The sequence below is a fragment of the Ambystoma mexicanum genome, chromosome 3q, assembly GCF_040938575.1.
Source record: "Ambystoma mexicanum isolate Mex_15411 chromosome 3q, UKY_AmexF1_1, whole genome shotgun sequence".
In the NCBI taxonomy this organism is placed as follows: domain Eukaryota; kingdom Metazoa; phylum Chordata; class Amphibia; order Caudata; family Ambystomatidae; genus Ambystoma; species Ambystoma mexicanum.
In genome coordinates, this window is record NC_090926.1 from 858,787,701 (window position 1) to 858,931,879 (window position 144,179).

Consider the following 144,179-nt stretch of genomic DNA (forward strand, 5'->3'; position numbering starts at 1 on the left):
AGACACCTTTTGGTAGTGTCCCTTGAATGTTATTGTGGAAAGAAATGCTATAATTGGGTGTTCCTCCTCCTCTGCTAGCAGATGTTGTTCACAGGTTTTATGATGGGAATACTTCCAACGTTAGATTTGGTCTCAAAGGAACCCATACGCAAGATTTCCCAGTGGAACAGGGGGTGGGACAGGGGTGCGTGTTGGCCCCCTTCTTATATCCATTATGTTTACATTTCCTTGCAGGCGACATAAATAACCTGGCCACAGACGCGCCATGAATTGGAGGAAAGTAAACAGGCATAAATAGGCATACTTCTATTGGCAGATGATGCAATTTTAATCTCTAAAACACCACATGGGCTACAAACACTGCTAGACATTTTTAAACAACAATGTGAGAAGGGTATTAATGTTAAAAGAAAATATATGTACTGCAGTAGGAGGAACCAACAGCATAACATATTCATGTGTCTCTCCTCTGCTAAACAAGAAAAATTATCTTTCTTCACTGCATATAACATAGACATCATGTACACTTTACACTTACACTCATTATGTAACCCGTAAAACGTAGCTGAAGATTAAAATACACACAGGTACATGCTGCAGCAGCGCAAGAAGTCTCCAATGTTCATTTTTTGAGGCAGGCATAACATTTTATTTTGAGACCTACTCCAATTAACCCAACAACAAAAGGCCGTCCTTGTGGATTCCATGCGGAGAAGGCAGCATCCTCAAGGACGGCCATGTGGATTCCATGCGGAGAAGGCAGCATCCTCAAGGACGGCCTTGTGGATTCCATGCGGAGAAGGCAGCATCCTCAAGGCCGTCCTTGTGGATTCCATGCGGAGAAGGCAGCATCCTCAAGGCCGTCCTTGTGGATTCCATGCGGAGAAGGCAGCATCCTCAAGGACGGCCTTGTGGATTCCATGCGGAGAAGGCAGCATCCTCAAGGACGGCCTTGTGGATTCCATGCGGAGAAGGCAGCATCCTCAAGGACGGCCTTTTGTCCCCATCCTTGATCCCTCGGTTCCTTTCAAGGAGGGACCCCACACACCTCTCCAATGCGGGTGTCCTTCCGCCGCCCTCCATCCGCTCCCGCTTCCTGTCCACTTAGCTGCTGCCTCCTTCTGACGGTCTTGACACCGCAACCCCGGAAGCCTGGCGCATAGCATCTTGCGCTTTATTGTGTGACCTTTTGTGCCTTGGGCTTCTGATGTTGCAGTATATAGGCTGCGTACGATAAAGAGTGCCAAAACAATGGGTAGAGCTTCCAATGTAAATTTCTGGTGGTCCTCTAAACACTTTTAGCTCCACTTTAAGTGCTAACCTGTAGTTCGGCAGTGCGGTAAAAACGGTGGTAAAACAATACTGGCAAAAAAAGTGGCGGCAACGGAATTACCACACAATAAACTTAAGAGAGACTAGAGGTAATATTTCCTATGATCGATAGTGAACAGCCCTCTATAAACAGAACTCTTAAACAATACACAATGTTCACTCGGTCCCTTGCTTCCCCAAGTCCATATTTGGTTGAACCTTACTGTATGAGGTTAATAGCCATTAAATTCTCATACTACACCACATTGTATCAAAAAATAGTATTTTATTTTTCATATTTCAACAGTAAAAAACTTTTTTTCTTTTATCTTTTCTTCTTCACAGTTCCAATTTTTTAATCTTTTTTAAAAAGGAGTATTTCTGATAGTATGCAAATCACAATATCTGCATCATTACCATGTAATATTGTTGTGTACATTTAATCTCATGTAACAGTTGACCATTTAATAATTAGCAAAAATTCATCTCTTAACCTGGATTTACAAGTTGCTCACCCCTATCGTCGAGACAAGCAACCCAGTCCGTAAAAACCTTTCACTTATTCTTCCTAAAAATCATGCTTACTTTCATACCACATCCATACCATACCCGACATGTTTCATTCCTTACACACTTACACACTATTGACAAGGAAATTCTTCAGGGGTAAAATTTATACAACATTCAATTAAATGCACAATCGTATCAGTCTTCTTGTAGACTTAATTTCTTGCGGGGTCAGCTTTCAATGAGATCCCATCGCACTTTTCTTTAGGGTCCAACCTTCAAAAACGAATACACTGTGGGAAGCAAGTGTGGGATAATCGAAATTTAGTATTCGAGATAATATCCCGGTCGACATTTTTATTATGCACAACATGCTATGTGTCAATCATCAGCGGAAGGGTGTCATTACTTAGACCATCACCTTCTTTACATCTGTTATATCTTCACACCTCCACCCCTATCTGCAACTAGGTCCTTCAAGACCACACCCATGCTGTTATCACTTCAGGTCTAATCTTTAACTATGACACTGAGTATTTCACAACTTTATAATCAATTAACCCAATCATGCGGTACAGTTAAGTTGTCCAAGTCTGTCTATGAATTTGCTTTACCTTCTACAGGCCGACTTCTTCTTATGTGTCTTCTTGGGGGGTCCCCCTCGATTTACAATCCTCTTCCTAGTTAAAGTCTGTCTGATGTTGGGGTGTGCTTGGCTCTCAACTGGATACCACTATCTGCGATCACTGGGAGGCATTCCTATTTAAGACAAAAACACAGGTAAACCAATTTGTGTAGCTTGGCTTGATGTTTATTCTATTTGTCAGTTCATCGTGCTCAAAACGACCCTGCATATCTGTATACTGACCTAGCGTGATTACTTTGTGGATTCCTGTTCTATTTAATAGTTGACTTTATCCCGTGCCGCTCCTCATTTAGATAAATCTTCTAAATTTTCTCACGTGGGATGGGATGACTCTCTATATATAGTTTTCTAGAATGGGGAGAGGCACATCAGGTACTCGGTCGTGATTCTTCTTCGTACCGCTGTTCATTTAAAATCAGAGTAACGGAATTACCACCACTTTTTTCCTGCAACACCAAACTTGTGATGAGGTCTAATGGCTCTTCACTTGACTCCTTATCTATAATACAAAAAGTAGAAACCTCTCTTTAAAACGATTGGTGCATATTAATTTGAGTGTGAAAAAAGCTACAATGGGTCATTTTATCCTTTCATACTGGGTTAACGGAGACCTGTTAACCATTGCTACCAATGCAGCCCTTGGGTGCTTTAATAATAGCAACCTCATTCTTTTACACAGCATACAGGTAGAGTGGGTCCCCAGCAATGTGCATACTCCCATGGATCCAGCTCCTACTCTGTCCTGTGAATAGAGAGGTGTAACCTGGCCTCTATTGCCCAGACACGATGTCAAGTGTATGCTGCGTGAAAAAGGAAAGAAAGCAAGCACATTCTCAAAAGATCCACCCTGATCCCCCAATCGGGACCTTTAATATGGCAGTACACCAAGGGAGCTAGAGGTATCCTGGCTACTGCCATGCACTGTTCGTGATGTCACACTTCATTCTGTTTACGATAGACCACAGTCTTTTGATAACTCTCTTTGCTTTCCATTTGGCTTTGTTTTGGCCCTCAAATTAGCAGTTAAACTCTACATTCACTTCATTTGCTTTCACTTAGCTCCTTCTGTGCCGCATGTCCCATATGAACTGGAGGTATGTTCATGTCATGTGTGATGTCAACCATAACGCCCCCACAGCTACAGATGTGTCAGTGAATTTCTATGGTTCATCTTACAGTAGGTTAAACCTAACTGCATTGCACAACATTTTCTAGTGGATTACTTTTGTTTCATGATATAAGCTAACATGACCAGAGGGAGCATTCAGCATTCAGGACTTTGGCCCTCTCAACTTCAAGGGACCCATCGTGTACACTCAGTATGGCCTTCAGATACGCAGCAGGCTTCTCCGAGAGTCTTAATGTGACCACTTGGCATGGGCTGAGTAGCCACTTTAAACAGTGCATAGCTTGGACCTTGCCCTAGGCACAGCCAAGAAATCCATTTTACTCATTGGACATGGCCTGATGCCATGTCAGTTTACATTTTGCCTGGAGCATAGCCATTGCCTATACCCGAGGAACCTTTTGGTATGGTATGGTATGGTATTGTTTATTTATAAAGCACCTATACACAGGCCAGTGTTTCAACACCCGCTGTTCCCAAAGGTCATGTCCTGCGGCCATGTGCAGTACACACTGGCTAGGAGCATTTGGCAATGTTCCTAGCACCTCCAAGACACCAAATTGTACCAGTAGGTGTTGGCTGTAGGCAGCCTAGTCGTCACTTTTCCAAGAGGAAGACCTGTGGCCATACAAGGTTACTAATTATTCTCAGGTAGTGCCGACATCCAAACACAGAGCCCCTCTTAGCTGTGAATTGTGGCAAATGTGCATGGCCTTTGACCATGCTCGATGGCCATTTTGGCCAGCCTATGGCCCTCAATCATGTCCCAGACAACCCCAAGACACCCACTGGATATGGCCTCTGATCATGCCTAGAGGACACTTTACCGGAGTTATGGCCTTCAGATATGCCCCTAGCACCTCCAAACCAATAGTTGTAGCCAGCGTCTTGATTGGCATGGGCATGCCCATCAGCCATGCTCTGGGCACCCCCACGTCACACAATGTGCCCAATTAGTCTGCAGACATGTCCAGAGACCATTTCAGCAATGCCCATAGCACACCTAGCCCCAGGACACACAGATATATGGCTCAGAGCTAGCTGGCAGCGAGGTGGGTCACTTGGCCACCACATACCTACCTCAAACCTGACTCAAGGTGTGTGGGCCCCAAAGCAGTTCCACAGGTCACAAAAGAACTGGATCTGACAAGGCCCGGTGCCCACACTCCTGGTGTTAGGTCCACTGGTGAACAAATAGCTGGCTCAGGGCACAGAAGCTCCAAGTCAGATCCTCAGATAGACTAACACCCATTTTAGCATTGACTCAGAGATCCTCTAGCTCGAGGCCATATCCCCAGGTCATCACTGGCCCTTTGCACCCTTTCTGCAAGCCCAGTGCCAGGTCATTGGGCCCACAGATATCCAGCTAGTAGCCTGCAGTTTCCAAGCAAGGTCTTTAGGCCCTCTAAGAACTGGCTCAACCCCAGATCAGAACCCAAATGCCGCCCATGTTGGTTATGTGACTCACCACCCCAGGCTATATGAACAAAGTTAACTGGCTTGAGCCGGCTGTTCCATGATGCATGATGGAGTTCATCCCGATGAAGAGCTGTTATGGGACTGGCCATTTTGTAGAAGGCAGAGCATCTGTGAAAGCTGCTAGGGGTGTTGTTGAATGTTGCTTTAAAGAGTAAAGGAATATTTTTCAGTGGTCTGGAGTGGTTATTTTGTAGGTATTGTGACAGGTATTAAGCTATTATTTGATTTCCAAAATTGCTGAAATGCTAACACAATCCCAAAATATCCCCTATAAGCAGAGACACATATTTTCTTTCTCCAAAACATCATCGAAAACTCTTTCCCTTCGAACCTGTGCTATAATGTCTCCAAAAGGTGAAGATGGTGACATGTAACACAAACACAAACGAGAAGGATGAAAACTGAGAAATGACTGGTAAGTGCATCATGCTGAGGGTGCTGTGATATATCAGCCTTTATATATAATCCAAAGCACTGTATACATTGTGTGGTGAGAGAGTTATAGAAAGTTGCCTCTAAAAAGAAATAATTTTTCGGTTAAAATACCAGGGCTTACTTTTAGAAATGGTGGTATGCTTTGATCTGTTTTTGTTATTTTTGGTGCTACAGGGCCACACAAATGGGTCACAAATTACAACAATTCAAAGCAACATTCTCCAAACATAGTACATTATTTTGGGGCCAAAAATAACGTTTTTAACTTCCCCTCTCTCGACCAATGAAAAAACATCTACATTTAAAAATGAAGGCCTGCAACACTGAGGAGAAGCATGAAATCTCACTGAAAAGGATGAAAACATCTGGTGAATGTATGATGGTGGACACTCTGCTATAGGAGCGGCCATTTTATAGAAGCCAGGGGTAGTGTGTAAAACAGAGGGGCTACAGGAGTGAGAGATGCTGAATTTAACCTCCAAGAGAAACACCATTTTTTGTCTATAAATAATCTATCAGTGTTTGTGAGGTAATATTTGAAAAAATTGTGGTAGGTTTTATGCCATTATCATTTGTCAGGCACCATAAATCCACAGCTGCCTAAAAGGGTCAGCATTTACAACAATTCCTAAAAATATTGTTAGTTACTGACAAAATACCTTTGTTGCAAAAACATTGATGTAGCATCCTTTTTTCTGCATATTTGTTCCCCTCAAAGCACATGCTGCAAAACCGACCTTTCGTAGTCATTTGGACTGAAAACATGTTCAATTCTCAGTGGTGGTGCTTAGCATTTGTGGTAGGTTTTGGGCAGTTTTAGGGGTCGAAATCAATGTTTTTACTTCTTCTGTGGGGTTTAAACCTTTTCATGTGACTTGAATGGCAGGTGTAGTGAAAGTAGGTTTAGTGAAAGTAGGGAGGAGTACTGAACGTATACTACCTTTTATAAAACAGGCAGACAGAGCCTAAGAAAGTACAGAGCCTTCAAATAGAGCCCTATCAGATGGGTGAAGCCACTGCAATCAGGGACGTCATTTCACCAAAATGCCAGGGGTAGCGGAAGTAACATCACACGACCCTTGACCCCCTGATGACATCACAGGAAGTGATGTCATTTCACCCCACCCCAAAGTGATATCGCGGGACGCGATGGAACACGACCTTTCACCCGTTGACAAAACAGGAAGTGGCATCACATAGCATTGTACACTACGAAAAATATGGTTACGATATCACTATAATGTGATGTACATTTCATACCTGAATGGATCGCCATATGTATCGTTAAGATCAGTGTGTATAGGCCCATATTACCAAATTACTGTGATTGCAAGCAGACGTCCATGACCAAATGATAATGATGTGTTATTATATAGCACGTAAGCTTAAGCGCTTTACATAGAAGTAATATACACCCAATATCACCCAACCTATGTTGGTACGCATTTATCGACCTCAGAAGGATGAAAGGCTGGGTTGACGCGTTTGAGAACAGACTATATCAGTGACTCAACCCCCGAAGTGTGCCTGAAATAAACCTTTACTGAGTCTAGCAATTATTGTATAGAATTCCAGAAAGACACATTTTTTGGCATTCCTATTCTTTCTTATTTAGGTTCAGTGCTGAAAGTGTTAGACTTGTGGCCCCCATGTTCTTATTTTTCTTCTTTTTTCTAAGGGGCCTGAACAAGAAAGCTAGCCACTCCAGAATTAAAGGATGGGGAATATTTTTTTTTCAGAGTTCGCAAGGGAGACCACAGAGGTCGCACTTGCAACCTCTGGCTACCCCCAAATGACGTCCCTGACTGCAATCCTGTTTTTTTCCTTTTAATTCTGTGGAAATGGCACTCTCCACGTGTGGGCCCCGGACAACCTCTACCTGTGTTTCACCTACATGCCACTTGTTGTTTACTGTGGGTTTTCTGCATTTTCCATTTGATCTTTGTACCTTGCTGGGATTGCTGTTTGCACATGGAGGAATCTTTAACTGCTGCTACAGGTGCTGTAGGACTTCGCGTATCAGTAGGCAGAGGAGGCAACTGCTGGGCTCTGCCCTTTGAACCTTCCACTGCCGGCTATTTAGTGCGAACGGCAGTGCTGAAGCGGCGCTTACCTTGTTGTGATTGCTCTTTGCACATGGAGGAATCTATAACTGCTGCTACGGGTGCCGTAGAACTTCGTTTCCCAGAAGGCAATATGCAGTGCTCTGCTATTTGTTCCATTGGCTGCCGGATATTTGGTGGGAACGGCAGCACTGAATAGGTGCTTTCCTAATTGTGTGATTTTTTCAATGTACTGCATGACTTTTAATTCTTTCCAAATGTATTGTCCATCTTCCACTGCATGTGACTGTATATTGATTCTCCCTGACTAGGTACTCATTCGCCCTTGACTACAGTTCCTATGCTGTTTATGCTTCTGCCAAGTGCTTGCATGTTCTCCTGTGTGTGCATTTTGTCCCGTATTTAACTATTGCATTAACGGTACACTGTACTTGTTTCAACATTGCCTGCTCACTGCGTTTTGTACTTTACGTTAACCTCTATAGTTGCTTGTTTTCTGGCACACTGGACATTGCCTACCTTTACTCTGTGGTCCTGCGCTGCATTGATAGCAGAAATGTTGTCCTTAGAGTGTGTGTGACCCTGCCTTGCTATGCAGACCTGTGTTGGGTTTCTGTTATTGTGTTTTGTCCACTCTGTGTCCCCTGCACTGTGTGGGGTTTGTGCAACCCAAGCCATGCTCCTTCACCCAGGACTCCACTCCCTACAGGAACCAGTTCTACCTGCTGCTCAGCTGCATCCTGGGATTGGCCCCTTTCAACTCTTCCTAAGAATGTGTGCCCACCTGCCCCACCCCCTATCATCTCCCCTCTTCTGGGAACCCCACAGAAACTAGTTCTCCCCTATTGTGGGAATGGGTAGCAGTTGTCAGTACTCAGTGTTCCAGATGAAGAGGCAGCAGGATCCCTGCAGGCCTAGTTGTCGCAGAACCCAGACTAGCCCTAGCCCAGGTCTCCTCTCATGAGGGAGTTCTGCCCTTAGATTCACCCCTCTGCTGTTTCGAAAAGTCACAAGACAGAAGGGAAAATCAAATGAAAGAGCGGGAGCAAGACACTGCTGTAACCCAGACTGCAAAGAAAAAACAACAAGATTAGACCTCTTCTTAGTGAGGTGTTCAAATACAATAGATGATTCTAACAAGAGGACCAGACTACGTGATATAGTACGAGTTAGGATCAACTCATGACCAGGAGATGCTGAGACTGTCATGATGCCTACCTCCAAGGAGCCAGGTCCGACCCAGCAACCTCAGAGGCAGGCATCATTTCCCCCAGGGGAGTGCCAGCGGGTCCAAGCTGGGGCCCTTTGGACGCAGTCCTGCCGCCTTAGGCGCCAGGCTCATGTTAGACCTCTGTCCTGGCGCCTTAGGCGTCAGGCTCATAAAGCTAGACATGTGTTCAAGTGTTTTAATGTGCACTTACCTGATGCAGACCATGCTGCCACATCCAGGCCCTCTTGAGGCCTGAATAGGAACTACTTACCCTGTGGGACTACTTTCCACCCGGGTGTGGTCGGGGAAGGATACATACCTGATCGGAGGAAGGATACACACTTGGAACTTCTTCCAAAGCTATTTAAACCACACCCGATCAGCTTCGTGTTGTTCTGCTCCTCGCAGCTGGACGCTCACCGTGTCAGCTCCTGCATCTGGACTCCAGCCACGCCTGTCAGCATCCTGGGTCACCTGCAAAGGGAGACAAGAGACCTACCAGCTAATCTGCACCACGGAGACATCACCGACGATCCTGAAAGGGAAGACATCATTTTTAAAAGCATTTCGTTACGATCGCTGCAGCGCTGCATTTCACTCACTTTTCCTGGGTTCCTCCATCTTCAGCAGCGATCATCCGGATACACAGCCACTTCCCAGAGCCTAGAGAAAAAGACAAGAATAAGTGGTGAGAGAAGGAAGGGAATAGGAAAAGCTCAGTTTCCTTCTAAGACTTACCTGTTGGGTCATTCCCATTTCATTTCGGGTCTTGCTGCTTCCAAGCAGGACCCCGGCCCCTATGGGGAAAAAAGTCAAAGACATTAGATGAGCGATGCAAAAACATTACCTGAGCGCTCATCTAGGACTTACCAGATCTTTACTGGAACTGCACGTTTCACTTCGGGTCGGCGCCAAATCTCCGGCATTCCGAACCCCGGCCCCTATGGGAAAAAGACATCAACGTCAGCGCTTTGTTGCAAGAAGTCTCCAAAGGAATCTTCATTCATCACCTGAAAAAAGACAATGAACATTATTATTTAAAGCTTGAACTTTTGAACTTGCAACAAAACTTTTACAGCGCCTTACCAGTATAATCAAGCTTACCTGAACTCCCATCCAACCTCAATCCAGTGAAGTAACTGGGTTTAACGCGCCCCTGCGTCAGAAGCAGGATGGAGAGCTCGTCCTTTCAGACCCTAAGGTGAGACTTCACGGGGAATCGCGGAAGGGCATCGTGGAGGGTTGGAAGAGAGTGGGAGGCTTGAGCATAACTCAGTCAGTAGGTAATACTCCCTTTTCACACACAGGGGAATATTCCTGCGAGCCGGAGAAGCCAGAGTAGAGGGCCCTTCCTATCCATCTTCAGAGTCCTGCGCTTCACCATTGAAGAAGCATCAGCACTCGAAGCCAGACCTGCGCCTCCGTGGGAATCAGGTGAGCGTTACAGAACACGAAGCCTACCCACAATTTCCCACCCGGGCGCTATGGAGACTTCCGAGACTGACCAGCTGGCCCAGCTTTTGGGGGAATTACGGGCAGAGGTGCACTCAGCCCGCCAGGAGACTAATGCTCTCAAAAGAGAACTGATCTTATCGAAGGAAAGAACTGATGACCTAGCCAAAAGGTTATTACAGGCCCAGGCAGGGCACACTCCTTTACCTAATTCCGGAGACATTTCCACATCAATGGGTTTGAGTAACCCGGTACAAATTAATCTACCTGGACACATGCCTTTGGCCCCGCCTGAACGTTTTGCGGGGGATCCCAAGAAATATGCCGTCTTTATGAACCAATGTCGTTTACACTTTCTATGCAGACCCGGAGCCTTCCCTAACGACCAGACCAAGGTAGCCTTTATACTGTCTTACCTCAGTGGCAGTGCTGCCAATTGGTCTATTCCATTGGTAAATCAGGATGATCCCGTTCTTCCGGATTTTCAGGGCTTCCAGGCCAGCATGGAAAGATTGTTCGCTCGACACTCTCAAGGACAGGGCCTTGATAACGAACTGCTATCCTTACGACAAGGTAATCAGGGTCTTCTGTCCTACATAGCCACCTTTAACAGACTGGTTGTGGAAACTGGATGGCCAGAAAGCAAAAGGATCACATTGTTTCATCGAGGCCTGCGCGGAGAGCTTAAGGATGTTCTAGCTCAGATAGTAAACCCACCCCAGGTCTGCGCAGACTACATTGACTTGGTGGTTCAACTTGATCACAGACTTCAAAATAGAAAAGCAGATCGGTTCAAGTATGAAAACCGAGCACCGATCAAAACCCACGCTACCTCCAAGAGTACCGACGTATCTGAACCTATGCAAATCGGTGGTGTTAAAGGACCATTAACGCAGAAAGAACGAGAGACAAGGCGGCAAATGCAACTTTGTCTGTATTGCGGGACTTCCAGTCACTTTCTTCGAAATTGTCCAGTTAAACCACTTAAGAAGGTGGTTGGAGCTACTGATAACGAATTAGTGACCCTGATTCGGGAAACGACCTAACCCGGCAAGCATAGGGGTCCACTTGCCGAGCTTGAAAACTAACTCTTTGACCTCGCATTTCGTCATGCCAATGGTGCTCGTGGACCCAAAACAGCCTCAGCAGTTGCATGCTATAAAAGCATACATCGACAGTGGAGCTATTGGAAATTACATAGACCGTGAATTGGCTTCCAGGATTAAGCTTCCTCTCCACCCGAAAGTAACCCAAGATGTCATTACTACAGTAGATGGAACCGAAATAGCCTCAGGGCCTGTAACGCATTCCACTGTTGAAGTGACACTGGTGGGTCAGGATGGACATCGGGAAGCAATCGTGTTTGATGTGATCAAGGCCCCACAATTTCAAGTAATTCTTGGAATTCCTTGGTTAGAAACACATAATCCCAGAATTGACTGGCGAGCAAAGAAGATAAGTTTTCCTGATTGTGAACCAACTTGTTATCCAAGAAATCCAGCTATGGGTCTAGCCACAGCAACTTCCACCCCTGTACAGCTACCGTCAGAATACCAAGAATTCCAAGACGTTTTTCAGAAAGAACAGGCTAACACGTTACCTCCCCATCGGTCTTATGATTGCCAGATCGATCTGGTACCCAATGCTCAACAACCTTGTAGTAGGATTTATGCTCTTACGGAACCTGAGAACCTGCATTTGCGTCAGTATTTAGATCAGTACCTAGCCAATGGTTTTATTCGCCCGTCCAAGTCTCCTGTCTCTTCAGCTCTGTTCTTCGTGCCAAAAAAAGAAGGCGACCTTAGAACGTGTATAGACTATCGCGCCCTAAATCAAATAACGATTAAGAATCGTTATCCTCTGCCCTTGATCCCTGAGCTTATCGACCAGGTGAAAGACGCTTGTGTGTACACCAAGTTAGATCTCCGAGGAGCTTATCACCTGGTGCGCATAAAAGAAGGCGGCGAATGGAAGACTGCATTCCGCACCAAATTTGGGCTCTTCGAATATCAGGTGATGCCCTTCGGTTTGTGCAATGCACCTGCCGCCTTTCAGTACTTTATGAATGATGTTCTTCAGGAACTTATCGATGTCTGCGTCATTGTTTACATTGACGACATCCTGGTGTACTCTTCTTCAGAATCTGATCACAGAAAACATGTTAGGGCAGTTCTTGAGAAACTGCGCCAGCACAGACTATTTGCAAAACTCAAAAAATGCGTTTTTCATACCACAGAAGTTGAGTTTCTCGGATTCATCCTGACACCTCAAGGAGTCCGAATGGACTCGCAAAAGGTGGACGCCATCCTCATATGGCCATCTCCAAGCTCGGTGAAGGGAATTGAGAGCATGCTCGGCTTTGCCAATTTCTATCGAAGATTCATCCCGGAATTTTCCCGAACAGTCCAACCCATCACCGCTCTCCTAAAGAAAAACAAACGCTTCGAATGGACTCTTGAGGCCGAACAAGCCTTCCAGGACCTGAAAACCAAATTCACCTCTGCACCTGTATTGAAGCACCTGCACCCAGATCTCCCGTACATAGTGGAAACCGATGCTTCCAGTTCGGCTATGGGAGCTGTCCTGTCGCAAAGAGACCCAAAAACTAACCAACTACACCCAGTGGCCTTTTGGTCTAGAAAATTTTCTCCTCCTGAAATCAACTACGCAATTACCGATAAAGAGTTACTGGCCATCAAATCTGCTTTCAAGGCTTGGCGTCACTACCTTCTCGGGGCAAGACACACCATCACCGTAATTACGGACCACAGAAACTTACAGTATTTAAAGACGGCCAAAGCTCAATCTTCACGACAACTCCGATGGGCTCTATTCTTTGCGGAATTTGATTTTGTAATTACCTATCGCCCTGGCTGCAAGAATGGAAAAGCAGACGCCTTATCCCGGATTGGCATGGAAGAACCTAATTCGAGCTTAGAACCTGTGCCCATCATACCTGAGCAAAGAATCTTAGGCTTAACTTCATTGCAATCTATTGAGGATATCCAAACGCAAGTAAAACAACTTCTAGACTCTTCAACCTTACTGGAATGGAGCCAAAAGGGTCCTCATTACACCGTTAAGGATGACTTACCCTACTTCCAGGAGCGGTTGTTTCTGCCAAGTAAAGAATTGCAAGAACTTGTTATTGCCCATCATCATGAATCTTTAATGGAAGGACACCCTGGTATCGCTAAAACGGAGGAAAAAATCAAACGCCACTTCTGGTGGCCTTCTTGGAGAAAAGACATAAAGTCTTTTGTACTGTCTTGTGGAATTTGCGCCCAAAACAAGGCTCAAAAGAAAAGGCCAGCCGGCCTACTTCAACCCTTGGATATTCCACTGGCACCATGGCACACCCTGTCAATGGACTTTGTAACAGATCTGCCTCCTTGTGCTGGTTACAACACAATCCTTGTAATTGTGGACCTATTCTCCAAAATGGCCCACTTTATCCCTTTAAAGGGTTTGCCTTCAGCTTCCACCTTGGCCAAGGAATTCCTGGAGAATATAGTTTGCATACATGGTTTCCCTTCCATTTTAGTCTCGGATCGTGAAAGTCAATTTATCTCACATTTTTGGAAGAAGTGTTGGCAACTAGCACAAATAGATGTGCGGTTATCCACCAGCCACCACCCCAGACCGACGGACAAACCGAGAGAACCAATCAGACTCTCAAGCAATGTCTTCGGTGCATGTTACACCAATCCGAGTTAAATTGGAAAGACATCCTTTGGATCGCAGAATATGCATACAACAATTCAGTGCATTCTGGAACCGGACAAACCCCCTTCTATACTTTGTATGGTCACCATCCTCGGACCTCTGATCTAGATCCACCTCTGACCCTGGAAATGCCCGCAGTAAATCATCTGCATTCCACAATAACCCGAGCCTTCAAAGAAGCTGCAACTCAATTACAGCAAGCCAAGAAAAAGTATAAAGAAAATGCTGATTTGCACCGAAGTAAAACTCCTCCTTACCAAGTAGGAGACCAGGTATGGCTAGCAACTAAACATTTACCCCTCAAGGGCCCGCGAACCTTCAATCCCAGATTCATAGGACCTTATCCCATCAAAGCTATAATCAACCAAGTGGCCTATAAACTGGATCTACCGTCCAACATGCGTATTCATCCAGTTTTTCATGCATCACTTTTGAAGCCAGTACAACCAGGAACCCGATTGTCCAAGCCTCCAGATCCAGTTCAAATTGAAGGGGAATTAGAATTCGAAGTTAAAGACATTTTAGACTCCAAGGTGGTAAAGTCGAAACTCTTCTATCTTGTTGACTGGAAGGGATATGGACCTCAGGAGAGATCGTGGGAGCCTAGTAACCATGTCCACGCACCTCGATTAGTACAAAGGTTTCACCGGAGATTTCCGAACAAGCCCAAACCCCCGGAGGGAAGTACCTTGGGAGGGGCCTTGAGGGGGGTACTGCCATGATGCCTACCTCCAAGGAGCCAGGTCCGACCCAGCAACCCCAGAGGCAGGCATCATTTCCCCCAGGGGAGTGCCAGCGGGCCCAAGCTGGGGCCCTTTGGACGCAGTCCTGGCGCCTTAGGTGCCAGGCTCATGTTGGACCTCTGTCCTGGCGCCTTAGGCGCCAGGCTCATAAAGCTAGACATGTGTTCAAGTGCTTTAATGTGCACTTACCTGATGCAGACCATGCTGCCACATCCAGGCCCTCTTGAGGCCTGAATAGGAACTACTTACCCTGTGGGACTACTTTCCACCCGGGTGTGGTCGGGGAAGGATACATACCTGATCGGAGGAAGGATACACACTTGGAACTTCTTCCAAAGCTATTTAAACCACACCCGATCAGCAACTCACGCTTCGTGTTGTTCTGCTCCTCGCAGCTGGACGCTCACCGTGTCAGCTCCTGCATCTGGACTCCAGCCACGCCTGTCAGCATCCTGGGTCACCTGCAAAGGGAGACAAGAGACCTACCAGCTAATCTGCACCACGGAGACATCACTGACGATCCTGAAAGTGAAGACATCATTTTTAAAAGCATTTCGTTACGATCGCTGCAGCGCTGCATTTCACTCACTTTTCCTGGGTTCCTCCATCTTCAGCAGCGATCATCCGGATACACAGCCACCTCCCAGAGCCTAGAGAAAAAGACAAGAATAAGAGGTGAGAGAAGGAAGGGAATAGGAAAAGCTCAGTTTCCTTCTAAGACTTACCTGTTGGGTCATTCCCATTTCATTTCGGGTCTTGCTGCTTCCAAGCAGGACCCCGGCCCCTATGGGGAAAAAAGTCAAAGACATTAGATGAGCGAATGCAAAAACATTACATGAGCGCTCATCTAGGACTTACCAGATCTTTAGTGAAACTGCACGTTTCACTTCGGGTCGGCGCCAAATCTCCGGCATTCCGAACCCCGGCCCCTATGGGGAAAAGACATCAACGTCAGCGCTTTGTTGCAAGAAGTCTCCAAAGGAATCTTCATTCATCACCTGAAAAAAGACAATGAACATTATTATTTAAAGCTTGAACTTTTGAACTTGCAACAAAACTTTTACAGCGCCTTACCAGTATAATTAAGCTTACCTGAACTCCCATCCAACCTCAATCCAGTGAAGTAACTGGGTTCAACGCGCCCCTGCGTCAGAAGCAGGATGGAGAGCTCGTCCTTTCAGACCCTAAGTGAGACTTCACGGGGAATCGTGGAAGGGTATCGTGGAGGGTTGGAAGAGAGTGGGAGGCTTGAGCATAACTCAGTCAGTAGGTAATACTCCCTTTTCACGCACAGGGGAATATTCCTGCGAGCCGGAGAAGCCAGAGTAGAGGGCCCTTCCTATCCATCTTCAGAGTCCTGCGCTTCACCATTGAAGAAGCATCAGCACTCGAAGCCAGACCTGCGCCTCCGTGGGAATCAGGTGAGCGTTACAGAGACTTCATACTGATCCACCCTTCTACAACAAGAGACAGAAAAAATAGAAATGCTTTATTACTGTGGTTATTTAGAGTAAGTGATACCAGTGTGGGACTGTGTATGGACCAGAGTTAGAAGTAGTTGATAAGGAATAATCCAGGAAGAACAAACAAGAGTAGGAAGGAAGGTTAGTAAATGGACTGCACCCTAGTGGCACAAGGGACGCACTCGGTAAGAGTTGGTGCACAATATAAATACTGCAAGGCGGTGGTGCACAATGCTGTTTAGTGGAGGTATAGTATAGGTAGTCAGAGTAGTAGTCAGAAGGAATGTCCCAATTACATGAAGACAGATGGAACAGGGGGTAGGATCAGTTAACAGCTGAGAAAATGCGACAATACGTGGGTTGGCACAAGCCTGAGTTCTTTTTGTCAGTGTAATGTAAAGAATGTAGTAATTGACTTTTAAACGTTCAGTGGAGCGTGATCGCGCTGAAAGAAATGCAGAATGTGACTCAAAGCTTTCGAGTTTCAGAGCAGCGTAATCATGCTGAAAATGCAGACTAATTCAAAGCTTTCATGTTTCAGCGGAGCGTAATCTTGCTGAATAAATGTGGAAACAGATTTGGAATAGTTGCAGAACCATAGCGCAACACAATGGCTGCTGAATTAGAATGCAAAAGGAATCAATCCAGATACCGTATCAGTCGTCTGTGAGGCGAAAAGCAATCTGTTGAAACATGCAATAGGTCGTTCTTCATGCGGGCGTCAAGGTACAAAATCAGAAAGCAAAGGGAGGTTGGGAAACAATGCAGGAATTCAAAGCTTCGTAGGAGTCAGGATACAGAAGAAACGTTGTAGTTGACGATAATCAGAAGCAGCGTTCCTAGTGCTCCTGAAGCATTTAAGGCATACCAATGGCGTTGCACGTTGCACAAAGAGTATTTGATGTCATGTGACAGTTGGAACGCACCATAATCCAATAAGATTGCATGGTGCATGTCTACGTTGCTCTGAGTGTCTCCATGGCAACCTCCATTGTTGCAAGAATGGAGCTCCAATGCAACTGAACAGACTGTATTCCTTTCTTGTTTGCTTTCTGGGCAGCAGAGCTTTGGAGGGCTTGTGACCCACTGGGACCATGACAGCAGTGGGCTCTGGAAGGACACTTGTCCTACACCCTGTAATTAACATTCCCTTTGTCATGTCACATCATGAGGGTGGTTGTGAGCTGGCTTGCCCACTTGCTCCCCTTCCGGCCACCCTGGAAGCAGACGGAAACCAGTTCCACATGTTGTGCTCCTGGGTGTGGGTGGGCTCTGGAGGGGTGGAAAAACAGCCTTATTAGTGGACTCACTCTCTTTTTGGTTGCTGATGGGATGGCGGTGATATGCAGATGGGTGGGCTAGGTGAGGTCAAGATGCCCTTTTCAGCAGGTACCCTGTCCCTGTCTTCCCTCCTCCGTTCTTCCCCTTCATTTTCCTCCATGAACCTGCTCAACTTTTCCACCAGTAGGCCACCTGGCCTCTCTGCCTCTGCTTCTCCCTGCTTCCCTCTCCTGGGGCCTCTCTGCCCCTGCTTCAACCAGCTTCCCTCCCTCTGTGCCTCTCTCTCTCCGTGGCTCTCTCCCTCTGTAATTCTCTCTCTCTCTCTCTCTCTCTCTCTCTCTCTCTCTCTCTTTCTCTCTCTTTGCATCTCCCTTTTGAAGGGATTGTGTCCTCCGACATATTCCTTATCTTTGATATAATCCATTCCAGCTTGCTGGCCTCAGAAATTTTTTTTCCAGTTGAGGGCGCCGCACATCGACGTCCCTCGAGTCGGTGTCCCTCGACAGCCTCCGTATCGGCGCCAACGTCATCATGAGTACAAATAGACTTGCGCAGTGTCCATTGCTCAGTTCTGTTTTTCCACGCTTCGTGAGCCTCGGAAACGTAACGCTCAGTTCCATTCTTCACAAAAATCTTCTTATTCTTCGAAAATACTAAATTTACACGATGGCATCTTCATCCGAACCATCAACTCCACGGTCCGGTTTTAAAAAATGTTGCGACTGTGGGAAGAAAATGTCTTTAACGGATCCTCACAGGATCTGTTTGTGGTGCCTCGGATCGGAGCATCATTGTTCGGAGTGTGAGGACTGTATGTCCATGATGGCGAAAGCCTTGAAGAAGTGTAAGGGGAAGTTAGAAAGAGGTAAGGCTTTTAAAACTTCTACCCCTTCAAAAGTTTCCTCGGCTGAGTTGAGGCATTCGTCTTCTCGTCGTCAAAAGAAACATTCTCGATTGAGATCTCGAAGCGATTCACATCATTCTTTGAGATCGAGACATTCTAAGAAGAGGCGCCAAGGATCTCCCTCTTCTTCTTCCTCTAGTTCCCCGGAAAGGGTCACCTGTCCCACAAAACACAGCTAAGTGGGAGGAATTCCATAAAAGAATGCTTAGCATTTTCGAGAAAGCGGCCTCGACCCCCTTGGAGACATCTAAAGGTGATACCCTGGGTGAAAGACCCGAAAAATCAGAACGCTGCGAGTCGTTGAACCCGGCAAATAAAAATACTCGAGAGCGTCATCAACCCTCGAGTAAGGGCAATAAGACTGCGTTATCGACGCTGTTGTCGAAGAATCCTTCAACACACAAATCTGCATCATCGACGCCATTGTTGAAGGGACCTTTGACGCATAAATCTGCCTCACCGACGCCGTCGTCGACTCCGATGAAGTCTGGAACTGCCTCTACGTCACAGACACCCGAGGTGTCGAAAGCTCCGACCATGACGACGAGAGTGCCATCGACAATCTCGATGATGCTGAGTAGGATTCTGATCCTCTAGAGTTCATTGAGGCCTTTTCCGACGTTTTCGACACCTTTTACAGGATTGTCGAAGCCAGCAACGTCCACGTCGACAACAACAACATTTTCTCAGGCAGTAAAAACAAATTTGGCTCCTTCTTCTTTAGAAATGGGTTTTACTCCATATTCTAGGTCTGATTACTTTAGAGCCTTGTCCTCCATATATGACAATGAGAGACCTTTTGGTCTACAAAGGACTACAGTACACATTCCAGAGGAATTAATCTCTGAAGAAAATAGGTTAACAGACTTACAGGAGTCTCTGCATGAGGCAAGTGGTATAGATACATCTCCAGAAGTAGAGTTTGCTAGATGAGAACATGCTGAGATACCTTATAGGGCTCTAAGGGTTAGAATAACTGAATGTATGGGGTAGACTACACCTGCACCTTATTTTCAGCAAGATGACCTTACTGATATATTGGATAAAGGACCCCAAGAGGATCCTGTTGTTCCTTTTCATGCTGCCCTGCAAAGGAAAATATCTGCAAATTGGGAGAATCCTGAAGATATCCCTGCAGTAAATAAAAATTCTCTGCTAAATACAGAGTATCAGCTTCAGATCCAGAGTATCTAAGTAAACATCCAACCCCAGAGAGTTTATTTGTGCAGGCAGCGACTTCATCAAACAGTAAATCGGCATACCCCATTATTCCACAAGACAGAGATGATAAAAGATTTGACGCCATGTCAAAAAAAGTCTTTTCGGCATGTAGTATGGCACTTAAATCTATCAACACCACTTGCACGCTAGCAAGATTCAGCCACACACTTTGGGATTATGCTTGATCTGCGTCTGACTGTCTCCCAGAAGGGGAAGAAGGGGAAGCATTCTTAAACATCATCAGGGATGGAAAGGATGCAATGTGTGAGTCCCTTCAAACAGGCATTGATTCTGCTGATAGCATCAGCAGGGCCATGGCAGCGAGTACCACAATACGCAGATTTGCATGGTTGCAGAAGTCTTGGGTTGCTCCAGATGTGCAAGCCAGACTTCTGAATATGCCCTTTGACGGCACTTCTCTATTCGGAAAGAAGGCTGATGATAGCCTGGAAAAATTGCAAACATCCAAAGTAGCAGCAAAATCCCTTGGGGCTGAAATAAGGCAACCTCCAAATCGCCCCACAGGTACACCCTGGAGGGGTAATGCCTTTCGCTTTTACTCTGCATTCGGAAAAGGCAGAGGACAGCCAGCTCAAAGGGGCCAGAGACGATTCACCCGTGGTGGACGGGGAAAAGGTAAAAAAATGTGCAACAGCATGTGCTACTTTACCCTCAGCATCTGTGTCAGCCGCTTCTAAACCCCTCTGAGTTCTCCCCTCACAAGACACCAGTAGGGGGCAGGTTAACTCAACATCTGGCAGAATGGCAGGCTATTACGTCAGATGCTTCGGCATTGGAGACAGTTGCCCAAGGTTACTGCCTGCCTTTCCTACAAACCCCTCAGAGTCATCCACCAGGGAACAACTCTTTGAAGTTTCCAGACCTGCTCCTTATGCAGGAGATTTCAGACCTGCTAGAGAAAGGTGCCATAGAACCAGTACCTATAGCGGAGAGGAACAAGGGTTAGTATTCCCCCTACTTTCTAGTACAAAAGAAGGCCGGAGGATTGAGACCCATCTTGGACTTGCGAGAATTGGACAAATTCCTCAGGGAAGACAAGTTCAAGATGGTAACCCTTTCTCAGATCCTTCAGGCCCTCCAGCTTCAGGACTGGTTGGTATCTCTACATCTTCAGGATGCTTATTTCCATGTGCCAATTCATCTCAAACACAGGAAATACCTGAGATTCGCAATTGGCAACTCTCATTATCAATTTCGAGTTCTGCCATTTGGGCTGATCTCCGCCTGAGGGTCTTTGCCAAGCTAATGGCGGTTGTGGCTGCAAGTCTAATGAGGGAAGGGATTCACATCTACCCCTACCTGGATGACTGGTTGATCAGAGCAGGATCCCCAGAACAAGCTCATATCCATCTAGATTATGTTTGCCACTTCCTTCACAAGCTGGGCTTCTCCCTCAACTTAAAGAAGCCACAGATGATACCATCACAGAGACTCCAGTTCATTGGAACAGTCCTGGACACATCCCTGGGAAAAAGCCTTGCCACCAGAGGTGAGGGCTCAAGATATCCTACAGATGGTCACCAGGTTTCAAAATGGCCAACGCCTACCAGCCTTCGACTTTTTGAGGTTGCTCGGCCTCATGGCATCCTGCATTTACTAGTGCCAGAGGCTCGCCTGAGAATGAGATCCCTCCAGTGGGCACTAAGGACCCAGTGGTCACAATTCTCAGGGAGAATGTCAGATCTCCTACTAATTCCGGACAGAGTAGCTCAAGACCTTCATTGGTGGGCCTGTCGGGAGAACATCTTAAAAGGAGAACAGTTTTGGCAACCATGGCCGGAGATAACAGTAGTCACAGATGCTTCACTCACAAGGTGGGGAGCCCATGCCAATGACTTGACCATCAGCGGTCGTTGGTCTCCATCGGAGTCCAGACTACACATCAACCTATTGGAGCTGAGTGTGATCAGACTAGCGCTGAAAGCTTTCCTGCCATCAGTACAGGGAAAGAATGTTCTGATAATGACAGACAATACAGTGGCCATGCACTACCTCAACAAAAGAGGAGGCGTAGCATCACTGCCACTGTGCAGAGAGGCAATGCAGCTCTGGTTTTGGGCAATTCAAGAAGGAATCTCTCTATCGGCAGTTCACCTAGCCGGAGAGAAGAACATGGCGGCGGACGCTCTGAGCAGGCAGAGCACATCTCCCACGAGTGGGAACTAGGTCAGGAAGTCCTTCAAGAGATCTCCGCCCTTTGGGGAACCCCTCAAGTGGATCTGTTCGCCACCAGTATCAAAAGGAAGTGGGATCAGTATTCCTCAAGGGAATTTCCCCCGAGAGGAGCTCTAGGGGACGCGTTCGTAGTGGACTGGGAATATCCACTTCTGTACGTGTTTCCTCCAGTCCCCGTCCTTTCTCAAATGATCAGGAGGTTGAGAAGATTCTGGAAACCCATGATCCTAATTGTCCTGGATTGGCCCAGGAGAATGTGGTACCCGGATCTTCTAGACATGTCCATCTGCCCTCCGATTCGTCTTCCGCAAAGAGAGAATCTTCTCTCGCAGGAGTTCAGGTTCTCCATCCGGATATCAGAACCCTCCACCTTCACGCCTGGTTTCTGAAAAGTTGAGATACAAGGATTGGGATCTCCTGAATGACGTCATGGAGGTGTTGCTGTCAGCCAGAAGGCCAGCAACAAAGACTTTATACCGCTGCCGTTGGAACACATTTTGCAGCTGGTGTAGAGAAAAGAATATTGAACCCTTTTCATGTAATACACCAATGGTGTTATCTTTCTTGCTTTACTGAGCAAATTCAGGTCTCCAAGTTGGTACGATCAAGGGCTATCTCGCAGCGCTGTCAATCTTTAAGCGTACTGCTGAGGAGCCTTCATATTTCAAATTACCCTTAGTAATTCAATTTCTGAAAGGATTAACTAATGTTTATCCCCCAAAACCTTTTCAAGTTCCATTGTGGGACCTAAACCTAGTCCTAAATTTCTGATGGGTACTCCATTTGAACCACTTCATTCCTGTTCATTAAGGTTTCTCACTCTTAAAACAGTTTTTCTAGTGGCTCTAACTTCTGCCAGAAGACTGAGCGAATTACAAGCTCTATCTTGCAAACCTTCTCATACAATATTTCATAAAGATAAGGTTGTTTTACAAGTGAAGCCAAATTTTCTCCCAAAGGTGGTCTCTGAATTCTACATTACTCAGAAAATAACTTTACCCTCGTTCTATCCTCCTCCACATCCAGGGAAAGAGGAAGAAAGATTACACAGGCTGGAGCGTGCCTTAAGCTTTTACATTAGCAGACTTGCAAGAATCAGACAAGCAGATCAATTGTTTGTGGGATATGCAGGGCACAAATTAGGTTTGCCAATTACTAAACAAACCATTTCAAGATGGATTATTTTAACTATTATAGAATGCTATAAATTGGCAGGAAAAGAGCCCCCTCAACATTTTAGGGCTCATTCAACCAGGGGTATCGCAGCCTCATCGGCTCTCCAAAGAGGAGTTCCAGTTAAGGACATATGTGTGGCTGCCACATGGTCATCCGTACACACTTTTACAAAATTTTACAGCCTTGATTCCTCCTCTAGCCAGGAGACAAAATTTGAAAAAGCTGTGTTGCATTCTGTACATCTTTAAAGGGAAACACTTCATTTTTACCCCCGCCTCCTCTATATTCTACTACTATGGAAGTCTATCAAAGATAAGGAATAAATCGGAGGACACAATCCCTTCGAAGAACAAGTTACTTACCAAACTGGTAATGTTCTTTTGATGGAATGTTCCTCCGATGTATTCTTTATCGCCCCTCCCATCCATCCCTGCAGTAAAACTTCCCTTGTAGTTGCAGCTTACGCTCCGTCAAGGTTACTAACCAATTCATGCAAAGCAAATCTAAACTTCAAAATGGAACCGAGCAACGGATGCTGCACAAGTCTATTTGTACTCATAATGACGTCAGCGCCGATACAGAGGCTGTTGAGGCACACCGACTCGAGGGACGTCGACGTTGCGCGTCCTCTACTGGAAAAAATGTCCGAGGCCAGCAAGCTGGAATGGATTATATCAAAGATAAGGAATACGTCGGAGGAACATCCCATCGAAAGAACGTTACCAGTTTGGTAAGTAACTTGTTCTTCTCTGCTCCTCTCCCCCTCTCTCTCTGCCTATCTCTCTCTCTGTGCATTTCTCCCTGTGTGCCTCCCTCTCTGTGCCTCTCTCTCTCACTCTGTGCTTCTCCCTCTCTGTGTCTTTCTCTCTGCCATTCTCTCTGTGTGTTTCGCTCTCTCTCTGTTTCTCTCTATCTCTCTGACTCTTCCCTCTCTGCCTCTGTCTCTCTGTGCCACTCTCTCTCCCTCTGCTTCTCTCTTTCGCTCTCTCTATGCATCTCTATCCCTCTAAGTCACTCGCTTGCTGTGCTTCTCACTTTCTCTCTCTCTGCATCTCTTTCTGTCTCAATGCCTCTCTCTGTGCCTCCACTCTGACCATTTCTCTCTGTGCCGCTCTCTCTCTCTCTCTCTCTCTCTGTCTCTCTCTCTGCCTCTCTCTCTTTCTCTCTCTCTCTCTCTCTCTCTGCCTCTCTCTCAACGTCTCTGTGCCCCCTCTCTCTCTTCCTCTCCCTGTATCTCTCTCTCGCTCTCTCTCTGCCTCTTTCTCCCTCCCCGTGCCTCTCTCTCTGTGTGCCTCTCACTGTCCCTCTCTCTTTCTCTTGCTTACTTTCTCTCTTCCTTTCTCTCTTCCTTTCTCTCTTCCTTTCCCCCTCCTATCAGCCATCATGAGCTCCCGATTCAATCCCTATCACTGCTCCAAAGTGGCCCATTTCCTCTTCCCCCTCCCATCTCCCTAGTCTCTGTCTCCCTCTTTCCTCTTTCCCCACCAGTCTCCCCACTCAAACATGTCCCTCTCCAACCCTTCCCTTCCTCCTTTGGGGTCCTTCTCCCTTCCCTGTATCCAAGGGTACTGCCCAGGCCCCCAGCCCCCATGCCAGTGGGTGTGCCTAGTTAGTATGTCTTCCATCAATGCCCTGCCATGTGCCCGCAGCCCAGTACAGACAAACATCGGTGTTCAGTGTGCCTAACTTACTCTGCTGGTAATGAGTCTACTTTGCTGCCTGTAATAAATATGTTCCTGATTTCTGCAAAGACTTTGGTGCCTTCATTTGTGTTCCCACATTGCTAGAGAGAGGGACACAGTCCATCTGCAGAACACAGCACAGCACAGCCTCACCAGGATCTGTTAATTCCCTGTCCCAAAACTGTGGGCCTGCCTGGTCTCCCACAAAGCGTTCCTCATTTTGGCCCGCCTCACGCCTTCACAATTCTGTGACTTGAAGTACTGCTCTTCTAGCGTGACAATCAAAATTACAAAAATTAACAACTGGGCGGATACCTTCAGTGCAGCATGGTTGTCTTGGGACCAAGGTGTTGTCATCCATGCGATACCCTAGTGGATGCCGACTCACCCTTTATCCTATGAGGTTGATATTTTGAGTACCATGAGTTGGTAATGGTGACACGGATTATTACAGTGCTCAGAAATTGGAAGCATCTGATATAAAGCAATGTGTAAATCACACAATCAGAATGAAAAGAAGAAAATCAGAACGAGTTGGTCTACATACACCTGAAATAAAACAAGATAAGAGCTCTGGAAGCAACAGCTATGGGTGTTCACCCTACAAATTAATTGACCAACGTCGCACAGAGTATTCGTCTTATAAGCCCTATTAACTGGTTACACTATCCGACTACGTCACTGTGGCTGCAATACACCACTTCATGTATATTAACAAATCGGCAAACATGTGTTACATTAATGAAATGATTGTACTTCCATTACAATGAAGTCACACAATATGTGGGGATATTTGTTAAACAAGATTGATAAAATGCAAAACAAATAAGGCCATTAACGTTAAATATTGACCAGCAGGGGCACCATTAATATAAATACTAAACTGGGAAGACAATCCATTGTCTGAGAGGGAGTAGGAGGTCTAGGACAAAGGACTTTCATGAAACCACATGCAGACACTGCTGTAATTGGAGGAAATGGTCAGACGAAAACATGTGTTGATTATCACAGGTGGCACCAACCCATTATTAGAATGCTAGGTCATCTCATTTGGACTTGGAGGTTCTCCATCCAAAAAACACTGACCTATTCCTATTTGAAGACTTGTGAGCTTCAGTGGCGTGCAAGAGGAACAACTTCGACCATTTTACTTACATTGGAGTGAGTGATATGTTGGGAGGAGAAAGTAAAACAAATGGACAAAATCAGGTTATTGTCTATAAAGCAGAGGAGTGTGTGGAACCATGCAAGTGGTGCGTGCGCGCACACACACGCGCGTGTGCGGTTTGCCAGAGCTTGATTGCTTTTTAAATATGGGAGTGACATAAAGGGAGATTGAGAAAAGACACGGTGGATTTCAACCGGTAAATACACTTTTACAGTAACTAAAAATACGTTTTAGTGTCACTTTAAAATTAAATACATTTTTGATCAATACATTTTCAAAGTAAACATGCATATACATGTTTCTTGAAATTTCCAAGTGGATACTGAATATCCTGCAATGCGTTTCTATTTCAGGAGCGAGTCTCTCAGAAGAGATAAATGTATTCCGACATTGGATCAGTCTCTATGCCATTTTAAGATCCTCTGGCTGCGTGGACCCAGTGATTGTGGAAATCCTGAAACACACAGGTGCATAAGTGAGTCAAGTGACCCATTGCCCCCACCCCTAGATGGTATGGTGTTTGTGTTCTGGGGCCTGTGCCCATGACAACTGGGTTGCCCAGCCCTTTAAGATGAGTAGTAATACCCTGGAGATGGATGGGGATGCAGATTTTATTCATACATCAATAATCAAGACGACTCAGGTAGTTTGGCAAAAGGGAGTCTGTTTTAATGTCAAATATTTAAGACAGGGCGTACAACGAACAGCAGCACTTGCTCGATCCTCTTACTCAACTTATCTTTAGTAAAAACTGAGGTTATATCATGCAAAATCATCATCCGTGACTTGCTGACCTGCGTCATTACCAACGTCATCCTACGTGGCAAACTACAAAACCTATTAGAGGGAGTGATAGGCTCTAAGTGAATATCTAGGTATAAGTTCCATATCAGTATAGAACCGTGAAGGAGAGTGATAGGATACTTAACATCAGCTGGGGCAACTAAGCCCTTACCTTAAAATGAGCACTATGAACATCACTAAATACATGACGTTCCATTGTCTGCACAAACTATAAGACCCTTAATTACGCGGTCCTCTACAATTGGTTGGCTTCTAACCCCCGTCAGTACTTTTCCTCATACGTCTAGCAGCATGAAGACTGAACGTCCAGGTGCTGGTAGGCTCGTTTTAACACTAGCTTCCCACCAATTAATGTATCAATCCATCATCACCTCAATGGTCCAGTGTCAATTAGTGCTTTGAAGTTTGGCCTTGAGTTTGTACTGTGCTCTGAGAAATTTAAGGCACATCCTGCCCTTGTGCACAGTTGTGACCACCTTGATCGGCCAACTTCCTTCTTCCACGTGACTGGACACCATGAAATCAAACCTTTTCATGTATTTAATATTATTTTCTAATATTCCTCTGACATCTTTTGTTTTCTCAAGCCTTCCGAACAGGAGTCTCTGTTCTTTCACATGATTTATATCCAATGTGAGCCAATTGCAGTTCTGATAAGACCTTGGCTTCTTGGCTCATCCAACTGGTTCTGTTGGGATTCATTTGTAATTCAATTCACTTTTTAACTGTGACACCCTGAAGTGAGGCCTTCTTGTTAACGTTCAGCACTGCTTATAATGCGTAGTGGAAACATCCATCTTTTACTCGTCCATATGCATCTATATATATATATATATATATTGGCGCTTACCGCAATCTATTTACTATAAAGCTTGAAGCTAGCTTTTAAGATTACTTTGCTGTTTACACTTCTTTTGCATCTGTACACGTATATGAACTAGCTTAATATCTTCATCAGTTTCTGTCGCATAAGCTTCTTCACCTTGATCCCAAGATGTCACTTATCTTTGGTTCTTTCTTGATGCCTTATAGAATATCTGAATTCTCTGGTCTCTGTATCTCTTCTGCGTGCCATTTGCAGTGACCCAGGCCACAGGTAAGCAGTCTCAAACCCTGCAATTCAAGATTGCAAAGCACCAAGCACCATAGCGCACTCGGCGCGTGGTCCCTCTCCCCAGCCCACCGCTTCCTGGTTCCCCTCTGCCCGCTTCCCCACCGTCCCGATTGGCCCTTTTTTTTATTAAAAAATAAATAAAAACAGGCCGTGGCGAGGGTCTGCAGCCGGCGTTCTCCGCCATTTGCAGTGACCCAGGCCACAGGTAAGCAGTCTCCTGACCCCCACCTCCCCAAACCCTGCAATTCAAGATTGCAAAGGTGCTTCAAGCACCATAGCGCACTCAGCGCGTGGTCCCTCTCCCCAGCCCACCGCTTCCTGGTTCCCCTCAGCCCGCCTCCCAACACGCCCACTCCATCCGGATAGGTCCCCATACCCCACTTCAAGGACATCCAAGGGCAGCCCTCTGCCCGGCAGCCCTGCGGCGAAGGACCCCTAGGCAAAGGACGGTCCCAAGATGTGTCTGCAGGTGTCCACAGGGGACGCCAAGGAAGCTAGCAGCTAACAGACACCAACAAAAAAAAACGTGAGTGTGGCATGGGTGGGGAGTAGAGCAATCACTCTACACCAGAAAACCCCTGCCACTCTATCTCACCTCCCTTATTAGCATGTCCACACTTAGATATAACTGTGAACATTAGCCTGCGTCGCATCTAGATAGAACTGTGAATATTAGCATGTCCACACTTAGGTAGAATTGTGAATATTAGCATGTCCACACTTAGGTAGAACTGTGAATATTAGCATGTCCACACTTAGATAGAATTGTGAATATTAGCATGTCCACACTTAGGTAGAACTGTGAACATTAGCATGTCCACACTTAGGTAGAACTGTGAATATTAGCATGACCCCCCCTTAGGTAGAACTGTGAACATTAGCATGTCCACACTTAGATAGAACTGTGAATATTAGCATGTCCACACTTAGATAGAATTGTGAATATTAGCATGTCCACACCTAGATAGAATTGTGAACATTAGCCTGCGTCGCATCTAGATAGAATTGTGAATATTAGCATGTCCACACTTAGATAGAATTGTGAATATTAGCATGTCCACACTTAAATAGAATTGTGAATATTAGCATGTCCACACCTAGATAGAATTGTGAACATTATCCTGCGTCGCATCTAGATAGAATTGTGAATATTAGCATGTCCACACTTAGATAGAATTGTGAATATTAACATGTCCACACTTAGGTAGAATTGTGAATATTAGAATGTCCACACTTAGATAGAATTGTGAATATTAGCATGTCCACACCTAGATAGAATTGTGAACATTAGCCTGCGTCACATCTAGATAGAATTGTGAATATTAGCATGTCCACACTTAGATAGAATTGTGAATATTAGCATGTCCACACTTAGGTAGAATTGTGAACATTAGAATGTCCACACCTAGATAGAATTCTGAACAGTGGCCTGCGCCGCATCTAGATAGGATTGTGAAGGCCAACAAGTGCCACACTTAGACAATACTGTGAATGTTAGCATGCTAAAGGTCAGGTAACCCACTAACCAATATAACCTCAAACTCTGCATATTTATCTCACTCAAAAACTCACACAACCATCTCTCGCACCACAAGCCGCACGTACTTCGCAACACTGCAACAACACATAAGCCGGAGCAACAGCACACGCGGACTGACACCGATCCAATACCCGCACCAAAGCTCAGCATCCGGTGTATACCGAGTTGAAGCTGCCAACAGAACACCACTCCTCTCACTATCCTACTCCCTCTTCACCTTACTAACCCACCCCCCCCTTATCGTTTACAGATCCGCCAGAGCGCCTGGGGACCAATTTCGTTGGCGGCGGTGCGCGGTACAAATACCTTTAACATTTAACATTTAACATTTCCCAGTTTTATTTAGGTTAATAATACATAGAATAAGATCATTATAACTGGGGCAATACACTCCATAGGAGACAAAACAAGAGCTTTAAGTATAGAAATCCAGTATGGAGATAAAAACGGCAACAGATGAACTGAAATGCAAAGTCTATTATGTGCACACGAGATAATACAACTGCAAAGATACCAAATTGTAAGCTGCCGTTAAGTATGATCTAAGTAGGTAATAATAATGTAAAATAAAATAACAGGGGAAGGACAAGAGACACAAAACAGACAAGACACAGTAGGACAAGGGGGAAGGAAGGTGAAAGTATGATGATTATTTCATTTAGATATAATGGGCCTCATTACGACCCGGGCGGTAAGGGATTACCGGTACCGGTAAGGGCACCGGTACCGATAATCCCTTACCGCCCTATTACGAGTTCCTTTTGCGGGTCCTCCCTTAACGGCTGGTAAAACCAGCCATTAAGGACGGGACCCGCAAAGGGACTTTAGAGGTAATAACGGTACTGCAATTTGCGGTACCGTTATTACCGCCTTCCCCATTCCCATTGAGCCCTATGTTGGCTAAAATGGGAATGGGGAAGGGCTATGGTGAATGGGGAATTACCGCCCCCGCCAACCTTGGAATGGGGCGGTAATTGCTCCATTCACCATGGCGGAATCGGTGAGGTTTTGGAGGCAACCATGGCGCTAATAGCGCCATGGTTACCTCCAGGGTCGTAATGGGGCCCAATGACTAGGTGCATACATCACAAAGGAGATAAGATCATCCACAAAAAAATGCAACTAAAACATGATGATTCCCGAGCCGTGCATAGACATATTATAAAAGGCCAGATAGTTCGTAAAACACATCCATTTAGCATCATTTTTAGTTTTTATATTAAGGCGTATAGCCATACAATACTCAAGTCGGTTTTCATGACAGATGTTATTCCTCCCACCCTTAACAGTTAAGTTTTGAAAACGTTTCCAATTAGTAGTAATTAGCTTAATCGCTATAGCAATAAACAGGTCATATAGGAGAGAAGAGGGGTCTGACCGATCATTACTGGGAGCAACACCACCCAGCAGAATATTAGTGAGAGATAGAGGGAGATTTATCCTAAAGATACTCTCTAAAAATATCCAGATGTCTTGCCAAAATTTATAGTCATATGGACACTCATAAAATATATGCAAATAGGACCCATGACCATCCCCACAGCACTAACGATATCCATATATAGTTTTTAGTACTTTTATTGGCGTTAGAAAGGCTCTATGTAGAAAAAAGAAATGAGTTTGTTACAATTTTGCTGATACAGAAATACATTTGATCTTGGACCATAGTCTTCCCACTGAGATTGAATGGACCATCTCATATTAGGAGGTTTGATTACACCGAACAACCTATAAATTGTAGCTTCCCTGACAACAGAAGCTCTGGCCATAAATATTATTCTTATGGGATCCAGAATGAGTTAATTATTTGTAAAGTGATTGAATTAGTCCAGACAGGCATTTACCAATTTATTGTAAAACATATAGGGCCTCATTATGAGTTACACAGTAAAAACAGGGTCATTACCGGCATGGAGGTTAGAGCCGGTCCATGCTCATATGCCGCTGCAAATAGCGGGTGATTACGAGTGCCCGAGCACACGCAAACCCCCATGCCGGTAATGGCCATACCGGCATGCCGCTAAAGGCCCTCCAACCCCCCGATAGCGTCAACACGGGACCCGCCGATACCGCCTCCAACTAGGAGGAAACCCCTTAATACCGACCCGGTAATAACAACATGCTAATACCGGGCTCGTAATACCGGACCCGGAAGTAACGTCATAAAGTCGGAACGGGAAATGGGCCGGCGGCCATCTTTAAAAACATAATCCATTGCAATCCTCCAAACCAGCAGTTGTTTACAGGAGAGACCAGTGTCAATACATACACCATGTCAAAGGCAACCCGAAAGACTAACCCCCGCCTGCGGAAAAAATGCTTTTCTGATGCAGAATTGAACATGCTTGCGGACACCCTTGCCACACATGCTGATGTGATTAATGACCAGAACCTGAAGCGTGAGGTGCAGCAGCGCATGAAGGATATCTGGCAGGAGGTAGCCCACAAGGTCTCTGCTGATGGAACCACCCCACGGACAGTGAGGGATTGCAAGAAGAGGTCGGATGACCTCCGCCTCAGGGTCCGCAATATCCTTGCAAGCAACAGGAGGGAGGCCATGGCTACAGGCGGGGGTCCCCACTCTCCTGCCAAACTGACCACCTGGGAGGAGACGGCAAGCACCTTCATCAATCTGGAGTCCATTGAGGGATTTGGGGAGATGAAGACGGGTGCGGCAACATCAGCAGATGGAGGTGAGTGACCCTGCAGATCCCTGCTGTAGGGGAAACCATGACGTAGCACAAGTTATGTGGAAGAGAGTCTAGGCAAGGCAATGCATGTCCCAACACACACATGAACATATTCTTGTCCAGCTGGAGGGGCAAACTCTGCCACACTGAAATGCATGCTGAGTGCCAATCCCATTACCAACACACAGCCAACACACATGGACCTTGCCCATGTAATACATCACACAAACCCCAATACAACAGCATGCCACCTGCCATGCAGCAAATGCCAAAATGCCCCCTCATACCACCCTGTGTGACACACCTGTAAGATATGAATGCATGATTAATGAGATACTCCACAGCACCATAGAATGCATCTGGCATGTAACACCATCACTGATGCCTTGCATCTCTTCTACCCCACCAGGCACCGATGGAGAAGATGCCAGCCAGGATACCACCACAAGGGCATCCACGTCCCGGCCACAGAAAACGGCAACCGACACCACCACCTCTGGGGCAGCCTCGCAGCCCACTGCTACACCCAGTGCGCCTGACACTGTGGACACCCAGCTGGCCACACCTACACCCAGTGCGCCTGACACGGTGGACACCCAGCTGCACACACCTACACCAGTGGAAGGCGATGCCCTACAACCACTGGCCACCACCGAAGATGACATGGAGGAGTATGTGGACCAGGAAGGAGTCATGCATTTGGATGTCCACACCCTCCAAGCCCCGTTTCCATCCCCCCGCCCCAAACGCAGCCCTCACCCACCTACAGCAGTACCGATCCCTGCCTGCACGATTCTGACCTGATCCCCATCCACGAGGACAGCACTGATAATGCAGGCCCCGTGACAGCACTCTCAACCACTGCTGCACCCACCCACAGCCTTGAGGTACGGCTGGGGAGGGTGGAGGCCAGACAGGAGTCGATGTTGGACCTGCTGCACAAATACATCGCGGATGGCAAGGACACCAGGCGGGAGATAGCCACAGCCATAGTGGGGACCACAGCCGCCATAACGGCCAACACAGCCGCAGTCAATGCCTCAGCAGTGCTGATGAGAGACTGTCTGGGGGCCATCACACAGGTCCTGACATCCATCCTGCTGCACATGCAGCGGCCATGACTTGCAGCAGGCGTGGAAATCCCCACCAACTCCTCACCAGCCACCACACCTGCTTCCTCTGTCCCCACTTCCTCTGGACCCCCAGCCCTGTGTGTCCTATGAGAAGGCATGCGAGGCACACTGAAATGCTGCCCCCAGACAGCAAGAAGCCCCGCAAATAGTGAGGGAGAACTATGGGAGTGGCTCAGATGGTGTTGGGGGTGAATGGGAACATTAGGGGGAGTTCACTGGGGGGTTTGGGAGTTTACTCGGGGGTTTGGGAGTTCACTGGGGTTTTTTGGAAGTTTACTGGGGGGTTTGGGAGTTCACTGGGGGGGGTTTGGGAGTTTATTGGGGGGGGTTGGGAGTTCACTGGGGGGTTTTGGGAGTTTACTGGGGCGGTTTGGGAGTTCACTGGGGATTTGGGGGGGGGGGTTGTCACATTTGTGCAGTTTGAATCAATACACCCGTTGTGTGAAAAAGCATTCAATGCCTGGACATTGTTCATTTCATGTGTATCCATTTAATGTATGACGGTGTTCAGTGCCCAACTCCCAACATTCCCTGTGTGCATGTCCACATGGACCCAGTGTGTCACTGACACATATCTATCAAAGTCCTTGTGGTTCAGAAGTATTTGTGAATCAGTGATTGGCGTACTGCATGGCCGTCCTGTGCATCACGTACTGACAGGGGTGCTGCTTCACCTTCATCTCCATCCTCATCATCCTCACCCAGTGCATGCATGTCAATGTCAGGTGGCAGTGGTACATTTCTCCGGACGCACATGTTGTGCAGCATGACACAGGCCATGGTGATCTTTGCCATCTTCTCAGGCCTATAAAGGAGTGCTCTACCAGACCTGCTTAGGCAGCGGAACCGCGCCTTCAACAGGCCAAAGGTCTGCTCAATCACAACACGGGTACGGGTGTGAACCCGATTGTACTCCTCGTCATGGCTGTGCCGCGGGTTCCGCACAGGGTTAAGTAGCCACGGCTTCAAGGGAGATCCTCCATCACCTGCAGGCAAATACAAATAGGCATGTGTCACTCTGAGCTGCCACCTTCAGGATTCACAGTCATGCCCGCAGCTATTTGGTGTGGACATGCACATGTCCCTGTACGTATGCACAAATATTATCTAGATGCATTCTATACTGTTATGAGGTGTGGTAGTCTGGATGGCGTTGCATAGATGATGCAGGGTGAAATAATGCATGCTGAGGCGGATGTACTGTGGTTGTACGACAATGTTTCACCTTACATTTTTGCTGTGTATACTACACTGTGCATGGTCACACTAGCCACATTGTTACAGTTGGGATCCTGTTTAGTCATGCATTGCTTGACATACACATGGTGGCCAGGTTGCGCGTCTTACATGTGGTCATTTAAATACGTTAATGGTCAGATGTGTACCAATGATGTGTCATGTTCTGGTTGGGGGGTTCAGGTCAGGAGTCATTAGCTCTGCGTGCATTCTCCACTCACCGTCCATTCCCACCCAGTTGGAGTATGCATCCCCCCTTCCCACCCAGGTGGAGTATGCATCCCAACACATCACTACCCCGATGCACTGCCATGGGCCAGTCAGGCAGTTCACCAAGCAGCCAGGCACGTGATCCAGCATGTCCCTCCATGTGACGGGGTAGCATGGAGTTACGCAGCACCATGGCATCATGTGTTGATCCGGGAAATCGGGCGCAGCAATGTGTGATGATGTTGCTGGAGTCACATACCATCTGCACATTGATGTAGTGGTATTGCTTGCGATTGCGGTACACCGCCTCTACGGCATGGGGGACTACAATTCTAAATGGGTGCAGTCCAGGGCACCAACACAATTGGGCATGCCTGCCAGTGCATGACCTGGGATGTGTGTGTTTTTGGTCAGGCGTAATTTAATTTGCCATGTCTAATTAGTTTTAGCATTGTAATTGGGTGACACTGCCATACGGAGCATATCTGTGACTTGTTAGCCAGATAGGGCCAGGAAGTTAGAATGTGTGCCCGCCTTGCTTTGGTTTATACAATCTTTGCTGTGTCACCTGTGCTTTTATGTTTAAATCATGAAATTGTTAATAGATGCATTTACACATTTTCCACATTGATATATGTCTGTATGTGGTGTTTTTTATGATTGGTGTACGTAGGACCTATGGCCTACGAAATAAAACTATGATCCTTTTATATTAAATGAAAAATATGGTACACTGTGTATTTCTCACTCTGTGAGGTGATGTATACAACTTACGGAATGGGACCCAGTTTAAATTGAGACTGGGCCATCAAATTTGTTCCTGAATGGTTCATCTGGGAGACTCCCCTTTGTGTGTTGATGCCAGTGCATGGAAGCCTACTTTGGTGTCGGCTATCTCCTGGGCAGTCCGTGGTAGGGATATGTGGGTGCTAGCGTGCTTCAGGAGGGCATCCAGCACTTGGGTCTGCATGTGTGTAAATAGTGGTTGTGAAATGCCATGCAGCTGGCCCACTGTGTGCTGCTAGGTGCCTGTGGCCAAGACGTGGAGCACAGACACCACCTTTAGTAGCAGGGGGATGGCAGTGCGTATTTCTATGAGGCTGGCAATGTCGTTGCCTATCATGTCCACTATGGTGGTGATGGTTTCCCGGTCCAACCGGTACAGGGTGTGGATTTGGTCAGGGGTTAGATTGAATGGGCTGGGTCTGATGCGAGGGATTGGATGGCTGTCTAGGACGTACTACACTGCACTGGTGGTAATTACTGGGCCTGTCTCACCCTCCTTCTCCTCTTGCGTCTCCTCTGTGCTGCCTGTTGTTGCTGCTGTAGTTGTTGTTGTAGTTGCTGTTGTTGCTGTAGTTGTAACAGTATAGGCATGTCCTCCAGCGCCATGATTGCAACATCTAGTGGTAGCATTTTGGTGTAGGAAGGGGTGTGGTGTGTGGGTGTACTCCTTTTATACTGGGCCAGACTCCATTGAGTCCACCTGTGGTGATTGTGTGCACCTGTGGTGATTGTGTGCACCTGTGGCAGTTGGCTTGATTACTGATTGCTGTTTATGGGTGGTCCGCGATGCCTGTATGGCCACCATCGTGCAGGCCCTGATTACCGGCTTCGGGATGGCGGTATTTGCATGCCTGCGTGGGTTGTGATGTCCTCCTATTACCGGCATGCCGGTATTTACTCCCCGAAGGGGCGCGTGTACGCGCCCATGCCGGTATGAGGGGGCACGGTACGGGCGGTGCCGGTATTGGCGGGTTGTCGGGTCGGAATGCCCCGGACCTGTTAACGATGCCGCTATTACCATTCCACCTTCCTTTTTTCATTACCTCCATTTTCGTAATGAGGCCCTTAGTCTGATAAGGGTAGAGAGAAGGCATTTCTGAGATCATAAAAGAATCTCCAACTCGTACCATGGTAAATTTAATGAATAAATCTGATACCTTTATTAAGCCAGGACTTCCGACATTGAGGCCTACCATCAAATATAACAGGCCTATAGTGCCATACAAATGGTGAGAGCTTTTTAGATGGAGATCTAACATAGGGAAAAAGGAAAACCCTAAGAGCACCCATGGAGGCTTTAAAAGAACTGGTAAATCTTGAGGAAATGAATCCAAATATATATACAAGATCACAAATGTTAAAGGGAGATACTCATTCCTTTTTGAGAAAGAACCTTGTGGGGAGGTCATTGCCATCCAGCGAAGGTGAACGAGGTACGTGTTTGTTTATGTAAAAATGCATTGTGATAACGCTTTAAATCAGGGAATTTAACACCACCATCCTCAAAGGGAACTCTTAGTTTGCTGATGGCAATACTTTTATTTATGCCCTTTCCTCATAGAAAATTGATTATTATAGAAGTTACAGCTTTAAAGAAAGTAGTAGGAAGGGGGACAGGAAACATTTGTAGATAATTGAAAACGATGGGCGACAGCATCATCTTAATGTGTTACTTAGTTGTCTTACTCAATTGTGCCATTCATTTGTGATATTTAGCAGTGCCATTTAGCTGTGTCATCTAGCTGTGATATTTAGCAGTGCCACTTTAGCGGCGCTACTTTACTGTGACATTCATGTGTGATATTTAGCAGTGCCATTTAGCTGTGTCATCTAGCTGTGATATTTAGCAGTGCTACTCAACCGCAACTTCCATGTGTGATATTCAGCAGTGTTAGTTGGCTGTGTTATCTAGCTGTGCTGCCAGGTTTGCACATCTTTCACCCTCATGGCCTCCCTACGTAGAGTCACGCTCACCATGGCCTCTATCCTTCCTCTGTTCCACTCCATCGCACCAACAAACTTTCTATCCCCCTTCCTCCCATATACTTCACACAAAGCCGCCACTACTGCCTTTCGCACAAAAATACGGGCACCTCTAGCAGCCCCTACAGTCCAGGGGAATGGAGTCGACTTTTTGCCTCGCCACCCACTCCACTGATACCATGCCCAGTGAGCGCCAGAAACGAGAGACTAGGTTCTCGCTTCTCAAACCACAAGACCTGACCTACTGGTCCGCCTCCTTCAACCAATAGCACCCCCACTCTATCCACCACCATGATGGTTGAGACCACGGACCTAATGAAAACTCTAGCCTATCGCCACATACACCCCAGCATACTGAGTCATACATCTAGTCACCCCTACCATCAAAGGAGCTCTCATCAACGTACGGTCGCTGGTTGCACATGCACTCGATATTGCTGATTTAATCTCTACCAACCGTCTAGACTTCCTCTCCATCACCGAAACCGGGCTGCACCAAGCAGCAGGCCTTGCCCTAGCTCTAACCCTCCCGTAGGGTTACACCATCATTAGGTGATACAGAGACACTGGTAAAGGAGGGGGAGTAGTCTTCATAGCCAAAACCCAGCTTGGCCTTAGAGCTGTTTTCCATGTCTGCCTCCCCTTGGCGGAACTCCTGTCAGCTAAACTCCCCATCTCTGCAACCCGAACAATCCTATTGCATCTAATCTACCAAACTACGGGTTCGATATCATCCTTCAGGGAAGACATCACAGACCTTCTAACTCTAAATACCAAACCAGGTTCCACAAGGTTCCTGCATCTCTCCGACTCTCTGGAACATCTTCACAAAGCTTTTCTTTGATCGCCTTGACAACCTGGGTGTCACTTAAACGAATTATGCAGATGACACCCAAGTTCTCATCACGATGACTGGGGACTATGAAAATGACTCCAAATTGATGAATGAAATTTACCTGGAAATTCAGGCATAGATGGCAGCGCTCAGCTTGTGCCTCAACGAGGAGAAGACAGAGCTTCTGATCATTCTGATCAAGCAAGTCTAAACAAATTGGACCATCGGTACACCTCCTTCAACATTGACGGAAACACCATCAAAGTTGCAAAGGAGGTCAAAACCCTAGGAGTATACTTAGACTCTACTCTCTCACTTAAGAAACAATTGAGCGCAACTGCCTCAACAACAGCTTACACCAATAAACGGATTAATGCCTGAAAATCCTACCTGTCCCCCAACAGCTGCATCACGTTAGCCAGGACTTTAGTCCTATCGAAATTAGACTACTGTAATACTCTTTTCCTAGGCTCTTCAGAATGTAATCTCAATAGACTACAGGTTTTACAGAACAATGCCTTGGGCTCCCGGTGCTCGATAGAATCTGGCTGCACACTCTAGCTATCACGCATAAATGTCTGTCAAACGTTGCCCTTAAATACCTGTCAGTCACATTCTCTAGAAATCAACTAGCCAGACCTGCCAGGTCTTTCTACTCTCATTGCCTCAATATCCTGAGGTACAAACTAAAAACAGTGGGAGGAACCAGTTTCCCAGTTTTGGCCGCCAAATGCTGGAACACCCTCCCTCTTACGATCATAGCTGTACTCTCCTTCTGGTCCTTCAGAGCCAGAGTGAAAAACTGGCTCTTTGATAAGAAACACTAACAGGCCCCATGCTCATCCTCATTCCTCCTCTTATGTAACTATGTACCCTAACACATATCACACTTTATTAAAATGTTTTGCACTGTCGAACAAACCGTAACCACCGGCGACAAGTCCTTACACTTACCTGTTATTAATATGCAAGCCTACTAACCTCTAACATATGTTAGTCTTAGACTGTTTTCCAATGTACTTTATATGTATGCATCTGTAACTATGTCATAAGCTCAAGCGCCTAGTTACCTCAGGGCTAGGTGTGCATTACAAATAATAAACTAAAGTAAACTAAAGTAATGGTTTCTAGGCGTCCCCACCAGAACAGGTATAGGGAAGTTGACTCTATGAAGAAGGGCATTAGTATTAAGTCTGATAGTATTGCTGACCATGGAGGTATAAAGAAGGCCTTAATATTTAAATGTAGTATCACACCACTTGAAGCCAAACATGTCAAATTCATGTTTGATGCCAGATTAATTTAGCAGCAAGATTTCAGATTTGTCTTTGTTAAGTTTATACCCGGAAACCAAGGAAAATACATTTAATACTGATAATAAATTTGGAATATGGTCTTTTGGATTTTTTAAGAGAAGGAGGATGTATCTGCATACGATGCATATGCTGCAATCTTGGTTTCTTGTTTACCACACCTTACACCAGGAATATGAATGTCATTCCTAATACGTTCTAGTTATGGTTCAAGAGATACATATAGAATTGGAGATAAGGGACATCCTTGTCATGTACCCATCCTAAGAGGAAGATTGACCATTAGTGAATAGGGCGGATATGGTATCAGAATACAAAGGTTTGACAAGGGACGCAAAACCTTCACTGCAGCCATGCCAGTGCAAAGCCTGGAAGAGATAATCCCAACTGACCCGATGAAAGGCCTTTTCTGTATCCAATGCGATTTCTGCATAACCAAGTTTATCTGTTTTATTTTTTGTGATAAGATATATAGCATCAAATAAGAGTCTTGCATTGGAGGAAATATTCCTACCTTTAATGTATCCAACCCGATCAGATTTAATCAATTTGGGGAGTGTAAAGACTGGAGGGGGTCTGTACTTCTGCTCTCTATATGGTAGAGGAGAGGCACAGATGACCCCAGCCAAGATTCTCTATTATTGGTAACATAGTCGAGCAATCAAGGCCTAGCTTCTCAGGAGGTGATGCAGGCTGGTTCTTAAGTGTAGTGTAGTCCCCAAGCCCCCACAAAGGAATGTCCACACACTGTATTAGTTAAAACACAGTCTTTATATAATTAAGGTTCAAGGTTATATACACAATCACAATAACTCACTTTCTGCTCAGTAAATATACAATGGCAAATATATGCAATTGTAAGTGGTACCACAATTATTATCAGATTCCATTAAAGTGCATCAACTGTACTCTGGTTAAATGTCACACAAATCACTTAATAAATGTAACCAACAATAGACATAGGAGGAAAGCAGTTGGTTAGAACAATTGGCAGAATACTGGCCCCTACCCTTAGACACAGTTCTGTGTGGAGATCCCCCCACCTGGGCAACCTGTAAAATGAAGATATACCACAAGCCCAGTCCATATATTGTTCTATAAGTCTTATTTCCTTCTAAAATGTTTCTCCCACCCCAATGTACCTGGAATAGCATAGTTCCTCGAGGAGGCATTGAGGGATCCTTCTTGAGTGACTCCCTTTAAAGAAGGAGCCATGGATCATCAATGGGCCTCAAAGAAAGTGAATCCTCGATGGAAGTTCGACGGTGTCGAGGCAGCAGCTTCGGTCCTGGCCTTGCTCGTCAACGACTGTGGCCCAGCAAGTGCGTGGAGCCGTCCGGCGTTTCTACGGTCTTTGGGTGGTGGGAAACCCACCGGTGGATGCTCCTCGGTGCGTCGACGGCCTGGCCTTCTCTGGCAGGATAAGGCGGGCGGCGGTGTGGACAAGCACGTCTGCGAACCAAACAGTCTTAGGCAAAGGAGCGTTCGACTCCGGTCGTCAATGGCACGGCGTCAAGCGGTCCCCGCTTCTGGGCAACACGGCTTTGATGGGCCTCCAGCGGTTACAGCAGACTTGACTTCCAGGGAGCTTCTGCGAAGGTTAGCAGTGCTCGATGGTCCCTCAGAGCATGGGAAGAGGGCGCCTAACCAGGTCCTCTCTTGAATCAGTCTCGACGGCTTTCGGCTTTCGGATTTCGGCAAAGGGAGACAGCAGTCAACCTTCTTCTTCAGGCTCAGCTTCGAGATTCAGCTTCAGTTTCAAGGTTAGTTTCAACTCCAGCTTCTGAACCATTTCTAGCAATTAGAGGCCCACAGATATACTAGTTGATCTCCCATTAATTCTGCTGGGTCACACTCAGGAAACCAATCACTCAGAAGGGCATTCAGCAGTCGGTCAGCCAATCAGGTATACAGTGTATTCAGGCCATTTTCCTCCCTCTCAGACACTCACAACAAGGAATGTGTATTGGGACAAGCACCCAGCCATTCAACACTACACACTGCATTCATACCAGTTTCAGGCAGGGCTGTCTCAGTCATTGTGTCAAACACCAGAAACCAGACATCCACAACAAGAAGTGCATATTGGTCACACACTCCATTCACCCAGGTCCCACCCACAGGGTGTACCCATAACATACAGTCACTGGGAATGCTCCAGCCAGTCTGGCCTGGACGTCACTACACCACCATATATGGAACTTCCACCCATCAGCCAGTCAGGGGGAAGGGACAGAGTCAGGGCTTCCCAGACCTTTGGGAAAACAAGGTAACAGGCATTAGAAAGCATGAGGCCACAGGGGCCATCTTGTTTCCTATCAGGAATTAACTGATTCCAATGGCAGGGCCCGGGTATCCCACAATGGAGGATACTCAGAGCACCTGTCAAATTCAGCCTGGAACTGTCACCAGCCCATACCAGCTCTGTGGGCCACACACAGGTGCCCAAAAACATACTCTAGGGGCACAGGTTTGCACCCCCATCCATGGGCACCATAAGAGTATCCCATGGGTCTGTACACCAAACCAAAAACAGGAAGAGCTGCACTGCCCGGAGTCCCACATGGACTACTGGGCAGAAAACAATAGAGAACACAAATGAAAAAGGACTACAGGACAAGGACAGGGAGGCCCTGTCCCTCCAATGCATTTCCAGCATCACAGGGAGGAATGCCTCAATTCTATTAGCAAATACTTTAGCAAAGATCTTACATTCCACATTTATTAGGGAAATCGCCCTGTAATTCTTTGGGAGATTTGAATCTTTTTGAAAAAGTATTAATAATGCCTCAGCAAACGATCTGGAAGAAAGGTGTTTGCCTGCAAAATAGGTGAAAAGTGCCTCAAGCTTAGGGGACAGAGAATTGGTAAAGTGGTTGAAGAATTCAATGGATTAGCCATCAGGACCAGGAGCCTTACCTGTCTTCAAGTCAGCATTGGCTTGGTTAATTTCCTGAATGGTAATGTGACCATCTAGGTTATTGAGGTCAACTTTAGAGTATGAATCTCGACTGATGTTATGAAAAAGAGAGTCAAGATTAGTCGATGTAGCATCGGCTTCTGAAGAGTATAACTCATAATAGAATGTTTTATTTATTTATTTACTTACTTTACTGTGATGTAGTTTAATACAAACCTTTCACACAACAAAAGATTACCAATCAAGTTCAAAATCAAAAGGATCGATGCATCCATAAAATGATTGCGTAGCAATACTACAGTACATAAAGTGTTCAGAAGGAGTGAATATCAAGATATTATGCCCAGAGATGACAAACAATTAATCTGTGAATGCCTAGGATAGTTCAGATCATCCTCCACAGAAGTGTGAATTAAATGATGCACGCTTCACTCCTCCCACTTAAAAACAGCTCCCATCCTCCATTCAACCTTTCCGCATCCGTCATACCTATGGCCAGCAGTGTAGTTTGCCTCAATGAACCCAGAGCCTTGCATTCAAACAGCAGATGTTTTACAGTTTGCAGGATACCTGCCCCACACAGTCGGCATTGCCTGCATTCCCTATGGATACCATACCACGCTCCCTTTGTCTCCCTTGTCCTGAAGGTGTTGAATATCAATTTAATATAGTCTCATACAAGGGAATTACCAATAAAGTGTTGGATAAATGGGGGTCGGTGTGTTCCGATCTTGTTTATGCCGGTAGAATTCAGATGGAAAAGATCTTAGCCTGGGCATCCAACATTGCAAGCATATGATAACTACCTAGGTCAGCTGGATTGTCCTTCTTATATTCCGGAACAATGATACTGTCACGCCAAGATGGAGGTATTTTCTGGGTGATTCCAATAGTAGTAAAATGTACGAGTAGGGCCTCAGACCAGATGTCAGTGGCAGATTTGATTAGTGAGCTGCAAATGCCATTGGGTGCTGGTGCCCTAGAGGATTTTGAAGCGATGCTGTGGCTACTAATGTCTCTAGATGTGAGACTGTATGGCCAAATGGTACGTTGGTCTTATGCGCTATGTCCCCCCCAGGCGACCCCTAGTGCCTTTTCGATATGCAATTCCCATGCTGTTTCTGAGGAACCATTTAGATCCCTGGTTTCCTTGCTCTTCCAGGCTCCTTCTCCGATGAGACGCCAAAACTCTCCGGAGTCGTTAGTTTGAGATGCAAAGACCAGTGCTTTCCACTTGTTGCATTCAATCAGGTACCTATGCCTTCTCAACCAGTTGGAGTATCCATTTTTTATATCCTTGTGTTTTTGGCAATGATCAGTAGGATCTAATTCAGTCATTGTGAGAGCATGCAGGTCACTCTTTAGGGCTCCTTTACGATCTCGTGTAGCCCGGTCATAGGAATGTCTGTGTTTTTTATTAATAGTGATACCAACCCTGCTAGCTGACTTGTTTCTTTTAGTGGCACACATGCTGATGTTCTCCACCATGGTCACAAATGTGTCAAGGGCTGAGATTGCGATTTAAAAACCTTTGTGGCGTTGTTTTCCTGGTATACCCCCAAGAAAGCATTTAGGGCATGTTTGGTTACTGGCAGCACTTTTTCAAGCACCATATAATTCCATGAGATCCGATTCAGAGCAGTGTTTACAGAGAGTTGACGAGATTGGATACTGCCAGTGTAGGGTCCTGGGAGTATTAGCCTGGCTATAAGGATAGAGTGATCACTTTCATGGTGATGTGACACACACGTATCCTCAATTATTGTTGCATTTCTATTGGCAAATAGGTAGTCCAAGATATTACTTGCGGTGCCACTAACGTGAGTAAAATTAGCGAGAGAGTCAGAGGGGACCGCTCCATTGACCATAGAAAGCCCAGCCTCTGCCATGAGACAGCTCCATTTTAGCCCCTGTTTAGCTCTGCTCAGTGTGGACCTAGGGAGTAATGGGGCGGAGAACAGCATGTCACTGTCCTCCGATTCCAGAAAAGAGGGAATGATTGCATTAAAGTCACCACAGACCAGTATTGTACCTATTGTCTTCAGTTGTACTAGTGCGTCCTTTAGCTCCTTCATCACCACACAGTGACTCTTGTCATACAGGTTTATTTAAATATTTTTTGACTATGCCGATCTCTTGGGCTGTGGTTTTGGTGTCGTCTTGTGGAAGAGTAATTTTCCCTTTTAAGATGTTCGATGAGAAGCATGGACCCTCTTCCATTCTAATAGGTCTTCTAACTCCCAAGAGTAGTTCCCTTTTAGGATGTTTTATAATGCTTTGGATTGCAGGGAGAGATATTAAGTGCCACCCTTACACTACAAGGGGTTTGGTCAACCAAGATTCCTGTAAAGCTCTTATACTCAATCGAGCTATATGTTCCAATAGGCCATCTTCAATTTACAAGTATGTGGAGCCTCGGGTGTTCCGGCTTAGCAGGAGAAACCGGGGGTAATGTTTCAAAGACTTCCAAGATGTCATCTGAATTGGTGACAATAGTGCCAGAGGTATTTCTGATATGCAAAATAAACGTCTTCTCTCTATGAGCCTTAAGACATGAGGCAAGAGCTTTTCCAGCTTTATTGAGAGGTTTGATAAATCCTAGATTTATACTTCAGGATAGTGCCAGGCGCCTGTTCAGTTAGTTTCTTATTGATTTGGAAGCGCAATGATAGAACATTACAAAGTCCTAATTGAGAGGGGGATTGGTAGCATTGGTTTTCAGCGTTGGTAGCTGAAAAAACAATGCATCAAGTTCTTTTTTGCATTCCTTTTTTTTCTTACTTATATATGCAATGACGTGACCTCTTAATGCCGCATAAAAATCATCTGAGTTATTAACTGTAGATGTATCTTCATCTCTATTGTCATGGAAGAACTTCTGCTGGAAGTTGGAGAAGGACTGAACAAAATGTTTGTCTTGTAAAAATGATATTGTTAAATCGCCATCTGGTTGGGTGTCTATGAATGTCAAGGAACTCAAAAGTTGTTATAACAGGGGCATGTTCTGAGATTACAATATTGTTAATGTGAGAGTCGATTATTGTGCCCGATAGAGATTTGGCTATAGAGATATAATCTAATCTTGAAAATGTGTCATGGACAAGGGAGTGAAAAATAAAGTCAAAATCAGCAGGATGGGAGAGCCTCTTTGTATCAACCAGACCAACCTCTGAAATGCATGAACTAAATGAGCCATGGGATTTGGAGCCTTTAAAGATGCATTTGGATCTTCTATCCATGAATGATTCTAAAACATTATTGAAATCCCCACAAACAACGAGTTTAGTAAGATCAGATTGTAATATATGTTGTTTATTGATATCCCAATAGCCAGGGTCTGGTAGGGTTGGACCATAGATATTCATGGTGGATATAACATTTGGACCAACTTGCAGTTTAACCCAGCTCCATCTACCATCATTATCATTCCCCTGACACAGAATCTTATGGGATAACTTCTTACTTATTAATATGGAGACACCATTTTTCCTCTCTACAGCTGGACTGGAAATTACATCCTGAACCCGTAAAGTTTTTTTTTTTTAACCAACTTTATTTATTCAAACGCAGACATGTTCAGATACTGTATTGGCAAAAAAATGTATATAATTTTAACACCTGTCATTTGTTAAGGCCACATATTAGCGTTCTGTTTCACAATCATACATTGCAAGCTTTGAGCATTAACTTAACTATAACTGCAACTGTTCAACCACCCTTCCCCTATCCCTATCCCCCTCACCCTCCATGTTCCCCTGTGACATGGACCATTCCTACAGCTTTCCAGTGAGATTATTAAGTTCTGATTAGTTAACTTCTGTAATGGATCAAGGCTCCTGTAATTAGTTTGTCGGTGCTCTGTTTTGAATCGCTCTCAGCAGATTTGGTCTGAACAAGTATGCTTCTCTGTCTCATAGTCAAAGAAGGGGTCCCAGATTGCCCGAAATTCAGGTACTTGCCGTCCTTCAGGGCTCCTACCGTCTCCATGGCCACCACGTTCCAGGTTTTCACCCACCAGCATGCTGTTATTGGGCCTTCTGGATTTGTCCACGCTTGTGCCAGGGTCATCTTTGCTGCCATTAGAAGGTGGGTGATAAGTGTTGCAATGTTGCCATTTGCCGCATAAACTTCTTCGACCGTTGTACTCAGGAGTATAACTTTAGGCAATGCTGGCAGTTGTTTCCCTGTGATTTCTTTTATGTGCCCCAGGACTTCCTTCCAGTATAGGGCCACCTTAGGGCAGGACCACCACATGTGGTATAGGTCTCCTTTGCCTCCGCAGTTTCTCCAGCACGTAGGCGGGTAATTGGTGTTCATTTTGTGCAACCTGTGGGGGGTCAGGTACCACCTGAAACAAATCTTGTGTGCAGTCTCTCTGATGGCTGTGCATCTGGAGGATTTCTGAGCTCTTTACCAGATTTGGGACCACTCCTACTCTGTGATGGGGGTCGCCTAAGTCTCTTGCCCAGTTGTTCATATAAGGAAAGGTGTCCCCCTCTTGTGCTCCGTCCAGCAACTTGTATATTTTGGAGACGGCTCCTGCTTCACCCCCCTCATGTAGCGTTAGTTCCAGGCCCACCGGTACTCTATTAGCTGCTTTCGTAATTTCCTTATGCGTTATCCAGTGTCAGACCCAAATGTAGGTGTACCTGTCTCTTTCCCCTACCCCGAATTTCTGTTTACACTCTTCGAACTGTAATGGATTTCCCCCTGAAAGAAGTCCTTCGGGTATAGTATTTGTTCCTGACACCAATTCTTCCAGAAGCTGGGCCGTTTACCCGGTGTAAAGTTTTGCTTGTGCACCATTGGAGTAAAGGGGCCCAACCCCGGGATGATATTCTGTTTTTTCAGTGCACGGTCATAGCCTTTCATTGAGGTCTTGGTTGCTTCAAGCAAGTGGCCCTCTGCTTCCCTGGTGTCCGCCCGCAACCCGTGTAGAGCCCTCACCCGCAATGTTTTAAGTTTTATAGATTCATCTAAGGAAAGGTGGGTTTCCTGAATATATACAAGCGACAGAGGGATTAGATCTCTTGAGATGTGAAATAATGTTATATATTTTAATTGGATTGTTGATACCTTTCCCATTCCAAGTCACACATTCAAATCTCATCATGAAAATTTAAAAGCAATTATAGCATACATATAAATGCATAGGTAAACTTAGTGAAGTGAGGAGGATGATAAACAAATTGGAAAAATGTGTAGTAAGCACATGTGAGAGATGCACCATACACAAAGGAGTATGAGGAGATGTAAAAGGTTGACATCAATAAAGCAGTACATTAAGAAACAAAGACTCAAGACATATCTTGGTAACATAAATAAGAGGAGTATAAGACAACAACAACATGAGAGGAGACGTAAAGTTTATAGAAAGAGAAGGCAAAGAATTGTTTGAGGACTAGGTGACACCTAAAAGGATCCCACCTGGAAGGGCACGCAAACAATAACTCCACCCGTGAGTTAATAGTTTAGATCAATTATTCTGCAATGTTATTCAAGAGTGAAACAATAGATTAAGAGAGTGCAGATGAAGTCTTAAGTGCCTTAGGCAGACGAGGTAGGAGGTAATGAAGTGTCCATACTGTCTATTTTCATAGCTCTGATAGAAAGCTTAAGGTCTGCAGGATCACCGAAGACTGCAGTTCTTCCATTGATGGTAACTTTGAAAGTGCATGGATGAAGAAGGCCATATCTTGCGTTAAGTTGTTTTAAGACTGGGCGGCAGGTCAAGAATTCCTTCCTTCTCTGAGCATTCCTGTTTGCCACATCCTGAGATATAAAAAGTCTGCTGCCATGCTAAATAAGGGTATTTTTCTCTTTGGCTTCAGATATAATAAGTTGAAGTTGAGTATATTCCAACAGTTGGAAGATCAAAGCATGTGGCACAGAATCAGATGGATGAGAGGCTTTCATGGGCCCAATATGGTGCGCAGATTGAATGTTAAGAGCAACACAAGGCAGAATATGGAGCAAGAAAATAGATAGATGGTGGGTTTGGGTTGAGTATTTAGAAAGGGGATATATGGGGTAGTATTTGGTGAGGGGGATTGTTCCTAGGTGCCCCTGCATTGTACACTGAAAAAAGGTAAAATACATTTGGTGAAATATAATGTTGCCAAATTCTGAATGGATTATCTGTGAGGAGTCAGATGCCGAGACGATACACTCATTCCATTCTTTTTTAGACTGTGCTCGACTAGAAGAGAGAAAAAGAAAAAATCCAATGAGAAAAGTAAACGTCATTCAAAAGAAGACCAAGTTGTTAATATTTCTAGCTACAAACTATCCAATTTTGAATGGACTACTCTACAAAAAGGGATCTCATTTGTCCCCCATTACAACAGCACATTGCTTAAAGAAAAAATCATTTTTTTTAAAATTGACAAGAAAGATGAAACTAAAAGTCTTCTTTTATTCCACAGAGTTCACGGAGCATAGACAACAGCCTGAATTCTTGGAAATGAATCCAAAAAAGCACTTTCACGCCACCTATCCAGAACTCAGTCCTGGAGTCATTTCAAAAATTGGTCCTAAAGGACTTACAAAAACTGAAATTTCAAAAATCTACACGGTTAAACTTTACACATAGGGAAAAGCAAGTGCTAGACAGACTGTGGCAAAACCCAGATCTAATTATGTAACCAGCTGACAAAGGTGGTGCCCTGGTGATCTGGGACACCATCAAATATAAATCTGAAATCGAGAAACAACTTGCTAATCAAGATACATATTTGGAAATATTAAATGACCCAACCGAACAGGTATGCAACATCATCAAGAACACACTTGATGAGGCTGAAATAGGTGAACTAATAACTCACAAGACCAAGGCATTTCACACCAACTTGTATCCTTCGATGCCAGTGATGTATATTTTGCCTAAAATCCATAAAAACCTGACTGAACCCCCCAGACGTCCCATTATAGCTGCCAACAACAGCTTATTGGAACCCCAGGCTCAATATATAGACAGTGATTCAATAACTCACACAGGTAACTACCTCCTATATCAAGGACACTAATCAGTTTTGAAGAAACCTGAAGAGGTGGAGTTTACAGAGAACACAGACTTACTCTTCACAATGGATGTATACAGCCTATATACTAACATCACGCAACATGCAGAATTGGAGGCTATGGAGTGGTTGCTATTGATCACCAAGGAACCCATTAAAGGAGATTGTCTTCTGATATTGTGGCTTTTAGTCCTGTTTCAGTCTTCATTGCAAACTCCTCAAAGATGGCTGCTCCATTTTAACTATCTGCTGTCCTTTCCCTAAGACTGAAGCCTGGCCCATTCCCATTGTGCAGTGAGTTTCTTTTACCCAATCAGGGTCTCCGGGAGGCGGGAGCCGGCACCAGCAACGAAGGCCGATATCGAAGGCCGCTGTCTGCTTCCCTGTCCGTTACTGGAACGCTACATGAGACTATTGCCACAACACGACCCTCCGTGAGATTGCTACCTCACTCAGCTAGGAAACTGCACTACCAAGCCTCTCTTTCCACACTCAGAATGGGTCAGTTTCCTTCTCCTGATTGCCCTTTTTCCCTTCTTGGGTCCTTCACTCCCTTCTCTGCCTGTTTCCCTTCTTGAGTCCTTCACTCCCTTCTATGCACGTTTCCCTTCTTGGTCCTTCACTCACTTCTCTGATTGTTCGCACAGTTCTCTCTGTTATGCCCTCAAATGCACTTGTTTCTTACTTACTTCTAACTTTTGATCCATACTGTATTCTTTACCTACTGTGCTTTAGCATTTACTTCTGAAAGTCAGACTTGGGTGTTGTTTTTGCATTTAACTCTGTAAGTCAAATTTGTATGTGTTTTGCATTTACCTCTGAAAGTCAGACTTGGGTGTTATTTTTGCATTTAACTCTGTAAGTCAAATAAGGGTGTGTTTTGCATCTTGCTTTGAAAGTCAAATGTGGGTGCGTTTTGCATTTAACTCTGTAAGTGAAATTTGGGTGTCTTTTGCATATAACTTTAAAAGTCAAATTTGGGTGTGTGTTGCATTTGACTTTGAAGGTCAAACTTGGGTGTTGTTTTGCATTTAACTTTGGCCATTGATTGTAACCTGCTAGCCCAGTGACTGGTCCTTACCGCTGTATTTGCACACTCCTCCCACTGTCTCCTTTCTATACGCACCCATGACGCTTTCTGTTTCTACCATCTACTCCAACTGCTTCTCTATCAACTATCCTTCCCTTTTCCCTAGTTCTAGGAAAAAAATGTTTAAAAAGGATATCTGGACCTCCAACCCAGGTCTCCCCATCACTGATACTTATTCCAGCGCCTCTTCCAGACAGACCCTCACTAACATCCTGTTTGTCGTTCCTTCTCCAGATCTATGGACCCCTCACATTATCTCTGTGCTCTGTGCTGTCTCCTCCTCTCTCATTAATGGTGGCACCCACTGGGAAGTCCTCATGGATTCCTTCAAATCCTCCAGAGTCATTATAAATGTTTATCTAAACGGCACTGTCATGGCCCAAAGCAGTCAGGCCAATCTCCTTCTCTTTGATAGGCAGGTCTCTTGCCTCATCAACTTTCTTTCATCTCCAGCTGTACCCTCCTCTCCTCCCTTGCCTACCTCGCCCTCTATTCCCCCCACTTCTGCTCCACTTTGGGCTCCCTCCACGCCTCTGCAGGGCGTACCTCTGATTTATACCCCTCCCCGGAAGGTCTTTAGGGCTTGCAACCTTCTTCATCTTGCCACTCTCAACTCTCGCTCTGCTATCAAACACTCCTCTGACATCTGCCACCTCATGGAAGAGCTGGACCTTGAGGTCCTCAGTCTTACCGAGACATGGTTCACGGCCAGCTCTGTCACGAGCTTTGACACTCTCCTCCCTGATGGCTACAAGATGCTCTCCGCACCCAGATCCACCCGGACTGTAGGGGGTGTATGTCATGATCTCTGCTTCCAAAAGGTCAGGGTTTTCCCAACTCCCTTGGAAGCAGATCCATAACCCAGGTTCCGAGTGCCAACCAGTCCCAATTGGGACCTTTTGGACCCAGTCCTGGCGCCAGTGGCACCAGGCTCATAAATATGCCCAGTCCCAGCGCTGGAAGCGCCGGGCTCATAATGCTTGGGTGGACTTACCTGCAGCAGACCATGCTGCTTACTTGCCTGCCAGTTGAGCCTCTGATCCTCTTCTGTTTGGAACTACTTTTCCTGTTGGGTGGGGCAGGAGCCACTCCCTAGGTTCAGAACACTGGAACTCTTCTGGAAAGCAGGAACTCTTTTCTTACCTAGGCGTGGCTGTGGAAGGAGACACCTAAGCACTACAGGAGGCTATTTAAACCACACCCGATGGATGAATCTTGCTTTGCGTTATTCTGCATCCTCTGCAGCAGAACGCTCATCGTGTCTTCTGCATCTGATCCTGGGCCTAAGAAAAAAGGCTTACCATCCTGAATCCAGTCTTCAGCAACACCTATAAAGACAAGAAAGAACAGGTTAGCATTACGGTCTTCAGTGACAGCGCTTCACTTATCTGGTCCATCGGCTGTCACCAACGCCTCGCGCTGCATTCCGGCCTCTGAAAGACAAAGGCTTACCTACTCTTCGCACGCTCCGGAGGCCTTCGGCGCTGCATCCCGCATCTGAAAGACAAAACAAGGTGCGTTTAAAGACATTGGGGAACTTTAATACTCACGTGCCATTACTCCTTTCCACATCCAACCCAGTGGGTATTCCGGCACCCTGCAGCCGCTCCGAACTTGTACCTGCAAAATAAAAAGACAGTTAGAGCGCATCGTGAAGCAGGCAACAAGCGCTTACTTACGTGCTTCCAGGCGCTTCTATTCATCACACGGGCTCCATCTTCAACTCACTTCAGCCCGTCATCCGCCATCGCCGGAACCCTGCAAAACAAGAGACATCATTACTAAAGACTTTTAAAGACATTAGAATTACTCGAAACTTACCGTTCGTGCAGTAAACGACAGACAGCAGTCCTCTGAAGTCAAGAGGCCTGCTCCCCATATCCAGTGAAGAAACTGGTTACAGCACCCTGCCCCGAGGCAGATGGAGAGCACGGCGTTCACTTACCTAAGACATCTTACCCTTCGAGTCAGACATACAGTGCACAGAGGTCCAGCCCAAAGAGCCAGCCGTGTGTTACACATCACCTTTGAAGATACGGTATACGCCCAGTCAAGACCGCCGCCTCTACGGGAATCAGGTGAGCGTTACAGAACGCAAAGCCTACCGCAAAACTCCCGTCCAGGCGCTATGGAAACCTCGGATACCGACCAGCTAGCCCAGTTACTTGGGAACTAAGGGCAGAAGTGCATGCAGCCCGTCAGGAAACGAACGCTCTAAGAAGGGAACTGATTATTTCCAAGGAGCGAACAGATGATCTCGCTAGACAATTGCTACAGTCACAAGCCGGACAGACCCCGTTACCCGCATCTGGGGGAAATCTTCCTTCTACATCCTCTATGAATCCAGTGCAGATCAACCTACCTGGGAATGTACCTCTGGCTCCGCCCGAACGATTTTCTGGTGACCCAAAGAGGTTTGCAGTATTTATCAATCAGTGCCGGTTGCATTTCTTATGCCGGCCAGCAGCCTTTCCAACGGATCAAGCTAAAGTAGCTTTCGTGCTTTCGTACCTTAGTGGCAATGCGGCAGACTGGTCGATCCCTCTAGTAAATCAAGATGATCCGGTCCTCCATGATTTTCAAGCTTTTCAGCTCAGTATGGAAAAACTGTTCGCAAGACATTCACAGGGGCAGGCCTTGGACAATGAGCTTCTTTCGTTGCGACAAGGTAATCAAGACCTTTTGGCTTATATTGCGTCTTTCAACAGACTGATAGTGGAAACTCAATGGCCTGAGGACATAAGGATTACGCTGTTTTAGAGAGGTCTATGTGGAGAGCTCAAAGATGTGTTAGCCCAAGTAGTGAATCCCCCACAAGATTGTTCGGACTTTATAGACTTAGTCGTTCAAATAGATCACAGACTGCAGAACAGGAAGGCCGATCGTTCCAAGTTTGATGCTCGAGTATTTTCCAAACCGCCAACTCCTTCCAAAGGAGTAGACTCCGGGGAACCCATGCAAATAGGGGGCCTGAAAGGTCCTCTAACACAAAAGGAGCGGGAAAGGAGAAAACAGTTGCAATTATGCCTCTATTGCGGAAACTCAGGGCACTTTCTTCGAGACTGTCCGGTGAAACCTGCCAAGAAGGCAGTAGGAGCTGCAGTTACCAAAGTTACAAACTCTGAGCAGGGAAACGACCTCGCCCGACAAGAATAGAGGTCCTCTTGCCGAGCGTGAAAACCAGTTCCGTGACCTCGCATTTCGTGATACCTATGGTCCTCAATAGCCCTGATAATCCGGATCGATTACATGCAATTGAAGCTTACGTCGACAGCGGTGCCATCGGCAATTATGTGGATCATGAAATGGTTTTGAGGATGAATCTAACTCTTTGTCCCAAGGCTGTAAAGGACGTCATTACGACGGTGGATGGAACGGAGATAGCCTCCGGACCAGTAACGCATACCACTCAAGAAGTGACGCTAATAAGTCAAGATGGACACCATGAGAAGATCGTGTTCGATGTGATCAAGGCTCCTCAGTTTCAGATTATTCTAGGAATACCTTGGTTAGAGAAACACAATCCTCTGATCGATTGGCGAGCAAGAACGGTCCAGTTTCCAGGATGTGTCTCTACTTGTCACCCTCCACCTGGTGTTGCACTGGCAGCAATTTCTTCAGAGACTCCCCAGTTACCTCCCGAATACCTAGAATACCAAGATGTTTTCCGGAAGGATCAGGCTAACTCTCTACCTCCTCATAGGTCTTATGACTGCCAGATAGACCTGATACCTGGATCTACTCCTCCTTGTAGTAGAATTTATGCCCTCACCGAGCCTGAGAACCTTCACCTTCGACAATACCTGGATCAATACCTGGCAAATGGGTTTATTCGTCCTTCCAAGTCCCCTGCTTCTTCAGCTTTGTTCTTCGTTCCAAAAAAGGAAGGAGACCTTAGAACCTGTATAGATTATCGCTCCCTGAACCAGATCACCGTCAAGAATAGATATCCGTTACCTTTGATCCCTGAACTCCTGGACCAAGTCAGAAAAGCATGCATATATACAAAGCTGGATCTTAGAGGAGCCTACCACTTGGTACGAGTAAAAGAGGGCGATGAATGGAAGACGGCCTTCCGCACCAAATATGGGCTATTTGAATATCAGGTCATGCCCTTCGAACTTTGCAATGCCCCGACCGCCTTTCAATATTTTATGAACGATGTCCTCAAAGAGCTCATAGATGTGTGGGTTGTTGTTTACATTGACGACATCCTCGTTTATTCTTCATCGGAATCTGAACATCGGAAACACGTGAAAATGGTCCTCGAAAGATTGCGTCAACACAAACTTTTCGCTAAGTTGGAAAAATGTGTTTTCAACGTGACTGAAGTTGAATTCTTGCGATTCATATTATCACCTAGCGGAGTGCGTATGGATTCAAAGAAGGTCGATGCAGTTCTCAAATGGCCATCACCATCCTCCGTAAAAGGTGTGCAAAGCATGTTAGGCTTCGCTAACTTTTACCGCAGGTTTATTACCGAATTTTCTCGAATAGTCCAGCCCATCACTGCCTTGTTAAAGAAAAACAAACGTTTTGAATGGTCTACCGAGGCGGAACAAGCTTTCCAGGATTTGAAGACTAAATTTATCTCTGCACCAATCTTAAAACACCCTCGCCCCGAACTCCCCTACATCGTGGAAACTGATGCTTCAAGCCTTGCCATGGGGGCAGTTCTATCACAAAAGGACCCGGTAACCAATCAGTTGCATCCCGTGGCATTTTGGTCCCGCAAATTCTCGCCTCCTGAAATCAATTACACGATTACTGACAAGGAACTTCTGGCTATCAAGTCTGCCTTTAAGGCTTGGCGGCATTATCTGCTGGGGGCCCGACACACCGTTCCTGTGATTACGGATCACCGAAACCTGCAATATTTGAAAACCGCAAAAGCCCAATCCTCTAGACAACTCCGTTGGGCATTATTCTTTGCCAAGTTTGACTTCATAATAACCTATCGACCTGGTACAAAAAACGGTAAAGCTGATGCCCTTTCTCGGATGGGAGTGGAAGAACACTTGATCAACCCTAAACCTGTACCAATCATTCCCGAACAAAGAATTCTGGGTGTAATCGCCACACAATCCATAGAGGAAGTTAAGGATAAAGCCAGGCAACTTGTAACTCCAGCAGACATACAGAATTGGCATCTGCAGGGAAAGGACTTTGCAGTAAAGGACAACTTATTGTATTTCCAAGAACGATTATACCTGCCCAGCACAGATTTACAGAAAAAAGTAATCTCTTGTTATCACGATTCTTTAATGGATGGACATCCCGGTATGGCCAAGACCTCAGAAAAGATCAAGCGCTACTTCTGGTGGCCGTCTTGGAAAAAAGATATCAGAGACTTTATAATGTCCTGTGGAGTATGCGCCCAAAACAAGAGTCAAAAGGAAAGACCAGCAGGCCTCTTACGCCCTATTGACATCCCACCTCGCCCTTGGCATACGCTTTCTATGGACTTCATCATCGATCTACCTCCATGCTCCGGATACAATACGATTCTAGTAATGGTGGACTTATTCTCCAAGATGGCGCATTTCATTCCGCTCAAAGGCTTGCCAACAGCAGCAACTCTGGCCCGAGAATTTCTCGAAAACATCGTCCGACTGCACGGTTTTCCTTCGGTTCTAATTTCGGATCGAGGTAGTCAATTTATTTCTCATTTTTGGCGAAGTTGCTGTCGGTCGGCTCAAATTGATGTGAGACTATCGACCAGTCACCACCCTCAGACCGACGGACAAACCGAGAGGACCAATCAAACTCTGGAACAGTATTTACGCTGCATGCTGCAACAAACTGAAAAAACTTGGAAAGACATCCTTTGGATAGCCGAATATGCCTACAATAACTCTGTCCATTCGGGAACTGGGAAAACCCCGTTTTTTCTTTTATACGGCAGTCACCCTCGAACCTCGGAGTTGGATCCCCTCCAAGATCTTGAAACACCAGCAGTAGACTACCTGCATTCTACAATCACCCAAGCCTTTAAGGAAGCTGTTTCTCACCTTCAAAGGGCTAAAGAACAATACAAGAAAGGAGCAGATCAACATCGGAAGGAAGCCCCTCAATATCAAGTAGGGGATCAAGTCTTGTTATCCACCAAATATCTACCTTTAAAAGGGCCATGCACATTCAAGCCAAGATACCTTGGTCCCTATTCCATCACTACCATAGTAAACCCAGTAGCGGTCAAGTTGGACTTGCCCCCGCACATGAAGATACATCCGGTCTTCCACGTCTCTCTATTAAAACCCGTGCAACCTCAAACCCGACTAACTAAATCTCCAAAACCCATCCTAGTTGATGGAGAACTCGAGTTTGAAGTCAAAAGCATTCTGGACTCCAAAATCTCCAAATCTAAACTATTTTACCTAATTGACTGGAAAGGCTACGGCCCCCAAGAGAGATCCTGGGAACCTGCTGAATATGTCCACGCTCCTCGCCTAATCAAAAGATTTCACCGAACATTTCCTGACAAGCCAAAACCCCCGGAGAAGCCCGGTTTGGGAGGGGCCTTGAGGGGGGGTACTGTCATGATCTCTGCTTCCAAAAGGTCAGGGTTTTCCCAACTCCCTTGGAAGCAGATCCATAACCCAGGTTCCGAGTGCCAACCAGTCCCAATTGGGACCTTTTGGACCCAGTCCTGGCGCCAGTGGCACCAGGCTCATAAATATGCCCAGTCCCAGCGCTGGAAGCGCCGGGCTCATAATGCTTGGGTGGACTTACCTGCAGCAGACCATGCTGCTTACTTGCCTGCCAGTTGAGCCTCTGATCCTCTTCTGTTTGGAACTACTTTTCCTGTTGGGTGGGGCAGGAGCCACTCCCTAGGTTCAGAACACTGGAACTCTTCTGGAAAGCAGGAACTCTTTTCTTACCTAGGCGTGGCTGTGGAAGGAGACACCTAAGCACTACAGGAGGCTATTTAAACCACACCCGATGGATGAATCTTGCTTTGCGTTATTCTGCATCCTCTGCAGCAGAACGCTCATCGTGTCTTCTGCATCTGATCCTGGGCCTAAGGAAAAAGGCTTACCATCCTGAATCCAGTCTTCAGCAACACCTATAAAGACAAGAAAGAACAGGTTAGCATTACGGTCTTCAGTGACAGCGCTTCACTTACCTGGTCCATCGGCTGTCACCAACGCCTCGCGCTGCATTCCGGCCTCTGAAAGACAAAGGCTTACCTACTCTTCGCACGCTCCGGAGGCCTTCGGCGCTGCATCCCGCATCTGAAAGACAAAACAAGGTGCGTTTAAAGACATTGGGGAACTTTAATACTCACGTGCCATTACTCCTTTCCACATCCAACCCAGTGGGTATTCCGGCACCCTGCAGCCGCTCCGAACTTGTACCTGCAAAATAAAAAGACAGTTAGAGCGCATCGTGAAGCAGGCAACAAGCGCTTACTTACGTGCTTCCAGGCGCTTCTATTCATCACACGGGCTCCATCTTCAACTCACTTCAGCCCGTCATCCGCCATCACCGGAACCCTGCAAAACAAGAGACATCATTACTAAAGACTTTTAAAGACATTAGAATTACTCGAAACTTACCGTTCGTGCAGTAAACGACAGACAGCAGTCCTCTGAAGTCAAGAGGCCTGCTCCCCATATCCAGTGAAGAAACTGGTTACAGCACCCTGCCCCGAGGCAGATGGAGAGCACGGCGTTCACTTACCTAAGACATCTTACCCTTCGAGTCAGACATACAGTGCACAGAGGTCCAGCCCAAAGAGCCAGCCGTGTGTTACACATCACCTTTGAAGATACGGTATACGCCCAGTCAAGACCGGCGCCTCTACGGGAATCAGGTGAGCGTTACAGAACGCAAAGCCTACCGCAAAACTCCCGTCCAGGCGCTATGGAAACCTCGGATACCGACCAGCTAGCCCAGTTACTTGGGGAACTAAGGGCAGAAGTGCATGCAGCCCGTCAGGAAACGAACGCTCTAAGAAGGGAACTGATTATTTCCAAGGAGCGAACAGATGATCTCGCTAGACAATTGCTACAGTCACAAGCCGGACAGACCCCGTTACCCGCATCTGGGGGAAATCTTCCTTCTACATCCTCTATGAATCCAGTGCAGATCAACCTACCTGGGAATGTACCTCTGGCTCCGCCCGAACGATTTTCTGGTGACCCAAAGAGGTTTGCAGTATTTATCAATCAGTGCCGGTTGCATTTCTTATGCCGGCCAGCAGCCTTTCCAACGGATCAAGCTAAAGTAGCTTTCGTGCTTTCATACCTTAGTGGCAATGCGGCAGACTGGTCGATCCCTCTAGTAAATCAAGATGATCCGGTCCTCCATGATTTTCAAGCTTTTCAGCTCAGTATGGAAAAACTGTTCGCAAGACATTCACAGGGGCAGGCCTTGGACAATGAGCTTCTTTCGTTGCGACAAGGTAATCAAGACCTTTTGGCTTATATTGCGTCTTTCAACAGACTGATAGTGGAAACTCAATGGCCTGAGGACATAAGGATTACGCTGTTTTAGAGAGGTCTATGTGGAGAGCTCAAAGATGTGTTAGCCCAAGTAGTGAATCCCCCACAAGATTGTTCGGACTATATAGACTTAGTCGTTCAAATAGATCACAGACTGCAGAACAGGAAGGCCGATCGTTCCAAGTTTGATGCTCGAGTATTTTCCAAACCGCCAACTCCTTCCAAAGGAGTAGACTCTGGGGAACCCATGCAAATAGGGGGCCTGAAAGGTCCTCTAACACAAAAGGAGCGGGAAAGGAGAACACAGTTGCAATTATGCCTCTCTTGCGGAAACTCAGGGCACTTTCTTCGAGACTGTCCGGTGAAACCTGCCAAGAAGGCAGTAGGAGCTGCAGTTACCAAAGTTACAAACTCTGAGCAGGGAAACGACCTCGCCCGACAAGAATAGAGGTCCTCTTGCCGAGCGTGAAAACCAGTTCCGTGACCTCGCATTTCGTGATACCTATGGTCCTCATTAGCCCTGATAATCCGGATCGATTACATGCAATTGAAGCTTACGTCGACAGCGGTGCCATCGGCAATTATGTGGATCATGAAATGGTTTTGAGGATGAATCTAACTCTTTGTCCCAAGGCTGTAAAGGACGTCATTACTACGGTGGATGGAACGGAGATAGCCTCCGGACCAGTAACGCATACCACTCAAGAAGTGACGCTAATAAGTCAAGATGGACACCATGAGAAGATCGTGTTCGATGTGATCAAGGCTCCTCAGTTTCAGATTATTCTAGGAATACCTTGGTTAGAGAAACACAATCCTCTGATCGATTGGCGAGCAAGAACGGTCCAGTTTCCAGGATGTGTCTCTACTTGTCACCCTCCACCTGGTGTTGCACTGGCAGCAATTTCTTCAGAGACTCCCCAGTTACCTCCCGAATACCTAGAATACCAAGATGTTTTCCGGAAGGATCAGGCTAACTCTCTACCTCCTCATAGGTCTTATGACTGCCAGATAGACCTGATACCTGGATCTACTCCTCCTTGTAGTAGAATTTATGCCCTCACCGAGCCTGAGAACCTTCACCTTCGACAATACCTGGATCAATACCTGGCAAATGGGTTTATTCGTCCTTCCAAGTCCCCTGCTTCTTCAGCTTTGTTCTTCGTTCCAAAAAAGGAAGGAGACCTTAGAACTTGTATAGATTATCGCTCCCTGAACCAGATCACCGTCAAGAATAGATATCCGTTACCTTTGATCCCTGAACTCCTGGACCAAGTCAGAAAAGCATGCATATATACAAAGCTGGATCTTAGAGGAGCCTACCACTTGGTACGAGTAAAAGAGGGCGATGAATGGAAGACGGCCTTCCGCACCAAATATGGGCTATTTGAATATCAGGTCATGCCCTTCGAACTTTGCAATGCCCCGACCGCCTTTCAATATTTTATGAACGATGTCCTCAAAGAGCTCATAGATGTGTGTGTTGTTGTTTACATTGACGACATCCTCGTTTATTCTTCATCGGAATCTGAACATCGGAAACACGTGAAAATGGTCCTCGAAAGATTGCGTCAACACAAACTTTTCGCTAAGTTGGAAAAATGTGTTTTCAACGTGACTGAAGTTGAATTCTTGCGATTCATATTATCACCTAGCGGAGTGCGTATGGATTCAAAGAAGGTCGATGCAGTTCTCAAATGGCCATCACCATCCTCCGTAAAAGGTGTGCAAAGCATGTTAGGCTTCGCTAACTTTTACCGCAGGTTTATTACCGAATTTTCTCGAATAGTCCAGCCCATCACTGCCTTGTTAAAGAAAAACAAACGTTTTGAATGGTCTACCGAGGCGGAACAAGCTTTCCAGGATTTGAAGACTAAATTTATCTCTGCACCAATCTTAAAACACCCTCGCCCCGAACTCCCCTACATCGTGGAAACTGATGCTTCAAGCCTTGCCATGGGGGCAGTTCTATCACAAAAGGACCCGGTAACCAATCAGTTGCATCCCGTGGCATTTTGGTCCCGCAAATTCTCGCCTCCTGAAATCAATTACACGATTACTGACAAGGAACTTCTGGCTATCAAGTCTGCCTTTAAGGCTTGGCGGCATTATCTGCTGGGGGCCCGACACACCGTTCCTGTGATTACGGATCACCGAAACCTGCAATATTTGAAAACCGCAAAAGCCCAATCCTCTAGACAACTCCGTTGGGCATTATTCTTTGCCAAGTTTGACTTCATAATTACCTATCGACCTGGTACAAAAAACGGTAAAGCTGATGCCCTTTCTCGGATGGGAGTGGAAGAACACTTGATCAACCCTAAACCTGTACCAATCATTCCCGAACAAAGAATTCTGGGTGTAATCGCCACACAATCCATAGAGGAAGTTAAGGATAAAGCCAGGCAACTTGTAACTCCAGCAGACATACAGAATTGGCATCTGCAGGGAAAGGACTTTGCAGTAAAGGACAACTTATTGTATTTCCAAGAACGATTATACCTGCCCAGCACAGATTTACAGAAAAAAGTAATCTCTTGTTATCACGATTCTTTAATGGATGGACATCCCGGTATGGCCAAGACCTCAGAAAAGATCAAGCGCTACTTCTGGTGGCCGTCTTGGAAAAAAGATATCAGAGACTTTATAATGTCCTGTGGAGTATGCGCCCAAAACAAGAGTCAAAAGGAAAGACCAGCAGGCCTCTTACGCCCTATTGACATCCCACCGCGCCCTTGGCATACGCTTTCTATGGACTTCATCATCGATCTACCTCCATGCTCCGGATACAATACGATTCTAGTAATCGTGGACTTATTCTCCAAGATGGCGCATTTCATTCCGCTCAAAGGCTTGCCAACAGCAGCAACTCTGGCCCGAGAATTTCTCGAAAACATCGTCCGACTGCACGGTTTTCCTTCGGTTCTAATTTCGGATCGAGGTAGTCAATTTATTTCTCATTTTTGGCGAAGTTGCTGTCGGTCGGCTCAAATTGATGTGAGACTATCGACCAGTCACCACCCTCAGACCGACGGACAAACCGAGAGGACCAATCAAACTCTGGAACAGTATTTACGCTGCATGCTGCAACAAACTGAAAAAACTTGGAAAGACATCCTTTGGATAGCCGAATATGCCTACAATAACTCTGTCCATTCGGGAACTGGGAAAACCCCGTTTTTTCTTTTATACGGCAGTCACCCTCGAACCTCGGAGTCGGATCCCCTCCAAGATCTTGAAACACCAGCAGTAGACTACCTGCATTCTACAATCACCCAAGCCTTTAAGGAAGCTGTTTCTCACCTTCAAAGGGCTAAAGAACAATACAAGAAAGGAGCAGATCAACATCGGAAGGAAGCCCCTCAATATCAAGTAGGGGATCAAGTCTTGTTATCCACCAAATATCTACCTTTAAAAGGGCCATGCACATTCAAGCCAAGATACCTTGGTCCCTATTCCATCACTACCATAGTAAACCCAGTAGCGGTCAAGTTGGACTTGCCCCCGCACATGAAGATACATCCGGTCTTCCACGTCTCTCTATTAAAACCCGTGCAACCTCAAACCCGACTAACTAAATCTCCAAAACCCATCCTAGTTGATGGAGAACTCGAGTTTGAAGTCAAAAGCATTCTGGACTCCAAAATCTCCAAATCTAAACTATTTTACCTAATTGACTGGAAAGGCTACGGCCCCCAAGAGAGATCCTGGGAACCTGCTGAATATGTCCACGCTCCTCGCCTAATCAAAAGATTTCACCGAACATTTCCTGACAAGCCAAAACCCCCGGAGAAGCCCGGTTTGGGAGGGGCCTTGAGGGGGGGTACTGTCATGATCTCTGCTTCCAAAAGGTCAGGGTCTTCCCAACTCCCTTGGAAGCAGATCCATAACCCAGGTTCCGAGTGCCAACCAGTCCCAATTGGGACCTTTTGGACCCAGTCCTGGCGCCAGTGGCACCAGGCTCATAAATATGCCCAGTCCCAGCGCTGGAAGCGCCGGGCTCATAATGCTTGGGTGGACTTACCTGCAGCAGACCATGCTGCTTACTTGCCTGCCAGTTGAGCCTCTGATCCTCTTCTGTTTGGAACTACTTTTCCTGTTGGGTGGGGCAGGAGCCACTCCCTAGGTTCAGAACACTGGAACTCTTCTGGAAAGCAGGAACTCTTTTCTTACCTAGGCGTGGCTGTGGAAGGAGACACCTAAGCACTACAGGAGGCTATTTAAACCACACCCGATGGATGAATCTTGCTTTGCGTTATTCTGCATCCTCTGCAGCAGAACGCTCATCGTGTCTTCTGCATCTGATCCTGGGCCTAAGGAAAAAGGCTTACCATCCTGAATCCAGTCTTCAGCAACACCTATAAAGACAAGAAAGAACAGGTTAGCATTACGGTCTTCAGTGACAGCGCTTCACTTACCTGGTCCATCGGCTGTCACCAACGCCTCGCGCTGCATTCCGGCCTCTGAAAGACAAAGGCTTACCTACTCTTCGCACGCTCCGGAGGCCTTCGGCGCTGCATCCCGCATCTGAAAGACAAAACAAGGTGCGTTTAAAGACATTGGGGAACTTTAATACTCACCTGCCATTACTCCTTTCCACATCTAACCCAGTGGGTATTCCGGCACCCTGCAGCCGCTCCGAACTTGTACCTGCAAAATAAAAAGACAGTTAGAGCGCATCGTGAAGCAGGCAACAAGCGCTTACTTACGTGCTTCCAGGCGCTTCTATTCATCACACAGGCTCCATCTTCAACTCACTTCAGCCCGTCATCCGCCATCGCCGGAACCCTGCAAAACAAGAGACATCATTACTAAAGACTTTTAAAACATTAGAATTACTCGAAACTTACCGTTCGTGCAGTAAACGACGGACAGCAGTCCTCTGAAGTCAAGAGGCCTGCTCCCCTTATCCAGTGAAGAAACTGGTTACAGCACCCTGCCCCGAGGCAGATGGAGAGCACGGCGTTCACTTACCTAAGACATCTTACCCTTCGAGTCAGACATACAGTGCACAGAGGTCCAGCCCAAAGAGCCAGCCGTGTGTTACACATCACCTTTGAAGATACGGTATACGCCCAGTCAAGACCGGCGCCTCTACGGGAATCAGGTGAGCGTTACAGTGTAGCCCTGATCTTTCCTGATTGGATTCCTGCCACTATCATTCCCACTCAGATTTACTCCTCTTTCGAATGCCTTGTCTGCAGGCTCTCCCTCTCTCCTAGCCACTCTCTTACTGTTGCTATTCTCTACCAGCCCCCTGGTCAAATCACCTATTTTCTCTCTGAGTGGGCAGACCTATACTCCTCCCTCCTGCATACACCACTCAACTCCTCCGCCTTGGTGACTTCAACATCCATCTTGATTCTCCCTGTTCCTCATCTGTGCTCTTTCGCGACCTCTGCGATTCCCTCTACCTTTCTATCTTCCCCGCTGGCCCAACTCACTCTGCAAGACACACACTTGATGTCTTGATCTCCTCATTCTCCCCCTCTCTACCCCTCTGACCACTCCTTTCTCCTGGAGTGACCACTGCCTACTCTCTTCCCCCAAGCCAAGCCTACCCCAACATTGCCACATACCTTCTCGGACATCTGGCCCATGAAGCGTGTGTAAGTTAAGGCTTTTGCTGCCACCCGTCCTCCACCTCTGACTGACTCACACCCTGACACTGCCCTGTCTATGCTCTTCTCTTCTATTTCTGATACTCTTGATGCTCTTGCCCCTGTCATGAGGGTTCGTTTGTAGTCCAAAGCCTAGTGAAATTCCTGGTATGCCTCTGTGCTAGCTACACTTAAATGTAAGTTTGGGGTGGCTGAGAGGAAATGGAGGGCTTCTTGTTCATGCTTGGACAAAATGGCCTGCCGCCTGCTCCAAAGGCAATACTGACTCTCCGTCCTCACCAAGAAGAGAGTCCACATTCAAGCCCGTGTCTCTGTGACATCTAACAACTCAGCTGAACTCTTTAAAATCTGCAAGGAGCTGGCAGTCTTTACCCCTTCTCCTGGCTCCCAGGCTGTTTTCAATGCCCTTTCCTCTCACTTTATCTCAATAACCCAGGACATCCTGTCCACCTCCCCACCTCTCCCCTCTCCATCGGTGCTTGCTGACCCTCCTTCAGCCTCCCCCACACCCTCTTTCTCATCCTTTCCTCTTTTCTCCCTTGATGAGGTCGCTAGACAAGTCCGGTCTACATAAGCCTTGTTGAAACAGGTTCATCCCTGTTCCTCTAAACCATCAAGAACCACATTGACATCCTCACTCCGGCCCTTGCCGAATTTTGCAACCTTTCTTTTGCCTAAGGTTCTTTCCCCTCCCCTCTGAAGCACTCACTTGTGCATCCTCTTCTCAAGAAACCCACAGCTGATCCTTCTTGTCCGGCTAACTGTCGTCCAATTTCCATTACTCCCTTTCTGGGCAATCTCTTGGAAAAGCTGGCCATCCCTCAGCTTAACCTCCATTCTGATTCTGTTGGCTCTCTCCATGACCACCAGTCTGGCTTCAGAGCTGCCTGAAGCACGGAAACTGCTCTCGTGACCATCCGTGAAGATCTGCTCTCCAACCTTGACTCTAACATTCCCTCTGTCCTCATCCTACTCAATCTCTCTTCTGCCTTCAATACGGTCAACCATATCACTCTGCTCAACCATCTCTGTGATAACCTGGGTATTACCGATCAGGCTCTGACCTGACTGACCTCTTTGATTTCTGATCGACCCTCCCAGCTCCAACTTGGGTCCTTCCTATCATCTATCTCCCTCTCTACCTTTGGTGTTCCCCAGGGGTCTAACCTCTCTCCCTGGCTTTTGTCATGATTCCTGCCCCTCACGTCCCCAGCCCTCCAAGATGTCAGGCTGGAGCCAGGCCACGATCACCTACATGGCCCTCAAGGGCCTCTCCATCCATCCAAAGACCCACTTGGAGTCAGACTTGGCGCTTGTGGCACCAGACTCACTCACTCCCATAGGATAATATTGGGGATTGGACTTGTAGTGCATTGATGGGGACAAGATGGATGCCCCCACATATTTCGGTTCCCAGAACTGCATGTGCAGTCTAGTCTTTCTGGTGTGGTTCAGCCCAGAGACACCTGGGATACCCAGAGACTAGTTAAGCCACGCCCAGGCTGAGAAACATGCTTTGTGTTTTCTGCACCTGCAGCGTGACACTCACCATGTTCGGATCGGTCTCCAGTAGGCCTGCATCGTTCTTCTGCGCTCAGCTCCTGCAAGAACAAGAACACCGTTAGGAACAGCCTTACCTTGCAGCGCTTCTGCCCAACATTCATCGCTTCTACTGTTCTGCGGGCATCTCCGGCGGTGTCATTCCTATCCCGGCATGCCGCTTCCTAAGAAAAAGGGAAAAGAACAGAAAAAAGGCATTAGTAAGCATTCAGCAAATCTTTGCTTATTTTTAAAGACTGTACGAGCTTCAAACACTTACCTGAATCCCAGCCGCTCTGGGGGAACTCTGTCTCCGCAACTTCTCATACATCTGCAAGAGGGAAAAGACACTCCAGGTTAGTGTGGAAACATCTAGAGGCGCCGCATACTGCGCTTACTCACCGCATTTCTTCTTCATAACCGGCATCCATGCTGAAAACGTCGCAGCACCTAAAAGACACAGAAAAAGAACTCAGTTCAATACAAATACAAAAGGGTCGCATCGCGCATTGCACTCTCACTCACCTTCAGCGCTACTCATCTCAGCAGCACGTCGCCATCCCCAGACGCCGCCCATCATCTAAGGAAAGAAAGGAACAAAGTTAGAGAACTGTTCAAAAGACTCATTATACTTACCTGTCGGACTCTTGCCAGTGAAGTAACTAGGCAGCAATGAGCCCGCATCAATCAACGCGCCCCCGCGCTGAAAGCAGGATGGAGAGCACACTTTCCAAGAAAACAAGGTGAGCTGTGGATCAAAGGAAAGGGTTGGACCCCGGGGAAGAAGGGGTTCAAGCACACAGAGACAATAGGGAGTTAAACTCTACCAATCCTTTGTTTCAGGCCCAGTCTCCAGTCGAGTAGACTCCAGGGAAGGGTTCGAGGTCGTAAGGGGTCAGAACAGGCTGAGTGACGTCCCCGTGGATACCAGGTGAGCGTTACACTTTTCAACCAATACCTGGCAACACTCGCCCGCTGCATTGCCATCTCCTGCTCAAATTTTCAGTGCTACGCTGATGACACTCAACTCATTTTCAGGCTGCCCTTGGCCTCGTCCTCTCCTTCCCTCATCTCTGATTGCCTAACTGCCATCCAAGACTGGTGTGCCGCCAATGATCTTTGTGTAAACGCCAACAAGACTGAGATCCTCTCATCGGTTCACCTTCACCTTTCCCTTGACTCTCCTGCCACCCTCCCTTGGCCCTCCTCCTACTCCCACCTCCAAGGCTAAGATCCTCTGGGTCATCTTTGTCTCCACACTTTCCTTTTCTGCCCACATCTCTGACGCCTCTAAAAGGTCAAACTTCCTACTACACCTCTTCAAAGGTACTCTGCCTTTCCTCTGCTTCCCCCAGAAGCTCATTGTCTCCCAAGCTCTGGTTCTCTCTAGGTTGGATTATTGTAACAGCCTCTTTCTTAATCTACCTGCCTCTACTCTCGGCCCTTTACAACTAATTCAGAACAGGACTGCAAGACTTGCCCTTGGCCTTAAGCACTGGAATCGTATCTCTCCAGATCTGAAATCCCTTCATTGGCTCCCAGTGGATGCAATGATTACATTCAATACCCTCTGCATTGTCCACAAGGCTTTCTGGGGCCTGGGTCCAAAATACCTTCAACTTTCCCACTGTAAATATCTCCCCTCTCAAGCTCTTCGCTCTTTGACGTCTAACTCCCTCAGGGTCAGTCGTTTTTCAAAGAAATGAGCTGGGGGTAGATCTCTGTCTTCGTCGGGGCCTCTCTTTGGAACAGCCTCCCTGCCACTCTGAAACTTGAGGAGAACCATCTCTGGTTCTGGAACCATCTCAAGACCGTCCTCTTTGATTCTGCCTTCGCCCCTCCTCCCCTTCTAATCTGTTTCTCTCTCAGCACCGTGCACCTGGCTACCCTCTTTCCCCCGGGCCCAGGTACCTGCTCACCTTGCCACCTTCCTGCACTGCCTCCGGGTCACTCCTTGCATTGGATTTGTATCTGTACCCATGAAGTCCCCCACCCCCCCTTTTCTTTTCTTTCTGCACTTATCAGAGATACCCTGTCTGCTGCCTTAAACCCAGCACTTGCCATTTGCTGGCTGCACTACCATTGTTTTTTGCCTTATTATTTATTTATTTATGTATTTATTTATTTATTATTATTTATCTGTTTCTCCTCTGCTCCACACTTTCCACTTTCCCCTCCTCCATGCACTTTTCCCCTTTCCCTTTTCCATGCACTTGCACGTTCTCAATGTCACTGGGCCTAGTAAGATCGTTGTTGTGTTCTCCCCTGTTCGCCTCACTTGCCTTGTTGCGCTACATTATCATATCATAGCATATCATATTGAAACTACTCACCATGGTGCCTAACAATAACTTCTTCATGTTTGAAGATCGATATTTTGTCCAGATCTCTGGAACCTCAATCCGGGCATCTATGGCCCCAGCTATGCTAATACTTACATGTCTTACCTGGAAGAAACACAGGTAGTCCACAACCCAAGATGGAACAAACATCTGAAATGCTTTGTGAGATACATAGACGACGTGTTTGGGGTATGGAGTGGCACCACAGAGGAGCTAGCGAAATCCATTCAATTTATGGAGACATTGACCCCAAGGATCAAATTCACTCATACATGGAGCAAAACATCCATTGAATTTCTGGATGTACTAGTCAAAGCACACACACTTGAAATAACTGTATTCACACAAAAATGACAGATAAAAACAGCTTATTGCTGACAATGAGCTTCCACCCGAAAATAACTATTGAGAGTATCCCCTTAAGTCAAATCCTCAGGTACAGACAAATTATATCAGAAGACCAAGAATATACAACCAAAGCAGCAGAATTGACTGAGGAATTCTTGGAACAGGGTTACAACAAGGAGTCGGTACAAGGCCATGCAAACAAAGTCATGAACATACCCAGATCTGAAGCACTGAAACCGAGAGTGAAAACCACGAAGGGTGATCTTGTTTATGTCACCACCCACTCACAACAGAGTAATCAGATCAACAATATTATTAATAAGAATTGGAACATGTTATCACTGGAACCTACATTAGCGAAATTATTCTCCCATCCGCCAAATTTTGCATATAGCAAAAGTAGATCACTGCGTTACCATCTCATCAAAGCAGACTTTGGACACAAAGAACAAGTAAAAAAAAAATCACTGGAACTCTACCATGCAACAATTGCAACTGTTGTCACAATGTAATTCAAGGAAATACCATCAATCATCCATACAAAGGGCACCACATTCCGTTGCTACACACATCCACGTGCAACACCAAAAATGTGATTTATGGAATCAAATGCCCCTCTCGGATTGTATTACTTAGGATTGACAACTAGAAAAGCCAAAACACGATGGGGTGAACACAGGTCTAACATCAGACTGTCATCTGAGAAGTTGCATGTGGCATAACATTTCAACCAACAAAGACACACAGTTGCACAGATTCAATTTGTAATTTTGGAACATTTCATTTTGCCTAGGAGAGGTGGTAAACCTGAACAGACTCATGCAACAAAGAGACATTTATTGGATAGAACAACTTGACTCAATGTACCCACGAGGGATGAATCTAGATTGGGACCTGAACTGCTATCTGTAACCACACACTCACCAACAATAATGTCAAATCTCTGGCTAATTATGACCTAATGCAACAATAGGCACTCGAGAGGATGTAAAACAATAATATCATCTATTTAGGGAGACACTTTAAGTCCAGCACATCACTAAATAAGGCAAACCTATGACATACACAAAGCAACTAACGTACATCTTTCAGCAAGCTGTCCCGTTAGAGAAGATTCCTTTTGTTTTATGCACAATACCGTAATTTGGATTCTAAAAAGAAGCCTTGCAGCCATATAGTATTAAATGTGAGAATGACAACCTAACTGATCCCTTCCATATTAACCTAACAGAAAAACATGTGCCAAGATGGCGCTCCGTGTAGACCCATGGAACGCCTGATTACAGCAATAACAAGCGAACGCGCAGGCATCATCGTTGCTTAGCAACGGTCAGCTGCGACAGGATGCGAGGAGAGAGTGCTCGAAACTCTGACGTCCTGCTAGACTCGAAGAAAACTGCAAGTGAAGGTAAGCTTCACACAACCAAATTCCAAATGAATGCAATAATCAGAGGAATCAGGGGTATCTGGTCATTGCATCGAATGCAATACCATTAAATGCCTTTCCATCGAACAAATTGCATCGAGAAAAAAAAGCATTAAATGCATATTTTTTTAAAGGTAAAGGGTTTAGTTTAATTACATTGGGTTTTAAAGGTTAAAAAAAGAAGGATCGGGGAATCCCCCATTAAAATGTTTTTTTTTTAAAATGCATTCTATGCAATTTTTTTCAATGCATTTTATTAGATTGCATGGTATGTGGATGGTAGGAATTTGATGCAATGACTAGGAACCGAATCAGGAACCTTGTAACACGACCGCCACACCAGATAGAAACTGACATTGGCATACTTTCCTCACAGGACGAGTAGCGCCCGATGTGTAACATTTACCGAACGTCTAAGCTTTTCCTTGCATCAAGACCCATTCCCATGGTGTCCTTGACAACCATCAGCAGCCAGTGAGTACGATGTCACCCACTGCAGTACACCTGCCATCAATATGAAAATGATGAGAAAATACAGGCAATGTGGAGGATAAACAACTGATACACGATTTCTGTTAAGTGAGACTGCTTCTGCAACAGCCCATTAATGATATGACTAACAGGATCCCTTGTCCACAGACACGGTTTGCTGAACTGCTAGTGGAAGGCGTAGATGCTGTAGCCTTCCTACTAGAAAGATGACCAAATCCAGTACCTAATGAATACATCAATGAAACTGGATATTAGGTGAGTGAATGTCACCAATAATGCAATCAACGAGACATGATATTGTGTTTAAACACCTCCGTTCTCCTCGTGGGACCCAGCGCTGTTTTTTTTAGCGACTGATCCACAGGAGACCGACCAAGATGTCCACTCACAAAACCTATGCCTCAACAATTTCGCCTACAGAAACGGCGAATGGACTGCCATATCAGTGAAGCACACCACGACCAGTCGTAACACGAACCCAAAGGTCAGTGACAGAGGAGCACAGATCCATTGATTTTAAGCTTAAGTGGGTTACTGCAGCCCCACAGGGATATTGGGGATCACGTCCGGCTCGCATCCTGGGAAAATAAACGTGTTATATCTTGCACTTCATTTGACATATGCACTAAATGCATTTCTATTTTACTTAAACGATGCACGTTATTTTTTATTATTTATTTACTTGTGCAGATGGTTTATAAAAGTAAAACCTTGCGCATCATATAAAATCCATATGATGCACTTTATCCTCACGAACTTTTGTTGCAGGTTGATGAACTGTCGTTAAAATATGCATACAATTATATAGGATTTATGGACTGCTTTTTAGCCATTGCGGCTTTCTTAAAGTTTCTGTTTCTTGCAGATTGTTCTCATAGCAGCAGAACGAGTGTGAAATCAACAAGCCGCAACTTGATACCTAAGAAGAAGGAATGCATACTCTACTAAAAAAAGATACTCTTGAATTCCCTGGAATTGAAATCCTTACTAATTGCCATCCATGGAGTTAGAGAAGTCAGGCGAAATCAAGTGAAGATCTCTTACTGGCTTTATTTCTGTCAGGAGAAGGGCCTTATTCTCAGTTAGAGAACGTATGCACTGTTGAAACGCAAAACAAATACATGAAATTAACAACGCAAATAGGCCAGGATTTCCAAATGTAGAGGGCAAGACTTGTTTTGTTCATTGGAGACTTTACAAACAACACCATCTCCTCTATACTTTATTTATTTACACTGCGGCGTAGCCCCCTCAGGCATCAGGGCGCCACATGTACACACAGAATCACATTATACAAACAAGTCATGGGACAACCTGAATCTACCGATTTTCAGCCGAGTTTTGGCTTAGATTAAGGGAGTTATCTAAACAAGTGGGTCTTGCAATGCCAGATCTATTGGATTTGCCTGTGCTTGTTCCGTTGGCAGCCAGTATGGATTGAGAGCATTGCAAAGATGTATATATACGATCACATTAAAAGTTGAAAACAAAATGCGTTGCTACAGAAAGTTAAAAACATGACAAGCAACATGGAAAGAAACCAAGCTCTTAAAGCCAGCATTCCACAACATATGTCCTCTAAAACAGCTGATATTATAAAAGGGCTTCTGCACTGGGTCAGCACGGCACATGGCAGACTGAGGATAAGACGGCACATGGTAGACTGAGGATAAGACGGCACATGGTAGACTGAGGATAAGACGGCACATGGTAGACTGAGGATAAGACGGCACATGGCAGACTGAGGATAAGACGGCACATGGTAGACTGAGGATAAGACGGCACATGGCAGACTGAGGATAAGACGGCACATGGTAGACTGAGGATAAGACGGCACATGGCAGACTGAGGATAAGACGGCACATGGTAGACTGAGGATAAGACGGCACATGGTAGACTGAGGATAAGACGGCACATGGTAGACTGAGGATAAGACGGCACATGGTAGACTGAGGATAAGACGGCACATGGCAGACTGAGGATAAGACGGCACATGGTAGACTGAGGATAAGACGGCACATGGTAGACTGAGGATAAGACGGCACATGGTAGACTGAGGATAAGACGGCACATGGCAGACTGAGGATAAGACGGCACATGGTAGACTGAGGATAAGACGGCACATGGCAGACTGAGGATAAGACGGCACATGGCAGACTGAGGATAAGACGGCACATGGCAGACTGAGGATAAGACTGCACATGGCAGACTGAGGATAAGACGGCACATGGTAGACTGAGGATAAGACGGCACATGGTAGACTGAGGATAAGACACACGAAGTCCATCAAGCAAAGGCTCCTACTCGTCTCCAAAGTGACCAACGCAACTGCAACCGGAAATCAAGTCTAGCGTGGACGAAAGAGAAGCTCAAGCTGGTAGCACTTGATACGAGCAGCAACACCCTGCCTAAGGAGAAGCAGAAGGAAACACTCAAGGAAGGAAAACATGAGAGGAACTGATAAAGGGAAAAAGGAGGGGGAAGGAAGATGGTGGGAAAAAGAACAAAAACATGTTGCTAGTCCCAATTTACCCCCAGATTTTAAAGCTTTCACATGTATATGTTAAATGTGTTCGTAGTCTTGTACACGAAAGGTCCGCTGGCCATAAATGCTTTAAATAAACAAAAAACAGACATTCATCACCGGATCAGCTGAATGAGACCTGGGTCTTCCAATATACATCATCAAGAGCTCTGGCTGGGAACTTAGCCTTTCTCTAGGCAGACCTAGAATTCACAAGATCATCTACAATGCTTGTCAGACTAGTGACAAGAAGGGGTACCCGAATCCTTTGTTCCGACAACTCCCATTTGCAGGCCTTAGAGAAGCATAGACGGACCTTGACGATTCTAGGTGGAGACGATATCAATCTGCTACAAAATAATTGGAATCTGGCAATCGCTGTACATCATGCATAATGCGGGACACATGTGGTATCGGCTCACGGAGAGCTCTTCTTCGAACACGACATTAAAAAGGCTGGCACAGGCTTTGCAGGTGATCAGAGGTGTCTGGCAATCCTCATCATCCCTCCTACTCAGATTTCGGAGGCCTTGCAAGAGGGATCCCTCTTCAGTAAGGGTGGATGGCGGGTTTTCTGAATTATGACACAAGATTACACTGGTGAACCGCAGTGAAGTAGAGCCACAACATTTTGAAACCTTTGGCCCTTCCCTTCTTGGATTCTGACTGGTGTGTAATATACACTTTAGTTCTTTCTTGCAGTAGACCGCCCCAACAACAGTAGGTTGGTGCCTAAACATGTGATCCGCAATCCCAGCCAGAAGGAGAGGGTCTGGCCCCAGCCCCTATATCCCCCGCTCTCTTCATTCACTTACTGTATTCAACATTTCGCTGCACCCTGTGGTATTTCCCAATGTAGAAAACACATGGACCTCTTCCAGCACTCAGCGCTTCATCGCTAAGCTCCAGCCAATCCTTTCCTGAAAGGCCGGAGAGGACACTGATGGAAGGTATCAGAATGCAGAGCCATGCCCCCTGGGGCCCACAGCAGGGTCAGGTTTCTGGAAAACCAGGCAGTCACCGAAGCCTGACTGGAAAGGCCTCCAGCTGGTCAATCACTCAGAAAAGGACATTAAAAGCCACAAAGAGAGGAGTGCAACTTCACAAGCTCGCGACCAAGAGATCGGTGGTCAGACAGAGCCTTCACTGAAGGAAATGAGAGCATGCCAGTGGGCCTGGCTTTATATGTGTGGCATTTTCACAGCACCAACATGTTAACCACGGCGCATAGTGATGACTTGTTACGTTGAATAGAGTAAGAAAGGGAGTATTTTTGATCATTATTTGTTGAATAGATGCGGCGCACCAGGGGCTTGTGATTGTGGAAGAGGGGTCCTTGCACGTGGTCTGAGCGTGATACATGTTTGGGTAAGAGGGCTCATGCACTTTCTTTGTCTTTGACATTCAGACATGTATAGTGTGATACATACTTGTCCAAGGGTGGTATTGTGCTAGATGTCTGCCTGACGTTTGGGATGAGGGGCAGGGTGGAGGGTATTGATCTTTCTCTTAATAGAATGAGTGTTTAAAAGGGGTATTACATTGGGTGTGCTATGTGTCAAGGATTACGAGTGCATAGACAGAAATTCAAATCCACACACACACAAACACACACACATGTGCGCAACCACACGCGCGCGCAACCCTATGGGTACACACACTCACACTTAGATGAACACAGATACACAGAACCAAACTGACACTCACAGACTCGCTCACGCACACTCGCATACACACTGACACAAACACACACAGGCCCATTCACCCAGACACACGCAGGCCACTCACACATGCACATCTACAGTCACACAGAAAAGACAAGAAACATGCCCACGGACATGCTCAGTCATAGAGACCAGGGCATGCAAGCACACGATACGAGCATAGGGACGTAGGCACAGAAGACACGATGCAATATAACTTCCAGGCATGTGTGTGGGCTCCTGGAGACCCAGGCATCAAGAGAGCCCTGTGCCTCCCCCTTGCAGGAGAGATGAGTGGGAGAAGAGACAATGCAGGCTGCTATGCCGTGTATGAGACCTTGCAGGAGTGCAGCAGCGTGTTCCTTCCACCTCTAGGCGCTCACCATATTCGCCACACCGGGAGGTAAAGGGACTGGGCCGTGATAACATCGTTTGATGAAGCGGGGAAGACAGAATTGGTGCCAGGTTTCCTGGTGCCAGACTTTGCAATTTGCCAGCAGATGACATATCCTATTTCATCTGTAGTCTAAACTAAAGTGCAATGCTTTCTCCATGGTTGTCATTCGAGGCCTAATCGCTTAACCATTGTTCAATAAAGCAAAATATCAAAACACAGGGTAAATCAAACTGCAGCATAAGGATCCTTTATGGAAATGTGTTGGACAGAATAGGTATGACACACTCTGGGTGGCACAAAAAGCACAACAGCGAGAGAACACACATGCATTATCGTACCCCCCCCACACACACAGTAGAATAACTCACAAGTGTGTACATACACAACGCATCACCATTCACAACTCACAAGCTTTATCTCTGTAAAGAAAAAAAAACGTTGTTAGAGGGATTTCCTTTATCAGTGCTTGTTGTAAATGTTAAACATGTGTTCCAGGTGGATAGCTCATGGGTTAGGCACTCACCTGACAAAGGGGCAATCCTGCTTTTTGCAAGTTCCAGACCTGTCATGGCGCTGTCGAGAAACTAAGTGCCATGTTTAATGGGTATACAGTGATAAATAATGGGAGTAATGTGGCATGACGTGTTGTATAGAAACCTGAACTTTTTATTTCAATGTGTCATTTTGATTCAGAGAGCCTTCCTTTGGCCACGAAGGTCACACCCATTCAGCCCTCAGAAAGCCCTTATCAGCTTGGGCTATTAGGTGGCAGAGCCACCTATAAGCCAAAGCCAGTTCATTAGAGTACCGATAGGGAGAAATGGCACATGAGGAGAAACAAAAAGCTTGAAGGTGGTATTTGATTATTTGCCCACCTATTGACTGTCCAAGGCCATGCTAATCCATATGGCCATTCCCACCCAACCCCCCCAAAAACACCTCCTCATGGGAACTCTTTCAGCTCACTTTAATCAAGCCTTACCATCAAACGTTAAGCCTTACCATTAAACGTTGTGCTCCAGTGCTTCCCGGTGCTTTTTCAAAGCAAACTTCTGAGAGTTAAATACTTAATTGGAGCTACGGGTGCAATACAATTGTCTAAAGCAGGTCTGCCAATGCATGTTGTGTATTTGTTTTTGAGCTTACATAGCACATGCCTTAGCAATGGAACAAGAGAGTGCTGGACAATGTTGGGTGAGGATGGCAACACAAGTGTAAGCCAGTCCGAGGGGACACACTCCAGCCATGGATCTGAAAGATCTTACCCAAAGCAATGGTGTTCTCCTGGAAGCCTTAATTATCAAAGTGGCTGAAATCCATTAAAACTGATTTTGAAAATGATATCTTGGGAAGTATTAATTAATATGCTAATGTATTTGCCAAACATTTGCACACTGGCCATGCATGTCTTCTTTACATGAACCTCCCATACCTGCAGTTCCTTTTACCTATAATTCCTGGATATTATTTTGACATGCGCAAAAGAAGCTAATTAGCAAGTTGCACGTGGCTGTGTATGTATGTATTTACTGCGCATGTCTCTCCCATACAGGAAATACACTGCTGCTCTCCCTTTGCCACCCTTTTCCTCACTACTCCTCCTCAAAGGTGGACCCCCCCTTCACCCACCAACCTCGGTCAACAAAGACCTTGCAGACCCCCCTCGCCGCCCCAGGACCGCACACACACACACACACACACACACATGCCTTCTTCTGGCACTGGTTTGTTCTACACGGGACACAGGGAACATATGATGTCCCAGGCCTGCACCCACACACTCTCCATCCCACCCCACTACCCCCTTCCCCACACTCGCTCACTCCCGACACTCCCCTACCCCTCGTGCACCTTCCCCCACCACACAGTACTTTGCCATATCTAAATTACCCGGCACACGTGGTCAAGATAATCTCAAAAAAGCCGAGTTTAAGTGGAGATTACTCCTGGAGCCAGAGCACCGTGGGATCAGATAAAGATTGGATTTTTCCATTGACATTTTATTTGGAACAATTGGAGATTCTGATCTCGGCGAAGTAGGCACTACCTTTAATTCTTTTCAATGACAATGAAAGACATATGATAGTTGGCGATACGATTATCTCAGAGTTGTCAATGGGAAGATCAAAACAGAGGCTACTAGATGAGTATGATGAGTGTGTGCTCTTCCTTCTCTTGTTTTATCATTCGTGGACTGGTTGTGGATTTTTTCTTTCTTTTTTGTTGTGACAGATTTGATGACCGATAAAGTGGATACTGTTTTTTTCATTTTTTAAAAGTTTGTAATGAACTATAAAACATTTTTTTTTAAAAGACCTGCATTGCACTTACAGCGCGGAAAAGACATGCCACAGCTGTGCACACAGTTCAGCAGATGGAGTCAGATCATGTTAATTATTCTGATGCACATATCTAACAAAGCATCGACTTCATACAGTCAGTGTGAGCTTGGTACAGAACGTCTAACCTTTAATAATTACTGCACGTTAGATTGTTTTAGAGCATGTTACTCTGCACATCTACATCATGGCGATACAGGTACATTTGTGTTGTGTGTTCTAGCATGCAGTGCACTCGAATGTGGCCAGGGGGCTTTACTCTGTACCAATCAGCCCTTCTAGCAACTCGGGGAATGCACGGTAGCCAGCCACCAAGCATATACAGTTATGCGAAGTCACCAACATGACAGGGATAGTGGAAGTGACATCACACATCCTTTGCTCCTGATGTCATCACAGAAGAGGCATAACTGGAAGTGATGCTGTGTGACCTTTGACCCTACTGACATCACAGGAACAAAAACGTACAAACGGTGCAAGATGCTACTTACGCATACAAATGATACTTTAGTTGCTAACCATATATTAACTTGAGTGCTACTGTTATATGCCACTGGTTCACCAAGCAGGACCTGATAGGCAAGGGGCATAGCCATCACATGCCATCACAGCCTCATATTGACAGACACTGCCATTATTTGCTATCTATCGTTTGATATGCCCAACAACTGCCAACGTATGCAAGGTGTAGCCTCAAAGCCCAAGTATTGTCATCATATGGCATGTGTATACCATATGCTTGCCTCATATAGTATACAAGGTACAGTACATGTATGTTAGAAGCACCTTCAAATGCCCAGGTGCTGCCATCATGCCAAGTTTAACCTCATACACCCATTCACCATCATCCCATGGCAGGGATAGGCCTGCATGCCAGGTGCAGTCATCAGGTGCCACGTGAAGCCTCATGTGTCCAGATACTGCCATCATACTGTTTATACAGAGCCACATGGCCACAAACCTCCCAAATTAGAACATTACATATCATTTTAACTGGTATATAAAGGAAATAAAGTGCCTTCCGAAACTCAATCAAAATAAACAGTGACATTAATGGACATCGGGGGTTCTTCAGTTCTCACTCGTCCTGGTACAGGTTTGCCACATTCTTTTAATTTGATATGACATCACAAATAAAATAAATGATACATTGCATAACCCTAGGAGGGATGGGTTTGGGAGAGTAGTATAGTTGACTATACATTCTATATGGGGCTAATAATCTAATTGGTCCGTCAGTATTAGGTAACTTCACCTGCGACCACCTACAAAAAGATGCATGCGAAACAGGTCATCAGGGTGTTCTGTGATTGGTGGGTGCAACACTGTTAAGGTGAGTGTTAGAGGTGGACAATGATTGGCCGAGGTGGCTTTCTCAGCCTTGGCATCTTGGACTGCTACCAGCACATGAGCAACAAGTGAAGGTTATGAGAGCGGGCCCAAGACACTGCGTGTTCCACTCAAGTTACCATTCCCTAGGCCTCGAACCAGGACATTTAACTTTTAACTTTACACTATATTGTACCTTTTGTCCCAAAGAGGTAGATGGGAACGAAGGTCTCTATCTGCCTGTGTCTGGTTCTAATGAATAGGCATTCTCAGCCGGCTGTAGGTCAAGTGTGTAGAAACCGTATTTTGAGTTATTCTGCTCAGTAATTTAGATTTGAGCACTTTTTACTTCGGGAGTCGTTACCTCCTTGGCCTCTATAAACTTGTTTGAGCTACTATCCTCTCAGTGTCAGGTGTGAGTGGGAACCTCGCCTTCCAGCAACATTTGCTTCTTTGCTTCTTCAGATAGAGTTATGTCCATCGTCTGGGATCTGCTTATTGTCTGTACATTTCCAGGGATGTCATTTAGGGGTCGCCAGAGGTCGCAACTGCGACTTCTGAGGTCGCCCTTGCGACCTCTGTGGTCTCCCTTGTGACCTCTAAAAAAAATGTTTTTTATTTTTTTATTCAATCTCCTGGGCTGTGGCCAGCATCATGTGGCTCTTTACTTCTTTGGTGGCTGGCATTCTTGTTCAGGCCCCTTAAAAAAATGAAGAAAAATAAGAACAGGAGTGCCACAAGTCTAACACTTTCAGCACTGACCCTAAATAAGAAAGAATAGGAATATCAAATAATGTGTCTTTCTGGAATTCTATACAGTAATTGCTAGACTCATTAAAGGTTTATTTAAGGCAGACTTCAGGGGGTGAGTCAGTCTGTTCTTAAACGCCTCAACTCAGCCTTTCATCCTTCTGAGGTCGATAAATGAGTACCAACACAGGTTGAGTGATATTGGGTGTATATTTTTTCTATATAAAGCGCTTAACCGTAAGTGCTATATAATAACACATTATCATTTGGTCATGGACGTCTGCTTGCATTCAGGGTAATATGGGCCTGTACACACTGATCTTAACGATACGATAACCATATTTTTCGTAGTGTACAATGCTATGTGATGCCACTTCCTGTTTTGTCAACGGAAGAAAGGTTGTGTTCCATCGCTTCCCGTGATATCACTTCGGGGTGGGGTCAAATGACATCACTTCCTGTGATGTCATCAGGGGGTCAAGGGTCGTGTGATATCACTTCCGCTACCCCTGGCATTTTGGTGAAATGACGTCCCTGTACTTTTCCAATGCTGGTTCAAACCAGTCTGTCTCCCCTAACCTTGGCAAACTGTGCACATCTGTGCTGTTCAGGCTTAGCTCTGTTCACTGACTCATCAAGACAGAGTCTCTCTGCTGTCTTATGGCTTTCAATGTCTTCCATTCCCCTAGTGTGATTGCATCCTCCATCTTAGTTTACTTGGACACTCATTGTAGTTGCGTTCTGCGTTAAGCAAGCGTTTATATGTATTCTTGTGCTACTTGTGTTTCAGCGTAGCAAGGAGAGTATATGTTTTCTAATCTAGTGGATGTAATCATTTTCTTCCGTCTAAGTGCGATTTGACATAGTGTTCGTGTAGCTTCGTGCTTGTATGCGTATATATGCTACGTATCTAATGTACCTGTGTATTTTGGCCTTAGCTGTGATGTCACTTGTCTCTTTCATGATTACAGCTCATCCAGGGGTTCCATCGCCTGCAGATTTATGGGTTTGGTGATGTCATCCGGGTAGAGTCTGTATGGTTGACTCAGGGAATAACGTCTCTTGCATCGGTGATACAGTGGTGGTGAGGGGCTGGATGCTATGAGCGAAGTGCACCATTGTTGGCTATACCGCCGAAGCGGGGGCAGGACCGACGCAATGATGGACATGTTCATTTGTCTCTCTTCAGGTGCTATCCCCGCCCCGAGAAACATTTACAAATTATGGGTTAAAAGGTTGCCTTTGACAGCATACTGTTGTAAAAAATTGGAGCATACTCCACAGTTTGCATTCGGTTTTGTAGGCTAACACATGGAAAACATCAAGTCACCAACAGTGCACACGAGCATTTAATAGCAGATATTCAGGATGATTTTCACTGCATAAATAAAGGCATGTAAATGCAGGTATACACCACGAGTGGTTGTAATAATGAAAAGAAAACGGACATTTAACATTAACTTGAGAAAATGATGACAGGTTTTCTTTTCGAAAGACCATTGTTTACCAGAAATGCATCACCCTGCTAGGATGGAAATTCTCCCACAGTACAATTGTCCTTTTTCATACACCTGCACAATAGCACTCACATCTGGTGTAAGAATTTCTTTGAAGATGCACTTTTCATTACATCATCTCCATATCAATTCCTCATGCCACATGGTTTCGAAAATGCTCATGGGAAAAATACTGCTTCAGGAAGCAAGCTGATTCTCTCACGGAGGGGGAGACAGTGGGTGGGCTGTCTTGCTGGAAATTCCTAATTATCTTCTCTAAGAGGCCGATTCATGGAATCTTTCATGCACAAAATAGGCTACTTGCGCCCAGTCTGCGTGTGCATCTCTATCGATTCATGGAATTGAATGGGACCTTTCCTGGACTCGCGTGGAGTTCGTGCTGGCCTGGCATACCTGTGCGAGCCGTCGAGGGCCTTGTGCAAGACTCCGAGCAGTGGGTGGGAATGGCCTGCGCAGATGGCTTGCAATGGGCTGAACACCAGAAATGGGGACTAACTTGCAAAGAAATGGGTGTTCCGAGGGACAACCTGCAGGCAGTCCTTCGCATGCCCACTTTTGCGCAGCAAGAGACGTATTCATGGAACCGATCGTGCAACGTCTCCGCTGGGAAATGCCCACACAAGTCCTTCATAGGATCTGCCACCAGCAGGCTGGCGTAAGTACACTTTTGCGTAGGATTTCCAGCACACAGGTGGGATCACATTGCCGTATTTTGGTGTTTCCAATGTAAGGTAGGGGTGCGCGTACGCTATGTCGTGGGGTACAGGAACGTTTTTACGTGGGTTTGCATGCACTTTTCCAGAGTTTTTGACGAGGTACAATTTTTCAAATGCATGTTGTCGGGGTGCCGGATACAGTTACGGGGGATGCCAGAGTCGCAGGCCTGCTTGTCGGGGACGCCACGCACTGGTCGAAGGGGGCATGTATACGTTTCCTGCTTTGCGTGTGGGCGTGTCGGGGCTTTCCAGCCGGGTCTTGCAAATATGGTTACTTTTCCACGAATACGCATTGCGTGCATACTTTCTAAATCGCACAGGCTCACGCAGTGGCCTTTTCGGCACGCAGCCAATGCACGAAATTCCATGAATCAGGCCTTACTTGTGTGTATCAGACTAAGGTGGCTCATAACAGTGTGCAAGAGTGCAGACTCTAAACACCAGCAAACGTACACAAAAAGTAAAAGTAAGCCATCTGCTTGCACTGTCTCTACACGCAGGGGTTGCCTGCTTGCACTGTTTCTATAAACAGGGGCTGCAGAGACAAGGATTGGAGTCCAAGGGGATTGCCAGGAGTAGCAGCTACTACCCCTGGTGACCCCAACTGTATGGCCCGGAGCATATTTTGCATTAAAGCTGATTTCAAAATGTTTCTTGTATTCCATATAATTTGGTTATTTAACATTGATGCCAAGTGACATTTTGTCATATGCCTTTACAGATTACCAGCTATTTAGTCAACAGCTTTGCATCTTCGAACCTATAAGCAAGCCCATATAATCGGAAACACAGAACTATAAATCCAGAATGCAAGAAGTTGTTGACAGACCCGTTTCTTGCCCCGGGCGGAGCTTCGGTTACTTGCTCTGTGCAATATAGTATTGCACAGAGCAAGTAACCGAAGCTGCGTGCAATATTCCACTGCTTAAATACATACCACTTCTAGCTCTGATAATTTATGTGTGGACAGAAAAAATAAGAGTAAGACGTTTCAGAAAGCACTGAAAAGATTGGAACCCAGAAAGTAGAATGGCACAGAATTACAGATCTCAGATATTTTGCAAATGTTGAAAGAAGCTGAATGTGTAAGCATTTAAAATCTTTTTTTTAATTCTCTTCATTTTCTTTTGCAGAACACAAAAGCAAAATAGTGTTACACCCATGAGAGCATATAGACATAAAGCAAACAGCCCACTTCTGTCAAATCTCTAAATATCTTCCTCGGAGGCCCCCCTCAGACGGCGTCAACCCCCTCGTGCCTTTGATAAAAAGTACAGTTTGTAAGGATCCCAAATGTTCCAGTGTCTCGTGCTAGGGCGTTGGATGGCGCAATATTCAGCTTCAATATCATTACACCAAAGAATTCCTGCTTTCCACTGTTCAAGGTCCGGATGCCGACCTCTCCCCGGCCCCAGACCTTCGCCACCCTTCTCTTTGCGAAGAGAAGTAGATGCCCCGCCAGCTTCCTGGAAGGCCGGGCAAGCTCCTTAGTTTACCCTAGCAACTCCACCAATGGAGAGGGAACCACCCTTTCCCCTACTATGTCACTCGGGGTGTCAAGTACCTGAGGGCACTGCCTGGGCCGGATGAAGAAAGGAGGCCGGGGAGTGTGTACATCTCTGACATTCGTCTCTAGTTTCGGGGGGAAAACCTGTGCAATGCTAGAGCCAGCGTTTTAGTCTGATCGCAGCAGTACCTCCACACCTCGTCAGACAATGAATTTCCCAAAGCGTCTTCCCATTTCCCACATGCCACAGTGGCCCATCCCACTCTTCTATCTATAATTATAATCTTGGGATATAGGATTGAGACCAATTTCCCTTTGCCTCCTGCTACTATCATGTTGTGTAGGAGGGGGGAGCGGTATCAGGAGCCTTTTGGAAGGAATGGAAAAACTCTTGTGGGGTGATCCTCAAATGAAAGTACGAGAACCAATCTAGTGGGGTCGTAAAACCTAACTGTTTAAAGTCTTCCAAAGTAAGAAATTTCCCATTCGGAAAGAGGTCCCGGAAATAAGAAATACCCAACCTGCTCATGCATTGTATGTATCCTTTTTCACTGGCTAAGGGCACCCTAGGGATATGTACCACCGGCAACAGGGGGGCGGGGGGAGTATAACACTACATGTGTTGCCATGCTTTGCAAGTACCTCCAACTAAATGGTTTACCATGCCCATTTATCGCGAGGAAGATGCCTTAGATGTCTTCGGGTTAGGTGCGCTATATAAATTGCACAAATAAATAATAAATAAATAAAGTATCACTGATCTTAAAAGCCCCGGCGATGCCACGGCCCAGTCAATTTGCACATGTGGCCTGTGTGGGTTGGGAGCAAACCAATACCATCATCAAAGCTTTTTAGACCAAGGAGCGCAAGCCCATCCTTATACAAGGGTGCAATCAATTTGTCCAAACCAACGCTAGGCTGTTTGCCCGCCCAGATAAACCTTGATAATATGGAGTTTACCTCTTAAAAAAGGAACGTGGAATTAGTAGGGGTATGTTGAAGAAGATGTAGCGAAACCTGGGCAAAATGACCATTTTGACAAGGGAAATCCTACCAGATATAGCGGGAGATGTTGCCACCTCTCGGTCACGACACGGGCCTGCTCCAATAGTTTGACAACATTGTTTTGATAAAGGTTGATAGAGGATCCTGACAGCTCTATACTCAAATACCTGGCACTGTCCAAGTGCCACTGCAACCATAGACCGTCTTGATACTCCTCCATCTGGTTGATCAGTGGGAAGATTACCAATTTATTTCATTTTTAATCCAGAACATTTTCCAAATTCAAGGACGTTCAAAATAATGGGTGCCAGGTTAACAGCAGGCTTTGAGACACACAATTCCATATCATCCACATAAAGCAAGATCACAAGTTCTTGAGTAAACAATTGGACCCCGTGGTGGATATGTTGCTCCCTAATCAATTCAGCAAGATGCTCAACAGCTAAGGCGAATAACAGGGGGAGAGGGGACAGGCCTGCTTCGTGCCCGTACCCATCTCGATCGGCCCAGAGAGATGCCAACTCACAGTCATGCCACTAGGTTAGTATACAGCAAAGACACCAAGTAAAAAATGTGTCTCCCGCTCTCATCCGCCGCAGCACTGCCAAGAGGAAAGGCCACTCCACAGAGTCGAATGCCGTCTCAGCATCCAATAAGGCAGCCACCACCGGCTGCTGTTGATCAACTGCAGAAAAAAGGCAGCACATTCTGCCTAGTCTATAGGAAGTAAACCTCCCAGCTATGAAACCTGCCCGATCTGCCTTCACACATTAAGTCATAAGGGGGCTAACCCAGAGGCCAGAATGTGTGCAAGGATATAATTATCTATGTTAATAAGCGATATTGACCTGTAAGACGAGCATTCTTCATCTGCTTTCCAGTTTTCAAAAGAAGTGTGACTACTGCCTCCCTCATGGTCTCTGTCAATCTCCAATTCAGCTCTGCGTGTTAAAATACCTGCAGGAAATATGGTGCAAGACACTCCAAGAAGGTTTTGTAAAACTCTACCGAGAAGCAGTACAGAATCGGGGCTTTACCTACAGGTAGTGAGCAGATGGCCCCCTGTACCTCTTGTAGTGTGATGGGGTTACCCAACCATTCACATTCCCCGTGATAAAACCAGTAAAGTGCCACCGGGTCAAGGAACCCCTCCAATGATTCCGGGCATACTGTAGTGTGGGAGGAATAACGAGTTGTGTAGAATTCCTGTAAGGTCATGAACTGGTGGACTCCAGCCCTTTAAGACGAGGTAGCAATACCCTTGAGATGAATGGGGATGCAGAAGTTACTCAAACATCAATAATCAAAACGATTCAGGTAGTTGGCAAAAAAGTAACTGTTTTAATATCAATTATATAAAACAGAGAGTACAACGGACATCAGCGGATATCTCAGCGTAAGATCTCTCAATGCTTCTTAAAAAAAACATTCTTTTATAGCAAGAAATCGTTATTGATGACGTCAACCTACGTATTACTAACATCATCCTACGTCGCAAACCATAAAAACCTAGTGGCAATTGTGATAGGCTCTTAAGGAACCTCTAAGTATACAATCCATACTCGTCTAAGAGAGTGAAGAAAAGTGATAGGTTTCTTAACATCAGGTGGGGCAACTAAGCCCTCCCCTCAAACAGGTCACTATGATGTCACTAAATACACAACGTCCCATTGGTTACACAACTATAGGTCCCTTAATCATGCGACCCCCTACAATTGGTTTGCGCTCTAAACTCAGTCAGTACTTTTCCACCTATGGTTAGCAGCACACAGTCTGATCTTCCAGGTGCTGGTGAGCTAGTCTTAATCATAGCTTCCCACCAATTAGCATATTCATCTATCATCAGCTCAGTTGTCTGCTGTCAATTAAGACTTTGAACTTGTCCTTGGGAGTGTTCTTTTGCTCTGGAGAATTCAGAGTGTGAAGGCACACTCTGCCCTCATGCGTAGGTGTGACCATCGTGTTCGTCCAACTTCATCCTTTCACATGACTGAAGACCACAAAATCCAGCCCTAGTGTATTTAAAATACTATTTTCTAATAGACCTCTGACGTCTTCCTTGTTTTTGTCCATGTCTTCTAAACAAGAGTTTCATACTTTCACTTGATTTGTATCCAGTTTCTGCTCACACCAGCCTGATAAGACCTTGGCTTCTCTGGGCTCGTCCAGCCTTGCCTTTCTGAGAACTGCTTCTGTAATTCAATTTGTTTTTTAACTGCGACACACTGAAACAAGGCCTTCCTTCTCTGGTACAGTTCTGCTATAATATGTAGTGGAAACATCCATTCTTTACTCACTTCAATATATATATATGTATATGTTGGTGCATGCCGCAATCTATTCACTTTAGAACTAGCCGCAAGAATACTTCGTCTGCTTGCATTTCTTTGCATCTGTAAAATAACTTGATATTTTCATCATTACTGCAGCATAAATTTCTTCATCTTGATCCCAAGATGTCACTTATCTTTGATACTTTCTTGATGCTTTATAGTATATCTGCATTCTCTTGTCTCTGCATCTCTTCCATGTGCGTCAGCTTATCTTCATGTGACGACACCATTCTTCTCTTTCATTCATTGGTCCTGCTTCTTCCAGGATTTCATTCAAATGGCCCTCATACTGTCTTGTATGCAGGCATGGCTTTCTCAATGGGAACCTTGCTTCCAGGATTCTCTGCGATATCGGTATTTTCACTAGTAGCGCACGTGTCTCAGACTCTGGTTCCCACTATATAGGCAATATGGGCGAAGTGGTTGAGGGGGAGGTTCTTGGCTCCTTCTCTACAGTCTGAATAATCTCCTTATAAGTATGTTTTGTAGAGGAGCAGGTGGATGCATTTTCCCTAGCTCCCACCCCCTCACCACGATCATACTAGAACGGCAGGAGAAGGGCTATATGTGGGACTCCATGTGTTATGCCCATACCTCATCAAGTGTATCAAACACAATATGCACTCAGACAACAGTATCAAATGTCCCCTTGCACTGAAAGTGTGGAAGGATGCCGTATGGAAGGATGTCAGCATGCACCAATGGACATCATGGAGCGCTGAGCGCAATCTGACGTGGGCAAAATGATGCCATAAAGAAGATCTATGAAGCAATTTCCGAAATGATAGGAAAATACTGAATAGGGACGATGTAACTGAAGTAACATGAGAAACATATACGATGAAGAGGGAAAATCAGAATATACCTTCCGTCCCAAAAGGCACCCCAACCGGAAGAAGCACCAATGACAATATGGCTGTCGATCATATGAGCTCACATCAATTCCCACTGCTCCCACGATGGACAACTACCACGATAGATACCCTGTCAGCAGACATTACAACCCTGCAGCAATGCGAACTCTACCCAGAGTGGACGAGGACACACAAGACAGATCTGGAAACGGCTACATGGACAGAATCGACTACACGCACCAAGAAGCCATGCCTCAAGTCATTAGAGACATCACGACGACACAGCCATGTTAGACAGGAAGCACACGTGCAGTCCGCACATTCGGGACACTCACACATCCAACCTACATGAAGAACACACGCGTACAGCTCTATGAGTTAGAGGACAGTGACATGTACATACTGTCTGCACGTTTATTATTTTGCCACTTAGGCTTGCTACATCAACGCAGAAACGCAAGAAGCAAGAAGAGCTTGTGTACATGCTTGCAGATGCTTACATGCAACTAACCCTATGGCGGGACAGGAGCACTCAAGGGATCAGGGACCTGGCAGTCATGATGCACTTACCTATGGACACTATGGATAACACGTATTAGAAGACAGACTAGGCCTAGGAAATCCATCTGGCCATGATTGTCTCAGAGAAATCTCAAGCCTCACAAGATGCTGTTCAAGCAGAACAGCCACAGCAGGAGCGATGGTACTGCCAAGGTCAGAACGTTGCTAATTAAATTCCACACGCAGAGCCAAGGTGACACCAGTTGTAGCAAGGAATATTCCCAGAAAAATACACACTTATTCGAAGCAATTGAGCTTGCAAGAGTGGTCTCCAAACACGTGACCCGGCCGAGCTAATACTGGGCCAGGACTCAGAGGCTGGGAAGGAACAACCTTCCCATGACCAGACAGCAGGTTGCAACAAACTCGCAACTCTCCAGATACTCTTGTACGATGGGAATCGAACGCTCTCATGGCATTAGTCTTCTATACACTATGGGTCTAGCGGCAGATGGCGAGGGTCACTGATCAATCACATGGTCTGCTTACTGTAACAAATTCCATCTAATAGTTTTTAGGGATGATTCAAGCGTCCCACCTGACACAGCCTCATCCACTCACATCACTTCTCTATAGGGTCCCAAATGGGAACTACCACTCAGCGACCTATCCTGAGTGGCAATAGGTTTTAGGGAAGCACGCAACTAAGTGGCGCCAATTGTGACGTCACAATGTAAGAAAACTGGCCTGCGAGCCTGAATGTGGCGAGATGTATTATTATTATTATTATAATTATTATTATTATTATTATTATTATTATTATTATTATTATTATTATGTGCCTGGACTTCCCCTCCATGCATTGACCCCTGTGTGTTTTGTTGTCTGTAATAAAACTGCAGTGAATTTCTGCTACTTGTGTGGACCTCGCCTTCTTTGGGACCAGGGAAGGAGTTAGGGCCTTCCGTGAGCTTGGTGTCTGTGGACTCCTAGCACGCCTCTTCCTGCCTGGGGGCAGTGGTCGAAGTGTAGGAAAAGAAGTAGTGGAACTTTGTTCCCTACTGGCCTGCACTGCTCCCCACAAACTCCATCGCCGCGCTCCCTCCCATGCACAATACAAACCCCAAAACACATGCACCTGATGTTTAAGGGCACGTCCAGTGCAGTGCACTGAAAGTGCAAGTTTAAACTTCTTCCTCCACTTTTATTTTAAGACGAAACCGTTCCGGAGCGGTTTCCTTTTAAAATAAAAGCATAGGAACGGTAAAACGTTACTAAAAGAAGTAGAGGAGCACCGCTCCCGACCGCTCCCGTCCACTTCGACCACTGCCTGTGGGTCCCCCTAACAAGTTGGAGGCACTGCTGAGATCGTTTGTGACATCAGCCTGGCCAGGTGCTGCCTCCTTAGCAGTCAGACCTCGTAGGACTGCAGTACCCTTGCGGGAATTGCGTGACAACCAGTCAACACAAACGGAGATTGGTCATTAGGAGCCGACTTCAAAATTGTCGACACAGTCCAGAGGGAGCGAGATGAGCAGATAACGGGGAACCAGCGGCCGAGCGGCACTGGCAGACGCTTAACAAAAGTAAGTGTGTTCCACACAACGCATGCAACGCATTTTTGTTTTGGTAGGGGGGTTGTGTAAATAGGATGAGTGGAATGTAAACTTTGATAACTGTTGGTATTGAAATTCTGGTAGCACGTTCATGGGGGTAGGGACCGGAGCGGAGGTAGAAGTCCCTTTTCTATGTTTCTTTAGCGTTTGGGTTGCGAGGCAACAGGTTCCTGTGTTAAGTAGGGATTGGTCACTCGATAGACACGGACAGTGAATGTATATTTAGGTGTGTGGTATTCCTATGAGTTGGACATTTTAGTTCAGGTGCATAGATGACGTATCCCTGTGAGGGTTAGCCTCATAATATACACTTTTTTTAACAGTATATTCATGTATTCCTTTAAACTCCATTGGAGTTGCTTCATACCATATTATTATTGAGAAGAATGATGGCACTCTTGTATATGTTCCATATAAACATTTCTAATGCTGGAGGCTATGACCATAGCGATTGGCTGACGAAAGATTAGGTGTCCCAATGCCCTTAAGTGAAAAGATGTAGTGAGCTAACTAAGTTAACCAATGGCATGGGGTCATGCGAGAGACCTACTTATTACATGTTCAACTGCTTGTTTGTTCATAGTGGTTATCAAGTTAAGGTAGGTGTAAAACCTACCAGGCGTTAGGGACGGGACCCGCTAAGGGACCTCGTAGTAGGGCGGTAAGGGATTACCGCACCGGTGCCCTTACCGGTGCCAGTAATCCCTTACCGCCTACCGTGTAATGAGGCCCATTGAGTTTTTTGGTAATTCAGAGGATTTACTGCAGAGTTACCACCAAACTTGTAATGCGGCCCAAAGTGCCTGTGTGGAAGGCAGAGGTCATGATATTGCATAGTGAATTATTTGTGTATGTACAGTGTAACAGTAGGTACCAAATGCTCTTGCCTCCCCTATAGATAAGGAGTTCCTCACTAAGCTTTGGTGGTAAACTTTGTATTAACCCCTTAAGTGCCGGGGACGAGTGTGCTCGTCCTTTTTGCATAGACTTGCATAATAGTCTGGTACAACAAGGTTCTGATAATTTTACAAACCTTCTTAGCATGAGGGTTATAGGAAGTGAGCACACTATCTTATTTGTAGGTGATTTGATCTCTTTATTTGACAATAGAAATCATGGTGCATGAGCTTAGCCCGTTTATCAGCAGCTCTCACCAAGGTCTTAGGATGGCCTTTGGGTAACACCGGTCAATGCCTCCACAAGTTGCCACTGGACGCCCTGCACCTGCGCTTTCCTCTGGCTTCTGCTGCAGGGCGATATCGTTTCCAGTATTCTGAGACTCATGCTGGTCCTTTCCGCTGTGGATTTTATTGAAAGAAATTTAAATAAAAAAAATGAAAAAGTGGGAAATTTCTCAGCATCCATGCTTTTAAATAAAAATTATAAAAATGTCGATTAACAACAAACATGAAGATAGGACCCGACGACCCAAAAGCAACAGTGTTATGTTTAAAATATTAGGCGTTTGCCAAGATCCCACAGAGCAGAGGGCAGTGACGCTTCCACATGAAATTCAGAAGCTCCAGGAGCAGCGTTTGTAAATGGTTTATGGATGGAAATGCAATTATCCCGCGTTTTAAAGCCTTCACAAGATGCGATGTTCAGGTAGTAAATTCCACCGTCCTCTTGAGTGTACAGTAACCGTCCAAGTCTTTATTTTTTTCAACAGGAAACAATTTTATGCTGTGCAATTTATAGTTATTGGTGCTGAAATATCCGGTGGCGGCCCGATCAAACTTTTTAGCCATGAAAGATCATTCACAATGGCTAAATCGTGTGTGGAGCTCATTGTTGCTCATACAACGAGCTGTGGAGTGACCTCTGCAAACCTGTGGCGCGCATGAGCCCTCAGCGGGATTCACACAGCTGACTAAACCTTCTTAATTTACAGCCAGGCGAATGTAATGCCCCCTGGCTCCTTACAGTGCAGATTTATATTTACACAAGGCCGTCTTATGCTTACACTGCCCATTAACAAGCTCCCCTAAGGTGGCTGCAGCAAGCTGTGATAGGCTTCAGGTTTGCACACAGTCAGGTTATTCATCCAACAGATGCACCCTTGATCAAGGCGCTCGACACTCAAGACATTATTTGAATACAAGACACTTCTTTTTAATAATGTATTCAGTGTATGTTTCAAAAAAGGACTTAACACGTACACACATAATAATAATATTACTAGATGCATTGAAATAACTTTGTTAAGCGGACGTTATGGTTAAGTTGTACTAATAAAAACCTATACACTTCAGTGAAAAAACTTTGTTAAAGCGACGTAATGGTTACAAGTAAAACCGAAAAAATCCAGAAATTCGCCAAGTATGGTAAGTTAAGCAACCATAACCAACACCATCACTGTGAACTGCTAAGACTAACACCCAGGACATCAAAGATGACATCACAAATGTTGTAGATGACAGCACTGATGACATCACATATGAAATTCATTTTGATGAAAAGTCCCTACAAGGGGTTGTGTTTATAATATTGGTAAAAAGATGTCAGGTGTGATAAGGAGACCTATCATTAACTACTTAATGTATTAAAGAATGTAAACATCTAAACAAAAAGTGATATTGAATTGTTAATACATGAACCTAATCACACACACACCTAGTGTAGAAGGGCAGCTGCATGCTTGTGCAGGAAACCTTGACCCCCCTCCTCCCATATGTTGGAGACCCGAGACTGTGCCATATTTGATACCAGCAGTTGTGCCAATACCGTAGTGTGTGTTCAAAAGAAGATACCCGTTGAGACAACGCTACCGAATGTATCCCCAAAGTGATGACAACCTAAGGGAGGAACTCCCTGAAGGGATATGAGAAAGAGCAGAAAAAAGAAGCCAGTGACATCACAAAACAGTATGCACGACGTCCCGGGATACTGACCGAAGAGGCTGTATAGATCCTAAAGAAACTAATGACGAAGTAAAGAATCAAGTAACCTTTAAGTGTAAAACTCATGCACAAGTGTTGCAGAAAATGAACCATCATCACAGAAGCTGGCTATACGTAGTGAAAAGAACGCAGGCAAAGCTTCCATTGTATAGAAGCTGGACATCGGTATCATGAATTTAGTAAGCCAGGACCCATGAAGATGGAGGGAAAGCTGTGTCGCAGCAAGAATAAGCAGAATCGTGGAGCTGCGAGATGAGGCTGTCTGGCTTGGAGTCAAGATTGAATTCTGGAAATGAGCCAACGTGCAAAGGATGACTCATTCCTTGTTAAGGTGCAAAGAAAGAAGATCAAGAGTGTCAAGTTTAATTCATTTAAAGCGTTTAAAATCTGCAAAATGGATCAAATCGTGGTCTCCTGTCACGTGAGCCAAGGATGAAAATAGAGTTCAAACTAGGAGTCCGAGAACATGATAGTGAGTGCTCTCACTCCCATGTATTCTAAAGACAAGGATACTTTGCAACGCCAAGTTCAAAGACAATCTTCATGGCAAAGGGCATGGGCGATGAGAGATGCCTGCTTAGTCTTGGGAGGATAGCTCAGGGGCAACATGCTTGCCTTGGAAGCAAGACGACACAGAGCAACAAAGGTTTGATCCCCGGGTCAGCGCTTAGAAACCTCTGGGTATTAATCGCATTATAAATAACCAATCATATCTTATCATGCTGGGCTAATTGGGTGGGGAGGTAGTGTCATACCCCAACTCTTTGCACCTGGGTCTGGGATTACGTGCTGCTAAGTGAACTGAATGTTCCAGACCTGGCATAAGCGTGCCAACCAATTGTAGTAGTCCATATAATGAAGGACCTTATAGTTTGAAAACCAATGAGAAACTGTGTAACTAATGTTTATCAAGATGACATGTTTTAGAGGTAGGCATATGTTGTCCACCTGACAGTGGGAAGCCAATCACAATCCTACTCCTTATAGAAAGGTATACTTAAATGTTCCCCTTAGCCAATACTGACCCTGGATAGGATTTACATGATTGCCACATAGTATGATGTCACCTTTTACGTATTTTTGATATAAAAGCTATGATTTGTGTGAAGATCGCTGAGAGAAATGGAGCGTATGCCTGTTGATGTTCGTTGTAAACGCCCTGTTTTAGATAATTGTTAATAAAACAGTACTTTGCCATCTTCCTGAGTTGATTTGGTTATTTGGACTTGGAATTCATCTGTGTGATCCCATCGATTACATATGCACATTCCTAAAGGGCCCTAAGCTCATGTGGTAGCAGTGCGGATGGTTTAAAGATCCAAACTAGTTCAGCTGCAGAGTTTCTGACGATCAAGCATCCTCTGCCATTAGCTGGAAGATCGCTGAGTTTCCTGTGGAGAGCGACCGAATAGAAATATACTTGCAAGAAGAACCGAGATGGTTGGCAGGTCCCCCTTTGAAGAAATCCCTGCATGGTTTCCACGCTCTGTGGAAAGAAGGCAAAGTGGTCGGATCGGAGGAGGAGTTGATTTTGATCAACGAATGGTAAGTAGACTTTGGGGAATGGCAAATAAGGGGACAGGATTGTGATAATTTTGAGCAACAGGAAATATTGTGAAGATAATAGAGACCGCCTAGAGGACCTAATTCAAGGGAATTAAAAGGAGACACTTCAAACTCCAACGGGAGAAGAAAAATAGAGAGAAACGCACAGGTCAGGACCGTGTAAGGTGATGTCTCAAGCCCTGTACAGGGTAAAGTAAAAGCGAGAGAAGAAGTACCCCGTTTTTATGAATGAGATATAGATAAGTGGGAAGGTGATCACAGAGTTTATAATGTGTAAATGTCTGACTCATCAAAATTTTGCATCTTGAAACAAGTATCGAGGAGCGATAGAATTGTGAAGAAGTAACAGTGATTAAAAATAAAGTGTAGCAAAACGATGGGAGGTAATCAAAAAATAGGTATGTCATTGAAATAAAAGGATTGAGCAGTGACTAATGGTGTTTGCTCATAATTGTTGTTTCAAAACATTAAGAGGCCGATTCATGGAATTAATGTGCGCTGAAATTTTCAGTGCGAAAATCGTAGCGAAACCCGCGCACAGCGATTCATGGAAGTCCGTGCACGTGTAAATCCCAGGATGTGCGCCAAAATTCTGCATGGCGTACACATCTCCAAACAGCGTGCGCTACGCGCACAGCGAAATTGCACATAGCGCGGCGCACACAACAAAAGTAGGAGGAACGGGGGCGTGACACGCGGAATGGGGAACAACGCGTGAAAATGTGGGCGTCACGGGGGAAGTACAGGAGGCAAATGCGCGGAACACCCACACGCACATTCAAAACACGTATTCATGGATTTGAACGGGGCTAACGCATGCGCCAAAAAAGACGCGCTAATCCTGAAACACGTACGCCAGCAGGAAGCAGGCGTACGTGGACCCGCGCAGCATAAAAGTGCACGCAAACAACAAACAAGCTCAGACGCCTGGATGAATATACCGTTCCTAGCAGCAGTGGTCGTGGGATACCGCAGGAGGAGGAGGAGGATAGTCAGGCCCAGAATCTTCACACCCAGAACCAGCCTTTTTGGGATGCCTGATGACCAGGTGTATGGGAGGTACAGGTTTCCACCTCACATAATACTCGACCTGGTGAGTGAGTGGGAGGATGATCTCACATCACCCACCCTGTGCTCCCAAGCACTCAGCCCCCTGGAGAAGGTCCTCAATGTACTGCACTTCTTGGCCACTGGATCATTTCAGCGGACAAGTGCTATAGTGGGGGGGCGTGTCACAGGCCACGCAGTCACGCTGCCTACACAAGGTCTTGGCCGTCATGACTGCACGCCCATCAGTCCGCAGGCACATATACCTGCCCAGAACACCTGCAGAAAGGCAGGCTGCCATCCAGGATTTCTACGGGGTGGCACCATTCCCCAAAGTCCTAGGTGCCATTGATTGCACCCATGTGGCTCTACGTCCCCCCAGGGCATCTGAGCACATCTATAGAAACTGCAAGCACTGGCATTCCATCAACGTCCAGGTAGTATGTGATGCCATGGGAATCATCACCTCAGTATATGCCAACTATCCAGGGTCCACCCACGACAGTTTTATTTACAGAATGTCAACCCTAAACCGGGACCTAGAAGCTGAGCGGCATGGCGATACATGGTTGCTTGGTGAGTATAAATGCCACAGCACATGCATGCATGTCAGATACTGAGTAATGTCACAACCCCACGAATGATACCCATCACCACCTCCCCAGGGGACAGTGCCTACCCTCTGAGCACCCACATGATGACACCAATTTGGAACCCCACCGCGCCACCCGAGATAAGATACAACACAGCCCACATTGCAACCCGGGGCATAGTGGAGCGCACATTTGAAGTGCTCAAGTCACGCTTTCGCTCCCTTGACCGTTCTGGCGGGCAGCTGTTATACGCTCATAGTGGCACCATGTGTCCTGCACAACGTTGCAACATGCCGGGGCCTGCCCGTGGACATTGTGGCGCCCCCAATCCCCAACCACATGCACGGCCGCTGAGCATGGGAGGGGAAAGGGCACGGGGTGAGGCAGCCCGTACGCAGCTGGTGGTGTGGGATGTTTTTACCCATGCATCCAAGCCCTAGCATAAAACTGTGCAATACTGGCATGGAAAACATCATGATGGCCAGAACTCCCCAGAGAGTGCACAGGGAAAACATGAAGAATAGGCTGCCACCCATTTTTGCCTATGTTGTGAGCACAGGAGGGCACTGCCTAAAACCACCATTGGGCTACACACACAGTAGCCTGAAACCATTGGGAATGGCAATGCTGATTGCCAAAAAAGCAACTCAGAACTGTGGGGAATTCATTTTCTTAATCCCAAAAATGGTTGCATTACCAGTACTCACCACTATCAGAAAGCCGGCGTTTTAAAACCACCAGACTTTTGTGTAAAACTGAACAAATGAAACAAAACCAGACCAAGGAAAGACTTGCTAAGAGGTGGATACAATGTAAAACTATATTCTGAAATGACTTGAAGGAAGTAATTATTTAATGTATATGTAAAAATTGTCAGTTTGATTTGAATGTAGAAAACTGGGAATAAAAAAGTGACATTTAGCTGAAACCTAGCTTAATGAAACTGAATTCTGCCTGACAACTACCCCCGACAGGAGTTGAAACCTGCTCAGCCACTCTTCCCCTTGCCAAAAGGAGTTGTCACCTCTCTGATTAGATTAGGAGGGGAGCAGCTGGGGACTACAGGGAGTTGAACAAATGCCTGTCCTGGACTCAGGCAAATGTTATATTGGGGGCGTCGTAAAATAGCTTCCTCTTGGGAGAAACTGGGGGGCAGCTGTGCCTCTGTGAACAAGCTGGCTTGGCGGAAGTGGATAAACCAGTTATTCCACCCTGTGATGTGGGAATCCACACCCCTTTTTGACCAGAGCATGATTTTAAAAAGATAGATAACTCATAGTGCGGGCTTGTCAGAATTATATAAGTAATATCATTGTTTTTGTGATTTTTCTGTGAACATTTTAAGAGGCGTTAGGACCCTCTGGTGTATTCTGGGGGGTTGCTAGCGGAAAATAGGGTCTCACTCCAAATGTATGCATGTTAAAAATCTGACACTTTATCATCTGTAACCCATATCCCTGGTGCACATTTGTGTAAAATCTGGAAAGGTTTAGAGGTCGTTATCTGGATGAAAAGGGGAGAATTCTGTCATCAGTGGACACGACACTGTACAAAGACAGGGATCGGATGGTTTGGTGCTACAGAAAATATGTTAACTGGACCTATAATATTAGAAAAATGGTACATAGATAAATATGTATTTGGGTCAGAAATAGATTTGTGTGCAATCTGACAAGGGGAGGTTCCTCTGACCATAAAACCTACAGCATCACTCTGACTCAGATTTCCTTCCCCCAATCAAGGGAGAGACGAGTAATTGGCCAATGATAAGTGAGAGGGGCAGGTTTAGTTATGACCAAGGCACACACCCATTTTCAAAACACATAAAAAGAGACTGCTGGGACAGGTAGAGACATTCAATTCAATTTGCTGCGGAGCATGCTGACCGACGACTTCACATCCAGAGATCCAGACTTCAAATCCATCAATCTCCAGAACCTGTAGCAGAAATTAACTCCAGAATTTCTAGCAGAGAGGCCTGAATCCACCAGCTGAATCCTCTTCAGCAGGCCTCAAAACTAACCAAACTATTCAACAGCCGGGTGAGCTGTTTGAAGTTTTGCCGAGAATTTTTGCAAGAACCTGTAGCAGTACCCAGAAAGCAGTGTTACATCCAGAATCCAGAGAGGCTAGACCAGCAGAGCAGAGCTGACCCAGATCGCTGTGAGCAGAACCGGTGCCTGATTGACCCGCCGAGCAGACAGAACCGCAGCCGGACGTGTTGACCAGATCCGTGACGATGCCTAGTTCAAATTTATATTGTGAGTACCTAGCAGAACTGTGCAGAACCAATCTCTTAGTTAAAATAATCTAATCCAAACTATTTTAACCTAAGTAGAACTGCCTCCTAGAAATCGTGTCATCTGTCATTTATAAAGCTGCACAACTGTCACCTGTCAATTCTGAAGCTGCAAGCTGTCACCTGTCATTTTGAGTTTTACTTTAAATCCGAACATCTACCTTTATTAAATCGTACGTATCTCTGGATCCGTTTGGGCTAGGAACGAGATTTAACTTTCCTCTGAAAGCTTAGAACCTAAGCTTTCCAAAAAGCCTAGAACCGACTCATTATACTTTTTCCGCAATCACGATTTACGCACTCGCGAAATATATCGCGATTTGCGATTTTGGCTAAATTTCTCCACTTTTCAAAATAGCAGCTCCATTCTTTCTTTTGTTAAAATCCGTTGCAACTTGGTAATAACTCATAGAGCATTGCTAAAGTGAGCCTGAACTAATACCAACACGCATCTCCCACTCACCCTGAATCTCTTGAGGGAATTAAAATCAGTTGCCACATTTTCCCATCCATTGCTATCACATTTAAAAAGCATTTTGGGCCTGTGTTTCAAACTCCTACCTGTTTCCTCTAAGCTCGCTGGGGGGGAACTGAATTTTGTATTGTATTTGATTGCATTCCTGAGAACTGTCTGCTCCTCTTTCCATCTCCTTCCATTTCTTACATTGCATAGGGGAGGGGGGTGAATTGCCAGAGAAAAAGTGATTATCTTACCTTTTGCTAAAATCATATCAAGTATTTCTGTACTGCATTTTATTCCTCATTGCTTTTCCCTTGAAATCATAAAAGTATTTTTGCTACTTTATCCATCCTATACGAACTCCTCATTGATTGTAAAGAAGTGTGCTAGTGCCAGATTACCCATTGTTGATCAACATCATATGTCTAAGTGTACTATCAGATATTAATTTATTATAAAGTGTGATATATATATTGTTTAAATTCTCAAATAAACCTTTTAATTTGCAAAACAAACCTACTTCTTGGCTCAGTGGGGTCAGGGGGATTCTAAGAGGGGGGTGTTATACAAGGGTGGTCATCCAGAGTACTGAACTAGACATAAAAATACATTAATAAGGGTTTTCCTCAGCATCCCAGACTAGGCATTGATTTGGCTGTAGTGTTGATTGAATATCACTTACAGTGGCTAATTACTTCACCTAAAATCACACCCCTGTGGAGTGCACACAGCCCTGCCACATACCATCTGACAATCAATGATGATGACATAAGGGACAGTCAACTGTCACAACCATACCAGCCTGAGATTGGTCACCTGGAAGTGTTACATTGTGTGCATCCCTACCTACAGAAACACCACCAATGCTGTGTCATCAAAAGACACACTTCTATGCTGCTAAATTCACTACCCCCTTGCAAAATACAACATGACAACAGTGACATGTCACCCAGCACCGCCACCCAACACACCATGGCATGTCATGCTATGTGAGAGCAAACAAAGCAATCCCCAAAACATGACACAAGTGTCACAAAGTACAGTGTCCCTTATGGAAACTGGCCACACACAAAATGCTCCCAGTAATGTAGAACTAACAACACACATGACCAAATACTTACCAACAATACAATGCAGCTACACAACCTCAAACATAGCATAAACATCACAGTACTAAGTTAAAGTAGTGGTAGTCTTACAACCTGATTATGCCAGCACATCGAGCACTTCCAACTGTACTGTGTTGCTGCCACGCAAATTTGTAAGTGCACTGCTTACAACATGAACTCCATCTCCAAAGTAGACGGCCTTGTGAAGACATGAGGAATGAACCTGCAAATTAGGAGGAAGACATGGATGCACAAGCACATATCAATACACCATGCAGTGTGCAATACAACAACAATATCCACTAGGAATGTATACACAGTATTGACTACAGACTGCCCACACAGCTCATGGGAGTCCAACGTCACTGTGTAAGTCACTGTCACTTGGGCACACCCTTTGCAAGCCCATGGAAACGGGAAGTAGGAGGGGTGTGTGTGTCACGAATCCAAGCATCTAACCCAAACTCAGGACAAGCCTGCATGTGCCCAGCCGGAATACACTGGATGCCCACGGGAGACACACAAGGCAAAACACTGTAAAAAAGAATCAAAAATCAAAAATCAAAAATCAAAAATGGCCATGTGGGGGCTGGGGGGGCACCCAGGAGGTCCAAGGACAGGGTGCGCACCAACAGCCACCTGTGTGGATGTTGGGAAAAAAAACACCTCCATGGGCTCATAGCCTGCACGGCTATGCCAATGTGGGAGAACTGCTGCTGTCGCTCTCATCACCCTCTGCTGCTGCCACAGGAGGTGGTGGTGCTATCAGAGGCAGCCCACGCAAAGCCCTGGTATGGTCCTTCATGGCAGCAAGCATGCGGGTGTGGAAGATCTCGTTCTGGAGGATTATAGTGCGGAGATCCCCATGCACCACCTGACGTGATGCCCGGATCTCCTCCTGAGTTGCCTGCATCTCAGCTGAGAGCGAACGTGTGAGCCGCTCCAGCTGCTGTTGTGTCCTCAAGTTAGTGGAAACCTCAAGGTCAACAAGAGTCTCCCTGAGGTGATGGAGGTCTACCCTCAGGGCTTCCCTGTGGCCCTGGGACTCTATTGATATCGATTGGCATAGAGTCTCCAGTGCCGCCCGTCTGTCCCTGTTGGACGCCAACATGTCCTCCCTGTGTGATTGGCAGATGGAGTCTGTTGCCTGCTGTAGTTGCTCCATCTGCCTTTCAGGGGGGACAATGGAAGTGGCCACCCTCTCCATTGCTTGAGCCATCATCTCAACTGATTCTGCCTGTTGGGTTGCCATACCGTACATGGATTGTTCCCATGCGGTATTGCCTGGTGGCGTACGGCCACCGCGTCGGCGGGCACCACACCTGTTTGGGGCAAGACGATCTGCGCCTTGCTGTGCCGGCACTGCCTGAGGCTGCAGGACTGCATTCCCCCTCTGATCTGCTGGCCCAGGAACAGGATCAGATGTTGTGGAGTGTGACCCTGCATCCGTAACCGCCAAAGGCGGACTTACCAAAACTGACATCCCCATAGAGGGTTCTAACCCTGGTGCAGGTGGGTTGGACAGAACAGAATCCCTGCCAGAAACACTTACCTGCGACGCCACATAGGTCTCATCATCCGAATCAGCACCTGAATAGAGGTCTGTGGAGGTGCACCCAGAGACACCCCTGGACAGAATGGTCTGCAGCAACATTGGGTTCTCACCCGGTTGTGCCTGAGATCCCTCCTGGTTCTGCACCTTCTCCTCAACCTCAACAGCATCAAGTGCGTCATCCCCTGCAAAAACATGAAAGACAAAAATGGAAACAGGCATTAGCACCATAGCACACAAATAGGGCTCACAAGCTACAGAACCAGTACATGATTTACACATGTCCCACATGACTATAACCCTCCCATGCATGCACTGTCACTGAGTTGGAAGGGGAGGCAAAAGGCAGACACTGATGACACCAAGATGGAAGAGCAACACATTTGCTGCATGGGTGTCCGGTCAAATGGTCGAAAATAAATGGTCGAATGACCATTTGATCGAATCAAAATGGTCGAGAAAAAAAAAGGTAGAATTCTTTGTTTATTTATTTATATATATATATTTTTAAGTTTTGGTTGCTTAAAAAATATTTTGAATAAAGAAAAAGGGGGTCGGGGGGAACCCCCCCCATAATAAAAAAAAAAAAAAATGTGACCTTTTTTTTCGACCATTTTAATTCGATCAAATGGTCATTCGACCATTTGGTTTTCAACCAAATGACTGGTAACCTTCTGCATGCTGGGTAGCACTGCCATCACACATTGGCCTGTGAGTGGCATGTCCAATACACATACCTGACACATGCCATCACACAGATGGCATGTACCATAGCCATAGTACATTCCACAAGTACATCCATATGTCAGTGAATGAATACGGTCAGCCATCCATGTGAGATGGACATAATGAGATGAAAAATGGTACATAGGGTGACAAAATACGCGTGTGCCACAAACTGCAACACATCCAGTGTACAAAAATACAGTGATTGCAGTCCGATGTACACATCAATGGTTGTGCACTTCAACATGACAGGAAACAACTATCATGTTCCACATTCAAACAGGCCCCAAAAATGTATGTGATCAGGCCAATACTCAATCAGCCTGAATGTGACAATAGGGCTGAGGAATGCGTAGCAAAAGTGGGAGAATTGAAACAATCAGCCTGAACGAACACTGAAAAATACAAACAATGTTGTTGCAAGATGCCACTTCAAGGGCAACTGCCGTAATGTTGCGCTAAATTACTACTGTGGGCAGAAGGGATACTGTCACACCCAAATCCAAGGCTGCTGAATGTTTTGGATGAAGCACATGGGTGACCCATACTACTCAGGCACACACACCCTCACCTGGCACTCAATCAGAACCCGTCACCCAAACAACATACACATGCATTACACACACATGCATGGGCACTCACCGGACAATGTATCATAATCAGGTAGTTCTCCCACACCTTGGATCTGTTCCTCTGTGACGAAGGCCCCAACAACAGACTCATGTTCATTGAGTTTGTTGTCCTCTTGTGGAGACCCACCGCCAGTCACCAGAGTAGCGGCATGATTTGAGGCCAGCTTGTTCTTTGCTCTGCGTTTCAGGTCATTCCACCTATTGTAGCAATCATCAGCTGTGTGCCTCACAAATCCAAGGGCACTTATGCGGTCCGCGATGGTCTGCCAGTGTGCCCTACGTTGACCAGGTGTGGTCTTGCACCCTGCAGTCACCACCATTTCGCGGCTATGTGCTGACACATAGGCCACAAGTGCATCAAGTTCCGGATCATTGAAGCAAGGCTTCCTTGAGGTACCGGAGTGTGTAGTCATGTCTGGGGTCTCAGCCTGTCGTGCCAGAGCACCCTTCTTCCTCTTCTTTAAAGGTGGAGCAGAGCCAGAGTGGCTTACGCTGCTCTGGTCAGTAGGGGCAGAATCACCGGTGGACTGGGTAGTAGGAGTGTGGGAATGCACAATGACCATAGGTCTTGATGCAGGCATTGGTTGCAGGGTAATGTTGGCAGGGGAAACGTCAGTTTGATGGACCTGGACTGACACTGTCCTGGCTGGGAGAGTCAGAGCTGGGGCGGATGGAGATGCAGCTGCCCCTGCAGCCTCCCCACCCTGCATACTTGGGGCAGCAGATGACATAGCTGCCCCAGATCCACGCGGCTTGGTGACAACAACTTGCACCGCCACACGTGGCCTAGACTTGCTGACCTGGAAGTCAGCCAGGGAGTCATCCTGTGCCAGGTCAGGTGCCACAATGGGCTGGTCCAACAGGGGCTGAGCTGGGATGGTGTCAGCCAGGTTTCCCTCAACCATGGGGGGGGCATGGGTGTCCCTGATTGTTCCTCCACACATGGGGGTATGGGGCACCCTGCAAATCCCGGCCACGTCCCCTACCGCACCCACCACGCCCACCTTTTGAAGGTCGGCCACCTTTGCCTCCCTTACCGCTTGGTCGCCTCCCAACCATGGCACTGTTGTTGTTGTGCATATGGGAGTTGCAGTAAACTATTGTCCTGGGCAATTGGGGGTCAAAGGGGTAGGATACCAGATGGAATTCATACCCTAGTGGTCTAACAAGGCTGTCTGTGACCCCTGGGGGAAGATGACGGGTCACGCAACGCACAGGCAGCCCAAAATCAAAAATGAACGTGCACGCAACCCCTCGTAGACCACGTGCATGAAAAAATGAACCCGCACTACGCTGTGGCACCCAGAAACACAAAACTAAGCGTACGCGTAATACACACAGCCTACAATGACCTCTGAAGGGGAACTCGACACACAGTGCAAGCACAGTTGCTAAATACGTGCGGTTCTCACCGTCTGCCTGGAAAAAGAACGTGAAAAATATGCGCGTGTGCGCGTTGGCAACACCCCCGCCAAAAGAAGAATTGTACGCTGTCTGAGGAGACACGACAAAAGGAGAAGTGAACTCTGTTTGAGGAAACAGGCCCAACAAAAAATCAGAAAAGAGCTGTCCGAGGTAACAGGGAGTACGAACTAGAAACGCTGTGAAGTAATCGCGTGTGAACTGACAAGAAGTACAGATTTCACCCACTCGCTCTCCACGAAAAGCACGTACAAGGAAATGGCGTCCTACATGTAGCTTTTAAACCGGCCCACACGTACACGTCAGATACACGTGTACGCTGGCACTTTCCTCCAATTATACGCGATGACACTCAGACGTGCAGTTTTTCCACGTGTGCTCTGTCATCACGTGCAATGAGGGAAACGCCCACGCACGTAATGTAACTTACGCGCTTACGCGCTAAGGGCCTTTTGTCCAATGAAATCGCGTGCGTATGCTGACGGACTTACGCGCTAAGGCCCTTTCCTCGAATTACACGCTGACGTGCAATTTTTTCACGTGCCAAATCACTCCATATCAAGCTGGCCACGCGAAAACACATGGAAGGCCACGCTCCTGCCCAGATGGTCGAATTACTGCCCCCAGAGCCCTGAGCATGCTCCCACGTGCCATCTGCTGCTGCCCTGTGTGAGTGGGGTATGTGTATTCCTGGGGTTCGCGTGAAGTTTTACACGCGAAAGGGCCCTGTGTGAGCGGGGCACGTGTATAACTGGTGTTCGCGGGAAGTCTCACATGCGATTTCAGCAGGGTACACGTATTACGGGGTTTGTGGGAAGTTTCACATGCGAAAGGGCCCTGTGCGAGCGGGGTACGTGTATAACTGGGGTTCGTGGGAAGTCTCACACGCGATTTCCGCAGGGTACGTGTATTTCGGGGGTGCTGGGGAGTCCTACACGTGAATTGGCAGTGTGGGTCCTCCCAGGTGTTCCCTCTACACCCTCCACGGCCCCTGCAGGCATCCCACACCACAGGGGACTACCCTGCACCCCTCGTCATGTCCCGCAGGCAGCCCATCCACCATGGGCATGCCCCCAGCCAAGCCACATGTCACCTTGCACTACTGATCACCAACTCATGTCCCCTTGCACCCCCACTCCCCAGCACTGTGGAGCACCTGCCAGCAGGCTCCCACTCATGTCCCCCTGCACCCCCAGCCGCCAGCACTGAGGGGCATCTGCCAGCAGGCCCCCACTCATGTCCCCCTGCACCCCCACCCCCCAGCACTGTGGGGCACCTGCCAGCAGGCCCCCACTCATGTCCCCTGCACCTCCACCCCCCAGCACTGTGGGGCACCTGCCAGCAAGCCCCCACTCATGTCCTCCTACACCCGCACCCCCAGCACTGTGGGGCACCTGCCAGCAGGCCCCCACTCATGTCTTCCTGCACCCCCACCCCCCAGCACTGTGGGGCACCTGCCAGCAGGCTGTCATGATGCCTACCCCCGGAGCACCAGGCCAGGCCCAGCACCCCCAGGAGCAGGCATCACGCCCCCGGGTAAAAGCCCAGCGGCCCTTTATAGGGGCTCTTTGGACTCTGTCCTGGCGCCGTTGGCGCCAGGCTCATGTTGGACATCAGTCCTAGTGCCATAGGCGCCAGGCTCATAAGGGGAAGTGTTTGGTGCACTTACCTGAAGCAGACCATGCTGCACACTCACCTGATGCAGACCATGCTGCATGAAGAATCAAGCCAAATGAGGCTTAGGAGGGACTATTTTTCTGAAGGAACTATTTTGTTACTTGGGTGGGGATGTGGAAGAATACTCACCTGGAACTTCTTCCAAAGCTATTTAAGCCACACCCGGACAGCCACACGTGCTTCGCGTTGTTCTGCATCCCAGCAGCTGAACGCTCACCGTGTCTGCTCCTGCACCTGGACTCCAGCCACGCCCGCCTCGAACCTAGAACACCTGTAAGGGAATAAGAGAAGAGAAAGGTGAAAACCAAGAACTTATTCAACCTTCTTACCTGCATCCGGAATCTTCACGCCAGCATTCCTGAAGGAAGACTTCCATTTAAAAGCACCGCGTTGCTCGCTGCAGCGCCGCGCTTCACTCACCTGTTCCCGAGACGCCGCCCGGCTCCATCGTGGCTCTCAGCACCGGTCGCCACATCTCTGCACCTAGGGGAGAGAAGAAGAGATAAAAGGTGAGCAACGGAACACAAGAGGAAAGCCGAATTTTCAGCCATATTACTTACTGGCTTTTCTTGGTGAACCATTCCACATCTCGGGTCGGCGCCGCATCTTTGGCAGGCATCGCACCCCGGCCCCTATGGGGAAAGGACAAAAGACATTACTGGGGAACTATAAAGACATTTAGAGGTGTCGCCCTCATCACTAACTCACCTGATTTTACCACCGGCAATTTAACCCCTCAACGCCCTCCACGCATCGCCTTTGTTCTGCACCTGAAATAAAGGACAGAAAAAGACAACATAAAAGGAGGCTCACACTTGAACTTTTGCATCTTCATACTTACGGCGTATCGCTCAGAAAAGTCAAGTGGATGTGCCAGCGCCATTCTGAAAACCAGTGAAGTAACTGGACGAACGCGCGCCCCTGCACCAGAAGCAGGATGGAGAGTTCATCCTTCCAAACCATAAGGTGAGCTTAAACCGGGGGTTTTGGAGGAAGTCAGAGAAGAACGAAGAGGGAAAGGGGGGAGCAAGCACACTATTCAGCAGACAGTTAATCCCCTTTCTCATCTGCAGAAGGCTATTCCTACGGGTCAGACAAGCAAGATTTGGGGGTCCTGTTCAATCGGTGGTCCGAATTCTGCGCATCACGCTTGAAGAGGCCACAGCAACCCAGACCAGACCAGCGCCTCCGTGGGAGCCAGGTGAGCGTTACACAGGCCCCCACTCATGTCTCACTCATGTCCCCTTGCACCCCCATCCCCCAGCAGTGCAGAGCACTTGCCAGCAGGCCCCCACTCATGTCCCACTCGTGTCCCCCTACACCCCCACCACCCAGCACTGTGGGGCACCTGCCAGCAGGCCCCCACTCATGTCCCACTCATGTCCTCCTGCACCCCCACCCCCAGCAGTGAAATGCCGATCTCATGATAGAAACCAAAAGTCAACTATGTACATCAACACATGTCCGTCACACACATACAGTGGTTGGCATTGCTTGTGTAAACCCACATTTTCACATGCATCAACCCAATGAGCGAATCCCACACATGGAACTAAAAAATGAAAATGTATTATGTACATGAAATCAAAAATGAAATCAAAGCATACCAAAATATGAAACATGAAATGAAAAGCAGATGAAAATGATAACCAATCCAAAAAAAATTGAAAGAAAAACAGTCCAAAGTCACCCTCCAACAACGCAAATCGAAAGGAAATGTAAAAGAAAATCTCCATTGCTTCATGTTCATAGTAAAAAAAAAAGAGAAATCAATCCATAGTCCAACTATTTACAATCCATTGTCTGGAAAAAATAAATCCATTGCTCCATGTCCATAATGCAAAAAAATAAATAAAATGAATACATGATGAAACTATATACAATCCATTGGGCCTCATCACGAGTTGGGCTGTAGCCCTTAAATGCGGTAGTAACGGTATTACCGCCGCATTTAAGGGCTGGCACTATCCCGAGTTGGGTGCTAAATCGGCTGTTTTACCTCCATCTTTTTTCTGGAGGTGAAAATCCCTGTTTTCGGCGGTATTACAGCCGGCTGTATTAGCCCGCAGTATTAGCACCGAAAATTCCCCAATGGATCCAATGGACCCAATCAGGAATGGGGATTCACCGTAAAGGCTAAACTCATGATCCGGTGGCAATACCACCAGGCCGGTCGGTGCTAGGGCTATTACAGTCGGCGGTATTACAGCCGGGAATACAGCCCAACTCGTGATGAGGCCCATTGTCCAAGGATGTAAAGGGTCCATGATCCCAACCAAACAAATGAAACCTACCTAACAAACTACCTAAAAATATAACTACATACAAATTTGTGTGGCATTGTCCATTGACCACAAATAAAAGGAAAACGAAAATGAAACCTAACTATTTACAAGGGCAGCGGGCTAGTCCGACGGCTCACTTTTGGATGTCCCGGGCCAGGGCATCATCGAACTCCTGCTCAATGTCCTGGAGGCGGTCCTCTTCCATGGCCCGAGGGTTCGCAGGGACGACAAAATGTTCTCCTCCAACTCCCTGCGAATTGCCTCGAGGCACTCGGCCCGCCTCATGGCCCTCTGCATGTTGTTCTCCGCCCTGACCATCGTGAGCCGTGCCTCTTCTGCCCGCTGCCATCCGCATCTATAGCATGGCCTAACCGCTGCCACATGGAAGACACTTCCAGTTCTGGGTCCTCCTGCCCTCTGGCTGATGCCTGCCCCTCTGATGTTGATGGCCCGAGCCATCATTGCTCCCACCTAGAGCCTGCTCCTGCTGCTGCTGTCCATGTGCCGTGTCTGATGGTGCCTGCACATCCTCCATCACATGGTGTCCATTTGTGGTGTCGACCCCTGCTGGGCCGCCTACTCCCGACTGTGGCAGGGATGTGAGCTCCACCAAGCTGGCTGTGTTGGTCGGGCCAGGTCCACAGGGGGCCCTGGTGGAATCTGGGCCGGAAGACTTTGTGGAGAACGACTGGCGCATAGTCTCCACAGAGGAGGAGAGGCCAGCCAGAGTGCGCGACAAATGTAGGAACCCACCAACCAGGGCCCTTCCCAGCAGTGCCACATCACGATGCTGCTCTCCGTGATGGCGTGCGTTCTCGCCCAGGAAGAACGCACGTCATCACAAATGACACACGTGCGCAATGCAACACCAACCAGGACGGAGCCCATACGTTCATGGGACCCCTCGTCCTCAGGTAGTGGAGAGGCAGATGACATGGCACTCTACCCTACCTGCGGACTGGCCTGGGACAGAGCCTCCCTGCTGGTGCATGGTGGTGCAGTCACAGGGTCAGGGACAGCAACATGCACAGGCCCCTCCGCGGTGACCTGTGCTGCCTCCTGACCCTGGCCCTGGACTGCACCACTTGCACCAGTGGTACTACCCCCACCAGGCCCCATGTGCGGCTCAGTAGTGGGCTCCTCCTCCTCTGTGGAGACCACCAACCTGGATGTCTCCACACCATCTTCCGCCATTGGAAGCCCCTGTGGGGGCTCACCCGGCCCTTCCACCACAGCCGTTGTGGCAGACGCAGCACCAGCCCCCTCGCTCCCGGATGATGGTAATTCCTGGGAGGGTGGCTGGGCCTTGCGTCGCCGCCCAGTGGAGGCATCCCCGCCGGTTGGCTCCACAGCGCCGTCTCCACCCTCTTCTTCACTTGACGCTGCGTAGAGGGAGACATAGAACACAAGCATCAGGGTACAGTACAAAATACCCTAGACAGGAAGCAATAACACATGAGTGGCACTGTCAAAGGTCACTTCCATCCTGTCATTCCACAACACATGGGTGAATGCACACAACACAAATGCAGAAACAGTCCTGGCGCCTGCAATCAACATCAACATCCATGTAGAAGGGCCCCTGTAAACCAAGATGTTGCCTTCAAAGTCACATGCATCCATGGCATTTCAAAGTCACACACACACTTCTCAGGCACACACACATGTGCACCATACATGTACATGACATCAGCACCCATTCCTCACCCCCCCTTTATGTCCAGGAACAGAGACAGCCATGCTTTCATGTGTGCATTCTGCATAGAGCTCCCCAAGTTGCATTAAAACACATGCACCAACCATGTGGTTCACACATAACTGGTCTCACATGCATGACCATGATGTCCCTGCACACACACATCCATACATGGCCTATGTCACACATACAGGCAAGCATCAGACTACAGCACACTACAACATGCCCTGTCTCACACAGCAATGCTTGGCCACTTACCACGCAACTCCAGATGGGTCTGCCTCTGAAGGATCTGGGTGTGGAGCGCTGGGCCTACGCGTTCCAGGACCCTCATCTGGATGTTACTCATGCGTGCCCGGCCCCCCTCCGCGAGGCACTGGGCTTTGTGGAGGGTCCTGGACCTGAAGTCCTCCCAGCGCTTCTTGACATGCTTGATGTCGTGGGTTGCCACCCCATCCACGTTGATGGCAACCACTACGTCGTCCCAGCTCCTCTCCCGTCCTTCGTTGTTGGCGCGTGATGTTCCGAAGAGGGCATCATAATGCCCCAGGACATGCTCCACCAGGACACCAACTTCGGTGGCAATGAAGCTGGTGGCCCTCTGCCTCTCTGGCTGGGGGTTGCCAGTGGTGCCAGATGGAGATGTGCCCGACATGGCAACCCCAGAGGCAGGAGTGGGTGGGCAACTGGGTCCTGGGGCTGGGCTGTGGAGCGATGGTATCCCAGTCGGGAGTCTTCTGTTCCAGCAGGGGTGGACACAGCAACTGGACCCCTGCAGATGGCTGATGTGCAGGCACCAAATAGAAGGGCACATGGGCAGCAAACAGTCAGGCAGCAGCAGAAGGCAGGTGGGAGCGTGCTCGGGGCTCTGGGGGGCAGGAAAATGGGCTTCAGGGCAGGAGCGTGGTCTTCCGTGTGTGTAGGCGTGGCCAGCTTGATACAGAGTGATTTGGCACGTGAAAAAATTGCACGTCAGCGTGTAATTCGAGGAAAGGCCCTTAGCGCGTAAGCGGGTCAGCACACGTACGCGATTTCATTGGACCAAAGGACCTTAGCGCGTAAGCGCGTCTTTGATGTATCGCACACGGGCGCTGCCCTTTCACGTGTAAAACTTCACGCGAACCCCAGGAATACACGTACCCCACTCGCACAGGCCCTTTCGCGTGTGAAACTTCCAGCGCACCCCCGTAATACACGTACCCTGCTGAAATCGCGTGTGAGACTTCCCGCGAACACCCGTTATACATGTACCCCACTCGCACAGGCCCTTTCTCGTGTGAAACTTCCCACGAACCCCATAATACACGTACCCTGCTCCAATCGCATATGAAACTTCCCGCGAACCCCAGTAATACACATACCCCGCTCGCACAGGGCCTATCGCGTGTGAAACTTCCAGCGAACCCCAGTTATACACATGCCCCACTCGCACAGGCCCTTTCGCGTGTGAAACTTCCCGCAAACCCCAGTAATACACGTACCCTGCTCCAATCGCGTGTGAGACTTCCTGCGAACCCCCGTAATACACGTGCCTGCTCCAATCGCGTGTGAAACTTCCCGCGAACTCCAGTTATACACGTACCCCACTCGCACAGGCCCTTTCGCATGTGAAACTTCCCGCGAACCCCGTAATACACGTACCCTGCTCCAATCGCATGTGAAACTTCACGCGAACCCCAGTTATACACGTACCCCACTCGCACAGGCCCTTTTGCGTGTGAAACTTCACGCAAACCCCAGTAATACACGTTCCCCACTTGGCATTTGCTGTTTGGCAGCCCTGTAAACTGGTCCAGGGTTAGCGCAGCCCTTTGCGCTGGATTGGGGATTTTGATGGCTTTTCCTTGCGCAAGGGCGTTCTTGGGGGCGTAACTGGCGCTGCTGCAGGGTCGCTGTGCCACTCTGCACCACGGCTGGTTCTGGAGGCTAAAATCCATAAATACGCTGTGCGCGGAAATTGATTTTAGCGCACGCGGCTGGTGCAGACATTCGCATGCGCACACTGTGCGCCAGCCGCGTGCGCCACTTTTGTGCGAAATCCTATGAATTAGCCTGTAAAAGTGGTGATTTAAGCTGAAATAAAAGTTATATTTAATGACCTGCTAAGTATTGACAGTCGATTGAGACTTTTCATTATGGGTGACACTCCTCTCATGCACCTATGCAAGACACTGCCCAAACACTCTGCCAAGATCAAACAGTACAGTGCAGAATGGGTAAAGTGCACAGCAGATACAATTTTCATACCATGGCCACAAGGGGGATCATTGTCAAGAGCGGTATTGCAACACTTGACCACATACTTGCACGCACCGTACACAGGGAAGAAATTAGAGAAAAGATTAGCAATTTTAGAACTTTGGAAGATGTACCAAGAGGAAAGAGAAGACCCGCCACCTGAGGAGTGGATGCTTAATCAGCATAAGGGGGAAGGCATTGAGCCCTCAGCTCTCCTTACTATGCCTGAAGTAAAGAGTGTTGCTACGGAAGAGATAGGAGTATATAATTTAATGGAATTAAGAGCAGCAACGGGTTATAGTAATATGATATATGAACACTGTGCTTACATTAGTGACAAAAGAAAGGAAGATATTTATGAATTTATACAAGACAAGGAAGAAAGAATCGAACGGTCAAATTTGTTGACAGATATAGATGGAGACTCAAAAGATGGAAAGGAGAAAAAGATATGGCTGACGAGGTAGCACTCATACAAAACAAATGGATGGGAGGACAGATATTACTCAAGATAGATTGGAAAAGTTTTGAGGAAGTTAGGCAAAGAGAAGATAAGGACGAACAAGAATGGAAGGATAATGAAGGAGAGAGGAGATTATGGGAAAATGAGCAAAGAAGGAAAAGCAGGGAGTGGTGAGAACAAATATATCAGGAGGAACAGGAGAAAAATGAAAAATGGGCAGAGGATCAGATAGGAAGAAAAGAAAGAGAGAGGAGGAAGAAGCACAAATATTAAGGGACAAAAGGTTACCGAGAAGAAGAGAAGAAGAGGAACAAAGAGAAGGAGTAAGGAGGGAAGAACAAAGGCAAGAGGAAAAAAGAGTTAGAAGAGATGCGAGAAAGCAAAGGTAGGTAGATGAAGAAATCGAGCAAAAAAGGACGCAACGATGTTTCGATGCCAGTCTTATTTGTAAAGAACAAATGACACTGAGCCCAGAAATACAATGGGGTAGAGTTGAAGGTTCTTCCGATAAAAGAAGTAATGCCAGCAGTATCTAGGGTAGCACTAGCAGAAGAAAGAAATGATGCGGATAGCATCAGAGAAAGAATCGATATGGTCTATCAGCAATTAAGACAAGATAGAGAGTATTTTTGTTTGTTTTATTTGTTTATTTTATTTATTTATATATCGCTCCAGACCCAGAGGTAAAAGGGCGCTTCAGGAAAGGTAGTTACAGTTACATAGTGCATGTTATACAGATTGCATTTGAACATTTATACATATATACAGTTTACAGGTAGGAAGCATGCTTCATGTGTAGGCAGAGCCGTCAGAGAGGATGGAAAATGCTAGATTTTGTCCAATTGCCAACCAATAGCATGTTTCCTAAAAGACTGGAAGGACTGAATGGATTTGATGTTGAGTGGTAGGGTGTTCCAAAGTTGGGAGGCCAGGACTGTGAAGCTGGAACTTCCAGCTCTTTTCAAAGTGTATCTGGGTACCATTAGGCATAGGGTATTGGAGGATCTGGTCATTATGGTGGCAGATTTCAGAGTGAATTTGGTGGCGAGGTAAGGTGGGCTAGATGGTTAAAGGCTTTATATGTGAGACAGAGGGTTTTTAGGTCAATTTTCTGTTGTATGGAGAGCCATTTGCACGATTTTCTGGTGGTGGTAATGAGCTCTCGCCTGGTAATGTTTAATGCTGCTCTTAATCCATTGTTTTGGAGCACCTGGAGTTTGTTGATTATGGATTGGTTAGCGCCTAGTTATAGACTGTTACAGTAGTCCAGTTTGGACTGTATAAGAGCCCTGGCCAGTGTAAGGCAGCTATTAGAGGACAGAAAGGTTCTACAGGCCTTGATCAACTTACCAATGTAAGCTGTGACTGAGGCAGTCATTTTGATTTGTTCGGAAAGGTTAGTGTTGACATCAAGATGGAAACCAAGGGTTTTCACAATTTTAACAATGGGAATAGTGTTGCCATCGATGATGATGTTAGTGTAGTTAGGGCTGAGTTTAGACAGGTTATTGGGTGAGCCGACTAGGCGAATCTCTGTCTTCTCATCGTACAGGCATAGGCCGTGTAAGGCCATCCATGCCCGAATGATGGAGAAGATTTTGTTAATCCGGACGACATCAACATTGTAGTTACCTGAGAGGGTGAGGAGTATCTGGGTGTCATCTGCATAGTTGGTTTAGGTGACACCCAGATGGTCCAATTTGTCAAAGAGTGCCTTTGTAAATATGTTACACAAAGTGGGCGAAACACATGAGCATTTGGTTGACACCGCAGGTGATGGGGATAGGGTCTGCTACCGCTACTGGTGGGAAGACCCTCATGGTTCTATTGGCCAAGAAAGATTGTATCCATGTGACAGCAGAGGAGGAGAAGTGAGCTGCAGGGATAGAAGGCTGCAGAGGATTTTGTGATCAACCAGGTCAAAGACCGCAGAGAGGTCTAAAAGGAGTAGGATGGCGGTGTTTCCTTTGTCTTTGATTTCATCAATCTGACTTTTGAGGTCAACAAGGGAAGTTTCTGTTCCATGTTGAGGTCTAAAGACAGATTGATGTAAATCTAACAGTTGGTTGATCTCGAGAGTCTTGAATTTGCATGTAAGCAACTCTGTCAAGGATTTTTAGCAGGAATGGGACCGTAGTAATGGGTCGACAATTAGTGGGTATGGCTGGGTCTAATCATTGTTTTTTTAACAGTGGGAGAACCCACGAGTGTTTCAGGTTGTTAGGGACTGAGTTGGTGGAGAAAGACAGGTTGATTAGTTTGGTGATAAAAGGGGATAGATCTCTGGCTGTGTCTTTTATGATCTGGGCTGGGCAGCTGTACCCTTTACAATTGGAAGGTTTTAAAGAGGTGATATTTTCTTGTACTTCCGGTATAGTTACCTTTTTAAATGTGAAGCATGTATTGGTTTTAGTGGGCAATAGTACTGGACTTGGGCTAGTAGCCTTCCTACTGGTGAGTTGCTGTCATTTATCCTCTATTTTCCTTTGGAGTCCTGTGATTTTGTTAGCAAGGGCGTTCTGAATACTAGTGGACCAGGGTTTGTCTTTTCTATAGGTATCTGTAGGTGGATTGTGGTTTTCTAATTCCTTTAATATATCAAATAATTCTTTGGTGCAAGATCCTGCCTGATTTATCCTAACGTTGTAAGATTCTTTTTTGGTGCACATTATCTCCTTTTTATATAAGGTAGAAATATTTGTGAGATTGGTTTTATTTTCAGTAGATGGTTCAATTTTCCATAGAAATTCTAACTTAGCTTTCTTTTTTCTTAATATTTTGAGTTCGGGGGTGTGCCAGGAGTTCAAATGGGCTCTAGGTTTTCCTTTGCGCAGTTTCAGAGGGGCGATGGTGTCAATGGCAGTGGCCATGGAGTCGTTGAAGGTGTTAACCAGAAGGTAAAGGTCGGCAATGGCCGGTAGAGCGTTAAGAGTGGGGAGAACCAGGGGTAATAAGGCTTCAGCCGTGATGTTACGCTTGTCAGACAGGCTGGTGCCGTGGGGCACTTTTTAGGGACTGAATTGTTGATATTAATATCAAATGGGATGAGGTAGTGGTCTGTCCAAGCTAGAGGTTGGGGGGCCTTGCAAGTAATGTTGCAGTTGAGGGCTGCTACCCAGTTGATAATTCTACCTTTCTGATGAGTAGGTTCAGAGCTAAGTTGTGAGAAGCCATATTCAGCTAGGGCATTGGCTAAGGAGGAGGCTGGAGAGTCGTCAGGGTCGTTGATATTGATATTTTATTTGTATCGTGCTCGTACACAAGTGGTTCTGAGCGCGACAAGGCAAGGGAGGGCATCAAGTGAGAACAAAAACAACAATCTTCCTATACCCAGTGACATTGAGAACGCGCAAGTTTATGGGAGAGGGAAAGGGAAAACCTGTATGGAAGAGAGGAGAAGTGGAAAGTGCAGACCAAAGGAATACAGATAAATAAGAATAAGTAAATAAATAAATAATAGAAAAAAACAACAAACAGTGGGCGTGCAGCCAGCAAGTGGCAAGTGCTAGGTTTAAGGCAACAGACAGGGTGTGTCTGGTAAGTGCAGAAAAGGGGGGACTGTATGGTTACAGATACAGACCCCTTTGCAAGGGATTGCCAGGAGGCAGTGCGGGTGGGTGGCAGGGTGAGTAGATATCTGGGCCCGAAAGTCAGAGGTTGGACCAGGTGCATGGTGCCGAGAGAGAGCAGATCAGCAGTGGAGAGGAGGAGCGAAGGAAGAAGCAGGAATGTCTTGAGGTGCTTCCGAAACAGATGATTCTCCTCAAGTTTAAGAGTGGCAGGGAGGCTGTTCCAGAGGGAGGCCCCAGCCGAAGACAGAGATCTGCCCCCCACTCATTTCTTTGTAAAACGGCTGACCCTGAGGGAGTTAAAAGTAGAGGAGCAAAGAGCTTGGGAGGGAAGGTATTTACGGTGGGACAGCTGAAGGTATTTTGGACCCAGGCTCCAGAAAGCCCTGTGGACAATGCAAAGGGTTTTGCATTTAATCCTTGCAGCCGCTGGGAGCCAGTGGAGAGATTTCAAGGCTGCAGAGATACGATCCCAGGCCTTGAGGACAAGGGAAAGTCTTGCAGTCCTGCTCTGGATAAGTTGCAAAGGGTGGAGAATAGAAGCAGGCAAGTTTAGAAAAAGGCTGTTACAATAGTCCAACCTTGAGAGAACCAGGGCACAAGAGACAGTGAGCTTTTGGGGGAAGGAGAGGAAAGGCAGAATACCTCTGAGGAGGTGCATCAGGAAGTTTGGCTTTTTAGAGCCATCAGAGATGTGGGCAGTGAAGGAATGCGTGGAATTAAAGATGACCCTCAGGTTCTTAGCCTCGCAGGTGGGGGTAGGAGGAGGGCCAAGGGAGGCCGGCCAGAGGGTGAGAGGAAAGGAGGATGAAGACATGCGGATGAGGAGGATCTCTGTCTTGCTGGCATTTGTTTGCGGCACACCCATTTTGAATGGCAGATAGGCAATCAGAGATGAGAGAAGGAGAGGAAATGGCAGAGGAAAGCCTGAAAATGAGTTGAGTGTCATCAGCTTAGCACTGGAAATTGGATCAGAAAATGGCAATGCGGTGGGTGAGAGTTGCCAGGTATTGGTTGAAAAGCCAGGGTGAGAGGTTAGACCCCTGGGGAACAGCACAAGTAGAAAGGGAGGTAGATGAAAGGAAGGACCCAAGTTGGACCTGGGAGGGTCGATCAGAGAGGGAAGTGGTCAGCCAGGCCAGAGCCAGATCGGTGATACCCAGGTTGTCACAGAGAAAGGTTGAGCAGGATGGTGTAGTTGACCGTGTCAAAGGCAGAAGAGAGATTAAGTAGTATGAGGAAAGAGGAGATGTTTGAGTCAACGTTGGAGAGCAGATCGTCATGGATGTTCAGGAGAGCTGTTTCTGTGCTACTGGCAGCTCTAAAGCCAGATTGATGGTCATGGAGACAACCAACAGAATCAGATTGAAGGTTATGCTGCGAGATGGCTAGTTTTCCAGGAGTTTGCCCAAAAAAGGAGTGATGGAGATTGGGCAATAGTTAGCCGGGCAAGAAGGGTCGGAAGTGTATTTCTTGATATGAAGGTGCACAAGATAGTGCTTAAGATCGTAGGGGAAGGCTCATGAGGTGAAGGAGAAGTTGCAGAAATCAGCCTGGGCAGGAGCGAGGGTGTCAATGTGGTCCTTGATGGTTTTGGAAGAACAGGGAGGAACCTGTTTTGACAAGACTTTCATAGATTAGACTTGTCTGGAGACCTCATCAGAGGCGAAAAGAGGAAAGGACGAGAAAGAGGGTTCTGGGGTGGCTGTAGGAGGGCCAGAGTTCATAGAAGGAGGGGGAGAGAGGTGGAGGGGAGGAGAGTGTGGACAGGATAACCTGGGTTTAAGAGATGAAGTGAGAGGCAAGGGCCATGCAAAGGGCCTGGGAAGCAACAGGAGAGGTAGCGACTGCTGCAGGGTTGGCCAGCTCCATGCAGATTTTAAAGAATTTGGCAGAGTTTTTAGATGCTGCAGAGACACAGGCTTGGATGTGAGCTCTCTTCTTAGTGTGGACAGAAAGTCGGTATTGCCTTTGTAGCAGGTGACAGGCCAGTTTGTCAAAGGATGAACAAGAAGCCCTCAATTTCCTCTCAGCCACGCTACACTTACGTTTAAGTGTAGCTAGGTCAGAGTCATACCAAGAATTGCACTTGGCTTTGGGCTTCAGACAGATCTTCATGACAGGGGCAAGAGCATCAAGAGTATCAGAAATAGAGTAGTAGAGCATAGACAGGGCTGTGTCAGGATGTGAGTGACGAAAGCCTCAACTGACACACACTTCATGGGCCGAATGTCTGAGAAGGTAGGTGGCAGTGTTGGGGTAGGCTTGTGTTGGGGGGAAGAGGGGGAAAGATGAGAGGAGCGAGTGATCACTCCAGGAAAGGGGAGTGGTCAGAGGGTTGGAGAGGGGGAGGTCAGAGGAGATCAAGACAGAGGGGCGAATAGAAAGGGAGAGGGAGTCACAGAGGTCATGGAAGAGTACTGAGGAGGAACAAGGAGCATCAAGATGGATATTGAGGTCACCAAGAAGGAGGAGTTGAGTGGTTGAGCCAAGGAGGGAAGAGGAGAGGTCCACCCACTCAGAGAGGAATTAGGTGATCTGACCAGGAGGCCAATAGATAGTCGCCACGGTGAGAGAGTGGCTAGGAGAGTGAAAGTATGGAACTAGAGAGAACGATGATCGATCCCCAGTGCCTTGATCACATAGTGAGGAAGAAAACCTGTTTAGTAATGAATATTGAGCATTGTCTTTGAGCAGATTGAACCTAGACAAAGGTGAGGACGATTTTAGTCATACTAGTTGGGGCCTAGACATGTCGGACGAGGAAAGAGAGTTTGGTTTTAGGGCAGAAGGAGGGAGAACATGCGCCCCTGAAGGGAGCCTGCAAATGGATAAGGAAGTGAGATGGTCAGATCTGGAACAGCCTAAAGATAAAACACCAGATCCCATAGCATATCCTGAGAGTCCCCGGGGACGAGCTTGTAGTGAGAAGGGAGAGTCCCCACCATATTTAAGCATCTTAAGGTAATTACCGTCAAGAAGAAAGACTGGGACGATTATATCTGCACTAATAGACTAATAGTAGAATCCCAATATGTTAGAGAGGGGGGAGCAGACCATAATATATTCCATGGCCAGAGATGGACAAGAATAACTTAAAATGTAAGCTCCCTAGTTTGACTTCAGCAGCTGGGAAATGGATATACAAATTAGAGAAAATGACAGGAGGAAATAAGCTGGCCATAGAGGACATAAAAGGTCCCCTGGCAGCCATTCTTGGAGAGAGGGCTGATGACATATGGGATATTCAAATGTAACTGCACAAAACACAGCGCATGATAGAGCAGCATTCAATAATTGTAGGGCAGATGTCTTGTCTGGAGGGTTCTCACGGTACAGTATCCTGACACTTCTGATATGGGTGCAATTATGACACGTAAAATGAAAGAAGATGAATGACCCAATTGCTTATATTCAGGATATTAGGAGAAATAGCAGCTTGAAACTAGCAAGACTTGGGAAAAGACAATGGCATTATTTTACCATATTTTATGTCAGGGGTTGCCCGACCCAGTACAGAGGCAGATGAAAAAACAAGTAAAGATGGAAGCAAAGCCGTGGGCTGAGATACAGTTAACAATAGTACAGCATTGCTGATTATTACATGAGAAGACCAAAACGAAATATGAAAATAGAAATATTGAGGAAATGAAGTTGGTTCAGAAAAAGCTGTCAAAACTTGCCATAGAAAGGGTGGTATTGACTTGTGGAGAAGGAATGTGAATGTAGGAAGCAATTGGTACATCACAGGTAAATAATCTGCACCCAATGCACCAAGGTGGGTATGGGTTTACGCCACGAGGCAGAGGGATGGGTTATAGGGGAAGAGGAGGCAATTTCAGAATAACCAAGGTGGATTTCAAAACACACAGAACAAAAACCAGAGTGCTCAGGGAGGATATAACCATGGAGGGATAATCAGAAGGTTCCCCTAGTATGTTGGAATTGTGTAATGACAGCACATATTGCGCATGTATGCGAGAGCCGAGGGAATGTACAAAAGGGCCAGTTTTCCAGAGGGGGGACAGTTTATCCTCCACTATATAGCACACAGTCCAGAGAGGGATTTCCCAAGACCACACATCTTATCAGGCACAAGAAGTGCAAGTACAGCAGGTGCCACAGCAGGCACAAGCGCAAATAAATCCACCCCAAGGGCAGTCACAACAAGCCCCTATGCTGTCCCAGCAGTATGCGAATACAGGACAAGTATTGACGACTAATATAGGAGGTGTCGCTGTGGTAGGAGGAAATCCTTTCACAGGGACAGGGATGAGCCTGCACCCACAATAGGACAGCTCACATGGTGACTTGATGTGTTCGGTACTTTCTGTGACCCTCAAGAGGAACCAAGGGTCGAGGTGATGATATGAGGCACATACTTTTCTTATCTTGTAGACACTGGAGCAACTCACTCGTGTATACAAGAAGGAACATATTCAATTTCAGGTATTGCCATGAATGCTCAAGGGTTCTTTGGAGCTACAAGCTGAGTTCCTTTTACTGATAAATTATTGATCTCCATATGAAAATGTGACATGTCGGTCCCGTTGTTATTTTCATGTCAGACACCAGTTAACATTTTAGGAAGATATTTAATGGCCAAGCTTAATATGATGATTTCATTTACTGATCAAGGAATAGTGTGTTCCACCCCAGGAATACACTATTTAAACATGGAAGAGTTCATACTGGCATTCACAGGGCAAGTGGCTCTGCGAGCCGTTCCAGTAGATCCAGAGATTTTTCTATATGGAGTAAGCATTTTGTTGACATGGCTACCTGGCCTGGTAGGAAAGATTGTGTGGATACCTGATGATTTTCTGTTCAGACAACAAATACCTATGGATGAGGAAGGTGGTCAGATTATTCCTATAGAGTTGGAAGCAGCTATAGTACAAAGAGAGATGGCAATGCTCAAAGGGATAGATGTTAAGGGTGGACCATGGAGAACAGTGATAGCTCTTGAGGAGGGATACAGACTGACTGACATAACCGATGATGATATGTTCATAGAAGACCGAAGCGGTGACAAAGTGGTGTTCTTCATGAGCATTACATACTGGATAAGGATAAAAAAAATTGAAGTTCCTCAAAGAATGGTAGCAACAACCAGCATTTTTCAGGAAGATCTTGAAAAGGTGCTGAGTGCCCTATGGCCACATGCCCCTATGACATAGGTTTATTGAAGGGGAGAGGGGAGATTAAAATAAAGCTTAAGCCAGGAGCAATAATACCCTGAGCAAAACAGTACCACATGTCTCGAGAAGCTGATGAAGGTATATTTCAGACTATTTCAACACTGATGAATCAGGGGATTCTGGTGCTATCAGAATCATTGTGCAATACTGTGGTGTATCAAATGAAAAAATCTAAAGGAGGGTCGTGGAGATTTATCCAGGATTTGAGACCTCTTAACAAGACTGTAGACTCCGAGTTTCTTTTATTTCCTAATCCTGCGACAATATTGTTTATCATCTCAGTTGACACTCAGTATTTCACGGTGATCAATTTGAAAAATGCATTTTTCTCAACCCCGTAGCACAAGACTCCCAAGACCTGACTTCCTTTACGTTTTTCCAAAAAAGACTAAAACACGCTAGTTTCCCTCAAGGGTACTGTGATTCCCATTGATCTTTAACAGAGTCCTACAAATGGATCTAGGCAATATCGTGATACAGTACATAGATGACCTATTGATTTGCAGTAAAAAAGAGGATGTGTGTAGACAGGACTCTATCCAACGAATGACTATTTTAGCATACAAATGATATAAGGTGGATAAGGAAAAATTGCAGTATTGTCAAGAAGAGGTGTTATAAATAGGTCAGTTAATTTCACATGAAGGAAAGAAAGTGACACCTGAGAGAGCTGAGGCAATCATGAAAACATCAAAACCGAACACAGTGAGACAGATGCAAAAGTTTCTGGGTTTGTGTGATTATGTTAGAGCCGGAGTGTTTGATTATAGCACGTACACAAGGCCACTTCTGCAAGCATTAAAGAAACTACCAGTTGGTATAACAAAACTAGAATGGACGGAAGAAATGGAGGAAGGATTTGAGGAGTTGAAAAAGGTAATTTGTACAGCTCCAGTTTTAGGGATTCCCAATTATGGCAAGGAAATGTATTTGTTTTCACATGCAAATGGGTCAGTAATGCCAGCAGTACATATGCAAAGGACAGCATTGAGGTACAAATCTTTAGCATATTACTGTGGGATTTTAGACCCAGTTACGAAATGACACTTCCCTATCTCCACGCAGACAGCTCTCCATTGCAGCATGCATCCTTATTGGATAGACTCATTAAGGCACTACAACTCCCAGTAGCCATAGCAATCATAAAAAGTGCAGAACATACTAAACGAACAGACTTTATATCTTGCAGGCATGAAGCCGCAGATGTAGAAGCCAAAAGCTTTGCGTAATCTCCAGAAATTTCGAGTTTTGATCCTGGGAATATTAAAGAAAAGTCACTTAGTACAGGAGGGGTCTAATATGCTGTCAATATCCCAATTAATAGAAATTCAGGGAAGCACACCACAGGAAGAGCAAGAACTGAGGAAACGAAGGGGGTGTTATTTATCCCCTACGGAAGCTTTATGGTGACAGGACATCACTGGAAAGCCATTAATGGCAGTAACTTTATTAAAAGTCGCTCTTGAGCAGCTGCATTACCCCGTGCATGTAACTAGTGAAAGTCTTGCTGCCAATATTGCAGAAGACTGGTTCATTCCTAGTTTGTTGGAACACTGCACTCTTTATTGTGAATTGCATTGTGTGTCAAAAGTTTACTGCTGGGCATACACTGAGAACTATTGGAGGAGTAATACCATGACCGAATGGCCCATTTCAGCATTTACATATTGACTATGCCGATATGCTGCAGACATGTAATTAATATAGGTAGCTATTAGTGGTGGTGCGCCCCTTCTCTAGGTGGATCAAAGTGGGTCTATGTGCACACCCTGATGCCACTTGCACAGAGATGTTTTCAGTACGCAAAGTTTTCCCAAGGTGGGTGTGTGTGAAGTGCTAAAATCCAATGATGGGACACATTTTGTCAATGAGGTATTCGAACAAATAGGGCTTTTATAAAGAATAAAGCACAAGTTCTATTCTGCATATCACACACAAACAAACAGGATATGTGAGAGACTCAACGTCCTCCTCAAAGAGAGGATCGCCAAAATAAATTGACTGTGAAAAAGGGATGGCTGCATTGCCTACCCCTAGCCTTATAAGCCCTTCGGAATCAGTCAGGGTCGGACCAACACCTCACCCAGCATGAGTAAGTAACAGGACATCGAATGAGAATGCCCCTTACAACTCTGTCTAGGATTAGGAGTGATGCCCAGAGTGTAGCCAACTTTAGGTGATGAGATGCATGATTATTTGACATGTATGACTACCTGTATTTCTTTCATTTCAGATCAAGTCAAGCCTCGGGGGGACGTTCTAGGAACACAGAAGAAGATAATTCGGCAACCAATACAAGTGAACTATTACCACCACCTAAGTTATATGTTGGGGACCTGATCCTGATCAAAATGTGTGCCTGGAAATGGCATGAGCCTTGCTTTAATGGCCCATTCTGTGTTGAGGAAGTGTCCCCTTCAGCTGTTAAAGTATCAGGAAGATGAGCTTGGTTGGATCCGTCAAGCGTGAATTTTTATAAAGGCAAGATCCTCCCTCGCACAGTTGCTGATCCAGATCAAGACAAGAAGAAGAATGTACACGTGTGCAGACTCGATCAATGATTATGAAGAAGGACAAGAAAGAAATAGTGATTAACACATGCTTTAATTGGACTGGAATTCAATAGACACTCTTATATATTTTAGCAGGGAGTGAAAGGACTTAAAGAGAAATGCCAGAGTTTGAAATGAACTTTTAGAAATATATTGACGCAGTAAATAATGCAATAGAATTATGCCTAAACGTCAGTTCTTGATCCGAAATTGGAAGAGAGATCAATATCCAGATTTATTTTGTGGAAAATATTTGTTTTAGGTGATAACAATAAATGATACCTGCAGATAGTGACTTTCATCGGCTTGTGGTCACTGTCTTTTTGTTCATACTTCAATCTTACCCTGCTCTTGCAGAAGAGACGTTAATATTCACAATTTTTTACAGGATCCTAAAAACAGTTCTATGATAAGAAGACTCCTCATTGCCATAATGAACAAATTGTACAGTTACAAATGTGAAAGAAATTCAATGATTGTATTAAAAATGATTAATGAAGAAGACGGCACGATTACAGAGAGAACACGAGTTCAGCAAGCTGTAGGATGACACAAAAAATGGTTGTGCTGATTTCTATACATAATATATATTTGCATGATTGTTCTTGTTATCTTTTTGTTCCTTATTTTTCACAGTCTCTATTATCTTAATGTTTCTACTGAAGAAACAACTCCCATGATCCTCCCCACTATGAGTTAGATTGATGACAAGTTCCTTGATCTCTATAAGTATATTGGGAGACATAAAAGAGATGCAGAGGAAAATAATGAAGGTATACATACTTATCTAGATAATTCAGCTCACCTGGGGAATAACATGTGGTATCAACACATGAAAAAGGTGGGGTAAGTGCAGCTGACGAGAGTTGCTATGTCTGCTCTCTCATTCCTTATGCCATGAATACAGTAAAGACTTTCATTTTGAAGGAGGTATCAGCATGTGATGCAAAATGCCTCTGTCATCTTGCAACATGTACTACCCAAGGACAGTTTCAAGGATGTTGGGCAACTTTGCGATGGAGATCAAGATGGTTTTTTCCATACCAGGATGATGATATCAAGACCAGACAAACGGAGAAGGAGCCTGGATGGAAAGACAAAATGCTTGTGTATCCTGCTGCAGGACAGGATGAGGTGATTATTGAAGAAATTAAGAGAATGAATTGTCCTGATGTGACAGAAATAGTAGGATCACCTGGATGTTCAAAACAAACTCAACTGTTGATCTATGGACAACTGCATACCAAGAAGGGACGAGAAGAAGGAATGGTGTCCTATGCAGCTCATCTGCTGAAGACAGAATACATACAATAAGTACAGAGAGTGAATGATGGGTGCTTAAAGTCATGGCCCAAGCACTCCATGTTGCTGACATGGGTAGAAGACAAATCAGGGCAAGTAGTTGTAATCCCATTGATTACTGTAACACTGTGATTCCGAAGCCATGAAAGAACCAAATGATATATAACAAAGAATGCAAAGCCACAATTGACTTCCTGGAATGAGAGAAGGGACAGCTGTCCTGAAGGATTGAGATTGGGCTTGTGGATCTAGAGCCTATATGAAGTTGCCCAAGGATTGGGGCGGAGTGTGTTACCTGGTGCTCATCCATGTTCCAAAATTAGTGATTCCTCAGAGTGATCTAAACATTGGTGAATTCCCACAAGTGGGTGACCATTTAAGAAAAAGAAGAATGCTTGAACTCCTTCGATGGACGAAAAGAGAACATTATTTCTCAGCCAATAACAGCATATGATACCATTCCTGAGGAGCACAAGTTGTTCAGCAAGACTGCTATGATGATGACAGCTATATTCATGCCTGGAATCCAAACAGTGGTGAACGCAAAATGGTTGCAAATCACCACAGGAGAGCTCCTGTGAACAATTAATGCTACCAAAAGGGATTCAATGCCATTAAATAAGAGCTGAAGACCATAAAACGGATGACCCTCCAGAAAAGATATGTCCTTGACATGATCACAGCAATGTAAGGTGGAGTTTCTGCCAAAATTGGGCCATCATGTTGCACATTTATACCTTCTCATGATCGCCAGAATGCAACCTTAACAGAGACCATAACGATGTTGACAGACCTGCATACCAAGATGAACGACGTGACAGATGGCATTTAAGATGACAATTGGTTTACCTCTTTGTTCTCATGGATTACTCAGTGGTTGGCAAATCTATTCAAGGTTCTTGGAGTAATACTGGTGCTAGTAATGTGTGGATTATGTACAGTCAGGATGGTGATTGCCCGATGCAGGAAAATGGCAAAGAAGGTGGTAGAAATGCAGATCAAGATTGATGTATGTCAATCTTGCTTCAAAAATGAAGCAAACGCCAAGATTATGGCTGATGATGCTGTCAGAAAATAGATAGAGGCTAGCATTATGGCACCTCAGGGAACTGAATTTCTGTATCCAAAGAATCATAAGAAGTAGGTGGGAAGATGGGTCTATTGTACCCTGAATTGACAGTGTAACTACATGACCTGGAGCATAGATGAACATGTCAAATCAGTAGGTACCCTGATGAAGATATGAAAACCCAAGAAACAATTCTTCAAGAGAAAATACCAGGATGTAGAAACAATTGAGGAGGTGGTTGAGGACTCGACCAGAGGGCGGCATTTAGATGCACGCTTCAGCAGGAAACCCTGCCCCCCTTCCTCCTATATGTTGGAGACCTGAGACTGTGCCGTGTTTGCCACCAACCAGCAGTCGTGCCAATACCACAGAGTGTGTTTGAAAGAAGGTACCCATTGATACAACCCTACCAAATGTATCCCTGAAGTGATGGAAACCCAAGGGAGGAACTCCTTCGAGGAATATGAGAAGGAGCAGAAAAAAATCCAGTGACATCACAAAATGTATGCACAACGTCCCGAGATACTGGCCGAAGAGGATGTATAGATCCAAAGGAAACTAATGATGAAGTAAAGAATCAAGTGAACTTTTAAGTGTAAAAGAAAAAGATTACTCATGCACAAGTGTTGCAGAAAATCAACCATTCTACAAATGTATAGCTGCTGAAAAGCAAGGTAGACTAAGGGCCTCATTCCGAGATTGGTGGTAGTCATGGCGCTATTTGCGCCATGACTGCCACCAATAATGGGTCCGGCACTGGTGTAGTTTAATGGGGACTTACCGGTGTAGTCCGACCCTGGCGGGACCAGTAAGTCCCCATTGAACATGCCATTCCCCATTCCCATTTGAGCCCCCATAGTGCTCAATGGGGAGGGCGCTAATAACGGGCTCACGAAATGCAAGCCCCTTATTAGCGCCCTGGTCCCTTAGTGGGACCCGTAAGGGACGTGTGGTCAGACCAGACATTCCTTACGGTCCCCGCCAAGAGACCTTGGAACAGGACGGTAAGGGATTACTGGCACCAGTCTCCTTACTGGTGCCCGGTATCCCTTACCGCCCAGGCCGTAATGACCCTCTAAATCATCATATTAGCTGGATATACGTAGTGAGTAGAATGCAGGTGAAGCTTCCATTGCATAGAAGATGGACATCGGTATCATGAATTTAGTAAGCCAGGACCCATGAAGCGGGAAGGGAAAGCTGTATCACAGCGAGAATAAGCAGAATCGTGGAGCTACAAGATGAGGCTGTCTGGCCTGGAATCAAGACTGAAGCAGCCAAGGTCAGCTATATATTCTGGAAATGAGCTAACATGTGAAGGATGAATCATCTCTTGTTAAGGTGCAAAGAAAGAACACCAAGAGTGCCAAGTTCAATTCATTTAAAGCATTTGAAAGCTGAAAAATGGGCCAAATCGTGATCTCCTGTCACATGACCCAAGAATTAAGATAGAGTTTAAACTTGGAGTCCCAGAACCTGATAGTGAGTGCTCTCACTCCCATGTATCCTAAATACAAGGATACTTTGCAGGGCCACGTTCAAAGGCAAGCTTCATGGAAGGAGGCATGGGTGATGAGATGCTGGCCTTGGTTGGGGAGGTAGTGTCATGTCCTAACTTTTTGCACCTGGGTATGGGCTTAAATGCTGCTAAGTGAACTGAATGTTCCAGACCTGGCACAAGCGTGCCAACCAATTGTAGTAGTCCATATCCCAAAGGACCTGATAGTTTGAAAACCAATGAGAAACTGTGTATCTAATGTTTCTGAAGATGACATGTTTTAGAGGTAGGCATATGTTGTCCACCTGACAGTGGGTAGTCAATCACAATCCTAGTCCTTATAAAAAGGTATACTTAGATGTTCCACTTAGCCAATACAGACCCATGATACATTGTTTATTATTGCCATGTAGTATGATGTCACCTCTGATGTATTTTTGATATAAAAGCTGTGATTTCTGTGGAGATCCCTGAGAGAAACTCAGCGTACGTCCGTTGATGTTCACTGCAAACTCCCTGTTTTAGATAATTGTTAATAAAACAGTACTTTGTCATCTTCCTGAGTTGGTTCAGGTATTTGGACTCGCAATTTATCTGTGTGATCCCATCCGTTACATATGCACATTCCTAAAGGGTCCAAAGCTCAATAGGCAACGACTGCAGCATGCACCATAAAAGTTGTGTTTTTATTCTGGTAATTTTGGATAGTAAAATGATGAATGCTACCTTATCAGAGTTTTGAGTAATGTGAAACATTGAATGAATAGCTAATAATTCAAGACTTACTACATACTTGTGTTAGTACAAACAATCCATATAAAAAACCCACAATGCATACAAATCAGAGTCACATACAGGGAAACTAAAGTAACGAAGAAAGAAACAACATCACCAGAAAATATTACTAACATTAAAGCTCATCTTCATGTATACAAATTATGTGTTTGAGGCCTGCTTATTGCTCTGTGATTGTGCACCAGGAGCTGAGACCAAACCCTAAGGAAAGTACTTTTAGAACATACAACAAGGCTAACATCTAGATATATAGCACCTTTAGAATGTTGATATTCTGACTGTCAGTGAGCAAAAACACCTGGCCTAGATATGTGGTGTCATCAGTGAGGTCATCACTGACATTTGTGATGTCATCCTTGATGTCCACGGTGTTAGCCTTAGCAGTGCACAGTGGAGGCATGAGTTATGGTTGCTTAGCTTACCATAACTGGTGAATTTCTGGGGGTTTTCGGTTTTACTTGTAACCATAACGTCTCTTTAACAATGTTTCTTCACTGAATTTCATAGGTTTTTATTAGTGCAACTTGACCATAACGTCCCTTTAAAAAAGTTTTTTCAATTGATTTCATAGGTTTTTGCCAGTGCACCCTAATGTGCTATGACTTCCTAATATCATACTTACCCTCAAGATATCAGCATTTTCAAGAAATCTAGAAAGTTTCAAGTAAGAATTGTGCCATTACCCACCTACTAACGAAATTTTTAACACTTCTGCAACTTTTCAGCACCATTTTCTGGTCGCTGATGTTTGCGGACGTCGGATGTCATTGCGGACTTCCAGAACAGCATCACGTGATCATGCATGTGCATCATGATTACGTGTATGCGAGCAGGTCCACGCTTCCCCAATGGTTTGAAACTGCATTTTCAGCTGATCTAGGAAGTGTCAAGTTGAAAATGTACCCTTGCACAGCTCCTAGACCTATTAGTACTGATTTTCCATAAGCAATACAGGAGAGAGATAATGCTTGGAGAAATAGCAGCACAACTGCTATTTAACTTCAAAAATCGCATCAGCCATGGCCATCCCTCGTCCCCAGGAGCCACCACCATCTGGAGAGCCTCCACAATGGAAAAAGCACAATGATGCAGTAAACAATCAAGAAGACCAGGAAGATGAGATAGAGGAAATGCCTACCACCAGCGCCCAGAGAGAATCATGGGTTTGGCAGTTCTTTACCACCATTGTGGGTGTACTGAAGGATAAGGCTACAAAAGTGCAACATTGTATTCAGTCGCGGACAACCTGGGCAGTACTCCTAAAGGACCACCTCCATGCGATGCCACATCAAATCCAACCACTGAGATGCTCTTATAAATGCTGTTCCTTTTTCAGAAAGTAGTAGGCTGTCTTCCACTACCTCATCTTCCTCAACCAATACTGCCACCACACAGGCTAGTCCTGTGGCGCAGAAGATCCCACCATATACCTTGCAAGCCATAAAAGAGGCTGTTGATCCATATCTTTCCAAGACAACAGTACTCTGTATATCCTGCAACACACCACTCTGCAGGGAGGAGCAGTTTTGAAAGTCTTTCGAGGATGAAATCAAGGAGCATGAGAAACACTGTACCTTTCCTTAGATTTAAGGCGCACATAACATCTTTCCCTGTCCACCTGCCACTCTGTATCTTACACGGGCACCCCTTCCCTCGATTCACTATCCCACCTTCCTGGCCTCTACTGAAAAAAACTAAAAAATACTAAATCAAAAAACACCAAAAAAGTTTCTTTTAGGACCCACATTTCACAGTTAAAAAATAGAATTAAAACAAATAATCTTAGAGACTCCATCTACACATTTCTCAGTAAAGTAGTTAGACTTAATAATATTATCGAACATTTCCATTAGCATTTTGTATTATGCTAATGGAAAATAATTGACAATTGTATACTAGAGAAAAAAAATAAAAAGACAGAAAGTCTAGCATACAATAAGGACCATAATCCATAGACCTTCATAACTTTCTGCAGTCTCTGAAGTCCCCTTTCCTTGCCATGCATCCTTAAAAGACATGGATTTCATGTGCACACCATCGCACAGGACAGCCCTTCTACCCTTTTTACTTTTATATTTGTAATACTCCCTCATTGCCTGCTTTCAAACAATCACACATCCATGCATTAACCACTTCCAAAATCTCCACTTATGAATTCATCAACATATTAAACTTCCACACACCAACTGCCACTTAACAATGTTCTACACATCTTTTGCATTTGCATTTCCCTTACTTATACAAATAAAATGTATGCAGTGCTCCTATGAAAGCACAAATGCATTGTGCTTTGAGAGAAGTGCATAAATGGAAGGGGCAGTATGGATGGGTAAGTGTTTATGGGAGCCCAGGAGGGAAGTGCCACGGGATGCCACGGTGGTAGGCCACTTACTAACTGCTGGTGTGGATGGGTTGAAAAGGTGGGGTGCATCTTAACTGTTACATCCCCTTAACAACAATCTTTCAGTCAATTTCATAGGTTTTTATAAGTGAAAATGTTTCATGATGTTACTTCACTCTATATAAATTATTAATAATTCCTCTTGCAACATATTTGAATGAACTATAAATCTCCTTTAACAAACATATGTTTTGCAAAGCATACTTTTGTGTGTTGTTATCACCAGAACATGCTGGGGATGCAAACTATCATTGCATTTCCTACAGCATGAGGCTCGACCATGACCCCACCCCCACAAAGCCACCCCTATTATTTACTGCACCTACCCTGCATCCTGGCTCAGTGTCCACTATACCCTAATAATGTGACGAATGGCCACTGCTCATGGCTTGCAGCCATGGCCAGTCTACACAATCCATGGGGCATGGCTTTCGCCATGCTGCATTACACAATAAGCAAATCAGAGTACACATTTGCATTTTGCCAAGGGCCTGGCTCACTACCAAGACACCAAATTTATATCACTAGTTTTTCTACTTATATTCTGACACTTTGGAAAAAATAAAACACAATGCAGATTTGCAAAAACATGCTTTCAAATTCTTCCTGATGCTCCTCGTGTATATTTGCTGCAATCCGATCCAGCACTTCAGCCTGTAGCCACAAGCAGAGTTGTATTTCCCATTCAAACCTATCCCGATTTCGAAAAACCTTACCACATAGCCTGTCCCTGGTAGCCATGCCCCCTTTAACCCTATAGCCAGTCCCTCGTGGTCAATGCAACTAGCCAGATTGTCTGCCCACTGCCCATGGCCACAGGCTATACCTCAGTCACCAAAGGAATATCACTATTTTTTTACCCTGCGTTATAACACTTTAAAAAAAATAAAACACTGGTACATTTGCAAAACCATGCTTTCGAGTCATTGCCAATGCTCCTTGCAAACGTTTGCTGCAAATCCGTCCATGTTTTAGTTTTCGAAAAGTGTCAAAATGTACGTACAAAAATGAGTCATGTAACTTACTATAGCTTGACAAAATCTGTTGTACCTACGTTGGACTCCTTTCAAAAAATAAAACACAGACACATTTGCATAATCATGCTTTTGGGTCCTTACTAATGCTCCTTGCCCAGGTTTGCTGCAAATCTGTCCATGTTTTATTTTTTGAATCATGTCAAAACATACGTACAAAAAGAGTCATATGACTTAGCCATATCTTGACAAAATCCATTCAGACTTTGCACAAACATTCAAGGTAAGTTCTATAATCTTTCTGCTAACATTTCTGCAAATTCGTCAATCAGCAACAAAGTTATAAGCCATCTAAAAATGATGATACGCCCCTCTAATTTTGCCCCTCTTTACAAAATCTCACCACACTTTGCAGAAACATTGAAATCTGGGTCTAAAATCTTTTTGCAAACATGTGTGCAGATTCGTCAAACACCACCATCTGCATAAGCCTTTCAAATATTTTCAGACTCCTGTCTAATTTTGCCCCCTCTTGGCAAAATAGCACCAAACTTTGCAGACCCATTCAGGGTCGGGTCTAAAATGATATTGCAAAATTTCATGCAGTTTCATTGAGTGACGCCAAAAATTCCTTTTCACCGACACTATTATGCAGAAATATGCATGGAAGTCCCTGAACATCTTGGATGTCCGCAAACCTCAGAAAACCCCCCGAACACCAGAGATGTTCACAGACTTCGTAAGATGAGAAAACACCAGATTGTGGGCTTTTTATGGCCATATCCCATCCCATCCTCATCACCTCTCACCTCCCCAGATATAGTTTATTTAGTTTTAAAAGTGCTATGTTGTGTTTTTTAGTATATTTTTACCAAAATTTTCACAGACTATGGGTGCTGTTCGCGAATCCAACATAGCATTCATTTAAAAAGTTTTGATGCACCTCACATTTTTAGTCATCCAATGAGGGGCGCTTCTGATGTCCGCGGACATCACGCCACCCCCTGATTGACCCCGGGTGGTGTCTGTGGATTGAATAGAGAAGTGAGTCTGGGGCCGGACCCAGATATCACTAATTTTGTTTCACCTACTTTTTGGCTGTTTTAAAAAAAAACTCCTGGATGTATTTACGCCAAATTTACAAAAGCATACTTTCAGGACCAGGCCGGCACTCTTGGTGCAAATATGGTGAAAATACATCCAGCTTTTTGAGCTGTAGGTGTGAGAAAATTCTTTTTTCCATTGCGTCTATGAGGATTTCCACACATTTTGGGGACCCCCTATACCTTTGCCACCCCCTTGACGAAACCGCTGTAAACTTTGTAGAATCATTCCGAGGGGGCCATATACTTCTTTTTTACAAAGTTTCATGAGGATTCGTCCATTGGGTGGTGAAGTTATAATCCAACCAAAAAGTGCTCTTCCTATGGGTTGAGCAACTTAATCATAACTACAGGGCCGCTCCCGCAGGCCCTGTAATAACTGTTAATAATCAGGCACATTTCTATGTGGTCACTTTACGTATAGCCCACAGGAGACCCCATGTTCTGTATGACCCTTTGAGCCACTCCTCGATTTACATAGAACACTTTACACTGTGGGGCTAGTACTCAGAATGTTCCCCATTTAATGTTTGGGAAGTCCCACAATGCAAAGTGATGCTGGCTAAAATGCTAGGACCAGCTGAATAAGTAAACAAAAAACTGGAGGCTTCACAGCTGAAGCAGCGCCAGGGCCAAAGCAATGCTTTTTGGCAGCCTAGGCAAAGATTCATACACTGCCCCTCTACTAACATTGCAGCAATCTTTCATTGCATGCACTCTATAAACTATGCCACCGCCATGTGTCAAACTTCCTTCTCCCCATATGTGTAAGTTTGCAAGGGATCTCTCCCGCACAACAATATCTCTCACACCGAGACAAGAATTGCAATAATGAGCATCTTCCACCCAAAGTGATCCCTTAAACACACTCAAACATGCATGCAGACCCATACACTCATACACATTAAAGCATGTAAAGGCACACACACGCACTCATGCAAACTGCATAGATTCATAGATCACAGCAAAGCATGTTTCCCCAGTTGAAAAAAAAGCAGGCATAACAGTTTCTTCATCTCGAACACTTGGCAGATGTGGAAGGACCTCTGTAATTGGTTATTTATAACGTTCTTAATACCTAGAGGTTTCTTAAATACCCAGAGGTTTCTTAGCGCTTACCCGGGGGTTGAACCTGTGCTGCCCTGCGACGTCTTGCATTAAAGGCCAGCAGAGCAAGCTTCCCTCACAGAGATGCAAAGTTCAGTATAAACAGCCAAAGTATGAGTTTCCATGACATAGAGTAAAGGTACAGTTTGGCAGCAGTAGTACAAGCTTCCCACAGTGGAAAGGTACATCACTGACAGCAGCAGTGCAAGCTTCACCAGCACAGAAGCACACCATGGGGAGGGAAAGTGCACGCTTTTACAAGTACGTCTCGGGAGGATAGCTCATGGCCAAACGCCCTCGCCTTGGCTGCAAGATGTCGCAGAGCAACACAGGTTCTATCCCTGGGTCCGCGCTTAGAATTATAATTATAAAATTACGCTTCCCCCATAAACAGAACAGTTATGGCATCATCACAAAACAAGACACTGCAGGGTTTGCTCTCACACAGACCAGGTACAGTTTGGGGTATGACTGCAGAGCCGTTTGTAAGCATTCATCACAGAGAGAAAAGGTGCGGCATATGCAGAGGCAGGACAAGCATCCATCATAAGAGCAGAGGCACGGGAAGCAGCGGCAGTGCACGCTTCAACAAACAGGACCATTACACATAGGGCACTGCAAGCTTCCCTTAAACATAAAATAGGCACTGAATGGCAGATCTAGTACACACCTTTCAAGCTTCCCTTACAAAAAGAGCAGGCATCACACAGCTAAGGCAGAACATGCACTTCCTGTGGAAGGGCATTGATGATTTTTTCCAAACTGCCTTAAAAGAAGTTTGTAAAAAACTGCCTGAAAGAGGGTCTGTGCAGGGTGACGAAATTACTATTGCTGAACAAAGGTACAGAGCCGAGTGGAGGTTTCTAAACCTTTGATTGCACCTTTCATTACTACAAGTGCCTTGATGCATCCGGGTTTAGTGCGCTTAACAAATGAAAAAAATAAATAAATGAGAGATTTGGTCAAAAATGTGAAAACGGAATTGTAATCAATTGTATATCCACTTTGCCTCTTAAGCAAATATGGGCCGAGAGCAAGCTAAGCTTTTAGGGCATGTATGAACCAGTATGAGAGCATCCATACAACAATAGCACCATGACACCACAATAAAATGAGTGTCCAGAGAGGATTCTGACAAAATATAGGTACTCTTTTTGCAGCAATTTTAGTTCTCGGTAAATGAACAGGCAAACGATTACTATTTGGTTTTGCAAGAAAAATTGACAACATCCCATCCTAACCAAAAACCCAATCCACCGACTCCACCCCTCAGCTCTGCTTTGCTTATACTGCTCGAGACGATTGACCCAGAATCTTCGAGACGTCTGTGTAGGCCTTCTGCCATGCTTTTTTGGCCTACTCTACCACAAATGAGTTCACTGAATTATCACCAGCGTCCATCTTCTATTTCCATGGTTCCAGGTGTCAAGTGGTAGTCACCTTCTGGGTCATGATGACGAACATAGCTTCCAATTTCCTCCTCCTCAGGCAAGGGGCGTATGTTCTCTAACCCTGATTGGATTCCTGTCCCCAATGAGGGCCTCATTTTTAAATCCTGCTAGAACCAGTGTAGTATACAAAATGGTCGGCTGATAGCTTTGGACAAGTTACTTCAAGCACATCAAAAAGTCCTGGACTCAGCAGTTCCATGGAACAGATGGCAAATCCTTCGTACCACTTCCAAGCATTACCTTAAGCCAAAAAAACAAGGGGAAGCCCCCGACAGAGTCAGCTATAAATTAAAGTAAAATAATAAACACTAGGGCCTGTGGCATATGAAGTGGCAAAGGCATCACAAGGGTAAAGGAACATTTTCATATCGAGAAAAACGTATGAATCATCCTCGCCAGCTTCACCACCCTCCCTGCACCCAGTCGTATTCCTGCAATGACATAATTCCACTTTATTATAACATCTAAAGTGGGGGTCTGCACATTCACAGACCCCCTTTTGCACTTCTTTTGCAAATACCACACCACGTATAAGAAAAAATGCGTATCATTATTGCCATCCCTTTTCCTCCGGAAATTGTAAGTTGTTAGATAAAGAGCCATCAGCTCTATGCCTTTACTATTCTTCTACTCTAACGCTCTAATGGAATATAATCTTTATTAATAGACACTTTTTCTATTTCTCATAAACAAGTCCAGTTCATGTTGCAGAGCTTGTGCCTCTCTATGCATCGCCAAGAGGGCATGAGAGGCAGATATTTCCGGGGTAGAGTCAAAGACCTTGACAGAACTGTGTTTACAATCAAGATCCTTTTCTCTTACAGTGTCTGGGACAGCAGGATACAATGCCTACCAAGAATAAGAAAAAGACAGTTATACACACGGTGGTGGTGATGTAAGGTTGATCAGACACTTCAGTGTCCCCTGGAGTGCACAGAATGGCTGTACAATGCACTACCTCAAATGATCTCTTCAGTTCCTTAAACACTACCTCCAACATTTACAAACCCTTCTGTATGTCTGTAATCTTTTTAACCTCTGATGCTAAGCCCTCGAAATTCTCAGACCTCCTAAGGACCAGCATGGGTCTTTGTTTCAGAAATTCTATGTGAATACTCACTGACTTCCTTTCTATTGCTGGACAAAATACATGAAACGGTCTGCTTTCTGTGTACATGTCCATCACAGTGAAGTGCATGCCCATCACAGGTACTAAAACTACCTCTACACATCTCTCCCTTCCGTTAAACAACCGCTTACAGGTTAAAGTCAATAGAGAGGGCTCCCTCCTCCCGGCAGATTTGATTTCACAATATCAACACCTAACCTAGATCCCAGTAATTAACACATTGATATGATAGGTCATTTATAACGTGCTTAATACCCTGAGGCTTCTAAGCACGGACCTGGGAATCGAACCTTTGGTGCTTTGTGTGGTCTTGCTTCCAAGGCAAGCTCATTGCCCCTGAGCTATCCTCCCGAGACAGTAACACTGCCACCCAGACTGGAGTCTGCGAGCTCTAGGAGCCATAATGTCGAGGTTGAGCCAATTACTATATCTCAAAATGTGTTATCCAGTTCCAGTTACATCCTGCCCAGTGACCGGGCATTATCTTACTGGTGGGGCCCAGATGCTCTTGATCACCCCCTTGCTGTGAAGGTGCAGTCCTTTAGCTCACAGAACCAGTCGCCATACTACTGGAAGTCCACCAGGAACACAAATACTCCAGTACTCCAGAATCATTTCCTAGTATCCTCAGTCAACCGTTGAACATCCTCTCGATTACTGAACAGCTAAAAATTCAAATAACGCTGTACCTCTTCACCCGCCATATCTCTTTGTAGATCCCGCCCTACTGTTATCACACTCTTTATCAGCTGTTGCTGTGCCTCTCTGATCAGATTGCTCTGTGTTTCGAACACGTGCAACTCACTGATATTTGTGTCGGCGCTAGAGAGTTCTGCTCCAGAGAGAATTCAGGTGGCTTCTTCTAAGCGGCCATCTAAAGCTTTCCCCTCATAGATAGCCTATCCTAAATCCCATCTACTCTTTCACATTCCTGTCATCCTCCATGCATCTCTCACTCTGCTACAGAAGGTGAATTGCAGTTCCTCAGTACAATTAGGAAACTGTCTGGTGACCTGAAAGGCAGACATCATTGTAGACATCAAAGTTGCCAGTGTGGCGTTAAAAATACGAAATCGGTACCCAGACCTATATATAATATTCACAATATTGTACCAGACAGAATGACTATGTAGCAGAGTCTTCTTCATAAAAGTCATGATATTAACCACTGGAGATACTAAATTCTGTATCATCATACAGTTCTGTTATCTAAATCTCTAGTATACTGTCACAACGCATTGGATGAGTTAGAACAAACCTTTGTCATCTGAGTGTTATTCCTGGAATCTAGAAAAGTCCATAAATAACAATATAACTGTGCAGTGCCTTTAGAATCTTTGCCTAACAACACACTTATGTCCTCTACACTTCACTGTCCTGGCACAATCACCCTGTGCCTTCCCAGAAGCAGGTTTACTGCATAAGCAGCCCAGCTTTCTTTAAAACCTTGTGCCTTCCACGTTGTCACTCCCGTGGTACCTGGCACCTGAGTATTCTAGCGCATTGTTTTTTCAAATCACCTCATTTCTTCTCCTATTATACAAAACAGAATATATCAGAAACTATGAACTAGGGCACTAACTACAAAGGAGATCCTGGCAAGATGTTTTCACTCTGCTCACCCAATGATGCCAGTTCGCGGACAGATCTCAGACAGGGTGGCATTCCAGCAGCCACAGGATCCAATTCTTTACTCTAATGAGTGATAGGCCTGTAGCAAACACCACGCTTCTGAGAAAGCACTGCCAGTACAAACCCATCCTTCTCATGGTAGTACAAGGTAAATCCCATTTTTATAATATGGGTGTCCCAGAGCAGGGCCTTTAGCTAAACATAACTTTATCCTTGTGAAGGCTTCCCCTGCCTCCAGATTCCAGTGTAAGGGCTCCACAATACTAATCCGGGAATACTGTGGAAGGTGTTTGGCTATTTCAGAATAACCTCAAACCTGCTGCTGTCAGTAACCGACCATCACCAGAAATGCTCTCATTTTGTGATTTTATATAAAGCCTCATTCCAGGAGGGAGATATCAGCTGGTGACCTTCCATAATAAGTGAACAACTGGCACTTCCGTTTGGATGCTTTTTGCCCTTTCTCAGCCAGGGCAGTCAGCAGCACCGCTGTGTCCTGTTTACACGCTTCATGAGAAGGTGGTGCTATCAATGGATCATCTATGTATTGAATATACACAGACTTTTTGGGTAACCTTATATCATCTAAATCTCTTTTTAGTTTCTGGAAAAGAGGGTGGGGACTCTAGATACCCTTGGGGTAATCTCGTCAAGGTGTACTGGACTCCTTTGTGTGAAAATGTAAATATCTATTGGCTAATATGATGTACAGGAATGGGGTAGAACACTGAACAAAGATCTATCACTGTGAAATGGGTGGCATCAGGAGGAACGTAGGAAAGGATAGTGACAGAATTTGGCACCACTGGTAAAGAAAGGACCACTGCTGCATGTACGGCCTTTAACTCTTGAACAAAAAAAGAAGTGGACTTTCCTGGTTACTTTTCAGGTGTAACACTGCTATCAGTGTTACACAGACTAATAGTAGAGACAATCATTCCCAGATTAATGAGTGATTGAATAACAGGAGCATACCTAAACTTCAGCTTTAGGCTTTAAGGGGTATTGAGGGATACTGGTCAATTTCTTGAATGGGTCTACTTTAATTGTAACAGCTTCAACTGTGTGGATATATCCTAATTCCTTATCATGTGTGGACCATAAGGAGAGAGGAATACTGTTAATGATTGCCTTTAAATCATCCTACAATCCCTCCTCTTCTTTCGCTAACTCTTCTCCAATTTTACGTGGAGGGCAGCAAGATTTGCATCAGTATTGGAAGCGGGCACACTGAGCAGCACTCCATCTGGGTGCAATATATGGTACACATAAGTTCACATAAAAGATCTCTACCTAACAGATTCACTGGTGTAGTAACGCGTAACAAGAGTGAATGCCTGTCAGTAATGGGTCCTAGCGTGATTGTGAGGGGTTCTGTCTCTAGGTGTATAAATGGGGTATTGGATATATCGACAGCTTTCACAGTTTATTTAGATATAATTGCGCCAGGTAAGGCATCCATGCAGGTATGATCTATTAGCCCTCGTATCTACTAAACATGATATAGATGTCCCTGCCACAGGACACTGGATATACGGGCCTTCTTGGTCTACTGGGATTAGAGTGCTTTCCAGAATCCCAGAATCGGTAGTCAGAAAGGAACTTGATCTATCAGAGTATTTTTGGATGGTGCAGGGTTAAAAGGCAGTAGCATTCAGATTGAGGAAAGGAGTTTGGGATCTTTGGGCATTATCTGGAAAGGGAATCATGCCCCCTATTAGAGGAGGGTGGATATCACTCTGTTTTGTGTTTCCCTGAGGATACAGTGTCTGCGGTCTGTAAGGGCACTTGTGTTTGCAATGCCGTTTGTTTACAATAATTATAAACCAAGGGGTTTGCTGGAAGTCTGTGCAATCCATTTGGATTGGGCCAGCTATCATGACTGCACTTGAGTATGTGATGACTGGACCTGAGTGTGTGCAGTGTGAAAGATGTCAGTGACTGAGTGATGTCATGTGTGGAATGTTGGGTGAGTTGGAATGTTGTCTAGTCTGAGTGATCCACCTAAAGGCAGTCGGAAACCATATAGCTTGGGTGGTGGGAGCCAGGGGGCTTCCTCCCTGCTCCTACACTTGTCCTTTCAACTTATGTACTTAATTCATGTAACTAAATAAAGTAACATGTAATGCCTTACTTCGGTTGCCAAAGAACTCATGATCTTAACACCTCCCCCTTGTCTCTGCTATTCTACTGGACCCCACTGCATCAGCTTATCCGGTGGGCCCCATGGTCTTTGTTGAATCGGTTACCCGGGGCAACCACCCACCTGTCCACCCATGTATGATTTGTCTGCTAGGGAGGCCTCCTTAACTTGTGCCTTTCCTTGTGGAGAGAGCTTGCACATTCTGAATGTGTCCCTACACTTGTCCCTTTATGCTCGGAATCTGTAAAGTCATCAATTTGCTCTTGAAAGTGTCCTTCTTCTGCTCCTAGCATGCTGCACAGAAATGTGCAACCAACACCAGTTACGTTAAAGATTTTGTCTGCCATCCAATACAAACATTTTTAAGTTGTGCCTGAACTTTAGTGTAATATCCCAGTGACAAAAGAATGGGCTATAGATTCCTATCCTGGGAGGATAGCTCATGGGCATCGTTCTTGCTTTGGAAGCAAGACGACACAGAGCATCACAGTTTCGATCCCCGGGTCTGCGCTTAGAAACTTCTGGCCAGTAAGCGCATTATAAATAATATATTAAAATAATAATAATCTGACCCGGTTTAGTGATTCATGAATGGCATGGAACATTAATTTCAACCTATCCAGATAGTGAGCAGTGTATTCTCCTTTTTTTGCTTACAGTCTGTCGGGTCTAATCAAAGGCCTCAAACCACAGAACTAAAGGGCCCACTGGGAAAATGACCTACCAGCATTCAGAGACCTGCATGCTGACATTTTTTTAGGCTAACTATCCGAGTGTCTTTCTGCAGGAGAACTCCAGAGAAGGCTAAAGCAAAAATGTAATCCGAGTGCAGGCTGCAAAAGCACATCACATTGCGGGCTGAAAACTAAACACAGCAATTTCTTTCACTGAAACTGTCACCTATCAAAAGGGGGACACTATGATCATTCAGACCCACTTGTCAGCAGAAAAACGAATACCAAGAAATTATAAATGTATTTTGTTACTGACTGAAAGAAACAGCCCTTTACTTTCAGCGCAAAAGCAAAGTGAACTCTGATCAGTAAACCAAACTGTGTGTCAAAGAATAAAGGATGATGTTGGAAAATGCAGTATGTGAATTCATTTCAGCCAAGGACAATGGACAAAATTCACAAGTGGCTTCCCCCACTGCCAGCCTGGTTTGTGCATCCCAACTCTTTACAACTGCAATAAAGTGTGGCTGCTTAAAGGTGTTGAAAAAAGACTTTCCCTATACTTGGTGTCTCTGAAAGCTCATTCATGCAGAGCAACTGGCTCTAGCCAGCGCATGACTGGAATGTGGGGAGGGAGATCTCTGTGTTGCCAAGGCCCAAGGTTTTACGACCGGCAGCTACAAACTTCAAACAACAAAGAGGATAATAAAAGAAGAAAAAAACCTGGTCACAGGCTGGTCAATGGTGGAAAATGGCACAGTGGAAGGGAAGCTCATATTTGAACATGTGAAGAGTCCCCTTAGTTTGAATGGACTATCACAATTGTTGCTGTTTCTCAGAAACTACAAATCACACTGTATCTATGTATGTTTCATTTTTTAGATAAGATCAAGGCAGTTTTGGTGATATAAAATTCCTCCCCCTGTTACTTAGGGAATTGTAATGACCAGCTAAAAGGTCCCCCTGTGACTTAGGGAATTGTAATGACCAGCTAAAAGGTGTTCCTGGCTGATCTGAAAATGTTCCGAATTTGAGAGTTGGTGAACGGGCGGAGGGTACAATTAGGAATATGGGAAATAAATTACATGTTTCTGTCTATTATGCTTTTTTGTAAAAATGTCAGAAAATTGCCAAACTGCCATGTGACATGGTGTGGACCCGGCTGTCATTTTATTTAATTCCCCATGATTAGCTGAATCATAAAAAAAATATATTATGACAGTTGATTTTATTTATTTTATTTTATTTTATTGACCATTTGTCAGGTGCTTATATAACATAATTGGGTTTCAATGTGCCACAAGGCTAGATGGGAATGGAACAGGGGAGATAAAAAAAACATTGGCAAAACAGTAAATATACAGTCGTGGTCCTACTATGCCTTGTGGTATTTGGACATATAAGTGCAGTCAAGAGAAGTGGAGGAGGTAGGGATGGGTGGGGGGGCATGGAATGGGCAAGTGCTGGTGGGGGCCCAAGGAGGAGGCCTCAGATTAAGTGCTAGTGTGGGCCCACTCCCAAGGGTTGGATGTGGAGCCACCAATCAGGGGCCTGCAGGGGCAGTGCAGTGTGGGGGTGTAGGGTGCTGGTATTGAGTACATTCTGAAGTTGTGCCACATAACTCATGTTTACCAAAATATAGACTTGAAAATAAAAGAGAATTTCAGATGGAAGTTGCCATAAGTCTGTTCTAGCCTAAACCAATCCATAGAGAGAGGCTGGACTTGGGAGGACAGAGAAGGGTAACAGACCAATCCTGACTGCGATAATTCTTGCAGGGAACTACCCAAAATTTAAATCTTGAGGGTGTCATCATTGTTATATAAAGCAGATGCACTATGGGAGATGGAAGAGAGCTGCTGAAATTTACCATCTGACAGGCACAAGGAGACACCAGAGGAGATTGCTCAGCATTGCATCTGTGTGAAGCTGTCTATTGCAGGGGAGGCATACATGAGAGTGAAGTGGCCAGACCCCTACCCTGTTCTCCAAGAGGGTCCTGATATGCAACTGGCTTTCCTGAACTTTAAACAGAGGCTTTCAATGTAAGTAGAATTGAGCCAATTGAACAATTGAAACCAAAGGTGGGGGTATCTGCTTGCCTTAAAACCTTTCCTTTTTTACTCGGCGGGAGGGGCAAATCTATGTAGATCCTTAGCCTATTTAACTAAGAACATTAATTTAATTAATTCTCCTTGGCAGAACACCACAAGGTGATTTTTGTTAAAAATGTTCGTTAAAATTCAAAATTAACAAAGCTCATTCCCAGTGTGCGCTGAAAATTATAGACTGCAATTTAATTGGGTAATCTTTCTGTTCAGCTTCCCCAACATAGGCCTTTAAGTTTAGGGTGGTCTGAAATCCCAAATTCTAAAATTGTCCCAATTTTTCTGACTGACTTCCCCAACGCAGACCAAAGTAGGGCGGGTGGGTCTGAAAACCCCACTGCTAAATCACTGTGTTTGTTTACTGCTAGCCTTTTAAGCACACAGGAAAACCAAAATTGCACAGCATTGCAAATGTAATGTGATGTTATGCAGGGACCAGTGTTGATGATCATTTATTTTAAAATGTGTATGAAGTAAAATAGTGTGATTTAAGTTTTCCCAACCAAATTGTGTGGGTTATTTATTGTGTTGTGCCATGGATAAAGTGGTGTGTGACATGTTAGTGCAATTTACTATCACCTATCATCCAAGTAAATACAAATATATTTCCTATACACAGGCCTGGTTCTTGGCTCATTTGTAGCTCAGGGGGAGGAATCCAAGGGGTATGATATGCATCAGAAATAGGGCTGAATAAAGAACTGACAATAGACCATTTATTGTGTTGCACCTAGATTGGGGAGGGAAGGAACTCCCTGTGTTAATGGTGGCCGCTCAATAAACCATTACAGTCCTTTCTTAGCCTTTCTTAGCCTTATCAGTTTTCGAGGACAAACCTCAGGGATTGAAGTGACTATCCTTTCTCTAGCCCGAACATGCCCCTGTCCCTGAATCCTCACCTAGACAGTTTGTACATTCTTCAAGTTTCTGTCTTGTTTCATGCTGCATAACTACCCTAATGAGCTGGTTTATATTTGCCCATGAGGGATCATACCATTAGAGGACTGTCCTCAGCTCCGCTGGAGGCAAATAGGAGTA

At 45.7% G+C, this 144,179-nt stretch overlaps 1 long non-coding RNA gene across 2 annotated transcripts; it reads right to left on the reverse strand.

Annotated features, from left to right (window-relative positions):
* Positions 1–1,332: 1,332 nt before the first annotated feature.
* Positions 1,333–74,274, reverse strand: LOC138581928 (uncharacterized). 2 transcript variants are annotated; one of them, XR_011304880.1, is made up of 4 exons: positions 74,017–74,274; positions 2,687–2,963; positions 2,433–2,577; positions 1,333–2,111 (listed from the first exon to the last, which is right to left on the reverse strand). It is a non-coding gene; the product is annotated as an uncharacterized lncRNA (long non-coding RNA). The 2 variants fall into 2 exon arrangements; XR_011304881.1 differs by lacking the exon at positions 2,687–2,963.
* Between the last annotated feature and the right edge of the window lie 69,905 nt (positions 74,275–144,179).